At 40.5% G+C, this 144179-nt stretch overlaps 2 pseudogenes; both read right to left on the minus strand.

Moving 5' to 3' along the window:
• Positions 1-9163: 9163 nt before the first annotated feature.
• LOC144255731 (ATP-dependent RNA helicase DDX19B pseudogene) lies at positions 9164-12158 on the minus strand (annotated as a pseudogene).
• A 31451-nt stretch (positions 12159-43609) lies between these two features.
• Positions 43610-111881, minus strand: LOC144256048 (carnosine N-methyltransferase-like; annotated as a pseudogene).
• Between the last annotated feature and the right edge of the window lie 32298 nt (positions 111882-144179).

Consider the following 144179-nt stretch of genomic DNA (forward strand, 5'->3'; position numbering starts at 1 on the left):
TGGTTCTGAATAGTCTGGAAGAGGTCCTACTCCATCCCACTGGTGGAAGAAAAATGAGAGAGTAAATGTCTTTAACAACTTTCTCATATTTCCATCCTCAAACATCACAAACAAAACAAAAGCAGGTGTTATAGAATCCAGTGAATACTGGTGACAGGGAAGGTCAACTGTTCAGGGATTAGGAGAGCCATTCCTGCCACAGAGAGCTTAGGATGGAGTTTGTGGGGGATTGGGACATGTATAAAAGTGTTTGCAACTGGTAGCCACCCAGGATTAGCTCTCTGAGAACTACTCTGACACAACCTACACAGGAAAGATCAAGGAGAGAGGGGGCAGTTTTGGATGGATGGAAGAAGGCTAAAGATCAAGGTAGTACACATTATATTTACATATATCAGCTGTTGCATCGAAAGTTATCAACTATGGAAAGCCTGCACTAATGCAAAATTATAATAATTTATTCATAACTCATGCATAACTGTTGTCAATTCTTACATAATTTGTAAAAACATATTTGCTTGATTTGTGGTACCATTTTGCATCTAACAAAAAAATGACAGAATGGATGAAAGAGAGAAAATTGCTATGGTTTATTAGATGCACTGACATGAGCTATAGGCAAATCTGGATCTTACAGCAATTCTGATAGTTAAATTTGCTTTGAATTAAACATAATGAATAATAGGAGAGTGTGTAATTAAAAATTAATTACACCTAATTTTAAAATTATGGCTTATATGCACAAAGAAATACCAGTCTACGACTAGAAATGAGAGTTATAAAGATTATAGCAATTTGGACAAATGATAACAATAAAAGTTAAATGAACAAATAAGATTGAAAGCACAATGGGAGATGGTGCTTTTCCCTAAGCAACATGCATCATAAAAACATGCAACAATTATAAAAGATGCTTTGATAAAACGTTTCTTTCATTTTTGTCTACACTTCAAATCTTCTATCTTCACTATGACTTTAAAAAATATTAAAAATTGAAATAATGATTCTGACCTTTGATTACATGAAGTTTTTGACTTTTGTGAAAACAAAGGCAATGATTATAAAGAGGACAGAATTGAAATATGCATATATTTGGGGAAAATATTTTCATAATTCTGAGAAAAACCACAGTAAAACAAAGATATTCCTTTATAATTTTAGGGTAGGGTACAAATCTGTTTAGCTCATTTGTATCCATTAATGTATTTAAAATCAATATAACATATATGACACACACTAAGCTTCCTCACAGTCATTTTATATACATCCATCTGTATGTAGGTGTGTATATGAAAATAAATGTGAAAACAAAACTCTATTCCAGAATCTGAGTTAAGTTCCTTAGTCTTGAAATTTTTACTGGAAGAAAATAGACGTTTGCCTCATATCCTTGCAACATAAAAATGGAAATGTTGATAGAGATACTATAAAGTTATTTAACTGTCACAAATAATTTCCAGAATTTTATTACTTATTTTCCAAGAGACAAATTCAAAATTCATGACCCTTTCCTCTCCATTATCATACAGCTTCCTTAAGTCAGAGCTAAATGATGTCAATTGATGGATGTTGGACATCCCACTAAAGGTCATTTTCAATGAGTTTGTCACTCAGTTTCAACTTTATAAAAAGGAGGCTCAGTACATAAAGCATCTTGGGTTTTTTAATCAAAACCATTCAGATATAACTTTGCATGAAGCCTTTAGATGACTATTCATGAAGCCTGCACACCTCTTCCAAGTATTAACAAAAACACTGAAAGTGAAACGCCCTTGTCGTACTGCTCCTGGTTCCTTATTTGAGACCCGCCCCACTCTTTGTGTTGGACAGAAAGCACACTAGGGAAAGACACAAGTCATTTTGCAAGTGTGTCAACTTGGATGATGAAGCAGTAGTAACACTGGCTTCTCAAAGGAAGCCAGTTAGAGCAGGGAGTCTAGCTACTAATGTAAAAAGAAATAGAAAAATACTGCATTGGCTATTTTGTTTGTTCTATTTTCTACTTTATCATCCCCTTAAACATTTTAAGTTAACATTATCATTTAAAGACCTGATAAGATCTAGAAAAATAAGAATACAAAATTTCAACTCAACAAGAATGAGATTTCCCTCTTCCAGAAGAGCTGACAGGCGAGCAGGGGGCATAGGAAACTAGTGTCTGTGGGCATATCACAAATGTGACAGCTGAAGTGTAAAAGAGGGAGGTGTAAAAAGAGGGAAAGCAGCTGCATTATCTTTTGCTGGCTCTTCTCTTGTTCCACTTTTCCAACTTCTCCACGATAAATCAGGATTAATAGTTATAGCAGTAGACAATTTTCTTCTGCTCTGACTGGGAGGGAGGTTGGAAGAATGAGGCTGGCTAATGTGTGTGCCCTGAGAGGCCTGCTACCATGGCTACTCAGCATCACGGGACTTTCCTGACCCTTCTCCACGTCACTGCTGGAACCACCTGGAACAGCAGGATGCTCCCCTGCCATTCTCTCTGCTCCCAAGTTCCCCTCCCAATCCAGGGAACCTGAGATGCGATACCTTCTGTGATCTGCTTGCTAAAGGGGCTTTGTGACCTACATGTCAACATCCCTCAAGATCACCATGGAATCTTGCTGGTTTGATGATTCAGCCCTCAAAAGAGAGCTAGGGTTGGGGATGTGGCTCAGTGATAGAGCATTTGCCTAGCATGCATGAAGTTCTAGATTTAATCTCTAAAACACACACACACACACACCAGTCTAGTACCGTGGACTGGACTTAACAACCAAAGCAATGTTCCCTCTCAAAGTATAGCTGGTAATCTCTGCAGAGATATCTGGTTATCACAACAGGGGCAGGGTTGGGGTTGGTTGTGCTAATGCCATCTGGTAGGACCCTGGGATGCTGATAAACACCTCACAATGCATAGCACAAACCCATAGAAGAGAATCACTCAGCTGCAAATGTCTCCAGCAGCAAAGCTGAGGAACTCTGGTGCAGTGGTCCAAGACAGAGTGGCATGGAGTATTTAGTGGTAAAATGTAATTAAGACAACTTGATGAGACAGCTGAAACAGAGCTTTACGTCTGGAAATTCACAGAAAATACATAAGCAACACTTTCAGATGCTTTTGGAGGTGAGGAAAAGGCAGAAGAAAAATCTCATTCATAGATACAGGAGAGTTTCTGCATCAAAACGTGCAGCTGATCTTTGCAGGAGCAAGTGGTTCACTGCTTCTAAGACATGATATTCCATTTTTTGAATCAACAAGCTCCTGGCATATGGTGGGGTTTTCACAGAGCAAGACTAGCCTGGAAACAGCCAAGAGGAGTGTGTGGCAGCTGAAAGAAGCAGATGGCTGGAGAGGAAATGGTATTGAACACAAAAGAAAAATCATGGTTACTAATAAGAAAAGGAAAACCGCTGGAGAGAAGAAAAACAACTTGTGATGCTAGGAAATGAAAAGCTGAGAGTTTCAACAGTGTCATGACAGGCAGATCCATGAAGTGATAATAAGGAAATCAACTCCACATGTCTAAATTGTCATTGGCAACGTGATAGATAAATTTTTGTTCATATATCGAAAGCCTTTAAACATTCATTTGGTCTAGATATTTCATTTCGAAGATGTATCTTTAATACACAATTAAGGAGGTAGGTGAGGTTTAACTACATGGGTGTTTATTACAGTTTACACTAGTGAAAAATTAGAAGCAACTTCATTTTCTAAAAAGAGGGACTGGCTCACAACATCAAGGTATGCCCGGCAGTGGAATTCTTTATAGCTCTTCAGCATTGCAGCATACAGAGAAACTTGCAGGCAGAGAAAGGTCATGCTGTCCAGTGACAAACTGCCACAGCACAGTCTACAATTCTCAACCTGCTCTCCCCTGCAGAGCTGTCAAGGTGGCAGGAGAGAAACCCCCTGGGTACAGGTGAGAAGGGGCTGTGCAATTTCCAGAGAATGTGCAAACAGTAAAATACATAAAAGTTATTATTTTTATTAGTAGTAGTATATGGAAAATTGTGGAATGAGTTCAGTGATAAGACACTTCTCTCATAGGAACAAGGAGCTCCTACTAAATTCCCTTAATTATGTCACCACACCTCATTTTTCTGAATTAACAAAATTCCCAAGGATCATGCACAAAGGGTCCTGGTGACTAAATTCCTGCTTCCTTGGCAGCTCGGGTATTACTGTGAATCTTGCAGGGCACCTGGGTACCAGTAACAGTGATCTGTGCAATGTCAGGGTAGGGCAGGGCTCTCCTGTCTTTCCTCCATCTATCTATCTGTCTATATAGGTGCAAAACCCAAGGGCGAGGCAGCACGTAGCCAGGTGCTCTCATTGGGAGGGTTTGGTAAACACTTGCCAGGGGCCCCTCCACCTCCGGAGGGAGGTTGAAGATGTTAAGAATCAGGGCTCAATCCTTACCCACAGATTCCTTCCTTTCAGGGAGAGGATGAAAGATACAGCTTGAATCAGGAAAGGGGAAAAATGGGGCTGGGCTTAGTTCACAATGGGCTAATGAACCGGTGCTGTCAAAGAGAGTGTGAGCATGGATCTCCCAAAGTACAGGCATATGTAAGATGAATGCATAAATCCAGGAGTAGTCACAGAACTGTAAACCACTAGAGAACTGGAACCTAAAACAAATGCTAACCCTGATGTATTCAAGTAGAATTCAGGAATTATACTTAAGAATGCATTCTCATTGATTCTTACTCAAAATATCTTCTTTAGCCTTACCTTTACTGGAGGCAAAATTATTTCTCAAATAGTTTACAAATTCTGCACTGTGATCTTGACAAATGCATTTGCATATTTATCTTGAATTCAAAGACTGTCAATGGAGGGTGTTGTGCATTCCAACCTATTTCCCAGGCCAGACAGGTTCCAAGTTAGTATAACCCTCAGAAGCTGGATATATGACCACAGTGTCCAGGGCAATCTGGACTGTGACCTCAGCGTCCAGGGAAGGACATGGATGTGAGACCCCAGTGTGGGGAGAAATAGGGAAATCCTCAGTGGCAGGGTTTTGGCCAGCAGCAGAATGAACAGTTCCTTCCCACTACTCCCTTTCCTGGGGTAAGGGTGGCTTGGGGTAAGGGCTTCACCTCCCAGGGGCCCTGGGGATGTGGTGGAGGCTGTTCCGATACCCTGGAATGAGGAGGGGTAGCTAACTACTGGCCTTTACTTGACTGTAGGGGACCCACTTACAGTTTCACAAGGTGAAAAGCATTTTGTTTGAAGAGGTCTCCCTCTCCAGCCACAAAGGGCTTTGAATAGTCCCTACAGCAAAACTTCTGATGCCATTCTGTTGGATGGGCTGTGAATTCTGACTCACACTAGCAAATTCAAGATGCAAAACCAAACCTTCTCCAAACGTGCAATAAAGCACTCATTGGATTTTGTGCTTCCCTTCATACAGCACGTCTATTCCAGGCATCTCTGCCACCCACATGGCATCCAGCCTGGCCCCACAAGGACCTCAGTGCATGTGGGAATCAACACATAGTAGGCTCAGCCCCAGGGTCCACCTCCACTCTAGGAGCTGTCACACCTTGCTTGGCTTTTTTTCTTATTTTGAAATTTCTCATCTTGGTTCAGCTGCAAAACATGGGGGTAGTTATTTAACTTTCAACGTTTCAGATGTGAAATTCCCACAGGAAAACTGTGCAGGCGCTTCACTGATTTTTACCACACCGTGGAAATGCAAACCGGGTGTCTGGACATACAGAAACGAAATTCACGTTGCAAGGAGGGAGGGAATGAGTGCATGCAACTGTGAGTGTCCAGCATCACCTGGTCCTGGGATTTCTTTTTCTTCTTTATCTTGCCCCAGCACCCAGAGCTCTCCACGTCCTTGCCGATGGCCTTGCCACAGAGCAGTCCATCCAGCTCATCTGTGCCCATGTGCTGTCCCTGAGACATTTCTGCTGCCAGCCTGTAGGAGAGGTTCCTTAAGATGCACACACAGTTTTGAATTGTCTGGGAAAACAGATAAGAAAGAAAGAGAGAAGGGGAAACAGAAGAGGAATGAACAAGAACTAACCAGCACTCTGCCCTCTACCCTGGACAGGCAACGAGTCCCAGGCACACACTTCTCTCCTACTCCCAGGCCTCCCCTGACCCCAGTGGAAAGAATTCAGAGAATCCTAGAAACATCATGATACCCTCTCTCCCCACACAGAAGCTATGCATCAATATCAGTCGCTTCTAAGCAACTGTTACTGTTGATTGAGAGTTCACTGGAGAGAGAGGAGGAATTTATAACCACCAGCTCTCCCCAATGCCTCTACTCCCAGACTAGTCCTGCCTGGGATTCAGAATCCCAGTCATGAAGAGCATAGGCCCTGGCCTGTAGTCAGCCCTGGTGGGTGACCCTAAGCTGCACCATCTACACTTCTGGGTGTAAGAGGAGCAACATACACAAACCAGGGCTGTCCCATGCACATCAGGGGCTATGGCCACTGGGAGGCATATCTGTTCTCATTCAACTGATTTTTTCTTTTTTTTTTTTTAATAGAATAAGGAATATTTATTCTCAAGCAAAAAAACATCCATGTAAAAAACTACAAGGGGTTCCCAAGCACCTGGTGTCTGTGTCCAAGACCAAGAGAAACCTAAAGAGGGCCCCTGAAATCTACCACACATTGAGTGGTGTGGTGAAGGAGGGATCAGCCCTCTTATAAAGGTGGCAGGCCTGGCATCATACATGACAGAGATTCAATTCTAATGAAGTCTGTTCTTTCCACACCCTCATTGTGGGTTTCTTCAGATTATTTTTTGCAGGGAATTTTTTACAAACCACAGATCCTTCTTGGAATAACAAGGTGTTAAGGCCTACCATTCTTCTTCCATTTCCGCAGTGCATTCCTTCTTTTATGTTTTCCACACAGCCAAATGACATCTCAGCACTGGGGGTATGATGGGACAGATCCAATAAAATCTGGCTTAGCTGTCAGCATTTTCTACCTCCAATATATTCAATATCCTATGTATTTCTGCTAGACAAATTCTTCTCAAAAAAATTTCATCATTTCCCTTTTATAATTTAAGAATCTATGGAAATTTACCACTAAGTTCAAACACCATTTACTATGGTTTAAATGATGGTGCCCTCTCCAAAATTAAGTTGAAACTTAATTTCCAAATACAACAGTATTAAGAAGTTGTGACCTTGAGAGGGACAGTGGTGCACATCTGTAATCCTAGTCACTCTGGAGACAGAAGCCAGAAGATTGCAAATTTAAGGTCAGCCTCTGCAATTTAGCAAGACTCTGTCTCAAAAAATAAAAAGGGCTGGAGATGTAGCTGAGTGGTAATGGTTCAATCCCATTAGAGGGGGAGTGTGTAGGTGTGACCTTTGGGAGAGTCGAAGCATCCTTACAGAAGAGCTCAAGGCTAAAGTGAACACTTGCTTGCGCTTCCAAAGTTTCTACCATGTGAGGACACAGTGTCTTTCCCTCAAGAGTAGCAACAAGGTACCATCTTGGAGGAAGAGAGCTGTCCTCATCAGATGTCAATCAGCCCTGCTGGCTCCTTGATCTTGGATTTTTCTAGCCTCCAGAACTGTGAGAAATACATTTCTGTTCTTTATAAATTACAGTCAGGTATTTTGGTGTAGCAGCACAAATGGACTAAGACACTGTTTAAAGAATCAAATCTTCATTTTCTATCTGAAGAGACTTTTCTCTACACACATAGCTAGGCTGCTCATCTCCCTGCCTCTCCAGTGTACTTCTATCATCATCCTGGTGAATTTGCTTTAGTCTTTTTTTATTTTTTATTTTTTTTAGTTGTAGATGGACATAATACCTTTGTTTATTTTTATGTGGTCCTGAGGATTGAACCCAGGGCCTCACACCTGCAAGGCAAGCGCTCTATCACTGAACTATAGCCCTAGTCCTGTGTTAGTCTTAATATTCCCTTCCCCTACCTAGGGCACTCTTCTTGTCACTTGGAATCTTGCTTTTCTCTCATATGCAAGCTCCATTTGTTCACAAAACTTTCTCTATCCTCAGAAATCCTTACCTTCTGGTCACCATTGATATTTATATGGAATATTCTACATCTTAAATAAGAAACAAGATGGGAATGACAAAGAGAAGACCTATCTCCAAGCCCATAATACCAGGCTATAACTAGCCTAAGAAATAACATGTGAGTCTTCGCTTATTACTAATAACAGTAACCAAAAACATGCTGTTTCCTTTACCCACTCATGAATGAGAACACATCTTAGTTAACACCAATAAAGAATATATCAACAAGTGATTTGTTCTTATGCACACAGCCAATAAATGACACAAAAAAATCCTAATAAAATCCATTGTTTATGGATAATGAACATCCAGTATTTTCTACTGGAACAAAATTTTCTTTCCTGAGTTTCTCTCTTTTAGGGCACAGCTTATCATTCCATAAATAAAATCAGTAAAAGAATCCCTGGGGACCAAAATTAATTAAATTCAATACATTTTTTACATCACTGAGGTCTCCAGGCTGCACTAGGTCACAGAAGCAGCTGTGGACCACTGAGCCCTGGAGACAGGCACTGGCAGGAATGAATATGGACTGTGAAGGGATATGATCCACAGTGACACTGGGATGATGTTCCAGAACCATCTACAATAGGGGGTGTCTAGGCTTTTTAAAAGATGCATAATCCTTTGGGAGTCTCCCCAAGAAAATGCATTTAAACTCAAACTAATGCATATATTTCATAGACTCCATGAAACCCATCCAGTGAATTCTCAGAGGTCTAAGATCCCAAGTTAAGAACTATTGATCTACACTTCCACCAGAAACTCATTTACTCCTACTATTGAAGAATCAGCTGTACACCATTTCCCATTTTCCTTCTCAGACTTGGGACTGCAATAGTAGATGAGTCATACCTATTGTGAGGAGTGGAGTCGGCCTGCAGCCTAGTGAGCAGTTTATATATTTCTTTATTGTCCTTGTTTTTAAGTTATTTCAAAGTTGGTCCACAGAACTTCAAGGGACTATAACATTTCTTTTCTTCTTACGAGACTCCTATGATGGGTCAACGTTGACCAGGAGTACACAGAAAACTACACCATCAAGTACCCACAGGAGTATGTGTCAGAATTGACAGTCTGTCAGTCTTTCCACAATGTTAGATTAAGGAAAGCACCGGGAGGCTGATATTGGGACCATTCCCTTTCCAGGTGACAGCCTGGCCTTAAAACAGAGATGCCTCAAAGATGATCTGGGATTACAATGGTTCTAATCATATAAAAGTCTTCTACCACAGCCAGGGGTATAGCTCAGTGCTTGAGCGCTTGCCTAGCATGTATAGGCCTTGGGTTTGATCCCCAGAACCACACACAAAATAATAATAATTGTAAAATTCCTCTTCCAGGTCCTAGATAAAGTACATTCCATATCAAGGCCAAAGAGCTGAAGAGGACTCCTTTTGGTTGGGGGTCTGAGACTGCTCTTGCACCTGAGTTTCATCTCATCTTTGCTCTGTCACTCTGGGTACCAAGAACCTTGGCCAGATGTGAGAAAGTTTCCATTTTTATTCTTTGTTCTAACTGTCCTATGCATAGATGCTAAGTAAGGATGGAGCACAGGCCTTGGCAGTTACTTGTGCCTTGGATAGATGAATGGCTGTAGTCCATCTAGTCCCTCGGTTGCACCTGTTTGTATATTCCAGGCCCTGGGAACACAGATGTTCAGAACCTCTTTACAATCAAGATGCCAAATATCTGTAATCATTCCCCAGATCTGACAAAACTTCTGGGATCTGGGGGCAAAGAAAGATTTGTGACTATTGCTGAAGCTGCCTTGAGGCTGGCCATTAGAAACCTGAACCACAATTTTCACTGAGAATCCAAATCCCAGACCACCTTTTATTTGCTTGGGCTAGGATCAAGGCAACACAAAAAAGATGCTGCAAATGCCAGTGAAACCAAATTTTGTGGCAAGCTACGTCTACCACCATTTCTCCATGGTGACTTCTCCACAGGACTTGCCCAAGCACAAGCAAAGGACCCATCAATAATCCAATGTATACCATACACAGATCAAACCTGCTGAAAAGGGCTGGTGATGGTCCTGAGACACAAGCCTGCATACAAAGGCCCAGAGGTTGGCATTTTTGTCCATCACAGCAAATACCTTCCTACTGTGGGCATTAGGACAGAGGGGCTGGCAATATGCAGATGAGCTATTTGACACCAAGTCAGTCCAAAGTAGCAGCTCACAGGTCGCCTCTGCTGCCTCATGGTAGCCTCCAGATACCATGTCGAGGCATAACTCCTATCTACTGTGGGCGTCCTCTCCTTCTGTAATCCCTCTTCACTTCTATTGTGTCATTTCCACAGATGCTGGAGGCTGGCCCCCACACTCCAAGCCAGAGAACAGGCAGGTATTTCTCTGCAGGGGATCCTGGATAAGTATTCAGCCACAATATCTAGATTAGGTAATGATGAGAAAAATGCTGGCCAAAACACTGACGAAATTTCCAAAAGGTAAATTTCTGTATATTCACGCCTAATCTTCCACAGTGGTGTAAATAATTTTTCTACCATCCCTCATCATTTGCAAAATTTTTTGTCAAGTCCAAATGTAATTTAAAATGAGGTAGGTAGCTTCTCTCCTCATGCCTTTGTCTTTGTGGTGACAGTTGAGGCCTGTGCCATGAAAGCACTCATCTCCTGGGCAGAGGCAGCCCCGAGGGCGGGCACCAGTGGCTGGTAGAGCTTCTCAGTTGGCTATTTTCTCAATCTCGTCCAAATCATCTGTGTCCAATCTTTCTATCTTCTTATTAAAATTTTCCTGGGTTCTGTTCAGGATGTTCATGCTGTGCTTGCTGTCAACCATGTTCACAGCCAGGCCTCTCTTGCCAAAGCGGCCAGTGCACCCAATCCGGTGCAGGTAGGTCTCGTTATCTGGGTTCCCGTCCTTGTCCACAGGAAGATCAAAGTTGATGACCACAGACACTTGTTCAACATCGATGCCACAAGCACACACATTGGTGGTCACCAGAACCTTCTCTTTGCCCTCTCGGAAGCGCTCAATCACAGCAGCCCTCTGCTCCACCATCATTTCTCCACTCAGCAGAGCCACTTGGTGGCCTTCTTTTGAGAGCTCTGCTGCCAACCAACTAGCTGTTTTTCGGGTATGGCAGAAGATCATGGCTTTTGCTATGGTGATGGCCCCATACAAGTTGCACAAGGCCTGGAACTTCTCATCTCTGTTATTGCACAGGACATAGTACTGCTTGATGGTGTCCAATGTCTCCTCCTCATGCTTCAGTTTGATAATGTTGGGGTCTGGGACCACTTTCTGGGCAAACTTCCACACAGAGTCTTCAAAGGTGGCAGAGAAAAGCAACATCTGGCAGTTCTTGGGTAGCATCCTCTGGATACGGATGCTCTGATCTTGGTGGCCCTGAGTGGCTATCATCACGTCAGCTTCATCCAGAACAAACACCTTGATCCTTCTGGGGTCAATGAACCTGAGCTTGGAGCACCAGTCCAGGACGGTCCCTGGGGTACCAATGACAATCTGCTCACTGATCTTCTGACCTCTTTCCAATTTATTGCCTCGAACAGCATAAGCTAGCTTCAATTCAGGGTAAAATTTGCCCATCTGTTCAATCACTTTTCCTGTTTGAAGGGCGAGCTCATATGTGGGGGAGAGGCACAGACACTGGGGATATTTGTTTGCAGGTTCTATGTGGCTGAGCATAGCCAACACAAAGGCAGCTGTTTTACCAGTAGGACTGAGACTGGGCAATTAAGTTCTGTGGGGGTTCAGCAAGCATCAAAGGCAATGCATTCTCTTGGATTTTGGATGGACGGTTGAAACCCATGGCATAGACTCCTTGGAGAAGCTGTGGTTTCAGTCGAAGCTCTTCAAAAGACTTCACTGAGTAGAGTGGGGAGTTCGGATCTCGCTGCAGGACTTCCACTTGGTTAGTGTTATCCACAAGGTTGCTTCGGATCAGCTTGTTGAGTAAAGACTGGGCAGCTCTGTCCTCTTTCTCTTCTTCATCTGTCTTCTCTGCATTAGCATTGGTCTTGACAACAGCACCATTGACATCTGGTTTGATTTTCTCTTCCTTAAGATGCAAGTTGCTCAAACGGCTCACAGCCAGGGCGAGTGAAAACCTCCCCCGGCTTCGGCCACGGCTGGCAGCCCAAGCCATCACGGCTCAGCATGGCGGTTACACTCCCCCAACTCCAACTGATTTTTTCAAGAGGACCAACATTCCTATTTCCTAGCAAAGGGGTTCAACAGCAGTTAAGAGCACATGTGGAGCTGGACACCTGTAGAGCTCTGGATCTCCACTATTAGCTGTTTGATTTTGGGTGATATAATCATGGTATCCTGGACTCATTGCCCCCCTCCGTACAATGACCACAATAGGATCTCATCAGTAGATTGTTGTGTGGGTCAGGGGAGCTAATGCATGTGTGTGCAATGGTCAGAATAACGCTCCCAAGTGTCCACATCCTAACTGCTGGACCTGTGAATGTGTTAGGTTCTATGGAGAGTGATTAAGGCTGTAGGTGGAATTAAGGTTGCTGACAGATGGGCAGTTTATTTGCATTTTCTAGGTGGCCCATTTATCACGAGGTCCTGTAAGAGGGAGGCAGAAGTGTCAGGGCAAGAGGGTTGTGATGCTGGGAGGTAGGAAAGGCCATAAATTGCTTTCAGTATGGAGGAAGGGGGCCACAAGCCAAGGGATGTGGGCAGCTTCTGAGCTGGGGTGTAGAAGGAAGCAGATTCTCCCCTGGAGACCCCAGGAGAAGCCAGTCCTCATGGCACTTTCCATTTAGCCCAGTGAGACCCATTTTGGACTCCTATACTCTAGAACAGGAAGATAATAAATGTGTGGGGTTTTACCCAGCCACCAAGTTTGTGGCCATTTGTAACAGAACAGAACAATAGGAAATTGATGCAGCGGGGAAGCACCAAGAATGCTGGGGACACCAGGAATCATTCTAATGATGCTGGGAGAAGGCCTGGCTTCAAAAGCCTGAGGCATGGGACCTAGAGGGAGTCAGCATGGCTTGGGGTTTTGTGTGGGCTCTGCCATTTAATGAGCTATATACCTTAGGCAAGATTCTTAAACTCTCTGTGCATCACAAGGCTAAAGGTAAGGGTTAAATGAGGTCACAGACACAGGTCTCAGAAGAGTGACGGATGATGCTGCATTCACTGTTATAATCAGAGGCAAAATGTGGGATTCAAGAAATATAGCTCTAATAACCTCCAATTGATGATAGGAATGGTTGGCTGGTAAACCAGAGCTTACAGGCCAAGCCAACGGAACTTCTACATAACCAATCAGGGAAATTCAACATGCCCTGGTTTTTAATGATGTCTGGTTGCTGTCATGTTCCAATGGCAGAACTGAATAGTTGGGACAGAGACCAGGGGGCTCACAGAGCCAAACACGTTTATGCTCTAACTCTTTGCAGAAATTTTGCTGGTTGAGACAGAGCTGACCATTTTTATCTTTGTCCTGGACTTGAGGAACCAGAGGAGAGGAAAAAATACTTCAATTGTTAAAAGGGCATAACATCAGGAGGCAATTAATCTGAGCTAAGTTTTGCTTGAAAAAAATCACAACAATTTGACTTCAATTTCCCACACATGTATTATGTGTCTGTCACCACTGAACATAGGTACCATGATTCCATTCTATGGAGGCTGGAAAGCACAAGCAAGGCTCTGGGTGAACAGGGCAGATGCTGCCTCTGATCTGCAGTCCAGGCTCAGGGCTGGAACTGGGATCCCAGTCCTGCCTGATTTTCTCTATAGGCTGAAATCTGGTGAGATGCATCTGTGCACTTTGCTGGATCATGGGCATGTGAAAGTCAATCAGGAAAACCAGCTCTCAGGACATGTATCTGTGGCCTTTGCCATTCTAGACCTTTCTTGTTGAATTTTCCAGGTTTCACGGCAGCTAATCCCACAAGCTTTGAGTCAACTTGATTTTCTATTTCAAACCTCCTCTCAGCTTCAAAAAAGGAACAAGGCATGAAAGCAGGTAAGCACAGGATGATGCATGAAAGACAGAAAAGTCTCTCATTGAAAGGAAAATGTTATGGAATAAGTGAGAATGATTTTCAAATCAGCTCAAACTGATTTTTCTTACATCAAAGACTTGGGAGAATAAACTTCTGTCTCCTCCTGCTGTTCATCTTCCCCAGGGGCTGCGCCATTCCTCTGTTTAACAGAAGACTACTGGGGACTAAATCTGCTGTCTTGAGAAGTGTTTTATAATCTACCTGTTGTGGGGAGATGATTCAGGGAGAAGCCAGGGACAGAGGGAAAGAGGTGGGGGTGGGAGGTGAGAGGGGCCAGGAATTGAATTCATGGTGCTCATTAAGATCCCTGGAGTGTGGCAGTCTGGTGTGGTTTAGGCAGGTTACCAATTCAAGAGCTTTTCTCTGAAAAGATGGGGGAGGGGTGGAGGAAGAAAAGAAAAGGGACCAACTACCAGCAGAAGTCATGTGGCAGCTGGTGGCTTTGCTTGTGACATGCATTGCTGTCCACAGCACTTTTAGAAGTTTCTTTTGGCCACCAGGGTCATCTTTATTCCTTATTTTCTATTAGAACATGCTAATATGGAAGTCATCTGTAGAGTGCTCTACCATATACTACGCATTCAAAAAACTGTCCCCATTATAACAGAGCTGAGAGCTTTTATAGAATCAGGGCTCTGTATTTATTAACTTCTCTGGCCTTAAAGGGAACGTGTGCTCATTTTTAACCCCTTGAACTTGTCATTGTGAAAGCTCAGAGTGTCCAAGCATAGCACTGAGTGGAAAACTGTGGTACAATAATAACATGTTAAAACTCCATCTTAGCATGCAGCCTGCAGAGCACCGATGAGTGATTTATCACATTTGCAACAACCTTGGCATGCATCTATGATTATTCTCCCTGTCACAAAGCTGAGGTCACTTGGGCATAGTCCTCCAGCTGGCTGGACCTGGAGATGGTACTGTCCACTGGTGCTGCCTGGATGGCCCTCAGTGCTCTTCCTTCACATCAGGGATTTCAGGGTCTTCTGACTCCAGATTGGAAGACTCCAGATTATTTCAACTTTCCTTTTTGGGGAAATGTGGATATCCAATAGATGACTTCCAAGGTCTCACAGGAGTATTAGAAGTTTGACATCTGAGGCATCAGATGAGAGATAGTTGTGCCTTTGAGCACATTGGCTCTCAAGCCACACTGCTGAGACTGCCTGAGCTCAGAAATGGTGCAGGGGAACTTGGCTGAGGCACAAGGCCACTGACTTTCACTTTAGCTTCACCTGCAGTCCAGATGTCATTTAAGTTCCTTCATATGCATAATGGTAAGAGGCTTCGTCTCCCCTCACCTCAGTCTTTCACAATGGCAAACATCAAGATGCTTAGCATTGCTGCTTCAGGAAATCACCTTCAGTAGCTCTTTTAAAAATCAGGAGTCTATTATGCTAACAGGCCTCTGTAAATTCTCAGGGCATCTCAACTGGTCACTTTTCCAGGGATTTAATTTTCCTGTCAATGATGCTAAAAGGTCTAAAATGGTCATTAGAGTGTTTACAAAAGAGGAACACTTAAGCCTTTGTTACAGAATTATGTTCTGTCCTGGAAATTAATAGCTCATGGCCAATGAGTGGATGTAGGCCTGGGGGTGGCAAGGATGAGATGAAAAGCAGCACTTGTCACTCAAAGAGCTGGAGTCCCAGGAGAAACCCAGGGCTCCAATTTTGAGGAGCAAGGCTGAGCCACTGGTAATTCTCTAAATTTCTTGTTTTTTGTAATGAGTGGCCAAGCCTGAGAAGTTTAATGTGAATTTACTCTCAAAGCTGAAAACAACTAAGGAAATAGAATCACTCCTATTTATTTTTTGTTTGATTGGGTTGGGAGATGCTACTGGCATCCAGTGGGTAAAGGCAGGAATGCTGCCCGATCCTGGTTACAACCCCTTACAATGAGGAGACAGAAGGCCCCAATTGTTAATAGGAACAGCTCCTCAGAGCCCTCATTAAGGTATCACACTTATCCATGCACTAATTAGAAGTATAGGTAGAAGCTGTGTTTATATGAAGATACTATGACATTACTTTGCAAATTTATATTAGTGTGAATTGAAACTCATCTAGTTAAGAGAAAATAAAATAACTCAAACACTGGAAAGGTTCACCCATTTCCATCTTGGCTTGTGAACTATAGCAGTGAGTACATATTAATAACTTAAGGCACTGGTACCTTCATTTAGCTTTTTAACATTCTCTCAGATTTTGAAGGCATTTTAAAATGGCATTTAGTACAATTAGCAGTTATTAAAAAGATAATATGAGAATACATATTCCAATCTTGAGGAGTTTTAATGTTAACCTGGATTGTCACACATTGCTGATCTAAGGTTGGAATGCTAGTTCTAAGGCCACGAGGAGAGGCCTGCCTGCCTGCCTGGACAGAGTTGGAGTCACACAGAGAAGCTGAGAGAGTTCAGGATGCATGTGTGAAGTGTCACCACAGCTCTCTGTATTGTCCTCCATCACGAGGCCCCATGGCATCTGTGTGCTCTGAGATGCTCAGTCTGTGCAAACACTACAAACCTGGCTATCGATCTCGCTACTCCCAAGTGCAGACTGGACCACGTAAAGCAAGGCATCTGTGAGCACATCACACTCCCGCATCCTTCAGTGGGCCTCCTCTTCAGCTTAACTTACATTCCTGCAAAGCAGAGGGAAGTGTCAGTCATCAGTGACCACAGTGAAGGTCATCCTTCCAGGCCACCACCCCCAGTTTTAAAGAAAACTTTTTTTTTCTTGGTAGAATGTTAATCAAGAATATAGTTTTAAGGCTGGGGTTGTAGCTCATGGTAGAGATCTTGCCTAGCCATGTTTCAGCACTGCATGAAAATATAAACAAATAAAATAAGTGTATTTTCAAAAAAGAATATAGCTTTAATGAGTAGGATTGGCTTCAACAAGAGTTCCTGGAATTGAGTAAAACAAAGATCCCTTACTGCAACTTGGAAAACAGAGCATGTGGATTTCCTAGCATGACTGATCTTCCAGCCTTGTGACTGCTGAGAATGGGGGACTTTCAGAAAGTCTCAGGGTTTATGTCATTTATAATCCACAAGGGAATCAGAAGTCTTTTGATTCAAAGGATTCTTCTTCTTTGAGAAGTCTGAAGCAATTTCAAAGACAGAGCTTCTGACTTATTGAAATATCTTAGAGATATAAATTGGCCTGCCTCAAAAATATACCTACCTTGGCCCAGCCAGAAGTAGACTTCTAGGAATTTACTCTAAGGACACAGAGTTTCTGGACAATTTAGTCTTTGGGATGTCCATGACAGTTCTTAGGGGAAGAAGTTATTCCAAATGCTTTCCTGTCCTTCAGGGCCTGAGCTAAAGTCCAGAGAAGGGGCCTGTTGGGCCGGAACCCAGCTAGGAAGCACACAGACCATGGTTAAGATTCGGATCCAGGGGAAAATTTCTGGACCACACAGAGGGGATGCTGTCACAAAGGGATTAGAAGAATTTAGAGAGAAGGACACAGAACTAACTAGGTAGGACAATGGTTCTCAAACTTTGGGAACCTGAGAACAACCTGGAGGGCAGATAAAATATAGGGTGCCGGATTCCACCTGGGTCTGGCTCAGAAAGCCTGGGTTGGAGTCAGTTAAGGTGCATCTCCTTGGTGATTCAGAAGATGAGAGCGAGGCCCTAGACCTGTGGGGCGAGTTTGGCCGGAGGAAGGTGGTCCTCTTTGCTGCCTGCTAGGAGGCCATGGGGAGGATACCCAAAACCTCTGAATTTGGACAGTCTGGAAGAGTGGAAATAGTAGGACTCTCCACACCAGCATGGTCATCAATACAGGTACTTCCTCATTTTGTTTTCAAAATATCTTTTGCGGTTGCACCTATTCTACTTGGCAGATGAGGAAGCTGAGACTTAAAGAGTTTGACCAAGGTCCCGCAGCTACTTATGGAGACACTGAAATGAAATATGAGGAAAGGAGAAGCCAACAGCTTCAGCCTTAATGGAGAATATGGACGGACTAGATTTTGTTTGTTTGTGTTTTTATGGGGTTTTTTTAGGATAAAAAGAAAATGAAATATGCCTAATGCTAAAATGCTAGTGAATATAATGCTTTCTTTGATATCTAAAAAGTTTCAAAAGAGATATTAAAAAGGATTTATCAGCATTTTAGTGTATCCCTAGAAAATGTTATTTAATTTAAATTAGGATTTTTGGCATTTGCTGATCTTACAATATGAACAAAAATTTCAGTTTCTTAGGTAATACAACTAATCAAATATTGACAGCATTTTAATGCAAAATTTTATAAATTGCACCTTGTCTTGATCAACATGTTTCTGGCAATGTCCCTAGTGGGGGGCAGGGAGGGAGGAGGAACTCACTTTCTGCTATGGGAAATGTGGCAGGAGGCACAGTAGTATTATTTTAAACTAGAAGGATGGCCCTTATAAAAGTCAAGTTTAGACCTTGAAATGATTTTCTCCAAGTTGAGCTTTGAACATATTAGAATAAGTTTGTCAAAATTCCCTATCAGACCTCCATGGCAATGAGTGACCTTGGGTTTGGGAGGGTGGTTTTTCCAAATGAAGAAACTGAGGAATTCAGACCTGAAAGTATCTCAGCTCATGTATACCCCAGTCTGAAGTACCCTGAATACACCTCCTGGAGGGATGAGATGTCTTTCTTTTGAATATCGTCATGATGGGGTGGCAGCCTCCTGACCCACAAATAGACTTAATCATGATTAGCACTAATTTCACTGGTAATCAAAAAATGTGCAGAAAATAACAGGAATGAACAGTTCATCAACATTAGATGCTGTCAACCTCAATTCCAGCATATTCTAGTGTCTATTTGATTCTAGTCCAGTCTGCTCCCAAATTTAAAACGTTTTTAATTAAAATGTACATGTTGAGACACAAGAAAGATTAATATAGTGTCACTAGACAAGGTAAAAGGACAAAGACACACACACCCACCCACCCATATGCCTATTGTCTGCAAGTGACAGGAGACAACATATATTATCAAATGGACACAAGTTTGTGCTTGTCTCTATTATGGGTAATGGTTTCATACAAGCCTTTGGACCTAAGTTTCTACTTTTATTCAACTATTACAGAATTGGTAAAAATCACATTAGGTGATACTTTGGGCTTTGATTTGCAGGTAATGAGGTTTTCCTTTTTTCACCTTTTCCTCCTAAACACAAGATCTACCACTTTTTCAACTACGGCACTCAGCTTTTTGCTGTACATTACCAGGTACCTGAAGAAGAATGATGTACTTTCCATCCACCGTAAGGAACCAGTGCAGAAATAAGGTCACAGCCTCAGCAATTCCAATAAAAAATCCATGATGGAGGTTTAAAACTATAAGGAAGTAGGAAGGGAACCAGATACATTTGATCCCTCAAATCCCATCTTGGTTTTCTCTCTGCCTTGATCTCCCACATTCTGGCCATCTGCATCAGAAGCACTTTTTATGGAAAATGGGAGGCCCATTAAGTTGAACGTGTGGTGTAAGCTACACAGCATAGTCTGTGAGAGTACTGTGTATTCCATCTGATTTAAATAGTACAGAGAATGATGGTGGATCAGAGGCACAAGGCATCCAGCAGCAATGGACACCTGTGCCACTTGCAGCAGGTGCACCTTCCCTGGTCTGGCCACTCAGTTGAATGTATACTGTGAGCTCTCTTGCAGAGCTATGAGAGCACAGTCCTTGAGCTCCCCAAGGAAATCACTGTGACCACTAGTGTTTATCATCCAAGATTATTTTCTACTCCTAATAAATGACCTGGGCAGGTATGATTTTGTTTTTTAACCATCCTGTTTCCTCAGGAAACTTGCATTTATCCTTAGAAAATGTATCATTGTCTCTTTTTATGATGGTACCTACAGATATCACTTAGTCATCAAATGACTTCTGGTGTCCCATTTATAAACAGATCATGATTCACATTTTTTAGACTTTTTGCACCTAAATGGACACTCAGGTTATGTCTAACTTTTTTTCCTATACTTAACAATATTGAGCTAAAGTTCATAGTTATGGATTTTGTCAGATGGATGCTGTGGACCTGTTCTAGAAAGAAAGAATTTACAGAAATAAATCCATTCAAGTTAAAAAAAAGTAGATACATGCTTTTTCTATACTAAATGCTATCTTGTGATAAAAAGACAATATAAAACCTAGTCTTTGACCTTTAGATGGTCACAGATTAGCCAGGTAAACAGATGTGTGTGTGTGTGTGTGTGTGTGTGTATAATGTGACTAAATATTTTGCAAGCAGCAACAAGCAATATGAAGGATTTGGGAACCAATCACCTTTGAACTTGACTCTTCAATGTTCAATAGAAAATGAACACAGGCTGAAATGAATGGAAGGGTTATCATTCGCCTCATTCAATAGAATTTTTCCTTAAATTGTAATTCTATAAAATTGGACATTGGTAATTTTCCTTAATATTTATAGCAGAAAATTGTGAGTTGTGATTAAGAAATAAGGACACAGAAGACATTGAATGTGTTTCCAGCAAGGAAGCATATCTCATGTGAAATCAGTGCAAATTATTTTTAAAGGTAGATGGGAAGAGTGGGATAAAATCACAGACATGGGCTCAGGAGCAGTCCAGCTAAATGGTGTGTGCACACCAATCAGCACATCTGCTCAGAGGTGGGGTCAGCAGACCACTAAAGCCTTTGACAGAGGAGCGGACCTGGCAAGAAGAGGTAGAATTCTGCATCTAATGCCAGTTCTGGTACAAGACCTCTCCATTTTTACCAGGCCCTTTATTCCACTTCTATTTTATTGGTATCCTGAGCCAGTCACTGTGTCATAACATCATGGCTAGCTCCTGGTTCACTGGAGTAATCTTGTCAGTGCCCTTCACCATGGCCCGTTAACTGTGCTGGGTCCCTCCTAACATCTCTAGGTAGTAGAAGGCATAGGTAGGCAGCTGTGAGTGCTGGTAAAGGATCACCAGAGGCTCTGCTGCCCCACAGGGCTCCACAGCAATAGGCAAGTGAAGCAAAAGGCAGGCAGAAGCAAGTATCATTGACCAGCTTGGTGAATCCAAGTCAATCAAATGGCATTTCCAAGGCCATCTTTCTCTGACATCTTATGCAGAGGGCAGAGCTGGGAATGACAAAAGGTAAGTCCTTGACCTTGAAGCCTAGTAGAGTTTGCTGGGCTGGATTCCCAGGGTGCTTTGGGGCATGACTCCACTTTTCTTTCTACTTCCTCCCTTCTTGACCTCAAATGTCTCTAACTGTTGTCCCATCCACTCCGTGTTGGAAATAGATAACCTGTTCCTTCATTTTTACAGGTCTCACATAGATGGGGATTGTTTCCTGGGAGCTTTGCTTAGTGGATTGCTCGTCCACACTTGATTTAGATGAATCAGATTTGGAGTTTGGAGGTGAAGAAATTTAGGACTTTGAATCAAATGCGGTAATGGGATAAATACTTAGAGAGCTTGGGATGAGATAAAAGTATGTGGGAATGAATGTATCTTTGAGGGCCAGAGAGGTGATCAAATACTGGCCTCTCAAAGATGTCTATGCCTTAATCTTTGGAATCTGTGACTAGATGGCTTTACATGGAAAAAGGGACTCCACAGATGGAATTAAGGTTTTGGACCTTAAACAGGGAGATTGTCCTAAGTTGTGTCCTTGCGCTCTAATCACATGAACCTTAAAGGCAGAAAGCATTCTCTGCTTTTTTGGCTGGAGTCACAGGGACCCCTAGTATGAGAATTTGATTCTATATTCTGGTTCTAACATAGAGAAGGCTTCATGCAAGGAAGGGAGAGAAGCAGGTTGGAAGTAAGGCCAGTGGAGTGGGCAGCAAGGAAACAGAGACCTCGATCCTGTGGCTACAAGGATTTGGATTCTGCCAACACTAGAAGTAACCAGCCATCAGAAGAAGATTCTTCTCTGGAACCATTGGCAGGGAACTCATCCTTATAAACACCTTGATATCAACTGGGGAAGCAGGTTAGTGTCTGGACTCCTGACCCACAGGCACTACGAGATGAGTGCAAGTTAAGAAGGTACTTCTAGATGGTCAAAGAGTTGTACCCAAATGCCACCAGATAAGAATCAAAATTCTTCCTGGGGCATATGTGTGAGGGGGTAGGTAGTGGCATAAGTCATCTGCCTTCAATGGTGCCAGGCCACACCTAGATGTATCCCAGAGCATGTGAAGGAGGCTCTCTGCATAAGACACACTGATATGATGTGGAAATGTTCAGCTTGAGGCCAAAGTACACCACTTTATTTTTTGCCTTATCATTGACCTCATTACCCCACAGAATGCCACCAAATTTGTGGGCATCAGCATGTCCCAGAATGCCCTTCTGTTTGCTTGATATATATTACTTCTGCCAGAAGAGGCCCCTGAAAACCTGAGTCCACAACTTCTATGAACAGGAAGTGCAGCCTGCAACTGTGTCTGCACAGAAATGAGCATGCCATGCTGGGGAAGAGAAATGGCAGAACGCTAGCCCTGCTCCAGTGGCATCAGCAGGGCGGCCTCATTATTTTCAGTGAATGACCAGAACACTGTGTAATGCCCACCACATGTGCCAGGTGCTATTAACCATTTTAGGATCTGCTGCACCTCTGCAGCAGCTCTTGACCTCTCTCTCCACATTTGGGTACAGAGCTGGCACCTCATCACAGTCAAGTCAGAACAATTTCCAGGGAAAAAAGTTCCCTAATTAAAAAAAAAAAAAGATTAGCACAGTCTTGCTGTTTGGATTACAATGCACCTTACTCTCTTTTCCCAAGGAAGGCAATTTCTTTATAAATAAGCATTATGATGTCTTGGTAATTACTGTTGAGCTTCAGGGACAGAATGCTTCAGTGTCCAAAGCCCAGCTACCAACTGGGCCGGGTGGCGAACCCCACTGCCATTCTGCACTCGGAGCCGTAGTTGGTGTATTCGTACCACACTCCCCAAGTCCCCTCATAAATGTAAACCATAAGAAAGAGACAGGTGAGATCCTGCTTCATTGACTATTAAACACTGGACTCTTAAAAACTACCTGGGTCCATGCCTTCTGGAGTCAGCCATGCATGAGGTAACATTGTTCCACAGAAGCCCAGAGCGGAACCAGAGATACCTGACTTACAAGACACTCTCTCCCTGTCAAGTGCTACCTAGGGTTTAGCTACATGATTCCAATTAAAATTGATGGTTACCACAGAGTGAACTGCTCTATGAAACATCTGCTAGAAGTTTCCCATTGGGCTAAATTACAAGAAAATCAGAGGGGGGATAAAAGAGCAAATGCTCTGTGGCTAAATCCATTAGCTGCAAACCTAATTGTGCATGTGGTCCTTTGTGCTCCACAAACACGAACATGCTGGCCATTGCTGTTGTTTCCTCACTTGGGGTGGGAGCTGTACTCATTAGGCTTTGTTTAGTTTTGTAACCAGTTCTGAAGCTGGAAATGGTACCATGTAGTTCAACTCCTGGGTGAATGCCCACCTACCCTGTTCTCCAATAATGCCCCCAAAGTTCTCCTCTTCCATATTTGTGGTGGGCTCAGAATCTCATAATCCTATCTCACATTGGAAGGCCCTCACTCTCATCCTTGGATCCAGCATGCCATCTTCCTGTCAAGACCACCCACCACAGCCACTGCTGCAAGTTGCTCAACGTTTTACCTGACATGGCCCAGTCACAAATTCAATGATAGCAAAAAGAAAATGTTCTGGGCCAGAAGCAAATAAAATTAAAAAAATGGAAAAAGCAAGTTTTTTTTCTTCTCTGCTAATCCAGATTACACACACACGTGCGCGCACGCGCACACACACACACACACACACACATATATATATATATATATATATATATATATATATATATATATTCATTCATTCATTCACTCACTGGGTACATAATATATTAATATGCTAAGAAATATTGTAAAATAGAATGCAATATTCACTTCACCAAGCAGATGGTTTCCAGGAAAACAAGCATTGTATCCTCAGCAAATCATGAGCAATAACAATGTGATCCAATTCTTTCCATTTCAAGTTCTCCATTTTCTAAGAAGTGGAAGAACACAATTAACTAGGGATTATCCGTAATTGGCTACCTCCCTTTTAAATGTCACATTGTGGGTTTGAAGACATTCAAGATTTGGCATTATGTCTGGATTATTAATAGCAAGTATGAAAACAAACTTCCTAACTTTCATGTTGATTCCTCACCTAATTCCCCATATGCAATCATGTAATCTTTCAATTTATTTACTTGAAGGAAAATTTAACAATGTGTACTTCAAAGACTGATTAAAGCTGAGAATATTTGTGATTTTTAAACTCACTTATCTAGCTGGTAAGCTTTCCTCAAGGCCTCTTCTTGTTTTTATGATTGCTCTGATCACTCACTGATAGGTTATGAAACACCAACAACCACCATCAGAGAACTGAAGGTATATTCAGAGGCAAAGATGTGCCAGTGGTCTGTGCCTCCTCCTCTTCTTCCACGCCCAACCCTCCCAAGGATCACTGTAGCCTGGGAATTCAAGGGTAAACTGCTGCCCTCAGCAGCTCCCTAAACTGTTCAGTACCTTGCCCAGCCCGGTGTGGTGAAAGAATTGGCAGCAGCTACACATGATAGGGAATGGGGAAGAGAAGGTCCCAGCTGCTCAGGGGTTCCAGGACAGTGGCTGCTGGTGTTCATCTCCCTCTGCAGCTTTGGTCTTTGTGATGGACTGAATGTTTCTGTCCTCTGTAACAAATTCTCATGTTGAAATCCTCTCAAAATGATGGTATTAGGAGAAGGAGGAGCCTTTGAGAGTTGATTAGGTCATAAGAGTGGAGCCTTTATACTAATAAAAGAAAACTATAAGTAAACAGCAGAAAAGTCAGTAGAGGGAAGGGAATAGGAGAAAAGAGAGAAGGAGGGAAAGTGGAAGTACTGGGGATGGAATTAGAGCAAATTATATTCCATGCTTTTGTAATTATGTCAAAAGCAATCTTCTTGTTAAGTATAACTAGAAAGAACCAAAGGAAAAAAAAATCAGTTTAGAAAAAAGTGAAGCCTTCATGAACAGTGTTAGTGCCCTTAAGAAAGAAATCTCAGGTGCATGCTTATCATTCCAGTGAACAGGAGGCTGAGGCAGGAGGACTGCAATTTTGAGACCAGCCTCATCAAATCAGCAAGACCCTGTCTCAAAATGAAAAATAAAAATGGCTTGGGATGCAGCTTAGTGACAAATTGTTCAATCCTCAGTACCAAAAGAAAAAACTAAAGAGAGAGAGAGAGAGAGAGAGAGAGAGAGAGAGAGAGAGAGAGAGAGAGAGATCGCAGGGGAAGTCAACTGTCTGCAACCTGGTGAAGAACTCTCATAAGAACTGCCACTGTGGCTTCAGAGTGGTAAGAAGCAAACTCCTGTGTTTTATAAGTATCTCGTCCCGACTAAGTCTATCTTCCTACATCTATTCCCTAGGGGGAAACACTGCTTAAAATGCTAATAAAAGCAGTCCTTGGATCAAACCAGCTTTAAGTCCTGTGTCAAAATTGAGAGAAAGTGATTAAAAATTAAAACTAGTTTTCCTTTAATTGGTAAGAAAATTACCCATCTCTGTGACTTGCTACCTCATAAACTCAGAAGTTCTGAAAACTCACTTGGTGGGTTTTACTTGATCTACAGAACATGCAATGCTAGAAGATGCTGACTTAAATAGCTTGGCTAGAGATGATGGTATGGTTCTAGCTAGGTGAATATGACACTAGAAACAAATGGCAGTTTGGGCTAGTGATTAGTTAAAAATGATTAGTTAGATTAGTTTAGTTAAAAAACCATGGCTAACGTCTGTGGTCCACTCTTTGAGAAGAAAAAATATCTAGTGTGGAGATGATAGGTGATGGAAGAAAATAAGAAAAAATGATAAGATTACATTTCTACTTTATGCAAGAGAAAAATACACAAAAACCTCAGTAAAACTAAGATTACTTGGTCTTTTTTTTTTTAACCCAAAAGGGAGAAGAATATATATTTAATCTTGGTTATTGAGATATATGTTTAAATTTTGGAAAGAAATTTCTGAAAGCCTTATTAAAAGCAAGCTGGAGCTGGCTTCTGTAAAGAGGAGCACTAATAAGGACTTTCAACTTCATGGACCATGTTGCTACTTAGGAATAATGTTGGAAAGGAAACTCCACAGCGCAGAGTTCCTTCATCTAAAAATCAAGGCTGCTATAACACCTACATGGTTTGTCTGCACTTTTGTTCTTCATTGTGGTGGGGAGAACTCTAAAGCTGTCCCTCCAAAATTATGGTCACCTGGTGGAATCAAATATGAACGTAGGAACTGCTGGGAAGTAGACTTACAGATGAAATTAATCTTAAAATAGGGAAATAATCTTGGATTATCCCACTAGTCTTAATGTAATCACTCAACCTTTATAAGAAAAAGTGGACAGCAGAATATTCAGACTGAGGAGCAGGAGCAATGAAAGGAAGGACCGTCACTCAGACTTTGCAGATGAAGGAAGTGGGTCATGACCAGGGAATATGGTGGCCTTTGGAACCTAGAACAGCTCCCTCCAACAGCCCCCAAGGAAATGGGGCCCTGACTCTACAACTGTATGGCACTCAATTTGGCCAGTAAGCTGAATGAGACTGAAAGTAGGGTTTTCCCAAACAGAACTTGAGGACCAACATCTTGATTTCAGCAGAGAATCCAGCCAAGCCCCCAAGGACATCTGGTGTGCAGAACTCTGAAGTAATGAGCCTGCATTGGTCTAAGTCATTAATATTGTAGTCATTTATCACAGCAGCATTGGACAACTACTGCATTCATGTAAGAACAACAACAACAACAAACTACCAAATATTTGTGTATCTGTTTTCTTGGTTTTAACATTTCTGCTAAAGTATTCAAAAAATTTTATATAAACTTTGTGTCTTCATATGAGGACATTTTAGATGCTCCATATAACAAAAATGATGCAGACATCGTGAAGCCTCCTGTTGCAGGATGGTAATCTAAACAAGCTCCTCCCCCAACCCTAGGTTACACCCCAGAGTGACTCTTCCTGGTTCACTGCCACCAGATGGCTTGTACTCAGAACTAGTAAAGGGTAATGGCACCACTGGGTGTACAATTTCCTTTTACTGCTCTATAAGTACAGGGAACAATGCTTCAAAAACCCAAGAATTATAAAGTTGCATAAAAAGGTCAAACTGCAAAGACACTGAGGAGCCACAGACCACCATTAAAAATAGATCACAAGGTGGGCATGAAGAGTCCTGTTGCACTCCCTGTCCTCTCAGCAAGAAATACATGCTGCAGTCAAAGGGCTTTTAATCTGTTATCCCACCAGCCACTCTTTTTTGTTTTGAGAAAGTGTTAAGATTTTATTGAACAGCTGTATCCTTAAGCAGCTTGGAGGCCATCCTGAAGACAATGGAAAAACAAAAGGGAGGACTTTTGCCCTCCACCCTCTGCCCAGGCCACATTCATCCTTCAGGTCTACTGCTCTAAGAAAATGACAACGATCTGAGAATTTCAGCATAAGCTACATAGAATGACTTCATGGGAAACCACCAAGCTACCCATGCTCCATAGGAAGAATCTGGAAAGCAAAAGCTAGGAACCAGGATTTTTTTCTAATGCTCATTTTATTCCCCCTTTGACCAATCTGTTATATGTACATGGGAAGGTCTTAGAGATGTGTTGAACAAAACAGTTAAAAACAAAACAATTAATGAGGAGACAGAGTAGATTTAATTTTTACATAAGAAGGAAAGCAGGGAGAGGATTCTTATTTATCATGCAAACATACTAGCTTTTAGAATAGTAGACCTAATGATCAAATGATTTCACTTAATCCAGTAATTTGCTAAAATTCTCCAAGAAACACACTGCACTATTTCAGTTTTAACTACAAATATTTATCATGGAATATTTATATAGAATGTTAAATATAAAATATATAGTGCTAGGTTATTACAAAGGAAGAAATTTAGAATTGCAGCAGTCTTAGAATAATGGTTCTGCACATGGACACATCTCAAGGACAGTGTGGCCATGGTTAACACTCCCCATCTGCACTGGTCACTTACTGTGTGGCAAGATTAAGCCACAACTGTAACCCATCCACCATCTGATATGTATCGTGGGGGGAGTCAGCATTGGCCAATGCTAAGTTCTGAATGCTCTGTCTCCCAAAATACATGTGTTAAAAATTAACCCCCAAGGTCATGGTATTAAGAGATGAGAGCTTTAGAGAGGTGATCAGGTTGAGGGAGCCCTCATTAATGCAGTTGATCAGTGCCCTTGTAAAAGAGGCTAAAGGAGTTTGTTTGCCCCTTCTATTATGTGAGGGTACATAAAAGCCCCATTTTTCAGGGGAGGAGTCAGTTATCAGGGATTAAACTCAGGGGCACTTGACCACTGAGCCATATCCCCAGCATTATTTTGTATTTTATTTAGAGACAGGGTCTCACTGAGTTGCTTAGCTCCTTGCTGTTGCTGAGGCTGACTTTGAAGTTATGATCCTCCTGCCTCAGCCTTCTGAGCCACTGGGATTACAGGCATTGTCACTGCATCCAGCTAAAGGCCCCATTTTTGAATCAAGGAGTGAGCACTCACCAGACACTGAGTCTGCCAGCACCTTGACCTTAGACTTCTCCATCTCTAGAACTGAGCAAAAGTTAATCTTGCTTATAGATTACCCAGACTAACATATTTTGTTAGAGCACTCAGCACGAAGCCAGCCAGTCTTTTTGTTAGTTTTCTTTTAAATTCTGAGTTTCCCTTGCATTGGAGACTTTGAGTTAAAGTGGTGATGAACAGGGAAAGATCAAGAAGAGTAAAATTAACCAGTGCAAATTATATTCACAACTACAGTGATCAAGTGATGCCCAAAAGGAGTAAATAAAAAAAAAAATTAATGGGGGGAAGACAGGTGAAAGTGAAATGGGGATAAAGTGGGGCGGTGCCAACTGGAGGCTGACTTAGGGTTTCCTTAATGGTTAGGTCATCATGTACCTAAACCCTACTTCACTCAGTAGGCCTGGGTTTGGCACACCCTCGACTCCTCCCTTTCCCACACACTTGCATCCAGTCAGTCAGTAAATCCAGTGGCTCCAAGTCCAAAGCACTTCCAGAATCCCCCAGGCCACTGCCTTGTGCTTGCATCACAATCTGCTGTCCTTTGCCTCTGGCCTCTTCCTTCAATCCCCTGCCTCCCCAGGAGGCACCAAACAGCCAGTATAGTGATTCTCAAAAACGTTCACTGGTGCTTTAGTCCTCCCCATGATATTCCATTTCACTCAGAGTCAAACTCAAAGTCCTCACCAAGACTCATCCACTCACTGAAGGCTCCCTATCACAACCCCACCTCACCACTGCTCCTCCCTGCAGATACATAACAATGGAGAACAGGCCTTTCTTCTTCACCAGGTCATCATCATCTAGCTCAGTACCTGGTGTGGAGCTTGATAAATAGCTGTCGAACTGCCAAGACTGTATCCATAATCAAACCTCAGGAATACTAAACTTACCCTATATTTGTCAGGAGGGATGAAGGACAGAGAAGCTGTGAGGGATTAATCCATCCATTGTTCTATTTCTACTTACTGACTAACAGGCATTGTCTCAATTTTATTGATGAAATGTTGCTCTAAAGTCAGAAACTTTATCAACTTTGGTATAAAAAATACACAACTCTTTTTTTTTCTTCCTTCCAGCTTAGCCAAGCAGTTGCATCATAGTCTAAAGGAAGTTATGATTTGGAAAAGACTATAAATAGCATACAGGCCCCAAGATGTTCAGTACTTGCCTTGTATTTCCTTGCTTGATGTCTTTCCATGTGCAAGAACAAGATTAATCCTGATAAACTTAACAGGGTAGCTCTCCAAGCCTTGGTTTACTATTTCCACATAGTTGTAGATAAACACTGAGAAATAAATCAGGAAAAGACAAGTGAACAGTGGGTCTGGGATGCCTTCTGACTTTGGCACAGGAGGAAGAATGCTTTTGAAAAGGGAAGCAGGTGATGATGATAAGTCAGGCATGTTAAAGACAGACCCTTAGCAAACACAATGATGATGTTTGCTAGCAAGGAAGTCCTTATCTACATATGGAAATGCTTTATTGGGAACAGTCCCAATATCCACGACAACCTATGGAACATACCACCAAAGTTAGCTGTGTATCCAGATATGAAACGAAAGCTATTTAATAACCAAAAGAACCATATATTGCCACAATAATCAAATTACTTCTAATCTTGCAGCTTAAAACAACACAAATTCATCAGATTATGTTATGGTGTAGATGTGAGGTGTCCCCCCAAAACTCATGTGTGAGACAATGCAAGAAAGTTCAGAGGAGAAATGATTCGGTTATGAGAACCTTAACACAATCAGTGCATTCATTCCCTTATGGGATTGACTGAGTGGTAACTGAAGGCAGGCAGGCTATGGCGGGAGTAGGTGGGCACTGGGGGCGTGCCTTTGGGGGGATATGTTTTGTACCAAGCTGTGGTGAGCCGTTTCTGTGAACTGTGGCCGCCATTACAAGATGGCGCTGGTTTCCCCTGTAGTCTGTGACAAACAACTCCTTATCAGAATGAGTTGGCATGCTGTGACTTGGCACCCTGTGAGAAAAGTCCATGTGGCAGCTTCGCATTGGGGCTTGAGGTGCTTTATTAAGGCTGGGAGGGGCATCCAGGGGTTAAGAGGAAAAGTATCAAGGACCTGAATAAACTGCTGAGAGAAGATTCCCGAGTTGCGTCTTCCTTGCGGGCAAGGGGTCGCGACAAGTGGTGCCGAGACCCGGGAACCAGAACTTTCAGTCAGTCAGGGGTGGTGCACCGGTTAGTCCCAGGTAAGTGGGATCTGCGATGAAAGCAGGGATAGTCCCAGTAAGTGGGATCCGCGTCCAAAGCGGGGTCAGCTCCTCTACAAAGAAAGAGAGAGCCTCATATTTATTGCAGCTGCACTGTGTACTTTCACTTTTGTTTTCTGTGTTTCTTTTGTTGTGTCATCTCGTTTTTGTTTTTTTGTGCTATCTCTTGTTGTTTTTTGTGCGTCTTTTGTTGTTGTGTCATGGGTGCCGCATCTTCAAGTCTGCTCCTCCTGGCCCTAGATGACCTGTTACGTTCCAAGGGCCTGGAAGTGAAACGTAGTACTTTAGAGAGATTTTTACAGAAGACAGATATTGCTGCACCGTGGTTTGCATTCTCGGGCAGCCTTACTATACCTAGCTGGGATAAATTAGGCAAAGACCTTGACTTTGCTTCTGAGCAGGGCATGTTAGAGGGTGGGGTGATACCCCTTTGGAAGATGGTCCGTAGTTGCCTCACAGATGGCAGATGTCAGGAAGCACTTACTAAAGGACAGGAAGTTTTAGAGCAATTACATGAGGAGAAGTCAGAGACGGCAGAAAGTGAGGTATCTCAGGAGGATGGGAGTGTGCGGAGCATGAAACAGGGGAGGAGGCGGCTGTCTCCGGCAAGAAGTGAGATATCTCAGAAGGATGGGAATGTACGGAATGTGAAACAGGGGAGGAGACGATTGTATCCAGATCTCAGTGCGCTGCGCACACCCCCATGCGAAAGTGGGTCAGAGAAAGAGGAGGATGAGGAGGAGGAGCTTGGGAGGCTGTCTTGTCAGCTAGGGAGTGTAGGTATGGGAGAAGGGAACAGAAATAAACAGGGGCTCAAGAAAAATGATCCTCCAGATCCACCGCCGTATGGTGGGGGTGTTTCGGGGAGAGCTTTCCATGCCCAAACATGGAGGGCTGTTAATGCTGAGATGGGTCTTGCTTATCCAGTTTTTCAGGATGACAATAGGGGAAGATTCCATGAACCCTTAGATTTCAAAATTGTGAAGACCCTGGCGGAGTCCGTGCGTACTTATGGGGTAGATGCCGCCTTCACACTAACTCAGGTGGAGGGTTTGTCTAGATACTGCATGACTCCCTCTGACTGGGCTAGCCTTGTTCGGGCTTGTGTTTCCCCGGGTAAATATTTGGACTGGAGAGCATTTATGCTAGAGGGCGCAATAGAGCAGGCCGCCCAAAACCATGCGGCGGGACACCCCGCTTGGGATAAGGACATGCTTTTGGGGCAGGGGAGATTTGCTAATCAACAGACAGGATTTCCTCTTGAGGTATATGACCAAATTAACAGCATTTGCATTCGGGCATGGAAATCACTTCCAAATAGAGGAGAGGTATCTGGTAATTTGACCAAGATTCTACAAGGCCCTACAGAACCCTTTTCAGATTTTGTTGCAAGGATGGTAGATGCCGCTGGAAAGATTTTTGGGGATCCTGATAGAGCCATGCCCCTTATCAAGCAATTGGTTTTTGAGCAATGCACCAAGGAATGTAAAGCAGCAATCACTCCTTATAAAAACAAGGGCATAGAAGCATGGATGAAGGTGTGTAGAGAGATTGGAGGACCTTTAACTAATTCAGGTCTTGCAGCTGCTGTCCTTCGGATTGCCAAAGGGGTTGGTCCTGGTTTCAGTGGCTGATTTCCAATGAAAGGGGGGCTTCAGCCGATATTTCTACATTGGCTCAATTGCTAGGAGCCAAAAGCTGGTTGGCTAATGTTTCTGGCACTGTTAGGGAGAGTGAACGAGGAAATAGACTTACATCTGTTTCGTTCAACTCTCTGTTATATAGTGCCACATTACCCCCTGCAATGGTCTGTGTCCAATCCCCGTTCCTGTTCCTTTTGGCTAATGACACCTCGTCAGGGATGCTAGATTGTTCTATTGTTACCTGTCTCTTATCTGAGTGTTGGAATGGTTCTTGGACTGTAGCAGTGGTTATGAAAATTCCAACTTTTGTCCCAATCCCGGTAACTGCAGATCCTGAAAAATTCCCCATTGTTGAGCTATTTCGAGTCCGCAGGGATTTTGGAATTACAGCAGCCATAGTGACAGCCATGGCGGTATCTGCTGCTGCAGCGGTTATGACCGGAGTGGCCATGGCCAATCAAGTACAAACTGCTGCCACCATTAATCGAGTTGTTCAACAAACTTCCACCATACTCGAATCCCAAAACACAATCAATCAACATATTTTGTCAGGGATTTTAGCTGCCAACCAAAGAATAGATTTACTCCAAGCTCAGGTAGAAGAATTAGCTGACTTGGTGCTTTTGGGTTGCGTTGACCAACGTGCACATTTATGCATAACCTCTGTCAGATTTAATGATTCCAGGAATGCTTCCCGCATCATTGGCGAATATTTGGCCGGAAACTGGTCCATGGAAGCGGAAGACATGATCCAGTCTCAACTAACCCAAATAGCTGTCTTGAACAGTACCCGTGTCGATCCCGTGACCTTGGGACAATTCACCGATTGGATATCTTCTGCCTTTTCCTTTTTTAAAGAGTGGGTGGGGGTAGGCGTTTTTGGTGCAATGTGTTGCTTCGGTATGTTCCTCTGTTTGTGGTTTCTCTGTCGCCTCAAGGCCCGCAATGCTCACGATAAGGCTATGATCATACAAGCTCTTGCAGCTTTAGAAAATGGCAATTCACCTCAAGTCTGGCTTGCGCATCTTAAACAGTAAATTTTTGACATGGTCGTTGCACCCCAAGTTATTATAACATTGCACTGGGATCGACATGTCTTTCCTCGCTGTTCTCTTAGTGTTGGAAAGCCCTTGCATTCTGCCGGTCTTGCTGCCATTGCACGCAGATGGGTTTCCACACTAGTGCTTCTCTATCGCTTTAAAGTTCGTGCCTTTCTTTCAGGGTGCTGTCAACTTGTTTGTCATTGTACACAGCCACAGTTCAGCCTCAGCTATCCCCCTCCGTCCACCATCGTCACGGTACAGGATGCGAGGCAAGGCACTGCACTTGAGTGATCCTTGGAGTGGACCTCAAGGAGAGCATGTCCTATTGCATGCGGGTTTGACGTCCTTCCTTACCCCACCTTATCCACGCCCCGCCCCACGAAAAAAGGCGTCGGCTGATATGGCCTCGGATCTGGGGAAGGCGCCTCCTTAGGGCTGAGCCATACTATGCAGCCACTTCTGCACAGTGGGATAGGACCTCTACTCTCGCCTGTATTGTCGTATAAAAACAAAAAAGGGGGAACTGTGGTGAGCCGTTTCTGTGAACTGTGGCCGCCATTACAAGATGGCGCTGGTTTCCCCTGTAGTCTGTGACAAACAACTCCTTATCAGAATGAGTTGGCATGCTGTGACTTGGCACCCTGTGAGAAAAGTCCACGTGGCAGCTTCGCATTGGGGCTTGAGGTGCTTTATTAAGGCTGGGAGGGGCATCCAGGGGTTAAGAGGAAAAGTATCAAGGACCTGAATAAACTGCTGAGAGAAGATTCCCGAGTTGCGTCTTCCTTGCGGGCAAGGGGTCGCGACACCAAGCAAGTGGAGTCTCTCTCTCTGCTTCCTGATAGTCATGTCAGCTGCTTCCCTCCACTATACTCTTCCACCATGATGTTCTGCCTCACCTAGAGTCCCAAGGAACAGAGCTGGCTATCAATTGACTGAGACCTCTGAAACTGTGAGCCCCAAAATAAACTCTTTCTTCTCTACAATTGTTGTGGTTGGGGTTTTAGTCACAGTAGCAAAGAGCTGACTAAAAGAAGCACATCATAGTTCTTCTCCAGGGCTAAGGTCAAGGTGTCAGTAGGACAGATACTTTCCCACCTCTAGGGGATAATGCATTTCCTTGAGTATTCAACATATTGAGAAAATTCAGTTCTTGGAGGTCAAAAGACTGAAATCCCCAATTCTTTTCTGGCTGTCAGCTTAGGACTTTCCCAATTTCTATGGGCTGCCTATATTTCTTGGCTTGCATCTGGCTTCCTCCACCTTCAAAGCCAGCCATGGTATGCCCAATCTTTAATTCTTTTTTTTTTAATTTTTTAAAGAGAGAGTGAGAGTGAGAGAGAGAGAGAGAGAGAGAGAGAATTTTTAATATTTATATATTTTTTTTTAGTTCTCGGCGGACACAACATCTTTGTTGGTATGTGGTGCTGAGGATCGAACCCGGGCCGCACGCATGCCAGGCGAGCGCGCTACCGCTTGAGCCACATCCCCAGCCCCCAATCTTTAATTCTTAAGATTTCTCTGACTCCAACCAGATGAAGTTCTCTGCTTCTGGGGTCTCATGCTTAGATTGGGCCCATGCCGAATTTTTGTGACAGTATCCCATCTCAAGGTCCCTTATTCTTACTTACATCTTCAAAATTGCTTTTGTCAGGCAAGGCAACATATTTGCAGGTTGCTGAGATTCGGTGGGGTGGTTCCCCTCTGACACAGGCTCCACTGTACCAGCGGTGGAATGCCCTCCATTCTTCAAGGTCACATGTTTAACCCAGTCAGTGAAGTCCTGACACAGAAGGAGAACCCAGGAGGATCAATGGCATTGCAAGCCTCTCACTGCCTCTTTGCACCATGGGACTACCTGTATCCTGATGTTATTCGTGAGGCTTGAGAACGTGGAGGTTGGTGTGAGTCTCACAACATTCTAAACCTTTATTCTAATAATTGTTTGCAAACAACACACTGAAGTTGTTTTCATTCATTATATGGTCTAATAAATTAAAGTTCAAGCTTGCTTGTGAATCTACTAATGACTCCCAAGAACTAAGTATGGAGGGACACCTGTGTCTATGTTTGCCAGCACTTCAAAGTTCCTACTATGATGACACACTCATCTGGAGAAGGAAAGGAGGAGAGCCCATTCATTCCCAGCTACAGAATAATTACTGATGTGTTTAATAATTTTAATATTAGTACTTCATGTTAAATTTTTATATTAAATTATATTTACTTGGTAAAAGTTGCTTTTTAAATTAATTCTGTAAAATAAAACACACTAGGGAAGAGAGGTGGAGGGAAAGGGAGGGAGAAGGGGAATTTCATGGAAGATGGAAGGGGAGACCATCATCATTATACAGAATGCATAGAAGATGGGACTCAGCAGCTGCAGTGGGTATGCCGTTTAAAGCCATTCCCCAGAGCAAGAACAGTGGGACCGTCCTCCCTGAGTGGCGGGATGAGTCAGGATGTTGGGCTAATCAGGCAATCTAATTGAGTGCCCACTGATAAAATCTTACTCAGTAGAAAACCTACCTTGTCCTCCTACACTCTGGGTCACCCCATTAACTTGTGTCCACTGATTGTGATTTTGTTGCAATGTGACACTGCTAAATTTCATTCTATTTTTGAAATGAGTTAATAACTGGCATTATCTTTATTAAGCAATCTCCTGCTTTTGTTGATTCTTCACATTATCTAGTGTAACTTCATAGGTGGTGTTTGTTCCTCTCTTTGGGAGCCTCCTTACCACAGTAGACTGTCAACTGTCACTGGGAATTTCTTATTTTCCCCTCCCATTGCTTCAGTGTTGTACATAATAGTCCAAGTACCAAAAACCGGACTTGCCTAAGGAATGCACTGAGTCCCCATGGTTTCTGGGAATTATGTCAGCATTGAGGTTGCACAGAGCTAAGCTCTTGAGGGTAGTAAGGCATCCCTCCAATCAGAGAAATAATGTCATGAAACCAAAGAAGCCTTACGATCACAGCATTAACCAGAAGTAGATGAGATCCATGTCTGACAATAATCACTTTGACTAAACAAGGAAACACATGTGGCCTCAGCAAGGGTGTATATATGGTGAATACTCAGCCAGTTCATCCTACTGCCTGTGGGGGCACTGGCCCAAGTAAATCCTGGGTGGCTCAGGGCCTGGGAGGATGGCAAGATCTGTGCCCTTTGGCTGCTTAGAGTCTAGCAGCAGAAATACTCCATAATTTAATCAACAAAAGTACCCTGTTTGTGATCCTTTTTTTGTGTGTGATGTTTGATTTATTCATCTTTTAAAAAAGCGCTTATGGAAAAACAAGCAGATTTTTGTTTCTAAGAGGTAAAAGTACTCTTCAAAAAATTAAGTAAAAGAACATGGATTACATGTTTTTCTCATAAGCACTTAAGTGAGTGAATGCACCACAAGGAAGCTATCACCGGCACATTGGGATACTCAGGACTGCAGCTTAACCCAGCTGATGCTCACTGTGGGTGGGGGTCTGCATTTGGGTACAGAATTGGGTTTCTATTTATACCCAGGGATGCAGGAGGTGTATAAGACTCACATCCACATTAGAATACCAACAACATCCTCTGGATACATGGTAGACTCTGCCTCACAGCTGAATCAGAGTTGCAGAACATGAGGTGACTGGAGGACATCAGTGGCCAGTGTACCCTGTTCCCTCAGTGACCATGGATAACTTAGCACCACAGGGCAGAAGGTAAGAAAACCAAGGCAGCAACACCTGGCCTTGACTCAGGGGATCAGAGGTCATGGCCTACAACCAGCACCTTTCTGTCCCAGGAGGTGGGCTGCAGGAGACATTGACAGCACTGGCTCTGTCAACGGTCAGAGAACTGACTGGGCTGCAGCTCCTGGATGGCAGGTGTGGGGATATGCAAGGCAAATGAGCACTGAGCTCTGGCCAAGTTGTCTGTGGAACAAACCACCCAATTGCTGTACTTATTCACTTCTGTGCACAAATCAAGAAAAAGACAGTTAAAACGCACATGTGGTGTGATCTCTTAGAATCATGTTCAAAAGAGGAGAACAGTAGCTCTCCTACAAAAAGAGGTTTTTGTAGATGTTAGAATCACCTAGTGACTGCAGGAGACTGGACACAGAAGGACTGGGCTGCAGAGAGAGCCACTGTCTCAATGGGGTCTCAAGAGGCACACACTGGCTGGTCAGTTTGCTTCCTAGTCACTGTGCTTAGAAACATTTTACTAATCCAAGGCTGTGATTACAATTTTAAGAGGAACTGCTCTGGCTGCTAGGGACCATCGTGTCTTTTATTAAAAGCATTGTTCTGGGAGCTTCTGACAGACGCTAGGGCATTTTAGTGCTTCCTAGAAGGTGGCCACTGCCTCCTCAGCCTTGAGCATCTGAACTACCAACTGACCAGAGTTCCAGCCAGGGTGACCCTCACTGTGAGGTTAAGAATCAAACTGCATGTCTAGCAATGGCTCCTGAGTGGACCACAGAAAGCTGCAGTTAGGAACACCCTCCACAATCAAAAGACAACATTTTTCAAAAATATTTTTTACAGCAGTATAACTAATTTACAAAAAGCTACAAAAATCATATTTACCAGGACACATCTGTTAAATAAAAACATCATGTTAGTGTTCATTTCTGCAGGGCTATGTACAAGGATTCTGGTTCTTGCTCTCCTTAGAACAATAGCCCATGCCCAACGGGGCCCAGCCTGGTAGGGCTGCAGGGAAGAGAGCAGAGGCAAAACAGACCCTCCACACAGTGGCACCCTGCCAGCCCTGTGTCCCTCCAAACTTACCCCTGCATCATTCAATGTTCCTGGCAGCCCCATAGAGGCCGGCGGGAAACAGTGCTCAGCCTCCCCAGTCAGGGTGAGCAGCGACGACTCCTTTGAACAGAGCATCCAGGCAGAAATAGAACCATTTCTAAATGAGAAAAGACAACATGAAAACCAAAAGTGTGACAGGTCTGTAGATAAGAAAGCAGACTCAAATGAAAATTCTGCCCAATCCACACTGAAATCCACCCAGGAGCCCCCTGTCATGCACTGCCTGCCACAGTCTGATAGAGCCTGTTAGGAGTTTGTCTTCCATGAACTTCAGGTGAGCACAGATGAGCACAGCACCCAGCAGCCTCAGGCCTAAGGTTACCACAGAGCCGAGAACCTGGGCAGCACAAGGCCTGCTGTCCCCAAATCCCAGGCAGCACAGAATAGGGGCATGGGCAATAGGAACTGTGGGGCTGACGGGAGGGGCAGCAGCTCCAGGACCCTGGACCCCCAGCACAAGGTCTGTAACTCCAGCAGCGATGATGGAATCCAAGAGGCCATCCAGCTGTGTCAGTTGGAGAAAACCAGGAGGGAGGCCAGCAGAAATCTGCCACAAAGAGCCCAGCTCAGCAAGAAGGGGCTGAAAGATGCTAGAAGCCTGGGCACCTCACTGAAAAGTGCCTTCCATGAAGCTCCCAGGAGAACACCCAGCAAGGGGAACTCAGCAGTCCCCAGGGACACAGACCTCATCCCAAGGAGCTTGGACTCTTACCACCTCTCCAAGCCACCAAAGGATGCCACAGCTCCTGCACCTCCAGGAAGCACCACCACCAGGAGGGAGCCTATGGAAGAGACCTTGGTGGGGCAGACACTTCTGCTGAGCTGATGTGCACTGAAGCAATCCAGGGTATTTCCAAGATCACCAGTGGAGGGCAGCAATGGACCTGCATCTGTGAGCACACTCTTCTGCTCCTCCAATATGCCTTCCCATCTAATGGGAACAGCAGCTTTGTGGACCATTATGACAGTATAGAGCAGGAGATCCAGATGCTTTTGTCTCTGAAGGCACATTCAGGAAGCCTGCTGCTGAACTGGCAGAGATGCCTTCCCACTCATCCCTGGCCTCTCCTTCCATGGCCACTCATATCATCCCTTGAGGCTCTTTGATCATGTTCAGTAACAGGTGGAGGAAGGGAGAGTTGGGCCCCTTCCCTGGATGAAGCATGCACAGCCTCCTTGAGGAGACTCTTCAGAGTGCTCTACAATCTTATTTGCCTCAGGGCCTCAGGTATGATCATGGGCCTGAACTTGCTTAAGTGAAAGGATCCTCTTTGCTTAAGGGATATTTATACACCTACCTTCCAGAGATACCTTCTAAGGTACCTGCACCTCAGCTTTGTGTCTTTTTGATTTCAGCCCTACAAAATCTACTCAGGCTGATACCTGAGGCCAGGTTCCTCCAGTGCCTTTCTTAGGTGAGTCTTGTTCTATGTCCTGGAGAGACCCAGAGATTCGGCCCTCAGACTCAGATTATAGTCCAGGGCATAGGATGGACTGTCCTGACTTCCAGTTCAATGCCTGACTCTTAATCTTCTGTTCTAAACCCCCACCCTGGCCTCCTCTTTGTCTATCCTGGGCAGCTCTATCCTCTGAACTGTAGTAGTACCTCTGCTGCTATCTGTTGATGGAGGAGACCAAGAGCTTGCCTTTCCCTCTAGATGACACCAAAAGCCTCTGTCACCTGCAATAATGTGGACAGGAGTGCTGCCTCACTGTGCCAGCTGCACCCTGTCCTGCACAGCACAGAGAGGTAGCTTCTGTCCCATGCATGGAGGAACACTGGTGTATTTCCTGTAACTGAGTCTTAGTATGAAAATCTGTCACTCAGCCTTGTGTTTAATAGAAAGTGGAGCCTATTGAATAAACTATAGCTATTCTTTAATGTATCCAGGGCTAGAGAAATTTTTGTGACACATTTTGGTGCATTTTCCACCTTCACATTTTATGCAGGAATCAAGACTGATGCTTTCCTCTCCTCCAATAGCAGTAGTAGCAATGTCATCAGAACAGGTGTTGCTCTGGCACAGCAGGCCAACTGTGTGTATATCACCATCACCATCACCATCACCCTCTTCTTCCTCCTCCTCATTATCACCTCTGCTACAACTATTTTACTCCACCACACACATTTGCAGTGCATAGTGGAGGACTTCCCCATCAACTCAGTGTGTCCTTTCTTCAAACTGGGGACTTCCTTCCCATCTCTATGGGGGAAGTGTTCTCCCACCACACATAAAAACAACTATTTGTTGATCCCATTTTCCAAATTTCTCTAGAGGAAGGTCAAGACTCCAAGAATCATCTCACTCACTGAGATATAGGGGAGACTTTTTTTCAATTAATGAGACCCTTTCTGTTATTATATCATTTAACTTGAAAACAAAATTAAAAAGGCATACATGTAGATATAGTTGAGGCCCAAGGAGACTCTATTGACAGGATAACTGAGAACATTTCTTTCAAACTAAGAAAATTATGCTAACATAGGTATTGCTTTTGTTGTAGGAGGATTTGTACAGGTTATCTAGGGTCAGGGGAGGGCATGAGGCCAGAATGGGAGGCACAGCTGGGCACACACTTTATAATGATGCACACATATACATATATGCACACAAGGGCAGTGATGGTTTTATGATGTGCATAGGCTAAAAGAGGGTCCCTATGTCGTGAGTAGATGGTTTTATGTTACAGGGACCTGGTCCTAGTTCTAGAGCCATCCCAGGATGTGTACAAGAAGACCTATAGCCAACTTCTTTGTCTTGTCCACTCTGTGATGAGTGTGTAATTTATCTAGTTGCCTCACTAGACTTGATGCTGCTGTGACATCCAGATTCTGGGAGGAGGAACTTACCTAGGCAGTAAGTTAACACAGCCTTAATAAGTTATGTCCTCTGACCTGTTCACTTGGGCGAAGGGGTGGAGAATCACCACCCTTAGAATCCAGGATCATGATCACTGAACAGATGTCTGCCCCTGATTTTCCTTTTGGTCACGTTGTCTTTTGTGCCTATGCCCCAGCCTAGAAAATACCAAGACAGAATCATCCTGCCACCCATAAATCAACACCTCATCATTTTGAAAATTATTCATTTGTGGTTAAAGCTAATTTAAGAAAGAAATGTTAAGGCTTACATAGTTTAGCAGCTAGGACTAAACTTAAGAAATACAGAATTAAGTAAGTCCTCCAATGACTCTTCTATTATTCATTGATACCACATTTTTGAGTTTAGAATATCTTAACTGAAAAGCTACAAGAAAAAAAGTGATGCAAATATTTATAGAACATTTAAAATCAACACTCATGAGTGAGAAATTAAAACAAATAAAATATCTAACTTCGGAGTTAACTAATATTTATTCTATAATTTGAAAATGTAGGTAACATTATTAAAGGATAAAACCTAATAGTAAAAAAAAATTAGGTAACAAAAACAATCCATCAGTTTTGATCTGTTTTTGACTTTGTGAGAAAAAGATCTTTTGGTTTGATACAAGTTGAGAAAACGATAGTGAGCGAATAAAAGGCATTTTTAAAATTATTCAAAACCAGCATGCATTCCTTGCTGTTCAACGGATGTTTTTAAATATATATGCTCCTTATTTTTTTCTTAAAAATAATTTTGTTTTTTCCCATTTTGCAGTTAATTTCAAGTTTTTTTCCAAATAAGTGATAAGAATTTCTACCAAATATATGCCTGCCAAGTACTGAGGGACATAAAAATATCATAGTTTTATTTTGTTTTGAAAAACCTCAGGTTTCAGATTTCTCTAAATTGACAAGTCAAATTAACTTTGTGGAACCCTACAGTGCATACCAGGAATAAAGATCAAAGTGCTCCCTCACTCTACGCAGAACCTGCCCTCAGATCTAATGATTTACAATTAATTTTCTTATAAAAACCATGACACTTATGTTACCAGCACATTAAGTCTCTCTAATCCAACTGCCAAAGAGATAATTTAAAGCAATCATAATCGTCTATAAATATATTCAATAAAAGTTCTTTCTTTTCTCCAAGAAAAGGTTAAAACATTATTCACCTTTACTCTCCAAGAGATTGAAAACAGAATTACAAACATTAAAATAAAAAAAAGAAAGGAAGGAAGGAAGAGAGAGAGAAAGAAAAACTCCACCTAATAAAGATCTGCTAAAGGTAGTAATTTATGGCAGCATATGTAATTTTTAAGCTCCATCTATCAAGGAACAAAATTGTATTAATATGAAATGACATGAATGCCTTCTTCTTAAGGACACACCACAGAGGATAATTTATCCCTGAATTTCATAGTCAAGATTTTCCACATTAATAACATTATGACAGTTTTTACTAGTATATGATTAACTAAAAAAGTGCTTCCTTTCATGATCCTGGTAATCCAAAAATTAAAAAAAATACATTATTGTAAACATCACACTGGACAAAGTGTATTCACTTTTAGTTTGAAATCATACATTTCAAATGGGCAGATGTTTACTTTCCACTCTTGTAGTGCTACTTTTAAAAAGACTTTTGTGCCTTACTTAGAATGTTGAGATCATTTCAAAGTGATCCATGATGAGTTTGCTTTCATAAAGTGTTCTATTTAATGTGCATAAAAGACTTAATTACCCAATTATATTTTACTGATTAACTTTAATATTTCATACAAATTAAATAGCTGATTCTTCTCTAAATTCAGGTGATCCAGAAAAAATGCAATCAATTAATTTGGAAGAAAAATGAATAAATTTATATTTTATATATAGATTGCTCAGGAAGAAAGCAAATAAAACAACAATTCCACATGTTGAATGTAACGGAATCTTAAACTTCCAAAAATAGCATATGAAATGCATATAAAATAATACAAAGGCAATTATTATAGTCTTCAATACAATCAGTCATTACAATGGCAGACTTGTGACAGCTTCATGAAGACACTGGAGATTATTTTTTTTCAACTGAGAGACAATTGTGGGCTTCAGTGAAAAAGTATATATGAAGGTTATTTCCTCCATTTTTACTTGTGCAATGGAAACCTGCATTGCATACTTTATTTATGAACAAAAGAATTGGTAACTTAAAGTGAGTAGACACTATTTCTACATATTATTAGGAATAAGAAGGCACCACTGATTTGATGTCTTGTAATTACTGATAGTTGATTTTGAGTTGTTTATCTCAGCATTTGTTCTTATTAAACTTTTCTCAGTGATATAACCTAAAACCATTATTGTGGCTTATGAACTACAAATAAGACAAATTCATAGTAGTATTTCATCATAGAGAAATTTTTCACAGTCTATGTTGACAATACGGATTCTTTGTCCACCTGTACCTGGAATCTATTTTGCAGAACAACATTGTTTATATCCTCACAGCTCAATTCTATGGAAAATTCTTTGCCAAATTTTCAAAGTGGTACAGCAGAGAACCAAGATTTATCAAAATTCACGTGGCTTGAATGTGTTTCATATTGTATCAATATAGTCAGTTACATTGTGAGCTGTGCCTATGCAGAAACAGGTGGCAATATATTGCTACCTACTGCACTATGAATAAATCTCCTGAAAATCTTCTGCTGTCAAACAAAATTTAGAACCAGAAGGAAGACTGTGGGGGTCAATATCAGGGAAAAAATGAGTGGCATCTGATCTTCTGATCTCCCATTATTGCTAAACAGGTAGATCCAGGAATAAAGTGTATGTTTATTAATTTTAGAACATCTGTTTAGAACAAGGTTGAGATAAAAGAGCCTATAACAACAACAACAACAACAACAAAAACTCTTAATTCCTATCCTTGACAAGGATCACCTAGCACAGCTAATTCCCAGTTCAGAGCAACAGGTATCAGAATAAGTTCTTTAGTAGGATCCCATCTGTCTTAGAAAAATTCAAAATTTATTTAATGATTAGCTCAAAAGCCAGGCAGAGAACTGCACTTGCATTTTTCTTACTCTCAAGGAGGTTGCCTAAGCCTCCCCTGCAGCCCTTGTGCAGCTGAGAAAGGGTCAGTGGGAGGCAACAGTGTTGCTGGATTGCCTGCTTGGCCCTAGGCATCTCAGCCTTGCTGATCCTAGCTACTGAAAGTGCTGTGGCGGCTAGTTTCCTCCAGATGGCGCTCGTCGCAGACATGCCTGGAACAGGCTGCCCACCCCGCCCCCACCAATCTCAGGGTTCCAAACACACTGGGGTCTGACTGGTTTTCAGCTACTGAGCTTGTATGGCCTTCAAGGAGTGATTGTAGTTGCTTTCAAGTATATAGATTAACAATAAAGTGCTTTAATGTATATTTTCATGATTAACAAATTTGCATGAATGTAAGACAAAAAATTCTTGCAGATTGTCAAGCTAATATTGAGTGTTATCTTTGTAGTATATGAAGTTTGATCTCAATGTCTTACCAAATTATCTATTCTCTGACACTGCCTGTACCTGGGCATCAGAGATATATGTAAATTGGCAGGTCTGCAGTATAAGTTGGTTGGCTAGCTGGGATAAGATTTATTCCCAAGTATTTTAAAAAATAGTTTTTTGTTGTAAATGAATACATTTTATGTATTTGTATTTGGTGCTGAGGATCGAACCCAGTGCCTCATGCATGCTAGGTTAGCGCTCCACCACTGAGCTACTAACCCCAGTTTCTATTCCCAAGTATTTGTGAGGCTATTGTGAATGAGATACTTTTCCTGATTTCTCTCTCTGCAGATGCATTACTGGAGAAGAGGAAAGCAATTAATTTATGTAAGTTGACCTTTTATCTTGCTACTATGTTGAATTTGTTTATCAACATTGGAAGTTTTCTGGTGGAGTTTTTTGGGACTTCTAAATATAGGATCTTGTCAACAGCAAACAGAGATAACTTGAGTTGTTTTCCTATTTGTATCCCTTTAATTTCCTTCTTTTGCTGGATTGTTCTGGTGATAGTTTTAAGGACTATAGTGTATAGTAGTGATGAAAGTGGATACCCTGTCTTGTTATTGATTTTAGAGGAAATGTCTTCAGTTTTTATCCCTAAGTATGATGTAGGCCTTGAATTTGTCATATATAGCCTTTACAGTATTGTAATAATTTCCTTCCATTCCTAGTGTTTTAAACACTAGGGTTTCTCCAGTATTTTTAACATGAATGGGTGATGGACTTTTTTGTATAGTTTTCTTGCATCACTTGGGATAATCACATGATTCTTATACTTAATAATGACATAATTCATGTGGTGAATGGCATTTATTGATTTGCATAAGTTGAACCACCCTTACATTCCTGGGATAAAATACACTTGATCATGTTGTACTATCTTCTAAGTGATTTTAAATGTGGCATGTCAGTTTGTTATTTTGGATTTTCATGTCAATTTTCATCAGGAATATTGGTCTGATATGTCTTTGTCTGGTTTTGGTTTCAGGGTGACACTGGCTTATAGAGCAGTCTTCCTTCCTTTTCTATTTCATGGAAAATTTTGAGGAGAAATGGCATTAGTTCTTTTTTAAAAGTCTCACAGAACTTAGCTGAGAATCCACCTGGTCCTAGGTTTTCTTCGTTAGAAGGCTTTAATTGCTGCTTCAATTATATTTCTTCATCTTGGTCTGTTCAAATTTTCCAGATACTCATGATTCATTTTGGGTCAGTCATATGTGTCTCAGCATTTGGCAATATATTCTAGATTTTCTAATTTATTGATATAAGTTTTCACAACAGTTTCTAATGATCCTCTGAATTTCAGAATTGTCTGTGGTGATATCTCCTTTTTCATCTATGATTTTGTTGATTTGACTCTTTCTCTTTCTTTTAGTTAAATTTGGCTAAGAGTATATCAGTCTTATCTTCTAAAAGCACCAAAAATCTCATTGATCTTTGATAGTTTTACACTTTCATTAATTCTATTATGAAGACAGTGTTAGTATAAGTATTCCAGGAAGAATAAAGAGATTCTTGGCCAGCAATGTCCCACATTAGGAAATGTACATCATTAATCACTATCTCTTCTACCTTACTTCCTACTGTAGAGGATATATGTACTATTTTATTCATATAAAATTATTAAAGGTGGATATCACTATTGAAGTATGCTTTCCCACTTCATATCAATGTAAACCTTTACTTTCCACTATTTTTACTATTTTTAAAAGTCTGCTTTATTTTTTTTCATTTTTTTTTCAGTTTTTCTACCAGATATTTCCCCAGGAAATAGATGAGACTTAGCAATTAAAAATCAAGAAGTCACAGAATACCACACTGAAAAGATGATATTTAAGCAAACTTTGAATGTTAAATTTAAAAAAAAATGGCAAACACTTACTTGAGTTGTACCGATTGTTGTTTCCTTTTTCTACTCTTTTTGAGTTAAAATGTGTCAAATATTGTTAAATCACACTTATGGCTTCTGTGGTCTTCTTCTTATGCAAGTGACCAAGTGACTATTATACTTCTTATGCAGTGTGACCATTTTAAAGCTAAACTTCTCCTGTAACCATATTTTGACACCACAGCCAAAAAGAGAATAAGTGAAATGGAAGCTCAGACAATAGAAAATGAAGATTGAAAAGTGGCCCCAGTCTTCCATATTTATCACATAAACTAAAAAATACTTATTTGAAGGAAATTGATTAGATATTTGCACTCCACATCTTTAATCACACAAAAAAAGACTTTCCCTTGACATGGAGCAAAGCTAAAGAAATTATAAAAATATTGAAAAACTAACATCCTTTTGACAGTAAGAGTTTATGTTCTATGATGTTTTCAAATGTTTCAAGAAACTATGGTTTACATTAATATTGTGAGAGTTAAGTATCTTTTTAAATGTAGTATAATTTTCTTCTTGAAAATTTTTAAGGAGAATCTATAATTTTGAAAATAAAAAAAGAAAGTTTTTATAGATGCTAGTTTCCCCCGCATTGTCCAAACCTACAGTAAAAATTTGGTTATCCTGCTTAGTGAATAGCCTCCATATCCTGGTTTAGAGAATTCCCATCTTGTGCAGTTGACCCCATCCAGCTACTTGGGCCACATGGCCTGGCCTCCCCTGTCTTAGGCTAAAAAATACAGAGAAGCATTTGAGCATCTGCTTCTGTTGCTGTTGCCATTCTCAACCTGGTCACTGGTGTCCTCTTCCAGGGAGCCAAGGGCAGGCTAACACCCAGGGCACTCTGCTCTGAGCAAGGCCCCATTGCTGGTGCCACCTGCTCCTAGACATTACCACCACTTTACCACGAGTTTCATGGGCCCCAGTCCTCCCCTAGCTCCTTTTGGGTGATTGAAGTCTGAATTCTCTCCTTGTTCCTAAGGTTTGGGAAATTTTCTGAGCATTTCATTGAAAAAAATTGTGCACTCCTTTAGTTTGTATTTTGAAAACACCAAAGATTCTTAGATTTGGTCTCTTAATGTTATCTCAGATTTCTTCAATATTCTGGTCAGGGTTACCTAATATCTTTTCTTTATTTTTGACTCTATGTTCAGTATTATATACTTTATCTTCAAAGCCTGACATTCTGTCTTCAAAAATGATTTATTGAGTCTTTAATTTCCAGGATTTCCATTTGGTTCTTTTTAAGAATCTCTCTTTTTATTGAAATGATCATTCACTTCCTGTATTTTATCTCTAGTTCATTCCTTAAATCTTTTAAGTCACTGAACATTTTAAGTACAAACTTTCTAAATTCTTTCTTCATCATTTCCTTAATTGTGATGTCAATGGGATCAGTTGTTGATCAGTGTTGTGAGCTAATTGGAGATTGTTTGATAATTTACTTTTTCACTTATATGTCTATTCATCTTCTGGGATGATTATTGCTTCTACTTTTATACAAGGGACTATTTCATGAGCTGCTTTCTCTTAAGAGAATCTGGTTGGGAGAATATCCAGTTGTTGATACTTACTACACTCAATGTGTGTCCTCTTCTCTTCTCACCATCAGCACCACATGAGAGAGTGGTATAAACATTAAACCCTGTTTATACAAGCACTTCAGAACAAACCATATACTAATCAACCTTATGAGAAACAAAAACTAGTTAAAACTGTTTTTCACAGTTCCTCTAACCCCAAGTATAAAATCATAGTAATGATCTGGAATTTGTTGAGAAATTAATTACCAAAGATTGCAACATTACTATTATATTACATAGTGAAGAAGAGGGGAGTATAGATGAATTGCAGGGGGTGGGGCAGGGGAGAAGAGATAGAAAAATATCAACCAAGAGAAAAAAACATGCTGGTTGCCATTCTCCTAGCCAAAAAGATGCTGATCTCACCCACTGTTCTCTGAAGATCAGACCCCAGGATAACTACTCAGAAGTATTCTTTATAAAAATGTATCTACCTTGCTTCAGATGGTAATACACATTTATATGACATCTGTTTCAGAATACTGTTATACAAAAAAACTATCATGAATATTTCTTATAAGAGCTTGTTGCACTGGAACAAAGAGCACCTGGGTCATGCAGGTGTCGTCCTACCTGCATGTGTTTCAATCTCCTGATAATCCCAATGACCTCCAGGCCCTCCTGAGCACAGAGTCCATATAAGAAGTCACAGTCTGGGCAGCATTTGTCAACAGAAGCTAGGAGACCACACCATGAAGAATCATCCTAGGGGCTGAGGGTGAGTGTGAAGGGCTGTCCCTCCTCTCCCTGTCCCCTGTGGATAAGTGCTGCTTATCAAAAATCTCCTCCAGAATCAGCCTGGAGCTAAGGATAATCTGCATGATGGACAGCAATCTCTTAGATTGGAACAAGAGAAGACTTGAGAAGCCAGCCCAGCCTAGGCCTCAGGATTCAGACTCAGGGGAACCTCCACCCTGGTCTGCATGCCCCTCCTTCTCGGGCTTCTCTGTTACTGCACAAGTTCTTCCTCGAGGGACAGACCCATGGAGCCCAGAGTTCTGGGATCAACCTGGAGCTGGCTCTCAGCTCAGCATGGCTCTGCCTTTGGGGGACAGGATCCTCAGGATTTTAGCCCCACACTTGCTTACTGGTTGCTGTGAGTCTGAGGGGCCATAGCTGCCAGAAGAGAGGGGCTGCTGCTCACATGCTCAATGACACCACCCTCCAGTCAGCCCATGGGACACTGAACTTACACTGAAGGGAGGGGGCTACCAGAAAGCCAAGAGCATCCTTGAAGTGAGTCTGGACTAGGCAGGCAGAAAATCCTTTGGAAATCTTTCTCAATGTTAATCCTACCTCTCCTTTTCTCTCTGTGGAGTCACCTTGGCCTCCTCTGACCTGACTCAGCCATCCTCAGTATCTGGCCATCAGTAAGACAGCTAGTAACACTGCTCTAAAGGCAAATTGGGACATAAGTATGGACATTAGTACCAGCAGAAACCAGGCCAGGCTCCTTTACTTGTCAATTATGATGATAGCAAATGACATACACTATCCTTCGTCTGATTTCAGGTTTCAACATGGAAAACCCAGCCACCTGTCCACCAGCAGGAAATAGGTCACAGATGAGACTACTTCTGTACCACAGCACATGGCAGTGGGAGCAGCTGGCAGTGACTCATGGTGACACAGAAGGGTATGTGGGACAGGAAACACCTGCCCAGTGTTATTCTGTGTACCACCCACTGAGCCACGGGCATGACCTTGGTCTCCACTCACTCAGCTGGTTTCCTACTACATCCAAGATATGGAATAAGAGTGGAGATACTGACTGGAAATTGGGTTATCCCAATGGATTTGTTAAAGCCCGGTGAGGTGGTGCATGCCTGTAACCCCAGTAACCCAGGAGACTGAGGCAGGTGGATTCCAACTTTAAAGCCAGCCTCAGTAACTTAGGGAGGCCCTAAGCGACTAATAAAGACCCTATTTCTAAATGAAAAATTAAAAGAAGGGCTAAATTTGTTGCTCAGGGGTGAAACAGCCCTGAGTTCAAACTGCAGTACCAAAAGAAAAAGAAAAAAAATAATTTTTTGGATTTTAAATTGAAAGTCATATCACTTCTATCCATAACCATGAAGCAAATAGTTCACAGTTTTCTGGATGGACAGTGTCTCTAGAGAACCTGGTTTCTGCATTAGACACTAACACTCTCTTCCCTGCATTTGAACAGAGTGTGTTAGGAAAAGGACCTCCTTTGACAGGTTGGCCTTAACTGAGAAAACAAAAGATTATGATCCTGTAGGATGGCATGGACAGCATGACCCATGCTGACCTGACCAAAGCAGTTCTCAGTGTCTGAGGACAAGTTTGCCCAACAGCTCATACAATTAAGAAGTGTGTACATGGGACTTAGGGGAGAGCAAGACCACCATATTTTTACACCCAAGAAGAAATGCTCACATGCCTCCTAAATCTGATCAAAACTAAACTTTGTGTAGCATAAAAGCAAGTACATGTTTGTCCTTGTGGAGATACATTCTGGGACAGGGATGTAGATAATTTCATAGTGTACTTCCCTAAGAGGAGGGAAAAATGGCACCAAATAAAGCAAAGACAGGTCCATGAAAGAGATCAAGAAACAAGAATGTGTGAATGATCATGGGATTCAGCCCTAATCTATGGCTAGTCTTTCAATGCTATTAATTTTTTAAAAATTGGTTCCAATTAGTTTTACATAACAGGAGAATACATTTTGACACTTTGTACACAAATGGAGCACAACTTCTCATTCCTCTGGATATACCTGGTGCAGAGACACACCAGTAACAAAATCATTAATGTTTACAAGGTAATAATGTCTGTCTTATTCCACCATCCTGCCCAGCTCCACACCCCCTCCACTCTCCTCTGCCTAATCCAAAGTTACTTATTCTTTCCTCCCACTCCCTCTTAAGAGATCAGCATCCACTTATCAGATAAAACATTTGGCTTTTGTTCTTCTATTTCAACATAGTTCTTGAAACACTGGGCAGAGCAACTGGACAGATGAAAGAAATTAAAGGGATATGTATATGAAAAAAAGAACTTAAATTAGTACTATTAGCTGACAATATGATCCTATACTTAGAAGACCCAAAAAGCTGCACGAGAAAACTTCTAGAACTAGCAAATAAATTCAGCAAAGTAGCAGAATATAAAATCAACACCCATAAGTCAAAGGCACTTCTGTATACTAGTGACAAATCCTCTGAGATTAAAATGAGGAAAACTACCCTATTTGTATAAACTTCAAAATAAAATAAGATGATTGGGAATCAAAGAAAAAAGTAAAAGACCTATACAATGAAAACTACAGAACCCTTAAGAAAGAAATCATAGAAGATCTTAGAATACAGAAATATCTACCTTGCTCTTGGACAGAAAGAATTAACATTATCAAAAAGGATTGCCTTATTTTGCTTACCATGATATTCTTCAGCTCCATCCATTTTCAAGCAAATGCCATAATTTCATTCTTCTCCAGTGCTGAGTAATATTGCATTTAGTATACTTGCTATATCTTTTTTTATCAATCAATTGTTGAAGGGAACCTAGGTTGATTCCGTAGTTTAGCTATTGTGAATTGACCTGATATAAACATTGGTGGGGCTGCATTACTCAAGTATGCTGATTTTATGTCCTTTTGTATAAACCAAAGAGTGAGAAAGCTAGGTGAAATGGTAGTTCCATTTCAAGTTTTCTGAGGAATCTCCATACATCTTTCCATAATGGTTGCACCTAATGAACTAAAAAAAAAAAAAAAAAAACTTAACACAAAAAGAAAAACTAAACAAAACAAACAAACAAAACCAAATGACCCAAACAATAAATAGCTAAAGAACTAGACACGTCATAGAAGAAGAATTACAATTGATTAAAAATATATGAAAAAATCCAACGTCTTTAGCAATTAAAGAAATGTAAATCAAAACATTCTAAGATTTCATCTCACTCCATTCAGAATGGCAATCATGGAGAATATAAGCAACTATAATTGTTGGTGAGGATATGAGGAGAAAAGATATGATGATCAGTTTTTAATAATAAAACAACTTGCGTGGGTGAAAATTGAGAGCTCAATGCAGCCAATGTTTCTCTGGACAACTTTTTTTCAAGAATTTCCTGAAGTAAAGATTTACTCAGGTAGATTTTACTCCTGCATCCTCCTGAACACAAGTGTCTGGCTGACACAGATGGCCTCAGTCCTCAGCACCAAACACACTCACTATGGGATGACAGTAATCATGAGACAGGGAGGAGGATGTGAGGTTTCCACAGTGAAACAGACACATAATCATGAGCAAGGCTGAGGGGGGCTGGGTCAGCCATCCCAGTCCTGTAGGTTTTATCCACATTTGGATGAAAAGGGCATTGTGAAGCAGCCCTCAGTGTACTGCTGGTGTGGGGTACAGACTGGGTGAATGGCTCCCCCCACCAGGTCAATGGCTGCCTGAGCTGGAGTGTGATCCTCCCTGCAGGAGCTCCTTGTTTGGAGCATGTTCAGGCTCTTTCCACCCTCTGCAGGGCCTCTCCTCTCCCACCACTCTCATCCCTTTCTGCACCTCATGGGTCTCCACTCCATGGCGTCCTGTCTCAAGCCCTCCCCTCTGCACACACAGGCCTCTCCCTCTGCTCCTTGCCAAACCCTGCAGAGGAGACTAGGCCCAGAAATATGGCCAGAAGATTCTCTGAATCCTGCTGCAGGCCAGCCATATGGGCACCACAGCAAACATTCCCAGCCTCCTCCAGAGTCAGGTAGATAACAGGAGACTGGCCTGAGAACCCTGGTGGCCATCTCCTATGCCCTAGACCAACCTATCAGGACCTCCAAGTTAGCCCCAGGACCACCAGAGGTTGGTGGACGCCTGCAGCTTTAAATACCTGACTTCACCTGCTCAAATATCTACACACCTAAAGATCCTTTGTCACCAAATTGATACTGTCTGGCTCCATCCTCATCCTTCATGGGAAATGAACAATTTACTATACAAATGAAAACTAGGATCACAATCTAAACATTGGGAAATGAGTATCATTCATTCATTCACTGAAATGCTTGTAAAGAGCTGTAAGTTTCACAATGACTACCAATATTAAACACAGGTAGTACTAAAAGAGAAAAACTGAAGTTTGTGGATAACATGTGCAAGTGGTGGCCAGGCAGGGGGATCAGCAGGGGAGTCAGGTCTGTCAGCTTCAGGATAAGGTGGAGGAGTGAGGAGTGCGAAGTGGCTTGCTGGGCTTTGGCCTCTAAGATGCAATGGCTGTGTGAGGAGCATGATGATGCTACCTCTCAGCTGAGCTTCACTCAGGTTGCCTTGCAGCAGGTGATGGATGAGCGTGAAGTACTATGTGGGAGGCTACTTCAGGCTGAGAGGTCAGCATTGGCAGGTCAGCATTGCCCCCAAAGTTTGTACCTGTTATGGGAGCCCAAAAGCATGGTGCTGTGGCATGGCCCCTGGAAGGAGAGGAGCAGTCAGAGGAGGGGGCACCTGGAGCACAAGGCATGCCACATTTGGAGGCCCAGATGCCAGCCCCAGCATCTTTCCTTTGTGTGCCATGACACCCATGTCCTTAGTCCCAGGCAATGCAACCCCATGTGCAAATGTCTGTACTCTGCATTCAGTGCCAATCCCAGTGGGATTCCCATACACCTCTACAAGCCTCTGTAATAATGAAATCAGGATCAGCAGGAGCAACAGCCACAGCACTGGCAGCAGTTGCACCCCAATTGCTTCCTGTAGTGACCTATCCACCTCGCTTGTGGGCTCCAGTGGGGTGCCAGGAGGGAATGGCTCCTCAATGTGTCCACAGTTACTGGTGTGACCAGAGTTGCCTGAGTTTCTGGAGCCAGGATAAATTTCCTGAGAACCTCCCAGGTAGATGCAACCTCGGAGATAAAAAAAATTCCCATGCAAAAAGAAGGTCCTGAAGGTCCCCAGAGAATGACTTCCTTGAGGGAAAGTATAAGTCAAAGCTAGAAAGAGGGTCAGGAGAGGCCCCAGGGGAGAGACCCCATGTGGGACAGCATTAGTCTTAGCCTGGTGCTTTTAATTAAAAAAATAATGTCATTGGGATTTTAATAGGAATTGCATGAAATCTTTGTTAATGTTTTGGTATTATGACCATTTTGGCTATATTAATTCTGCCTATCCAAGAGCATGAGAAATCTTTCCATCTTCTAAGATCTTTTTCAATTACTTTCTTTGGTATTGTTTAATTTTTATTGTAAAGGTCTTTCACCTCTTTTGTTAGATTGATTCCCAAGTTTTTTTGTGTTATTTTTATTGTTTGTTTGTTTGTTGGGTTTTGCTTTGTGTTGAGGCGAGAGTGAATGGGGAGGTTTTCCTAATTTCTCTTGCTGTATATTCATTGCTTATGTATAGAAATGCATTTTTCATGGGTATTGATTTTATGTCCTAATTTGCTGAATATATGTATTGGTTCTAGATGTTTTCTGGGGGGAATTTTTTGGATCTTCTAAATATGGAAGTATGTCATAAGCAAATAGTGAAAATTTGAGTCTTTTTTTCTATTCATGTCCCTTTAATTTCTTTCATCTGTCTGATTCCTCTGACTAGAGTTTAAGGATTATATTGAATAGAAGGTATGAAAGAGGACATCCCAGTCTCGCTTGAGTTTCATTAGAGAAAATGCTTTCTGTTTTTCTCATTTAGAATGATGTTGGCCTTGGGCTTAGCATAGATAGTGTTTACAATGTAGAGGTATTGCATACCTTGTTTGTTTAGAGCTCATCATGGGCATCTTCAAGCATGATTTCTTGTGGTATGAGATGACAGGGTCATGTGATAAGCAAAAAAACGGATTCATCATCAGGAGTCATGGAAGAAGATTAACTCAAATGACTGGATTAGATCCTACTAAATAGAAAATAGTTTTGTTTTCAAATTTCAAGTAAGGGGGATGTAATCTTGAAATCCCACCAGAAAATCTCTCCAATTATTAAAATACAATTCTTTGTGTATATTTTCATTCTGAATCAAAAAGAAGTTTTAAATTTTTCTATCTAAAAATGTCTGGAGATTCAGAAAGATTGAGACATCTGTAGGTTTGGCATTCAAAGCAGAAATGGAATCTATTTTGATTCTCAAAATCATAGCTATGCCTCCCTTTCAACCCATAATTATATGATCAAAATATTTGAAGAGCAAAATCCTTTTTCCTGATTTAACATATTTTCATAAATACAGAATATTAATGTATGGGTCTAGGTGTCAGTTTTTAAAGCAATAACCACACACTCTCCAATAACACACTTGGACATGAAAATACACTTTCTAAGAGAATAGTTGCAGCTCAGAATGTGGCATGTGCTCACAATTAAAGTTCCATGTTGACCAGTCACCATGGTAATGTGGGATACATATCTGACCTTCCATTTCCACTCAGTTGATCTAGTGAGTGAGTTGGTATCAGTTAGAGTTGGAGAAGAGTAGGGAGGTTTTGAGTTCCTGGTCAGCCATGGGAAATCTAAACTGCTGTGGGGAAGGTATTTTGTCAGTGATATTTTTAAGTCGGTTTCTTCAAAGGGCAGTTAATATTTACTGAATATATTTTTCTCTTGATATTTTTCATCTCTGACACTGAATGTTCTCTCCTAAGATTTAAGTATTTGATAATATTGTTTTATCACTCAATTCATATATTTGCTTGTACTATTGACCTGGTTATTGAAAATGCTTTTCTAAATTTAGAAAAATGAACAATTCCTAATGCTAATATCATGTGTGCTCTTAGAATGAATAAATAAATAGGGGGAGGACATCTACCTTGCTTTCATGAGGTGAAGAAATAAAGTGAGAGAGAGTATATGGATGCTAAGTAAGGCAATATATATCCCATGAAAGGGCAATTAGGGGCCATACTCAATTGAATGTATATGAAGATCTAAACATAATATTAGAGAAGTTTAAATTAAGACATTTGTAGAAAGGAAAGAGGAGTGAGATTTCAGGGAAAGTTTCCAAGTGGTTGATGACTACAGGATCCCTGATGTTCGGGGGCTACTGGGAAGGAGGCAGAAAGGACAGTGCTGTGAGGTCAAAGGAGGGTCATCAATAATGGAGGAAATGAGGGTCTCAGGGATCTTCAAGGAGGATCCATTGGTGGAGGTTCACAGGTTGTAGTTACTGGTGGATCCATGTAGGCAGATAAGTATGGCCTCTGGCCCTGCAGGATCTATGAAGAGGTGTGGAAGACCAGGAGATGGAATATGCCAGATCAGAGCTGGTGAATCTACAGCAACCACGCTTTCAACCAGGCCTTGTCTGGATGCTCAGGTGATAGCCAGAATATTAGTCTGCAGACACGGGAGCAGGCCAGATTTTGAAATGGAAACACCAAAGCATCATTCCAGGGTATCTTTTTTCTCCCATTAATTCACATTAACAAGCCATACAGGTGAGAAAAGCACAAGGAATCTTCATTCTTGGCACATCCATCAAGTGGCAGTTGGTTTAGAATGTCCTAAGTTCTCAAAGAGTTTGTGAGCCCTACAGAGCCCTGATGATTTGGGTCATCAACTACTCATCAGGATGGCTCACTGAGAGGCAGCTGGCAGTGAGAAGACCCTGGGGGAGGGAGGCTACAAGTGTGGACTCTACTCTTGACCTTCAGATAGGCTTCATTTGCATGAAATCATCATTTTTTAAGTCAGTAATTTTGATGAAGAGGCAGAAGCCTGGGTTATGACTGGAACTTTTCTCTTAGTATAATTCAACCTTCTGCTACTGAATCCTCATACTAAAGAGGCTTCAGGGGAGGAGTATTTGAGAAAGACTGAGAAGAGTTCTGGCTTCCTGGTTCTAGGGAATCCACTAGAGGACTCAAGTGCTCAGGAATCTCTGGTCCCATGTAAATAGCTACATTCCTGTCCCACATCCACCGCTCATCACTGTTGTGAATCTAAGCAAGTCACATAAAATCTCCAAATTACAAACACCTAAACTCAAAATTGTGGTGGACAGACTCTGTTTCACCCATCCCTTCAGGCTGACATGTAGTCCCAGGAGGTCATAGATATTCTCCATGAGCTTTACAGAATGAGGAATAGACTTTCTTCACCCATTGCTCTGGAGGATAAACTCAGTTTGACACCTCTCTGTTCAAACACTGTCAATGATTGAGCTTTTTTTCCCACACATTTAATGAAGTGTCCTATTTAATGACAGGACACATTAGCACCCATATGAAGCACCAGTCCTCTTAAGGATGCTTGGATGTAATCATTGTCAGCGTTATACCATTACATAGATCAGATGCACACTTTTTGCAAACAATTGAGAAACAGAAGGGTTTATTTAACTGTACAGGTATGTAATTTTTGAGGTAGGATTTGAACAAAAGCCACATAACCACAGCCTCTGCTGATGGTCACTGTTTCCTCTGCCTTTCTATGATTCCACCTTAGTAATTGTGTTTGTGAATACAATATTTTATTGGGTTTTAGACCCCACACATTGCAATTTCATCCTAAAGCCCAATCTGTCATAGGTGCTTTGCTGCCCCAATGGTGAAAAATGAGCTCAGTAGTGTGAAATCTAAGAATCACATCCCTCCTTCAAATTTTATTAAACATAGATTTTGTTATATTTTAAAATTTGTATTAGTTATTTATGCACATACATTTATTTATTTATTTATTTATTTATTTATTTAAATGTGGTGCTGACAATCACACTCTGTGCCTCACACATGCTAGGCAAGCACTCTCCAAATGAACTACAACCCCAAACCCAGATTTTGTGATATTTAACTCTGTTCACAGACTGCAAAAATACATCAGAATTTTTTTTCTAATATTCCATTGTAACATTGTCTCCCCTACTGTACTAACTAATATTCTACTCTCACTTTCTATGTCATCAATTTTCCAGTCTCCATGAAAGAGGTGATATTTTGCAGCATTTGTCCTTCTGTGCCTGACCTATTTCAGTTAATGTAATTATCAACTTTGTTGAAGAAAATGACAGAGTTCTTCTCACTGGGAAAAAAATACAAGAAATATTTAAGATGCTGGGCATGCTCTTTGTGTATAATATATACTTGAATTCAAAGCTCAAATTATACCCCCAGATATTTACAATTATCACTTAAAAATTAAAACTGTTTCAATCATTATTTGAATAATTGATGACCCACTTCTTTTCTTGCTAGTACGTTGTCAACAGCTAACTCTGTTTTATCCCATTTCCCAGGCTCTTGCCTCCCACGTGAGCACTGGAAAACATCAAAGCACACAGAAGGGATCCACAGGTCTTGGTCCAGAGGGGTCCACCTGTTGCCCCCAAACATCCTTGTGCCCAAGGAAAAGTCCAAAAAAGGTACCTTGGAAATCCTGTCATTGTGTCCACTCTGCAATAATGATTCTAGTTTATATAGAATTCCATTTTTTTAGTTTGATGTGTACAAAATGATGTGCTTTGAGTCATTCAGCAGTGCTGCAGGCCCAGAAGTAAAGATCTAGTTACCTTTTAATTTTGTGCACTTGATTCATTCAACTGTTGATGGACACTTGGATTGATCTTAAATGTATTTATGGCGAATGCTACAAACATTGAAGTGATTATATCACTATATTATGCTGGCTTGCAGTTATAGAGAATAAGCAAAGAGAAATGTAATAGCTGAGGCTTGTGTGTTTCATTCTTGGATTTTTCATGAATCCCCACATTGGTTTCCAGAGTTGTCCTAATAATTTACAGTCTACCAGCATTGTGTCGGTGTACACTATTTCTCCTATCCTTGCCAGTATTTCTATGGGTATCCAGTTTCCCAACACCATTTGTTTAAAACATGATGTCCTCTCTAACATATATTTTGGTGCCCTTGTCTCAGGGATCAGGTGGCTGTAAGTATCAGGTGGGTTGTCTCTGTGTGGTATATTCTATTTCATGGATCTTCATATCTATTTTCAGTTCAATACCATACTGTTTTTGCTGCTCATCTCTATAGTATAATTTAAAATTGGGTATTGTGATGGCATTCACAATATTTTTTCTTGCTCAGATATGCTTTGACAAATTGTTGTTGTTGTTGTTGTTCTTGTTGTTATCCCAAGTTAATTTCCGGGTTGGTTTTTCAATACTGTAAGGAACATTATTGGTAGTTTGAATGGGATTGTATTGAATTCATTGAATCTGTATATTGCTGTTGATAGTATGGCCACTTTGACAATATTAATTCTGGCTATCCAAGAACACAGAAGTTCTTTGCACCTTCTGAGATCAACTTCCATTTTTTTCAGTGTTCTATAGTTTTCATTGTAGACATCTTACACCCTCTTGGTATATTCATTCTCAGAGGCTTTTTCAGATTATTGTAAAAGGGATAGTTTTTGGAATTCTGTATCAGTGCCATCAATGTTGTAATATAGTATTGCTATTGATTTATGAGTGCTGATCTTCCGTCCTGATACATTGCTAAATTCACTAAGTCTAGAATTCTTCTGGTGAAAATTCTTGGCACCATCAACTTGGCTGTGTCAAGAAGGCTCCTGCTTTGCTCTGGGGACAGTGGGAATCACAGAGCTTCCTTCTTGCACCAGTGTACAGTGCAGAGAAATCTCTTCTTCAGCCAAGTAAATGCTGCCTCTCTGACCTCAGGATTTTTAACTAAATCTGTCTATTTTGTTTCTGTGTATGTTCCCTCCCTATGTGATCTAGCAGTGCCATTATTCCTGCTGCTGTAGCAGGTGCTGCTTCTGCCACCACCAGCTTAGATCCCAAGTACTTTTTTTTTGTCTTTATTTAATATACCCAAGTTTCTGATTCTCTAAGACTCCCTGAGTGTCCACTATTGAGTTTTAGTGAAACCCCTCTTTTGCCTACCTGAGGGGAAGGACTATTCACACTGTTTACATCACAGGTTGTGGAGCTGCAAGAAATAAAGGTTCTCTCTACCTTAAATTTGTTTCCATTTTGCAATGCATTATTTTTTTACTTAATTTTCTGACTTAATATGCCTCTATGATTTTTCTCCATTTACTATTAAGTTTTAGAGAGTTCCTTTAGTTTCCCCCTCACTGAGAAGCAGTCTTCTTGCCTTCTAAGTCTGGGTGCATCCTTCCTCCAATCTGCCAATTTCCCTTTTCCTGACAGCAAATTTGCACAATATCTTAAGACACCAAGGAATGTTTAAGGCCAAAATATACTCTTATCTTGATGAATAACTCAGGTGAACTTGAAAACAAATTTTATTCTCTCGTGGTTTTATGAAGTACTTGTACAAATGCCAATTAGATCAATGTGAATGGTAATGGTGTTGGTAAATTCCTAGGATTTCCAAATCTAAGTACCAGCATTCTTGGGTTGAAGTAACGCAACTATACTATCTTAGAGCTCTATTCCCTAGAAATCCCACATTGACCTGTTAGCAGAAACATGCTACTTCTGAAAACTTTAGGGAAGAATTTTTCCTGCCCATTCTTAACTTCTACTGGTTTGGTGGCCATCATTGTTCTGCTTGGTTTTCAACTGCAGCACTTTACTCTCTGCTTCCATCATCACATGGCAATAGTCCCTCATGAATATGCCCCATCTTTTTATGAGAACAGATGCCCTATTTGGGGAATGGGTCCACCCTGTTCAAGGAGGATACTTTTAATTGCTAAGATCACAATGACTCTCTTTTCAAACCCTGTAAAATTTGGAGGTACTGGAGTTAGGACTTAAACATGTATTGGGGTGGAAGTAATATGACCCACTCTTGATTGATTCAAGAGTATACTTTTTCTTTTCTTCCTGATGGATCTGTAAAGTGTTATGAAGGAATGCTGAAACTACTAGTGTATCCATAGAATATTTCATTTCTCATTGTAGTTCCTTCCATTTATTCTGTATTTTAAATTTTTGTTTCCTGGTATGCTCCTTCTCTTGCCATTCAAAAACAATCATATTCCAGCAGCAATGGAGCCTGTGTGTGTTAAACAACCATCTCCATACACTCTAGATCCATGTCAACAGTAAGGAAGCCTCTGGAGTAATTCAACATCACACCAATGTACTGACAATGACCCTGTATTTCCCTAGATTGCAATCAGGCCGTCATGCAAGTAGCATCAATGGATTTGGGAGGAGACCAAATAAATTATATTGCTGAGGTAATGTGACCCTTCTTTGTCTAAGATATAAGTGTTGTTCTGTTCCTTTTACTTCAAATTCATGCATGAAAATATGACAGTGTTCATTATAGGTGACTCATATGTGGTGAAATTACAACTGCACACCTATTCCCTGTGAGAATGATTCAAGATGACATTCACATATGAGAACAACCATTGTCAAATGATTGTAGTGAGCATTTTCCTCAGTGGCACTTTTCCTTGGTAGAAAATGAATTTTGTGCATGTCATCAAATTGTACCTGAGAAATCCCTCATGCAAAGCTGAAGTCTATTCACAAGTTCCCCCTCTGCCTTACTTTGTGATCTGTGCCCCAACTGCTATTTCCCATCTAGTTATTTAATGTCACCACAGCCAACAGTAGACTTGGGCAAATGATCTCCTGCTCACACTGTCTTCCTTTCTGTAACTACAGGTAGCCTCTGCAGCAAATGAGAAATGTAAGTATTCTGAACTCTCTAACATGCTGAGGAAAACCTCTATACTTAGATAGATCAGATATTCCTTCCTGTTTCTATGTAAATATTTATCTTGGATTTAGATTTCTTTTGGAAATGAGGATTGGGATGTGCTGACAAAGCGAAAAACCAGTGAAGGATTATGGCCATCTACCATGATCCTGAAACAGCTATCTTTTTGGTAGTGTGCATTTAAGAGAATGAAGGTGGGGAGGCATCTCTGAGCATGTCCTTGTGTAATAATTGTGTATGCATTTGTGAAACTGTGGGAGCTTCCTCAGAAATTCTGTTCTAACATGCCCAGTACAAAATTCCATTTTTAAAAAATAAAAACCCACACTAATGCATGATTTTTATGATACAATTCCTTCACATTTCATGACACCCAGATATTAAATTCTGGTTACTAGGCCTACTCTGTAGATAGAGATGATGCTGAGTCAAAAGATCCAGATTCTTGAGTATGCAAGTTATAGAAGATATAAGAATTCAGAAAATTGTTCTGATGGTAATGCTTTGGAAAGGGAAATGAATTCATCATTTAGTGATATATCACACTCCAGGTTATTCCAATATATTAGTGTACTCATAACTCCTACAGAGATGTGAAATATTTTCCATACTTTTAAAGTGGACTCAGTGGTCATCTCTTTGTACATCTTTTTGTACACCTAGGGGTACAAAATTTCAAAAGTACATATCACATGTGGTTCTAGTCTAGCTGGAAAACCAAAGGTTCTGATTCTCATTCATTCATGTTCTTTTTTTGCTGTGTATTTTCATTGCTGACAATATCAAGAAATGCCCTGAACAATTCACAAGCAATAAGTTGTATAATAATAGTCATTCTGCATCCTCCTAGTTCCCCCAAATGTCATGGTGGAGTTCATTTCTGGAGAAGGCATGGGTCAGGAGTCCCCATCAAAAGCCATGGTAAGTTTGCTTATCTTCCTCTGAAATCCAAGTGTTGCTTTTTAGTTTCTCTTTCCCTTGTAATATGATTTGATTTCTTGGAGATGATATAAACAATTTTATGAGTGTGCAGATTTTCATGGGGGTGTCTATGGCCAACTGAGACCACACTGAAGGCAACATTAATGAGAAAGAATATCAGCCACACACTGTATGATAACAAGCTCTGTGTCTGCCTGTGGTTTTCCCTCCTGGCCATTGAATTCCTTATTTATCACCTAATCTAGGCCTGTAACACAAATTCCCCTATAGAACCTTGTGTCATTTGATGAGTGCACATTTGCTTTGTCCTTGCCTTTGAGTTCCCTTGACTTGACCACTTTCTCATTGGATTTTCTAATGTCACCAATTAAAAATAAAAAGACTTGTACACACAGGACAGAGCATGGCTTGAGATTCATAGTGACTCCTTTTCTGTATTCACAGGAGGATTCAAGAGGAGCCATAAGTGGTATGTATCCTGGCCTCACTCTCTTCCTGATGCAAAATGTAAATGTTGCCAAGGGTCAGACAGTCTTCCTTCCTTTTGAATGCAGAGTCTAAGTAATTCCACTACCTCCTTGAGAATGAGAAGTGAGGAGATTGTGGTCCAAATTGATTTAAAAAAAAAACACAAACACACAGACACCCCCCCCACACACAAAAAAACATAAAAAACTATGGCCATTCTCCATATTTACTAATAGCACCTGTGTGAGTTGAATGTTGTGGTTAGTTCCATGAGAGATTTGTATGTGTTGCTCTGTGTACATCCATGTCACTTGATTCTGAGTGTGCCTGTGCATTTGTTTTTTCACATTTGTGTGTTTCTCTAGATATATACACACCAAGATGCCAAAGTTCACATGTTTAAACAAAAAATGCCATGTCCATTAGATCATGATTTTGCATATGAGTAAATAGAGCAAATGATAAACTGTCCATGGGTGCAGTTCATTCCATGCCAAGAATACCTCAATTAACCTTCAAAATATATCCCATCCAAACCTGGAAAATTTTCATGACATTCAATAAGAAAAAGCTCAGTTTCATTCCTGTCACTGCACCAGTAGCAACTTCACTTAATAACAAACCTCACCTGTCAATAGGCCCTGTATTTAGTCAGGGCATTTGATTGTTCATCACACTTCACTCATGACAGTTTTTCACGTTCATATACATTTTCTCTGAGAGGTGTCAGAATTCATTTTCCAATCCTATTCTAAGCACAAAGTTCTGGACAGGGTCAATCCTTAACAGTGACCCTCAGGTCCACCAGCACTCTGTGCTCACTTATGGTAGGAATCTGAGACAGGGAAGATGCACAGGACAGAGTTTCCTGTAGCTAAGGAAGGGATTTGTTTGCATGTTCCAACTGACATTGAAACCTGCATTTTTGGGTCGTTTGGTAGACAACACTTTATGGGAAACATGTTTAAACTGGAGGGACTTTCATCAGGGATGACCAATGCAACTGCAGCTCATCTAGTTACAGAGCTAAAGATGGGCTCCAGTGAAGGTCAAGCTCAGCTCAGCAGTGGTGTCTGATCCCACAGTTTAGGTCTGTGCTGCTTCCTGTGTGCCCTGCAGGATATAATATTGACAGTGTCTCTGAAATGTCTTCACATTGTTGGTCTCAAATGCTATCCAGGTCCTCCTAATCATACATACATGGATACTGACACTGACTGGTCACTGGGAGGGTGGAAGCACTGAGCTCGTCATTCCTCCTCATTTCTGAGCTCATCCCTGGGCATAGTGTCTTCATCTTAGTCCCTATCAGCATTTGTTGAGTGCCACTCTGTGCTAAAACCTCTCTTTTCCAGCATGTGGGGCTTCACAGTGAGCCACTTATCCACCTGGGATCTCACCAGAACCAGCCAGAATCGTTAGGGAAGTTTAGAAGATAGCATTGTGTCCAAGCTCTGCACCCACATTTCTCATCAGCTTTAGGTGGGATAGCCTGACTTTATGGGGAGTCATCTGGATTTTAATGTTGATTTTGTTGATGCAGAGTCCTCAGTCCCTCAGAGAGTTCCTGGCCCTTTTGCATGAGTCTACTGTCTACTTACAAATGAGGAGTGAGGTTAAGCTAGCAAACAGCTATCCAAGGAAACCCAGGGGAAGGAAATTCATGCTTGCTTCATTTTCGAACTCCAGGTCTTGGCCATACAAAATAGCAATCACTGTTTGGATATGGTGTGTATTTTTAATTTTATTTAATTTTTAATTAAAAACCTTCAAAGTCTCATCCAAGTTCCACATTTCAAGTGGCCAGTAGACCCATGTGCATAAGGCAGAGAGCCACTCTCTTGTGGGCAGCTGCTGTGATGATGGCACAGTATTTGTTCTGTGAGTTTGTATTCCTGAAACTGTTGGCATCACAGTTTGCATGTCAGCTTGGTCTGTTTCAAGGAGAGAGTAATAATGTGCCAATGGAAGTAAGTAATTAAAATTTGACTCCTTCAGTTCCACTCTCAATCTTGAAGGTTTGCAATTGTTTGCAGCATCCTGTTTGAGGCCTCTGACTCCCCAGAGCTAATAGAGGGTCTAAGAAGCCACAACAGAGATCAGGGTGATACTGACTATTAATATTAGTATGACTCTGTTTTTCTTGCTAATAAGAAAACCCTTGAGACTAAATAATTTATACAGGTGGTTTAGCTTACAGTTCTGGAGATACAAGACCATGACACTGGCAAACACTTGGCTTTAGTGAATGCCCTCTTAGCTGCATTGCATAATTGGTGGTGTCAGCATGGATGCAGGTGCAGGAGGGAGACATCACATGGGGAGATAGGAAGCCAGCAGGGATCAGATGATTCATTTTCTCTTCTTATATAACCAGGATCTAACAAGGGTTTGACAAAACAATATTCCTACTTCTGAGTCTCATACCCTTAAAAGACCTCATCACCTCCAAGCAAACCCTTCCTCATACAGGTGTCACAACTGTCTTCATGACCATACTAAGGACCAAGCCTCAATCACACAATTCTGTGCAGTACAAATATCATGAACCCAATTTACCATCATGAGCTTAATTGTGACAAAGAATGCATGAGACAATCTTAAGTAATGCTCTTGCTGATTTTTGTGTCTCTAAAGGTTGGACATGGAGCAAAGTTTATGATTCAAGCAGTGACGAGGAAGAGACTGCAGGTAGGAACAGCCCTAAGGGCATGACAAAATGGGGAAAGTTTCCTCCTAGGAGTTTAGTTCACTTAACTCATGTGGAAAATGAGGAGTGGGCATGAAATAGAAATAAACAGAAATATGTATTGCATTTATAAAAATAACAGTTAATAGTCATCATGACTTTGATCATCCTGTTTGTAAGAAGACATTTTTCTGCTTTGATAGTTAAACACAATTTTCTATGCAAGCCCCACTCTGTCCTGAATTTGCTTCTTCTAAGCATCAAGTAGCTTGGCTTTTATTATTGGCTATTTTTTTGGCATTTTGCATGAAAGAATTAATATGCACTTTAGGTTTGATGCACAACTGAAGGAATCTAGTGGAACACACTTTCATAAAGTGACTTTGTGAAACTGTAATTGAAGCTCTCACTAGTGCTAAGCAGTAAATAAAAAGTCACTAATTCCCTCTGCATGTTCTCTTCTTAGAGCAGCACACAATTAATGTGTAGGCAGAAAAAGAAAAACCAGTGAAGGGAATAGAGAAGAAAGGATCAAACGCCTAAGAGATAAATACTTGGTAGATGCCCAAGGACACCAAGGGAAATGAAAAGATGATAAGTCGTCAAACTACCTCCAATGGGCCACATCTGACCAACTCTCTGCCATAGTGAATCAAGCTCCATTGGATATAGCCACATTCAACCTTTTGTATATTGACTAGGATTCTTTTGGCACTACAATTGCAAAGTTGAGTAGTTGAGACAGATACCATCTACCCCAGAAAAACAAAAGCATATGGTATCTGTCTCTTTACAGAAAATGTTTGCAGATCCTTGGTTTAAGGCAAAGGAAGAGTTGATCAGGAAAAAAGACTGCCAAGCATGCTCTGGATCTAATCAATAAGTAAGTTTTGGGGTGACTCTGGGGCAAGAGCTTTCAGTGGAATGTTTGGTGGGAGAGAAGGACGTGCACAGAGTAAGTGCACGAAATTCTTTCAAGATGTGTTCATCTGTCCTTAACCAAACACTGTTCCACTCTAATTCCACACCAGTAAAATATACTATCTCCATTCATAGATGAGGAAACAGAGGGCCAGAGAGTTTAAGCAACTTGTCCAGTACTGTATAGCTAGTAGACAGGAATCAAAATTGGAATCTAGCTACTTTGCTGAATTCATTTATTAGATCTAGGAGATTTCTGATGGAATATTTGGGTCTTCTAGATATAAAGTCATATCATCTGCAAATAGTGATAATTTGAGTTCCCCTTTACCTATCTGTATCCCTTTAATTTCTTTCATCTGTCTGATTGCTCTAGCTAGAATTTCAAGAACTATGTTAAATAGAAGTGGTGAAAGAGAATATCTCTGTCTTGTTCCAGTTTTTATAGGGAATGCTTTCAATTTTTCTCCATTCAGAATAATGTTGGCCTGGGGCTTAGCATCAATAGCCTTTATGGTGTTGAGGTATGTTGGTTATATCCTTAGTTTTTCTAGAATTTTGAACATGAAGGGATGTTGTATTTTATCAAATGCTTTCTCTGCATCTGTCAAGATGATCATGATTTTTATCTTTGCATCGATTGATATGATAAGTTACATTTATTGATTTTCATATGTTGAACCATCCTTGCATCCCTGGGATGAACCCTACTTGATCATGGTGCACTATCTTTTTGATATGTTCAATTCAGTAAAGTATCTGGATATAAAACCAACATCTATAATCAAATGCATTTCTCTACATCAGTGACAAATCCTCTGAAAGAGAAACTAGAAAAACCACCCTGCCGCAGTCTGGCTGGACACAAAATCACGAGCCACTCAAGCAGGTACAAACTTTATTTTTGAAACTGCCGCCAATGCCCCTTTTTCTCCCCAGCAGGTTGCTGACCAACGCAGGAGGGGTTCTCCCGGACCCCCACAGGAAGTCCCTCCTCCGGAATTCCCTCCTACTTCACTTCCCCAACCAATGGGAACTCTCCAGGAGTCCAGTATCCATATGAATGCAGATCTTAACATAATCATATCATCTCAATGGCTTGCTGGCATCACCTTTCAACCCAAAATGCCATCCATCATATTACTTGGCTGTGGCTCTTAGCACCACCCCATTTACAATAGCCTCAAAAAAATACTTAGGAATAAACTTAACAGAAGAGGTGAAAGACCTCTACAATGAAAACTACACCATGCTAAAAAAAGAGAAAAAAAAAGAAAGGAAGAAATTAAAGAAGACCTTAGAAGACAGAAAGATCTACCTTGTTCTTGGATAGGCAGAATTAATATTGTCAAAATGGCCATACTACATTACACAGATGTAAGCACTACATAAACATTATATGCTGGGGTACGGCTGCAGCAGAATAACCGGGGGTGACGAATAACTTCTGTAGATTGATACAGCAGGAGAGGGAGCCGTTTATTGTAGGGCAACAGAGCTATTTATACATTTTGCACAGCTTATCTTAATTAGCATAAACTAGATACATCAGTCAACCAATAAGGAATCTCCACACTTAATGGCTCACTTTTGTTACTTCTCAAACCACTCCCTCTGGCATTTTGCCAGGCACCACCCAGACTTGTTTACGAATTCTAACATTTCTCTGGCAAAATACCAGGTGTTATTTTTGACTTGTTTACAGACCTTAACAATTATATAAGCACTAAAAAGATTCAATGCAATCCCAATCAAAAATCCTAATGATAGTCTTCATAGAAATAGAAAAAGAAGTCATGAAATTTATCTAGAAAAATAAGAGACCCAGAATAGCCAAAGTAATTCATAGCAAGAAGCGTGAAACTGGTGGCATTACTATTCTAGACCTTAGAATATACTACACAGCAATAGTAACAAAACCCGCATGGTATTGGCACCAAAAGAGACCTGTAGACCAATGGTGCAAAATAGAGGACACACAGATTAACCCACATAACTACAGTTATCTTATATTAGACAAAGGCACCAAAAATGTACATTGGAGAAAAGACAGCCTCTTCAATGAATGGTGCTGGGAAAACTGGAAACCCACATGTAACAAAATGAAATTAAACCTCTATCTCTCACCATACACAAAACTCAACTCAAAGTGGATCAAGGACCTAGGAATTAAGCCAGAGACACTCTGTCTATTACAAGAAAAAGTAGGTACAAATTTCCATCATGTTGAATTAGGCCCCAACTTCCTTAATAAGACTCCTATAGCACAAGAATTGAAACCAAGAATCAATAAATGGGATGGACTCAAACTAAAAAGCTTCTTCTCAGAAAAAGAAACAATCAGTGGGTAAATAAAGAGCCTACCCAGTGGGAGCAAACCACAAGCACATCGGGTAGAACACTAATCTCTAGGATATATAAAGCACTCAAAAATCTTAACTCAAAATAAATAAATAAATAAATAACCCAATCAATAAATGGGCCAAGGAACTGAATAGACACTTCTCAGAAGAAGATATACAATGGATCAATAAACAAATGAAAAAAGGTTCAATATCTCTAGCAATTAGAGCAATGCAAATAAAAAACTACTCTAAGATTTCAACTCATGCCAGTCAGAATGGCAGCTGTTAAGAATAAAACAACAATAAGTGTTGGAGAGGATGGAGGGGGAAAGGCACACTCATACAGCGCTGGTGGGACTGCAATTTGGTGCAGCTAATATGGAAAGCAGTATGGAGATTCCTTGGAAAACTTGTAATGGAACCACCATTTGACCCAGCTATCCCACTCCTTGGTCTATACCCAAAGGACTTAAAAACAGCATTCTACAGGGACACAGCCTCATTAATGTTTATAGCAGCACAATTCACAATAGCTAAATTGTGGAACCAACCCCAATGCCCTTCAGTAGATGAATGGATAGGAAAACTGTAGTATATATGCACAATTGAATATTATTTAGCATCAAAAGAAAATAAAATTATGGCATTTGAAGGTAAATGGATGGAGTTGGAAAATATAATGCTAAGTGAAGTAAGCAAATCCCCAAAAAACAAAGACTGAATGTTTTCTTTGATATGAGGATGTTGACTCATAATGACGAGGGAGGGGTGGGGAGCATGAGAGGAATGGAGGAATTTCAGATAGGGCAAAGGGGAGAGAGGGGAAGGGAGGGGGCAAAAGGGTAGAAATGATGATGGAATGAGTTTGACATCATTACCCTAAGTACATGTATGAAGACACGAATGGTGTGAAAATATTTTGTGTACAATCAGTGACTTGAAAAATTGTGCTCTATATGTGTAATATGAAACGAATTGCATTCTGCCATCATGTACAACAAATGAGAATAAACAAATAATAAAAAAATTGAAATCTAGTTCTATTTGATCAAATGCCATTCTTTTCCTACCATGTCATATATCCCCCTCAAAGTTAGACCTAAAAAAACCTAAATTAAAGCTTTAAGAAGTTGTTTAGATTTCAGAATTGTGAACTGAGAGGGCAAAATTCTCATAGAGAAATGACATCTTGAAACCTGATCTGCTAGCCCTGCCACCTGATACGCTAAATTCATGGAATCATTTAATAACCATGTTCAATTAATGCAAAATAATTCTGTCTCCAGATGAAATGCATTCTTGCTCCCTGGACCCTTCTAATTTACAGAAAATGCCTACTTGGAGTAAGTTTTTGTAGACATAATGGAACTCACTTACAATAGCATCTGTTGTGAAATATTTCACATAAGCAAAGAGAATGAACCAATGCGGTCTCTCAAATTAACTGTCATCAAGGGAACAATGAGAAGAATAACAATAGAGAAAAGGAAGGCATCAGTAACACAAGGAATACCAACAGTCCTGGAAGATCAGAACCTCACTGCTCTATAAAGATCTAAATGAAACTCCTTGATGAAAGGTACAACAATTTTTCCCAATATGTAACCATTATTGCCAATGGGATATATTATTTGAGATATATGAGACTCATTTGTCCTCATTTCTTTATCATATTTCAAGCCAACAATTTTATTTTTTTATTTACATGAAAATATTTTTTTATTTGTTCTTTTTAGTCATACATGAAACTAGAATGTATTTTTGACATATTATACATTCATGGAGTATACTTTATTCTAATTACGATCCCATTCTTATGGTTGTACCTGATATGGAGTTACATTGGTCATGTATTCATTTATAAATATAGGGAATTTATGTTTGCCCTTCTACTGTCTTTCCCATATTCATTCCCCCTATATTCCCCCCATTCTTCCCCATCCAATTGGGTGACCCTTCACTCCTCCTCCCTCACCATTGTGTGTTAACATCCACATATCAAAAAGAACATTTGGCCTTTGATTTTGGGGAATTGGCTTATTTCACATAGCATGACAGCTTCTAGTTCCATACATTGACCAGCAAATGCCTTGATTTTATTCTTCTTTATGGATGTGTAACATTCCATTGTGTATATGTACTGCAATTTCTTTATGCATTCATCAGTAGGGCACCCAAGACGGTTCCATAGTTTAGCTATTGTGAATTGAGCTGCTATGAACATCATTGTAGTATGCTGACTTAAAGTTCTTTGGGTATAAATCGAGGAGTGGGATAGCTGGGTCAAATGGTGGTTCCATTTCAAGTTTTCTGAAGAATCTCCACACTGACAAGCTAACGATTTTAAATAAGTTTATCAGTGTTGAGTGGGAAGGTTGAAATATGTGCACATTTATTAAAACTGACTTTAGAGTAGCAGTACTCAACAGAGCTGAATTTGTCCAGCAAGAGATATTTGCACACTGGAGACATTTCACTGTCACAGCCTAGTGTCAGGGAGTGGTACTGGCACCTAGTGAGGAGAGTCCAGTGAAGATCCTGATGTACCACAATGCACAGGACAGCCCCCACAACAAAGAATTGGGGACTTAGAATTTCAGTAGCAATGCTTGAGAAATTTGTTTTACAGGAGCATTCCACTGTGACATACTGGCACTCCCAACTAGTGATGCGGACGCCAATAGCCCAGATGTATCAATTATACAAAGGCAACTGCTGCTTGCAACATTTATGAAAGACAATCCTTCAGCTATCATAGTCACAAAGGTCAACCTTCAAGGAATTAATACACAGGTTGGTTGAAAGAACAAAGATAATGTACTGTAGCTGCATTAGTGTATATGATTTATTTAGCATGTATTATTAATTTAGTATGTGTTAATACATATTACAAAAATTGGACCTCGTCTGCAAGATGAAATCATAGGTATATATAATTTGGTACAAATGCCCTTTGGACCAGCAACCTGGAAATACATAAAAACAGTACAATAAAGACCTATATGAGGCAAGTTGCCAATTTATCTAGGAGGAGAGAGAGAAATTGTGATTGAAACAAGCTGCAGCTGTGTATTACTAATACCTATTTGCTCATCTAGAACATATTATCCATCAAGCAGAACAAAGGTGGGTAATTTGCTATGATCTGCCATGATGATTTACCAAATTACTGTACAAAAATACCCTTATCTCATATTAAAGTTATGATGCTAACCAATCCAACCCCAGGGTATTCCAAAGTAATGGTGATTTAACCTAAATATCCTTTGTGGGTTTTAGAAAATATTCTCCAGAAAAATTAATCAAAAGAACTATAAAAATTTAACAGAAAACTAAATGAAATTAACATCTGAATTTTTCTAGGACTATACAAAGATTTCAACAGAGTACTATATTTAAAACTATAATACATACAGGAAATATGAGCAATAATTATAAACATGAATTATGTGATATTCCATTGATGAGTTTTTCTTAAATTATTTCTTTTAATTAGGTATATATGACAGCAGAATGCATTTGATTCATTATACACAACTGCAGCACAACTTTTCATTTCTCTGGTTGTACATGATGTAGCGTCACACCATGTGTGCAGTCATACATGTACCTGGGTAATGATGTCCATCTCATTCCACTATCTTTACTGCCCCCATCCCCTCTAAATCTTTCCCTTACCTTTGCCCATCAAAGCTCCTCCATTTTTCCCATGTTCCCTCCATTATGGATCAGCATCCACTTTTAAGAGAGAACATTCTGCCTTAGTTTTGGGGGACTGACTTACTTCACTTAGCATAATATTCTCCATTTACTTGCAAATACCATAATTTTATTCTTTTAATGCTGAGTACTATTTCATTCCACAGTTTCTTTATCCATTCATCTATTGAAGGGCATCTAGGTTGCTTCTACAGTTTAGCTATTGTGAATTGAGCTTCTGAAAACATTGATATGGCTGTGTCAGTATAGTATGCTGTTTTCAAGTCCTTTGGGTATAGCCTGAGGTGAGAGATAGCTGGGTCAAAAAACGGTTCCATCCCAAGTTTTCTAAGGAATCTCCATACTGCTTTTCATATTGGCTCCACCGATTTGCTTTCCCACCAGCAATGCCTTTTTCCTCACATCCTCATCAATACTTAATTATTGTTTATATTCTAAATAGCTGCCATTCTGACTGGCATGAGATGAAATCTTACAGTAGTTTTGATTTGCATTTCTCTAATTGCTAGAGATGTTGAACATTTTTTTCATACATTTGTTGATCCATTGTATATCTTCTTCTGAGAAGTATCTGTTCAACTCCTTAGTCCATTTATTGATTGGGTTGTTTGTTTTGATGGTGTTAAGTTTTCAGAATTCTTTATGTATCCTGGAGATTAGTGCTCTATCTGACTTGTGTGGCAAAAACTATGAGGTGTTTTCAAAATTGTAGTTGGTCCTTCATATTTGCATGTTCTTCATCCATACATTCAACCAATTATGGTTCCAAAAGATCTGAAAAATAACTGCATCTGTACTATGCATGTGCAGAGTTCTTGTTTTCTTGCATTACTTATACTAAAACACACAGAATAACAGCTATTTTAAAAGTGTTGACACTGTATTATGTATGCTAAGTCATCTAGACATGTTTAATGTGTGCAGGAGGACATGCATAGGTTGAATGCAGCTGTTATCACTGTTTTATATACAAGACTGAAGCATCCACAGATGGGGGGCGTCTGCAGAGTGGTCCTGGAACCAGCCCATGGATACCAGGAGATGACTGGGTATGCATATGTATGTGTACAACTTACTTGAAACAGAAATGCAATAGAGTTGGACTCTCTTAGAGCTTAACAATAAACTCTATTCGATGTGAATATAAAACCTAGTAGAAGACTTGAAATGCACAAAAGTCTTCTGATAATTAACTTTGTCACTGAAGGAGTACCAGAGCCCCACTCTGGTAAATTAGGTTATTGCTCTCAATTATTCACTTATGCCCTGCATTATAATTGCAACTCCTTTGTTTGGTCACATGAATGTGCATGACCTACACTCATGTGGGAGGACACATTTTCTTATCCTGTTCATGTCAAGTTTAACCACATGACTTGCTTTTTCCAGTAGAATGTGGGCTAGAGGGATTGGGTCCCACTTCTAAGTTGAAGCCTTAAAAGGCATTTCAAGTTCAATTCATCTCTTTTGCTTTCATGCTATGGTCCATTAGAGAAAAACCACCCTGAGTGGTTATACAAGTAATTATACAAGTGCACATGCCCCACAGGCTTCAAAAAAAGAAAAAATATTTGTAGGGGGCCAGTGAGGTTGTTTGTTAGGCAGCAGAAACTGACTGTTACACTTACAAAAGTTTTCTGGCAATACTGATGCTATGGAGGTTTGATATCTACCTATCAACACTTGTTTCTTGATTTTCCATTGAAGATTCTTTAGGAAGAAATGTCAAGACTGATTTCCAGGGTGAATGGGCTCTTGTCATCTCTTTAGTTACTGTAACTTGATTTGGTTATGGACATAAGGACTTAGATGGGCCACCCAAAACATACTTTCATGACTGTTGGGAGAATTTCCTTATTTCTTTCAACTCTTGTACTGTAAGAATGGGAACTTTGTGCTACTTCAGAATCTTGCCCATGAAAGGAAAATCCTAGAGCTACCTAATCTTTATCCACCAAAGTTAAAAGTAGGGGTGAAATGGAAATAAACAAAGCCCTAAAAATGGGGCCCACTCTTTGTGTCCATCTTTACCTGAAGATAAATCTATTTCTGGACCTTTTTCTTTTGTATATATTGATAATATTCCTTAATCTAGGCAGAGTTATATGCCACTGACTACAGAGAGATTTCTAATGGATACAGTGGTGAAGGCGATCCCCCACTCACTGTCTTGACAGGGTCACAGTGAGAAAAAGTGTTGGCAAAGCCGCTCTCCCACTGTCTTGACAGGGTCACAGTGAGGATGAATGCTGGCAAAGCCACGCTGGTTGGTGGGTAACCGAAACCATGAGACCCTTTTTTATGTAATTGGGACTTTGCATTTTCATGCTTATGTTTCTCACAGGAGGCATGAGTATGTTAAATGCCAAATAAATTAAATTTCAGATGGCTAGAACAGAACAGGTAGTTCATGCCTTGGAAGCTGTTCTGCTACCCACCCCTCAGCATATCAAGGACAAAATAAAAGGCTATTCTTCTATCTTAGTACATTGTGGACAAACCTAATAACAGACAACAATCATTCTCTGAAAAACAAACTCTATGAGAACTAGTGCACCTTGACTGAGAAACAAACTCTTTGAGAACTAGTGTACCTTGACTGAGAAACAAAAGAAAGTCTCTGAGAAAGCAGCTCAACCAGTTTTATGAGAATAAATTTAGGAATTAATTAAAATAGTTTTATAAGACACACTTTTAGAATAATGTTAAAAATATTATTTTATTTAGATTCCTAAGTTTAGAAATTATTAAGTCTTTAGTTATATAGGTTTCTGATATGCTTTAAGGATGATTCATAAACTTTAGGACATTTTAAATATAAGATTTAAAGGGACTTTTTTAGATGGGAATTTTAGATTAAAAATAAAGTGCAGGTGTACTTTAGGTTAATGATTAATTAAGAAACTTAGAGTCTGGATACGTAGTTTGACATTAGTTAATAAGGAAATAACATATCTTGGGAAAAATAGTAAATCTTGGGAAAATCTGAAGGATGTAAATTGGTGACATGTTTTATTGATGATTCTGTACTTTGATGATTGTATGGCTGGGGGTCATATCCTGGAAGAATGTAGATCGGTGTGCTCTCAATCATGGTTAAGGAAATGTCATGTCTTGGCAAAGTTTTAAGTTATATAATCAATGACGTATTGTGAATCTATAATGATGAGAAAAATTGTAATAAAAAAGGGACCCAGAGAAAGCAGCTTTAGCTCTCTCTCTGAAGATTGATCAAAGGGAACGACTCCTGTCTCATCATTTCGCTGACGCCACTCCTCCTTCGGGACTCCCTGGACCCCGCCGGGGCTGGCCCCCGGCAATACAGCATATCTGATTTCAATTCAAATAATGGGAAATAAAGAAAATATTATTTTTAAACACAATTTTCCTTAATTTGAGCTATAATACTCAGCCATTCTGTAACGTGAATAGAAAGAATTTACTGAAAAAGAGAACAATTATAAAAGCATATACAAAATACATGCTTAAATCTCCTTCTCCTGGTATAATTTCCTTGTAAAAGTGAATATCATTATGACATTATTACAGTTTATCCAAATCCCAACATGAAATTAACATTTCAAAGGTATAATAGAATTATAATATTTTCCTACAGGGCATAATATTTTATAAATTCAGACTAAATTTATAACCTCCCAAACTTCACATGATATTTAAGAGACTACCTTTAAATTTAAACTCTATGCATGGTACAGCTTAAATATGAGGCCTCCAAACAAAGCTCGTGTGTGAGACAATGCAAGAATGTTTAGAGGTGGAACGATTGGGTTATGAGAGTCTTAACCTCATCAGTGCATTAATCCCAACTGGGATTAACTGGGTGGTGACTGTGGATAGGCAGGGTGTGGCTGGAGGAGATGGGTCATTGGGACATGACTTCCGGGTTTATATTTTTTCTTTGGTGTGAGGAGAAGACCCTCTCTGCTTCTTGATGGCCACATCCTGAGCTGCCTTCTTCCATGGGGCTGTTAGCCATGATTCTTTGCCTCACCTGGGGCCTAGAGTAAGGGAGCTGGTCATGTTTGGACTGAGATCTATGAAACCAGAAGCTCCGGATAAACTTTTCCTCTTCTAAAATTATTCTTGTCAGGTCTTTCAATTACAGTAGTGAAAAAGCTGATAAAACAACTCAATTTTAGATGAACAAGTCTGTACCCACATTTATGAAAAAGACCACATACCACACAAACACACACACACACACACACACACACACACACACACATCACAAACCCTCTGATGTCAAGGAAAAATAATATATGTCTATCCTGAAGTCAAGCATCCATAAATCTACTCTTCTCCATAGTAGAAATAAAGTGTTTGCTCAGGAATCAAGCAAAGGAAATTCATTTCCATAGTTATCCGATTGTCAGACCTCCATGAGAAGTCCTCCCTAGCAACCATCAGTAGGCTATTTACCAGCTAAAGTGGCTAAATATTTGATAATTTTATTATTTGATATTAATGCTTTCCTTTTGATTGCTTGACTACCAGTCATCTTTTAGAAAGTGATATTCTATTTTCTGACTATCAATGTAATACATTCTCATTTTGTATGATTGGAATATGATTCGAAAACTACCAAATGATTCAAAGAGGAAATCAAGTCGAGCCATGTTCCATAAACAAGATGCTTGTCACTAAATAGCACCTTCCTATATTTCCCTCCAGAATGTATTTCTAGAATCACAGTGTTATACAAACAAGTGTGCAAGTGTGTGCCTTGTTTTCTTACTTATTTGAGCATTTTCCCACAATAGTGACTTCGAAAAAACTTTCCAAAGGCCTTCCGTCTTAAAGTGTGTGAGTGGCAAATTCTGAATGGTGGTGTCTTTGTTGGGCAGGCCACAGCATGCTGCTATGGCAAAAGGGCACAGACTGGTGGCTTCAACGTTTTCCCCAGCTCTGAAGGCTGGTACTCTGAGGGTAGGGCGGCAGCACAATCAGGTTCTGGTGAAGACCTCTTTCCAGTGACCACATGGCTGTCCTCTTGTATTTCACCTGGCAGAGAGCCAAGGGGAAGCAAGCTCTGGTGTTCTCACAAGAGCACTAATCTCATTCAGGAGTCCTTCAACCTGCTGACCTCACCACCTTCTAATGCCATCACATCAGGGGTTAGGACTCCACCATGGGTTCTCAGGGGGCACAAACATTAGTCCAATGCAAATGGCCTCCATGAACTGCATCCTCCCATTATCTCTCTGACCCAAATTCTTCTCCTTGAACTTGACTTTCCTCACAACGGACCCATTGTTCTTAATCCAATGTACCAGGATGGTCTCACCTTGGTGCCTCTCCCCTAGCTGTCCCCTCTGTTTGGAATGCCCTTCTTTCTTATGTGCATGGCTTATTCCACCACTTCCTCCAAACAACAGGATCTCTGTGGGTCCACCAAGTGGCCATGGTCAGGGTCACTGAAATCAGACATTTTATACTAGCTCTGTGACCTTGAGAAAGCGACTGAAGTTCTTTGGGCTTTGGAAAATAAAAAAAAAAATATTCCAATGGAACTGTAAATACATTTGCATTGCAAAAATTCCTTTCCTTACCATCACTCTCAATCCTCTCAGGGAGCTGTTCTATTTTTTTTCCCACTATCTCAAAATACACTAATTATTTTAGAGCCTAGTCTATTAATCGCTAATTATTATTGTTTTATTACAAACCAGGGATGCTTCTGTTTATTGAGCACTCTCTTATTTGCTCCTTCCATAGACTATAAATTCTATCAAGTTAAAGATTTTTTATCTTGAAGAATTCAGGGAACAAGACCACTTGAAAACATGAATGAACCATATCAGCTAACACTTAACATGGCAGCCACTGTGCCTTCATTATTCTAGGTTTCCTAAATGTATTAGTCACTTGTTCTTTTACTACCGCATCATGGGATAGTATTATTATCACCTTCCTATAAACGTTAAGAATCTTTTCTTTTGCAAGATTTTTTTTTCTTAACAACAACAACAACAACAACAACAACAAAATGAGGCATTCAAATTTTGAGGCAAATTTGTAGCTGGTGATGCTAATAACAGATGAAGAAAGAGTTCCCAGCCCAGGTGGCCTGGGCCCAGAGGGCAGGTACTGGACAAAGAAGCCCAGGGTGGGGACAGATATGGAGTAAGGTCCATAAAAGATGCCAGAGAGGGGGCAGCAGCCAGCCACGGGGGCCTCCTGCACTCATCCTGCAGTTCCTCTGTGCAGATGCAATGGGAGCCCACCGAGGGCTTTCACAGTGGGGGGACCCTGGTAGGGACATAGTGGAGAGGACTCTCACTGACTTCTGAGCTGCAGTGTTCCACAGGGGACTGACTAGCTACGCATGGTCATCTAAGTTGGAATGTAATACAATTGAGCACTCAGTTTCTCCAATGACCACTTGTCAAGTGCTGATGTCACCACCTGGGGCCAGTAGCTACCTGTCAGAACAGGTATGGAATATTCATTGGCCCAGAAGGTTCTGAGAGCAGGTTAGAAATGGGCCAGGTTGAGTCCTGCCCAAGACGAATCTGAAGTCACCTGTAGCCCTGTTAACACTTGAGAGCCATCATCCTAGAAGATAAACAACCACTTAATGAAATTGGATTGATAATTTTCTACTTGAAGTGGGGTGAAAAGCAAGGATAAACATCCATACAGAGAATAATGACAAAGAGACGCCAATACTGCAAGTGAAATACCAATGTGGACCTTGATTTTATGAGAAATGAACAAGTCCCTGTAGGAACTCTCTGAAACAGATGCACCACCTGGTTCAAATCAAATGCTTTGCATTTCGGGGGTGGGGGGTGGAGAGAGACAGCCTGACAGTTCTTTACAAGATGATCCTGTGGTATTCCCTGGCTGTCCTCACTTCCCCATCCATTCCCCTGCATTATCTCTTGCTAATGTCTTGCCGCTGAGTGGGATTGCCACACATCATACCAATAGAATTCAGGCTGTGACACAAAAAGCTTCATTTTCTTGTTTTTTAGGGTTCCCCGTGGAAGGCTGTAATGTGTGGAATGCTATTTGTTAGGTCATTAAAAGAAACTAATGAACTCACTGGCTTCCTGAAATGGTAGTTCTGTTTTCCAGGAGTATGGGAGCCTATTTATTTTTAACTGTACTATTATCATACAAATAGATCAACTTGTGGTTGTCTCCCATTTCATACACACACACACTCCATTCCACTTTTATCACACAGTCTGTTTCGTGACAAAATACCTGAGGAAGCTTGCGCAAACCCGTAAACAAGGCTGTACCACGGGTGAAAGTAGCCACCCTTCCAAACAGCTAGCCAGTGGGAAGGTTTGACTTTGTGTTCAAACACAGCGTAGTAACAAAATGATCACAATATAAGAATGAATATAGTGAACAGTTATTAGGCACTATGGATTTAATGTTCATATCCTCCTTTTCATATGGTGAAGTTCTAGTCCCCAGTGTGATGGTATTTGGAGATAAGAGATTTAGGAGGTAATGAGGATTAGCAGATATCATGGGGATGGAGATCCTATAATAGGATTAGCATCCTTATAAGAAGGAAAGTGATATCTCTCTGTCTCTTTTCACTAGAGCTCAGAAAAAAATTCATAGGAGGATGGAGCTAGGTGGTGACTGTCTGGAAGCTAGGAAGTCATGTCAGCAAGCACCTTCATGTTGGACCTCTCAACCTCCAGAGCATGAGAATTATGTATTTGTTTACGCTACCATGTCTATGGTGTTTTGTTATGGCAATCTGTGTTAGTCAGCTTTTTGTGGCAGTAGAAAGTGCCTGAAATAAATCAAGTTATAAAGAAGAGAGGTTTATTTTAGCTAAGAGTTCTGGAGGCTTTAGTTCATGACCAATTGGTCCTGTTGCCTTGGGGCTGTGGTGGGACAGCTCATGGCAGAGGAGATCCTTCATTTCAGGATCAGTGTAAAAGAGAGAGAGACCATGGTCCCATAATGTCCACAAGGATACACTCCCAGTGATCCAAATCCTCCCATTAGATCCCTATCTTAAGGCTCCATGACCTCCTGGTAATGCCAAGGTGGGGATCACACCTGGAACACACGAGGCTTTGGGAGATATTTCAGATCCAAACCATAACACAACCTGAGCAGAACAAGATATCCTGTGCCCGGCCCAGGGCTGCACACCTCACGGGCACTGGCTGCTTTGATGTCTACTTACATTATCTAGCTAAAATCACCAATATTATAACCATTTTACAAATGAGAAAACTGAGGCTTCCTGTGCTTAAGTAACTTCCCAAGTTGCTTATTTCATTCCAAGGTCATTTCATATTTATTTGTAATTCAAGTTCCAGGAAAATCCACACAAAGATATAAATATGTGGCAGCTAATGCACCATCCAGAGCAGCCTGTGTGCTTAAAAATGCTGCTTAACAAGTTTTTACAGCTATGGTAAGCTATTACTTGCATCTAAACAGATGCTATTATTTTTATGGGTATAATTAAGTTCTGTGTACAAAACAGATACATCTGTGGCTGTTTCCTGCTTTTATGTGAGAAATCGTATGCATGTAGATTCATGTAGCAGAAAAGAGATGGCCTGTAAGTACAAAGAAGGACATTGAGAGGGAAGTCTGGCTCCCAATCCTTTCAGACAACTGCTATGTGACCTTGGGCGGGGTATTTATCCCTTAGGACAAAGGGTTATCCTATGGGAAAAGGAGAGAGCTTTATCATTCTCAGACTGGGCATCTGATTTTGTGTTCTTAAGACAAAACCAGATCAAGAATTCCATCATCTCATTGGACAAAATCAATTGTCTAAGTCTTGGAACAAGTGTAGGTCTTTCTACATGATTAATCTGATTCTGCTCCCTCAGGTCAGAGAGAGAGAGAGAGAGAGAGAGAGAGAGAGAGAGAGAGAGAGAGAGAGAGAGAGAGAGAATGAAAAAGAAGAAGAGGAAGAGGAGGAGGAGGAGGAGAAGAAAGAAGAAGAGGAGGGACAAGGATAGGCAGTGCAGAAAAAGGAAAGATTGAGAAAGCAGGCATTCAAGCATATCTGCCATTCCACCAGAGAGTGAAAAATACATTTGAAAAAATGCATTTTGAGACATCAATCACTTGATATAACCTGACCTGCTAACAAACATAAAATAATCCGATGCATTTGTAACTACTCACCCAACACCAAGCGTCAGGAACCACCTCAAGACAGACAAAGCTTGCAGCAATAACAATTTTGCACCTGATTAACACTAGTGAAAAGTGCATGGGTGGGCCCAGTTTCAGGCCAAGGTCCCTGCCAACACCTCCAAGTGCCCATGCTTCTGACTTCTCTTTTTAAAAGGTGAGTGTAAGAACTGGATCTCATGGGCTGAAAGGGGTCATCTGCCCATGTGTGAATTCATCCTCTGGACAAGATAGGTCAGGTGCCTATGCTTGGGACCAGACATGAGAACAGCCTTACTCTCAACCACTTAGAAACAAGGAAAGTCCAGGGGAATGGTCCAGAAGTCAGAGTGGCTATGTGACAAGTGAAAGGACAGCAATCCACCTCATCGAGGATGTCATTAATAGCAGGACCTACTCTGCAGCGAGGGAGTAGCTTCACCTGTCTTACTGAAGATAATACCATAATAGCTGTCAACTTGACACACATTATCCACTGTCTCTTCCAGGAAGATGAAGAAATAGAGGCTCAAAGAAGTCATGTCATTTACATCAAAATCCCAAAATCCAGTTGAGAGGCAGAGCTAGGGTACAGTATAGATTTATCTGATTTCCAAGTTTATGTTCTTAAGAGTCTTAATACTCTACCACTCCCATCAGAACTAACTTGATAGTGTACTTTCACAAAGCACAAGGTTATTTTACTTTGCACAAGGGTGTTCTCAGCCTTGTTCAAAGTAAAATAAACCCCACAATGTAGATTCAAAAAAAAAAGATTTTTAACAAAAAAAGTAAAACAGAATATGTTTTATTCATCATGTCAAGATTGGACCTGTAACATAGTCTCCATTAACAAGGTTTTCAAACAATTCCTTTGTATTACCTACAACACACCAAGGTGGTTCAAAAATAATTTTCAACAGATACTTGTATAATCGTATAAATGAAAATACAACTTGGTATTTCCAAAAGAATCATTAACAATCAGAACATGGGAACTTCTGAGAACCATCCACAACTCCCACTTGGTTAGATCAGAATTATTAGTTATATTTGTTACTTGTGATACCAGAATTATTCCAGGTCATGCAGCTTGGGCTGCTGAGACAGGGTCAAGCAGTCATTTACTTGGCTATTTATATAACCACAACCATCTCTGTAACTAGTCAAGCTTAAGTTAACCCAATGGCATGGCTCTGCCATAAACAATCTTCAACAAAGACAGATGCCAATTGCTGGCCTGAATCCAGCCTGCTGCCTGGTTTTGTGGCTAGTTTTATTGGAACACAACTTATGGTCCATTGCTGGCTTCCCAGTATTGTTAGATTAGTAAGTTTGGCCTAAGCCTGTTTCCATACTTGGATGATACGACTGGGCCCACAGCTGCCTCCTAGGCAGGCAACATAACATGAGAAAGGAAACGAACTACAAACTAACTTAAAAGGATATTCTTGATGGACTCAAGTTTCAGCCAATCACAGCTTGCCAACTAATTAGGCTATGTCTACAGCCAATCAGACCATTTCTGCTTGTCACGTCACTTCCTTTCCTCCTGCTATAAATACAGCTGTAGCGGGGTGAGGCAGGGCCCTGGGATCCGACTTCTGTTGGCAATGCTGCCCTGTTCTAGAACTTTCTTACTCAAACTTTGCTAACCTTCTTCATCTCATGGTTTCAGCAGTACAATGGTGGAGGTGAACAATTGTGATGGGGCCACCTGCTGAACAGACCAAAAATATTTACTATGTAGCCCTTGGCAGAAAAATATTGGCAATCCCTGTTCTAGAGCAGAACCTACAATCTGAATGGAGGACATAATGTTTAAAAGGAAAATCCTAAGAATCTAGTAACTCACAGGGGGAAAGCAAATATTTTATGAACACAGATTGATTTGCTGATGCTGTACAAACAGCATAGCAGCCCATCTTAAGCCAGCCTTCACAAGAGGGGACAAGAAAGTGTTTTCCTTCTTATCAATGGGGACTTCATCTGGATGCCAGGAAAAAGCTCAACTACTCTGGGTTTGTTTGTTTGTTCTTTATATTCTGTTTCTGTTTAATATGTCAAAAAAATTAGAGTTAATCATTTCATTTGTATCCTTTGGGGAAACTGCCAACTAGAAGCTGTCATGAATTTCTTTTCTTGAAAATATTTCTTAAAGTCTTTTAAACCTTATTCCTTAACAGCTTCCCTTCCATTGTTTTCTATAAACCATCTCCTGTTTTCCATAAATCATGTTGAACCTGCAGCTGCATATGAATTGGAAATGTTCACTTACCAGACATTCACAGCACCACCAAACTACGAAGGGACTTTGCTTACCCATTTGTCCTTTGATAGATTATGTGAGCACTTGGCATTGTTGCTCTATACTTCAAAAATTATTGTATTTCATTTATTTTCTGTAAGCAGCTTGGGCTCTGAATGGCCTACTCTCAATAAAGAAAGTATTTGCTTGAGTGTGGAGGATATTATATTTTCTCTGACTCTGAATTAACTCTAGGGATGATGCTCCTGTATTTTACATAGAGATTGATTACTCTGCCCTCACCTTATTGGATGAAGTGGGAATATTCTGAATGCAGAATTCAATCCTAATTCTTCCTCCTCAACTCTAGAGAGCACAGGGAATCCTTCATCAAATTTCCAGCAGGGTCATGCTGACTTATGAGGCATTAGTGTACCTCTGAGAACTGTCTCTAATGACTTGCAAGTTGCTGGAGACATTGCACTTTTATTACTTAAATAAACTACCCAGTTTTCATTGCATACCATAATATTTCACTGTTATCCACACAAAACTTAAAATTTCCATATTTTCAACAAAATCAACAACAAAGGCATAAATTTGAAAATAGAGAAGAAGTGTTTACCGATAGTTAAAACAAATATAACCCTCACCCATATTTTTGGTTGTAAATGGACTGACTACTAGAAAGTCATAACAAATAACAATTTATAGAACATTTTAAAGTCAGGAAAAGAAAAAACAGAATTGATATATGGGTAAGAAAATCAAAACTCCAAGTTATGCTCCTACTAAAAACACTTCACTCATTAATGTACACTATTTTACTTACCAGGGGAAGTTCACCCCTGTCTCTAAAGTCCCCTTACTTAATCCAAAAGAACGTGTGCATTAGCCCTCACATCTATAAATTCCACTTCTGGAATATCCTTTCTCTCCTATGGAAACTGCTGAAATGAAAATAGAAATACTTTCCCCACTCCTTCAGTGACATAGGTGTTGATATGATTGTCTTAACACAGTATGTTTGAAAATGCAGTGTGAGTTTGTTCAGTATGTGATTGTCCATCATCTATCCAACAAGAAGACCCTGCTACCATGCGTGGTGGTCTGTGCCAGTACTTGGGGTATGACCAACAGACCAATTGCAGCCAAGAACCTCAGGTCTCTCTGCAAATATTAGAAAGATGTGTTTTCTTCCCACAGAGGAAGCTGGGTTTGTAAACATAAGCCTGGAGCTATAAGCATCCTGAGGTAAAGCAAGCAGATGCTCAATGGATACATACTTTCCTGTCTGTGGCCACTATGTTTGATGTTAGGGATGACCCAACAAAATGTGACATCTCCAGTTTTATATAGTAATAAAGATAAACTACTTCATCCAACTATTTTTCCACTGATTTTGACCTCTGTCATGAGCCAGCAGGTGAAATATGTAAATATTTATTTCACATTGCCAGTCTCAGTGCCAAATATTTCTACCAATTCTCTGAATACAGCTTCTCAACTACTTTGTTCAGTTACTGATTGACATCTTTCTAGATGAACAGGTGGGGCTAGAGCAGCCACACTTCTAAGCAAGTCTTTGTTTATCATGAACAACCAGGAACAGCATGGGGGGATTAACCACACATGTGGTCTGTTCACATAATTTTACCTCCCTAAGATTAGGTTCCTTTTCTGAAAAAAAAAAATGGATTTGTGATCTCTTCTATGGGAATTCATAGTGAAAATTTTCATCAATGTAACATGATTTATGAACATACTCTTGTGGTGCCCTAACACAGCAGGCACCAGTAGAACAACAACTGATTCATTTTCAAGAAACAAACTTTATATCAGTTGCTGATGACATTTGAATTTTCCTGCAACTGTATGTATTTAAGACCAAGCTATTCTCCCAAACAAAATATATGCATAAGAAATTCTCTGATTTGCAAAGATTTTGACTTCTCAGAATCCTATGTTGTCCCTGTATAAATACTGAAGTTTCAAAGGAAAAATGCTTATAATTATATAGATATTGAATTAACCCTTCCTCCTATTCAGGTAATATATTTATTGCAAAAAGCAATTTTTCACACTAAAATTACTGGATTGCAGAGTAAGACATAATTGGATATGAACAATAATCTGAGGCTATAGTGCTAACTTACGATTAAATACCATATATAAATTAAATAAGAGATTAACAATCTACTTAAATTATGACTTCTTTTAGAGCCTGTTTATTTCCTAATTTCAAAAATTTATTTGTTAATCACACTGTTTAATAGTGCAATCATAAAGGTTGATGTACTTTGTAAAAGCTGAAAGGAGTCTAACAGATTTGCAAAAGGTATTAGCCTCCCTGAAAAACGAGCATTCAGGAGTTAACGGAAAGCCAGCAAAGTTGTAAAAAGCAAATATAGAAAGAAGTGTCTATGCATAAAATATGCAGCAAGATAATAAGGTATGACATTTGGTGAACTGTAAAAGTGCAATGCTAAGTGCATATGGAAGAGAAAAACAGAGGCATTCAAAGGGCTCAAGATTTGTGATTTTATTCTGGGAAGAATATAGTAAAAATCAATGAAGAAAAAATTGAACAAAGGTATAAAAGAGATACTGTGATTTTCTGATAATGAAAGTAAAAATTGAGTATAAATTCCTTGTTTCTTCTCTAAGCCCCCTTTTCCTCTTGACCTCGACCCTCTCTGACAATATAACAGTCGCCTTCTCTGTTTATAGTGCCCTTTCTGAAATTGCAATAAAGCATACGTACAAGAAAGTGTGGAGAAATTTTTAGTTATTTTAAAATTTTACATAAATGAACTCGCATGTTAAGTATTCTTTCAGTTTAAAGAAATATGTCGGTCCTGAGACTTTCTCATATTATTACATGTTGTGTAGTTTTCATTGCTGTATATGAATATACCCAGTAGTTGGTCATTTAAGTAATCCTATTAGAAATAGTCTAGACTGGCTTTTTCTGTTCATTTCTGTTTCCAAACATACCTAGGAGGGAAGTCCTGGGTGAAGGCTTAGTGAACATTTGCCTTTAGCTTTAAAAACTGTATTGGGCAAGTTTATCCTGCTGGATGGATGCTAAGACTTGGGATTTTTATGTGTATTTTGTTTTTGATTTCTTATACATAGTGGTAAGTTATCATTGGGTTCCTCTTTTATTTATTTATTTTTATAGTTATATGCAGTAGTTGGGTTCCTCTCCACACACTCATACATGCATGGAACTTGATTTCAGTTCAGGATCCCCCCATTTTTTCCTTCCCATGCTCCCTCCCCTCTCCCATTCCCCTTCCTCTACTCTGCTAGACTTCTATTTATTTATATTTTATTGGCTCTTTTTACTTATACATAAGGTAAAGTTCCCTGTAATATATTTATGTATGTACATAATATGGTTTATTAAGAATTCATGCCACATTGTCTCCACTTTCCTACCCCTCCACTCTGCTTCTCTATCTCCTTCTTCTACACTACTCATTTTCCCTGTCTCTTTTTTTTTAATATTTATTTTTTAGTTTTAGGTGGACACAATATCTTTATTTTTATGTGGTGCTGAGAATCAAACCCAGTGCCTCACGCACACTAGATGAGAGCAGCACTACCACTTGAGCTGCAACCCCAGCCCTTCCCTGTATCTTTATGCCACCCTATCCTGAATTTGCCCCTTTACTTTATTTTACTATAGCTGCCATATATAAGAGAAAACATTCAACCTTGGCTTTCTGAGTCTGGCTTATTTCCCTTAGCATGCTGTCCTCCATATCCATCCATTTACCAGCAAATGCCACATCTCATTATTCTTCATGTCTGAGTAGAACTCCATTGTGTATATACACCATGATTTCTTAATCCTTTCATCTACTGATGGGCACCTGGGTTGATTCCACACTTTAGCTGTTGCAAATTGAAATGCTACACACATTATGGAGCCTATATCACTACAGTGTGCTGATTTTAGATCTTTGCATAAAATAGCAAGGAGTGGGATAGCTGGGTCACATGGTGGTTCCATCACTAATTTTTTGAGGAATCTCCATAATGCTTTCCAGAGTGGTTGTACTAATCTGCAGTCCCACTAAACAATGTACAAGTGTACCTTTTGCCCCACAACCTCTTCAGCTTTTGTTATTATTTGTATTCTTGTTCATTACCATTGTGACTGGGGTAAGATGAAATCTTAGGGTCGTTTTGATTTGCATTTCCCTGATGGCTAGAAATTGTAAACTTTTAAAATATTAATTTGTTGGCCATTTTTGTTTCTTCCTTTGAGAAGTATCTGCTTAGTTCTTTTGCCCATTTTCTGATTCGGTTATTTGAGTATTTTGTTGTTGTTTTTTGTTTTTTTTTTTTTTTTTTTTTTTTTTTGGTGTTAAGCTTTTTGAGTTCTTCATATTTTCTGGATACTAATTCCCTGTCAGAGGAGCAGCTGGCCAAGATTTTCTTCTATCCCTTAGGCGCTCTATCCACTGTCTGGTTTCATTTGCTCTGCAGAAGCTTTTTAATTTGATAGCATTCCATTTATTGATTCTTGTTTTTATTTCTTGAGCTTTAAGGGTCTAGATGAAATTGATGCCTATACCAATATGTTGGAGGCTTCACCCTAGGCTTTCTTCTAGCACTTGCAGGGTTTCTGGTATAATTCCTAAGTCTTTTTATCTACTTTGAGATGGCTTTTGTTCAGTGTGACAGGTATGGATCTCATTTAATTCTTCTACACATGGATATTCAGTTTTCCCAGTACCATTTATTTAAAAGGCTGTATTTTCTCCAATATATATTTTGGCACCTTTGACAAGTATCAGGTGGTTGGAAGAATTTGTTTGTCTCTGTGTCTTCTATTCTGTTCCACTGGCCACCATGTTTATTTTTAATTCAATACCATACCCTTTCTGTCTTCATTGCTCTGTAGTGTAATTGAGGATGGGTGTTGTGATATGTACTGCATCCCTCTTCTTGCTCAGAATTGCTTAGTCTTTTGGGGTCTCTTAATCTTCTAAATGAATTTGAGGATGATACTTTCTGTTTCTATGAAGAATGTAATCCATATTCTGATGAGGATTAAATTGAATCTGTATATTGTTTTTGGTAGTATGGCCATTTTGACAACATTAATTGTGCCTCTCTAAGAACGTAAGAGGTCTTTCCATCTTCTAAGGTCTTCTGCAATTTCTTTCTTCAGTGTTCTGTAGTTTTCATTATAGATCATGTTTACCTTCTTATTAGATTAATTTCCAAGGTTTTTTTTAGGTTATTGTGAATGGGATGGTTTTCCTGATTTATTTCTCAGCAGAACTGCTATTTAAGTATAGGAAAGCTAATTATTTGTGTTGATCTTGTATCCTGTTACTTTGCTAAACTGATTTATCAGATATAGAAGTCTTTTAGTATTCTGGGGAGGTCTTCAGGATAAAAGATCAGGTCCTCAAGCAAACAGAAATAGTTAATTTTTTTTTTGTACCAGGGATTGACCTTCTGAGTCACAAGAGTAACAGGCATGCACCACCATGCCTGGTGATAGTTAGACTTCTTCATTACCTATTTGAATGTATCTCTTTAATTTCCCTCTCTTGCCTGATTACTCTGGATGTTCTTTAAGAACTATATTTCAGAAAGAGTAGTGACAAAAATGGAAAATTTTACTCCATGTATGTATCACGTTTCAAAATACACTCTACTGTTCTGTATAACTAAAAAGAACTAATCATTTTTTTTAAAGGAGTGGTGAAAGTGAATATCCTTGCCTTGTCCCTACTTTTACAAGTAATTCTTTCAGTTTTTCTCTATTTAATGTGATTGTGGTTTTGGGTTTGTCATATATAACCTTTATAATGTTGAGGTAAGTTCCTTCCATTTCTACCTTCTCCAGTGCTTTTGACCTAAATGTGTGCTCAATTCTGACAAAGACCTTCTCTGCATCTATTGAGATGATCATATGATTCTTGTTCTTAATTATACTTAAGTGGTGAATTATATTGATTCATTTGCCTATGTTGAATCAACCCTGCATCCCTGTGATGGGGCCCACTTGATCAAGGTGCATTATCTTCTTCATGTGTTTTTGCATGTGTTCTTTTAATATTTTATTAAGGATTTTTCCATCTATGCTCATCAGGGCTATTGGTCTCTAGTTTTCTTTCCTTGATGTGTGTTTCTCTGGTTTTGTTATCAGGGTTATATTGGCTTCATAGAGTGTATTTTGAAGTGTTCCCTCCCTTTCAATTTCATTGAACAATTTGAGAATGACTGGTGTTGGTTCTTCTCTAAAAGTTGGTTAGAATTCAGTTGTCAATCTATTTGGTCTTGCATTTTGTTGGAAGACTTGTTCCAGGTGCTGTGGTCAAACGTGCTGGCAGGGATGGATTTTCAGTCTCCACATTTTGGGTCCTCGTGCTCCTCGCCAGCTGCTGAAATGGTGCTAGCCAGTAACCACTGGAGTGCAGATGCACTTGTGTGGCCCAGTGGGCGTCCTCAGTCTAGCCCCTAGAGGGCGCCAGCTATTATGGGATTTTTCTCCCTTAGGATCCAGAGGCTGAGTGGTCCAGGCAAAATAGTTCTGGTGGCCCCTCGGTCTCTCTGGTTCAGGCACCTCTGGGAATTTTTCTGTTGGCTTGGTAACTCTTTACTATCTCCCAGGAGCCCCCACCCTGTCTCTGTTTACAGCTGTCCAAGCCGTATGGGGACACCTCGCGGCTCCTGGGACCCTTTCCATCACCTGCCAGTGAGTTCTGTGCTGGCAGAGGCTTTGGGAGCAGTGCTTTCTTGGCTCCCGTCCTCAGGGAAAGCACTGGCTTTGGGTTGGTTCCGCTGTGACGCTTCCTTTCTCTGTCACCTTCCCCTCTCCTCTCTGGGTTCCTTTTGTATTGAGGTGTGATATAGATGCAATAAAATGCACAGCTCATCCAGCAAGTATTCAGTTGATGGTTTTTGCAACTGTTATCTGAAGAGCAATGCAGCACAGGACATTTCCATCCCTGCAGAAACCACCCCTTGCCTTTCCTATTCAGCTCCGTCTCCAACTGAAGGACTACCATCCTGATTTTGATCAATCTAGTCCTATTTTTGAACCTCAAAGAAATAAGATCCTACAGCATATCATCTGTTAAATCTGGCTTATTTTGCTCAACATGTGTTTATAGGATTCATTGATGTGTGGCTTATGTCAATGTGATTCATTTCCTTATTATTGTTAATGGTATCTCATTGTGTGACTGTAGCAAGAATTCTTATTCTACCCACTTGCTGATGAGCATTTGAATTGTTTCAAGTTTGGAGCTATGTGATACATTTGGGATGAATGTTTTCATCAATCTGTGAACATGTGCTTTTATTTATCTTGCATAAATAGCTAGAAATTCCTTTGTTGGGGGATGGATGTGTACTTACATAGGAGAAACCACCAAAGTATTTACATAACTTTACATTCCCATCAGCATTTATAGAGTTGCTCCATTTTATGGCCAACATTTAGCATTGTCATTCTTATTGGTGTCCATTAACATGGGTGAGAAATATTGTATTTTTGTGGTTCTCATTTCTCTAAGATAATTAATAATACTGTACACTTTTTCACATTCTTGTGTTTCTGATCATTCTTATGTCTCCTTTAGAGATGTTCAAAAGTGTGTGCCCTTTTGATTGGGTGTTTTGTCTTTATAACATTGGCTGATAGGAGCTCTTTATATATTACAGTGTTGACAGCCACAGCAGAAGGGGCCCCAGCAAATTTCCAGCTGCCAGCAAACTTCCAGCTGCCAGCTGATGATTGGCTCACAGCGGCCCCAGCAAACTTCTAGCTGCCAACTGATTGGCTCCTCTGCAGTGATGCTCATTGGGTTGGTTCCCCACCCTTTCAGACCACAGAGCTGCTCAATGGCTCCACCCACACGACCCAGCCAAACAGCCTCAAGAGCAGGAGGAGTGGGGGAGGTTGAGCGGCTTGTAGGAAGCCGGTGGTGGATGACAAGGAATCTGACACGGAGGAAAGAGGTGGGACCTCCAAGTTACAGGATGAACAGTGGTGAAGGTGCTGGGTGGGAACTGGTCTGACCCACGTGAGAACAAACGAAAGGCTCCTGTGACTGAGCAGAGTGAGCAAGGGGACCAGGACAGCAAGAAGCCTTCTGTGCTGAGGACAGTTTACAAAGAATTGAATAGAGGCTGCAATTTCACCAAGAGAGAGGGAGAGGCCACACTGACTCAGATGGGGTGTGCATGGGGAGAAAGGGAAGATTTGCATCTATGTTGGAGGGTTTTCCAAAGAGTGTGGGACACAGAAATCAAGTCTTACCCCAATGCTTATGGTGTGAACCAGAATGGCAGGGGCCACTGACTAAGGGAGAACAGGGAGAGAAGTAGAAGAGGAAACCAGGACCACCTTGGCACAGGTTAGGACAGAGATGGAACAGAGGCTAGAGAATCAATCTGAACCTGTGAACCCAGCACAATGTCAGGGTTAGAGAAGAAATTCTGGAGTTGAGCATGTAGATATTATTCAGAGCAAGAGAATGGGTGGAACCATATATATGAATGGAAACACAGGAAAGCCGAAGACAGAAGCCGGGTGGGCCCTGGGGCACTCCAGAATTTAGAGGGTGCAATGAGTCAGGGGTGTTTCTCAGGGCACTGAGTAGGAACAGGGTGGGCTGGGGGGAAAACAAAGTGAGTGCGATGTCAGCAAGACTAGGAGATCAGATGCATAAGGATGAGGAGAAGGCCAATCAAAGGAGAAGGACCAGGCACAGCTACTGTTCCTGGAAAGATGGAAGTCATCATGACTGGAACAAAAGTACTTGATTCTGCCAGACTGTGTCTCACTCAAGAAGGCTCAAAAAATACTGGGAAACTAATGAAGGAGAGACAGGGAATCCAGACAGCCTGTGGCACAATTCTACCATAATAGGGCAGCAGAGGAATGGGGCTTGAAGAGAGAGGGATCAAGAGGTATTTTAATAGATCCCTGGGAAGATTTTTCAGCATTTGCTGATAGAATGACTCAACATCAAGGAGGGAAAAACTGGTGATGTAGGGGAGAAAGGAGAAGATCACAGGAGGAAACAGGCCGATGGGATTCAGTGAGCAAAGGAGTCACTGGCTATGGGAACAGGAGGGAGGCCAGACAGGCTCTCCAGCCAAGATGCAGTGAGGAGATAGCGAGATGCAGAGACAGAGGATGAGCACATTCTCTCCTCAGGGAAAATGTAAAGTGAGGTCATCTGCTGAAGGTAAGGATGGGTTGGAGTTTGGAGGATGGAAGAGGAGAGAGGAAGAGAAAGGAGAAGGGAGAAGAAGGGTGTGGAACAGTTTTGGAGGTGAGGGGGGAGGAAGTTGGCTATGGCCAGGCACTGGGTGGCCAGGGTGGGCAGAGGGATTGTGGGGACACTACTTGAGGTGTGCAGCAATGAATAGAGAATGAGGCGACCAGTCAGCATGGTCCTTTGCTTTTCCCCAGCCATGTCCAGCTGCTCTGTGGCAGGTGGGCAAAGTTGGATGGAGGTTTTCAGTCATGCAACTTGGAGAGGAACAACAACAAGAGAAAGTCATGAAACTGAGCCAGGTAGAGAGGAAAATAAAGATGTGAGGGAGGGGATGGAGAGTTGAGATTAGCTAATGGACTGGAGATCCCACAGGGATCAGAGTCTGCGGGAGTGGGGGTGCCTCCCAGATGTTGGGAGTTCCTAAAAGAGAAGAAAAGGCCAAGTTCTCAAAGGAGCAATGAGGAGAAGGAGGGCACTAACCCCAACTCCAGGGCCAGTGACATGGGGTGAGGGAGTTGAGGAAAGAGGAAGCAGCTACCTCTTGAGAGGGTGGGTGAAGTCCCCAGGGTCTCCAAGGGTCAGAGCAAGAAGAAGAAGAAAGAGCAGCCAGGTAATGGACATAGAGGGGCTACTACCAGAACACCAGGGGTTAAAGATGAAGGCGTAGGACAAAGACAGACTGTGGAGGCAGCCTGAGGTTGATGGATGACCCAGAAGTCTCAGGAAATTGGTGGCAGTTGAATTAATGAATGAAGGGTGTAAGGTGTAAACGTGTCCTCAGGGAATGGTGGGATCATGTCATAGTAAGGGGTAGGGACCGTGGTAGGAGGAGAGAATGTGTCCACCGGAATCCTATGGGTTTTTCTTAGATCATCTAGAGGGTGGTGTCCATGACAGGAAGGGACAGGTTTTCCGAAACATGTGCAGGGTGGAAAATATTTTGAAAGTGTATGTACACATTAATCATATATGAGAATGACTTTAAAAAATTGTTTATATAAGATAATCTTTTATTTTGAAGGGAATGCTTGGTTGACAGCAGAAAAAAAATCCTAAATATGACCCAATGAAGGCAGCTCTTTTTATGTTGGTCTCATTTGGAATTTAGAAGGTATACCTTGGGGTTCTAAGTCATGGCTTAGGACAAAGCTTCAGTCAAATCTGAAGCAGTTTAGATTTCATGCGGCTTAAGGTACACTGCTCCCCTCTAAGTTCTTCCATATCAGGAAAATGGCCATACAAAACTGCTTATGAAGTAACCCTCAAGGAGACACACACACACACACACACATACACACACACACACACACACACACACACACATACACACACCTTTCAAATCCTTCATAATGTCCAATCCTGAAAATGCTAATGCATGACACAGATGTGACCTGGAAGGTAACTTGTCTCTGGATGATGGGATTAGCAGGCACCTGAGGGTGGTGAGAGAGGAGGTGGTAAGTGGCGGGGAGGAGAATGCCACTCTGAGCCAGACCCCTCTCACATGGCCATGCAAGAGGGCACAGAAACTCCTAGTGGAGGTGGGGAGAGGGGAGCTTAAAGAGCCGGGCTGTGGAAACCCAGTAAAGGACGTTGATTTGGGCAATTTCTGAGCCACTGCAGGGGTGCACCAGGAAGAGTAGGAAGAAGAGGGGCTCCCTCTTCCCTCTTAGTTCAAGATGCAGTAGACATTTCAATGGCTAAACTGTCTGACTTCAACTTTGCTGCATTCATCCATGCCTGGAAGGGACTTAAAATTCGGGTTCTGAATGTACCTATTTCCAAATGTCCCAGAAGCCAGGGTTAACACTGGATGCCAGACCAGGGGACAGCTGGCCTAGGATACAGATTAGGCAATGCTCCTTAAAAAGAGTTATGATGAAGAATCAGTTACTGTGAGGATGAATTTCATGGCTCTACACACCTTTTATTGTATGAAATTTTGCATAGGTCAATTAAAAAACAATGTTTGGCTTTCTAAATAAGAAAGGAAATGAAGAGATAGTTTCTTTGGGAAAGCTGTTGTTAAGTTAACCTTCTTTCCATCCCACTAGCCACTTACATAATTGTGATCAGCTAGCTACCAATCATTTCCTTCCCACTCTCATTCATGTGCCACTTGGACAGGTATCTTCAATCATTGTTTGCCTCCTTAGTCATGATTTTTCTTGTTAAAATTTTAACTCACTGTCAGCCAGAGAACTTCTTGGAGCTCTAGTACATTGGGTGCTTGGCCCTAGACCCCCCTTGCACCATCTCTCTGGCTTGCAGGGGTTAGATAAGAAAGCTCAAAGAAGAAAACCAGACAATTCAGAATAGGCACAGTAACCAGGGAAGGGCAGTTAATTCTCAATATTGACGATAAGGAACGTTTCCAACATCTGTGGCTCAGCAGAATCACCCAAAAGTTGTGCCCTCCGGCTCAAGACCCAGCTAAGCTGTCAAAAATGTAATATGATATCTGCGCCTCAAATTGGTTTTTATTTTTAACACATTAAACTTAAAACTGGAAGCTGTTAAATGGTTCAAAGTAGATAGAGATGGAAATCTAAAGAGGAGTTCAAAGCCATTGAACTTTTAAATTGCCACCAGGAATCATCTGATTTTCTTTATTGTACCCCTTTACTGTCTTTCCACCAGTTTCAGCTTCTGTTTCAAAGTTTATGATGTGTTTCTTTATGAAATTTATCATTCCCCAAAGCTGGGATCTACCCCACTGGCATTTTCAAGGGTGTGGAGTGCCCAAGTGTCAAGTTCATGCACACTCCACAGCCTCAAAAACCATTGGGTGTTCACAGTGGGTCTAGGCAGCCGTTACTCTATTCGATTTCACAGAACTTGAATATGTTTAGGTCCCTAAACTTATAATACTCTCCATATTATATTTATTGAGCACCCAGTAAACATTTCAAGCAAAATGTTATTACTGGAGAGATTTCTTCCATTTATAGAGTGTGGACAAAGGGTCTAAGTGGCTTTCAGACTGTTGAGGATAACACATTAGCCCACAGCTTCTTACTCTGGAAATTCTGTGTGACATTCAATTCAACTGTGCAAGGGATGAGCTAGAGCAGTCTGTCAAGGCTCAAAACTATTATCAGGAATATGCTTCCCCTACTCAGGGTGTTACCCTGGGGGCCCTGGTAACAGGGCCCTGTATCTGATGAGGTGGGATTAGACATCTACAAGGGGTCAGCCCCGTCCTCTCAGTATATATATACAGTATATATATATATATATATATATATATATATATATATATATATATATATATATTAAACACAGCTTCAGTTCCTTACCGGATCTTGAAAATAATTTTGATGCATTATTATATCTGCACATCTGGCCCCAGATTGGTGCTGATTCCAAATATATCTCTCAGGGCAGCCTCTCAGCTCCTCCATCTCCATTGCTTCTTGCATCCTGCAGCTCAGAAAACACCAGTTCTTGCTCACAGCCTCACAGACAGTTCTCTATCCTCAAACCCCTTAGGAGCACCAGGAGAAAAGGATGAGAAGGGAGGGCATATCACATTTCCTGTTAGATGTGCTCCAGTTTCTTTCAAGACTGGGTACAGCCACTCACAACTACCAGAATGTGCCCACTAACCTGAAGGGGCTGCTTCCTGAATGTGTCACATTAACATTACTGGGAGGGAAAAAGGATGACAGTCACATTCCTGTCAATAACATGATCTTGTTGATAGAGCATGTCACTAAGAGGGATGGGGTGGGGAAAATATAGGGGAGACAGGATGTGAAGCACCTATGTGGGATTAGGTACACAGTCCCACTTGGCCCTAGGGAGCAGAGAACATACTGTTACTACCAACAGCCAGAACTCACTCTGAGAACAGAATTGTCAGGGGTATCATCAACATTAACTTCCCTGATTGTCCACCAGGCCACCTTTCACCCCAGCCCAAGGGGGTCTCTAAAGTGTGTCTTCTTCCAGAAGGTGAAGTCAGAGGGCATCAAATAAGTAACTCAAAACCCCTTTCCTGCCACTTTTCATCTCACTAGTGAGGATTTGGTATATAATCCCTTTTCTCTCTGCCTGATTGCCAAATCCTCTAAACCTACATTCTAGCAGCCCTTGAAATATTTGCTCTTCTTTGTAAACTCTTTGTTGTGTGGATGGAGCCAACTTCTTTCCCTGGGGCCTCTTCTCCTCCTCCATCTGGTCCTTCTCCATCCTTTCTCACTCATCTGCCCATGAGTGAGTTCTGGCTGTTTGACTTCAAAACATAGAAGTCAGATTTAGCCAATCTTTCCTTGTAATCAAGAACATCTCTGACTCAAGACACAAGTTTTTGTAAAAAGTGAACCATGACCGTGGACAAGTTTTTTATTTCTACTGGGGGCATGAGGTGGACTCTGGCTCAGAGACTAGGACACCTGTGGCTTGTGTGCAGTCACTGGCCTTTTCTTCCCGGGTTTGTAAACAGCTCTGGAACTTCCTCAATCTGGTAAGATTTATTTGGCCTCAAAACAAGGATTTCTCAGTGGGCATACAGAAACTATTTGATGCTGAAGTAACAAATACAAGTTTTTCCCCTTAGGTGTCCTTGAAGGCTCTACAGCCCATAAAGCTTGTCAATTCTAATTTTCTTTGAGTGACTTGAGACACAAAGAAAAGTATGGTGAAAATCCTTTGGGCTTTTAGCAACCCAAGACCATCTACTAGTCCACCTCATTGCTTATTCTTGTCACTTACACTCACACACAAGATTTCTTCTTCAGGGACCTGTTTCTCAAATGAAAGTTAAAACATAAATTGTTGCTATCCCTCTGCAAGAGGCAACCAGCTAAGACATTAGTCTCACATGTGAAAAACTTGATTTTTCAAAATGGTGCCCATTTCCAGTCATTTTTATCTGTACATACCTATTAATGTAATCACATTAAGCAGAGAAAGAAAATATTCCAAATTAGTGGTAGTTATACATTGTCCTTATTTCAATAAAAGGTTATTAAATAGAAAAAAAATGGAAGCAGAATACTCCCATGCATAGTCCCAGTAATTGAAGACCCAGGAAATTTTGCATATCAGTGAAACCTTCCACTTCTCTTGGCTTTAATAAAATAAGCTTCCATGTATTTTTAAGGTAAACTGTTTGTTAAAGATTCATTTAAGCTAATTCCATCAACAATTCAAAAACCCATTAAAGTTAAATATTTAAACTAAATTTTAAGTGCCAAAAGTGAGTATTTGCAGTTTAATGCAGTAATAAATATCACCTGACATGACAGCACCTTTTAGTAGCTAGTTTCAGCTCTGCTGTTTCTAATGAAATTTAATTAAATTGATTTGGATACTTAAAGGTTCAGTATATATGACGATCTCCTGTAGTGACATCTTTTCAAAAAGACTCTGTAAATTCATTTTGTGAATTCAATTTAATTCAGTTGGCCTAATCTTAAAGAACCCACTTTACCAAGAATATTTGACAGGTTGGAAAGAAATGTATATAATTTAGTTGAAGAAAGTAATATCATTGTTAACTGCCCCAAATTAATCATTTATACCAATAGTATGGGGGAGAGGAGAGCTTGGGAAGTTGAAACAAGACCAAATTAGTCCTTTTGACTTCCCTGCTGTCATTTTTGAGACTTTAACCCAAAGATGTGACATGGAAGGTCTTTAACTCTATCCTCTGTGTTCCAATCAATACTGCAAAGTTGAACTTGGGATGCAACTGAACGAAGTCCTGCCTTCAGGTTCACAAACCTGGGCTTATTTTTACCATAGTAAAACAATCAAGAAATAATGATTGAAAAGAATTGTCTTTATGAAATTGGGGAAAGGCAAGCCAATATGGATGTGTTCACTTTGGGAAACTAGAAGAGAGTCAAAGACATAGTAGGTATTCAACAGGTCCCAAATCTGAGGTCTCTGCAGAATGCCCCACAGTGGACAGGGAAGGAGTCACTGAATGCACCCCTGCCATGCCTAAGCTCCCAGGTAGCTACAATGGAGGTTTATTTAATCAGCACACAGAACCACCTAACAGTTGGCTTCTGATGAAATTTAATTAAATTGAGGTGTGAATAGAGAAAGAGACAGGCATAGATCCTGATGAGAAATGGGGGAGGAATGAGTATCTAAAAATGGCCATAGCAATAGCTTCTTGCAAAAATGACCCATGGAAGAAAAGTCTAGTCTTGGTAACAACAATGCCATGCATGACATAAAAATACATCTCAGAAGCCAGTTGAAGTCAACTGGTAACTGCTGTAGAACCCTTTGCAATGAGAGGTAAGCATAATGGGATCTTCCAAAAATGTGCTTTGATAAAAACTGGGCACCGAGAGTCAAGGAGTTTGGTGTTGATATGTACAGAACATGCACATTATGGGTATAAACATGTCAGTAACCTTTTAAAAAAATCTCCACCTTGTAATAGAAACACTAAGTTTTGGTTAGGTTTCCAGGTAGAGAGATCTGCCCACATGATTTAGAGCTGGTGGCATGTCTCCAAAAGGAGGCACATGTTCTGGTTCATTTCCAGTTGTCTCTTATGTGGACAGACTGAGGGTCAACGTGAACACTGAAGATGAGGTTGACACTCTAGAGGTGAAGACAGCGGGTGAGGATAAGGCAAACCCTGACTCCAAGAGGTGTTATTTCACGGTTTGACTATTACATTCAGACTTTCATGTGAGAGGGTATGGGGCTGAGTAATGGGCCCCAAAGATGTCTTTTTCTTAATTCCAGAACCTGTGAATAGACTACCTTAAATGGCAAAAAGTACTCTGAAGGTATGATTAAGATCTCAAAGGACAAGGTCAATCTGAGGATGCCAGGGCCACTGTAACCACCACGTCCTTCCTCATGAGAGATTCAGGAGGTGAGAGCTGGGGAAGGCAATATGGTGCTCAATGGAAGCAGAGAGAGGGACTCAAAGATGCTTTGTTGCTGATGTTGAAGATGGAGGATGAGGCCACCAGCCCAGACATGCAGGCCACCTCCAGGAACTGGAGGACATAAGGAAGGTGACTCTCTGGAGAATGTAAAGAGGGAGTGCATCCCTGCCAACACTTTGATTTCAGCCCAGCGAACCTATTTTGGATTTCTGGCTTCTAGAACTGCAAGATCACTTATGTTTGGTATTTTTAACTTTTTTGGTGGTAATTTGTTAGTGTTGCAGTAGGAAGTAAATCCAGAGGGTGATCCATTTCAAACTCCCTTTGAGTCATGTTTGTTCAACATAATGACTTAGCATTATAAAAACTTGTAGATAATTACAGACCTGACAGGGTACTGTGGCCTGTGTTAATATGATTTTCCACACTGTCTCCATGGCCCCACATTCTCTAATTACAGTTCTAGAGCATTTGTTCAGAACTGCAACAGTGTCAGACCAAATAGGCTTCTACAGTATTAGCATGTGACCCACTTTCATATGGTCTAAGATTAGGAGAGGAATTTTCTAGAGGGTGGAGGAGAGTCACTTCATGAAGGTGGCCAGTGGCTGAGTATTCCTCACACACCATTTCCTAAAATCCAGGGGATAAACTTCTTAAAGAGCTTGACCATGGGCTCCCTGGAGTTTGGGTGTTGCCAGAGCTGGTGTCTTGAGTAACATTGGCAGGATGATTTGGGGTCAGAGGCAAATTGACCATGTAGCACAAGAAGCTTAAATTTTACATCCTCCCACTGCATGGGCTCCTTCGGAGGATGGTACATAATTTTATAATCATAAAGTTACTCTTCTTTTTAAACAGGACTTCCAAAACTATGTTATCTACAGGAACGCAGAATTTGTATCTAACCAGTCTATATACAGTAAAGAAGCAGAAGCCTGAGGCTGATGCATAATTCTGAGCAGTTGGAGGAGGCTGGGCCCAGGCAAGGCAGCAGACAGAAGGCTCTCAGCAGCAGGTGGCACTTCTCCATAAACCAACCACTGCCCTCATGAGAGAAGGAGCTAGCCGGTGGACATCTCCCACAGCCCAAGTGCACCAAAGCAGGATATAACTGCATTGGTCAGGTTGGATTTCCTCACTGTGGCTTCCTTTCCCACTTGGTCTAACCTCATTGTTGGCACTGGGAAGGGTAAAGACACAGCTTGTGAGAGAGGGAGGGAGAAAGGGAGGGTGTGGGGAGCATGAGCACACTCAGCCAAGTTGAGGTTCTCATAGATGACACCCCGAAATCTATTGGGATCCACTGAAGATGGAGTGGGTAAGGTTGATGTGATCACCCAAAGTAAGCCACAAGAATGCACGTACACTGTACGTTTACGTTAAACTTCCTGAGTTTTCTAGTTACTGATGCAATTATTTTTTTCTGTCTTTTGTCTGTAGGGTATTTTTGTCATGAGTGATGCTCTGTAATAAAGTGGTATTATAGGGGAAATGTTTAATTTGGGCACTGCTATGTGGATTTCCCTGACTTGGGGACCTGTCCTAGCAATAGCTATAACTTAGTTACTTCTCATTTAGCAACTGCCATGTGCATTAATTTCCACTTTTGCACAACTGATTTTTGCTTCTGTTCCCATTTGTGCCTTTGTTTTTGGACAGATATCATATGATGAGTGCCTGAGAATTCTCTCTGAAAGGTCAGGGGACCTCATGAAGAAAGACCTTCATTTTCAATAGAAACATCAACAAGTAAATGCCCAGATTTATGGAGTAGAAAGTACCATGGGTGAGTTTAACTTCAGCCTTTTCATTTTCTACTCTAACTTCATATCAAGCAGTTTGGAAAAGAAAACACTAGAGGAACTACAATTGTGAACTTTGAGGGATCCAGCCTTGGGGTTGTTTTAGAATCTGGCTAGAAGTCCTTGTGTTTTTCCAGTCATCTCTTGGAGAGGAATTTTCCAGCACTGCTGAAACATTAAAAAATTCCTGGTGAATGGGTTCCCTGATAAAATGATGGCTCTGCATTTAGTGGTTTAATTTACTTCTACAGAGGACTTAGTGCTTTTCCATGACTATCTGAGATACCCAGAGAATAAAATCCATTAATTCTCAAAATGGTACATACCAAAGGAAGTATTAAAGTATGTCTCACCCTTCTTACTGCAAAGCTTAAGGATCACAATTTAGAATTTTAACTTTGTTGTGTTTTTTCCTTGATGATATTTCAAAATAGATTTCTGATTTTCATCACAAACTAGGATTGTTCTTCAAATGCCCAGCAGACCAGGCTGATGAAGGGATGTCAGACATGAGCCATTAACTTCAATTTGCAAGGACAGGACTCTTGGCTCATTTATGTGCAGTGGTCAGCCTTGAACAGGCAGAGGAGGCCACACAAGGGCTGGGTTAACTCTCCCACCTGCTGTGGTGTGGACGCTGGAGGAGACCTGTAGGCATTCCCTTACCTATCCATAATTACTTATTGATTTATTGTTTTGTCAGTGCAATGGTGGTAAAAGCCAATGAAATGAATACCAGCAAAGGAAGAAAAGAGAGTCCTGTGTGAGACAGGCTGTGAAGGGCATGGATTTCACTTATATCAAAGCTCATTATTCACTGGCTGAATGGAATGTGCAATCTGAGAGTCTGTATTCCCTGACAATAAAGGTAAGGGCATCTAAATATTAGCTTTATGTTTTGTTTCTCACATCAAAATGGCAATAGCAAATACAATATTGCTATTCAGAGAAACATGACCTTACCCAGTTTCCAGGACAGGCAGCTTGGCATTTCGGGAGAAAGCAACTCATTGTGCACAATGCTGACATTTCACTGGGGAAGGGGCATGATCCTAAAATCCTCACGCCTGGAATAATCTGATTTCTAACCCCAGTGATTGTCAACAAGAGTTTGATTCTGATTTTGAGTGATCTTGGATTTGATCTCTGCATTTATGTGCTAAGGGTTTAATTCTTACAGAGAGGCTGAGTAAATGTTGTTCTCTTTGAAGCACTTTGAGTTTCTTGGAACACATGAGTCTCAATAACAGAAGGCTAAATGTTGGAAAAAAATCATCTGCCACTTGGCAACAGGGACTGGCCTGTCTCTTCCATGATAACACAATAGTTTGTTTCAAAGGCTTAAACATTTTTCTAGGAAGCATTTCATGGAGAAGCAAGGGATTGGAAGAACAAAGGTGATGTCTCCACATACTGCTTGCCCTCTCAGCACCCAATGCTCACAGGCATTTTTACTCTGGTGTGGGGCTGACTGATACTACTTCCAGTTGATCTCAGATGTACCAGTATATGTTTTGGAAGGCAGAACAGAGTTCATTGTACCTGAAGCTCCATGACTGCCCTGTAAATCAGTTACCCTGAGGCGGGTCCCCATGGAATCACACAAGAGGGCACAGATGGCTTGGGTAGGTAGGGCTACTGGAGCTTCCCAAAACTGTGGCTGAGTGGCCCCAGCTAAGTCCCACTGAGACTCCAAGACCAGTTAGTGAATGTTGTGGCTTGAGGAGAGCAAAACACTGCTGTGTGGAGCTGAAATCTGACCAGTTTAGGGAGGAATCACACACCAAAAAGATGTCATGGAAAGTGACAAGTGGCTGGCAAATTAGCCTAGAGCCTCCCCACCACCAGGCAGGAATGATTCACTGGTGAAACATTCACGTACACTGGTTGTCATTCTTCAGTTATTTTGCTTCAACATGACAGTGAATATGAGTTCTTATTTGCATTTTTAATAATCAAACAATAGCATAGTTCTATTTTACCAAAATAGAAGGAAGACTTTGATCCAAAACATAAAATCTATATGCTAAATCTTTTTCAAATATCTGTCCAGATTTAACAGAAGCTCAGAATTTTAGGCCAGTGAAAAATACTCTGTATGATGCTATCATGAGAGATACCTGCCATTATATATCTGTTCAAAATCAGAGAATACCAGAGAATACACAATAACAAGGGTGAATCCTAATGCAGTCTATGAATTTTATGTGACTATGATTTGTTAGTACAAGTGCACTGACTATAACAATTGCCATTCTGGTGGGGGATGCACATGTAGTGCAAGGGGTATATGAGAAATCTCTACACCTTCTTCTTAATTTTGCCTAAATTTAAAATTGCTTTAAATAAAGAATTCAAAAAATGTATTTAAGAGAAAATAGTAAACTTCGTGAAAGAACAACAACAAAATCTGAGACCAAGTGCTAAATATGCTTACATTTTTTAAGAGTCTGCTATATAAATAATACTTTGAAAGTAAAGAGGGCCATGTAAAATATAAAACCAAAGTCTGCCACTGAATTTGTATTCTGGAAGGCTAAATAAATTGATTATAGTCCTACAGCCTCATGAGGACCAACAAAACAGAGATCCATATTGGCTGGGGGTGAGATAAATGTCAAGTTTCTATGCCATTAAACTGTGAGTTGTATCTTTTTATATTCTGGTATCCAAGAGTGGAGTTTTGAATTTTGGGAAACAGAATAATCGAAGTAGTTGAGATAAACTATGAACTATAGTTTTAAATATGTCAAAAACATCTGTTTTTGCTTAAGACATAATTATGCTTACTTTCATTTATTTCATTTTCTGCATTTCTATTTTCTAGCACATATGAATAAAATCTCTTTCAGGCAGTACTTCTTAATTTTGACTGGTATCTATTTTTGATATTCCTTAATTCAACACTGTTAATTAGGAATGAATACTAATTGTCCCAGAGCTGGGCACAAACACCATTGCAATTTCCATGGAGAAATCACTTGCAACATAAGTTCAGTGTGTGAATTCTTCCACATAAATATTTGAACCCAAAATGAAATTATTTTCTAATAAAAATACAAATACAGCTTAGGCTGTAACATTTTAGCTGTAGGTTCAAAGTATTCCTAATACTTGAAAGTTATTCTTTCAAAGTATGAATTTAATCAATTTTATTCATTCAAACTAATCTGCTGTGTAATTATTTCAGATTAGTAAGGAATGACCTTACTTCAGAGCTAAGGAGAGGTCAGAAACATTATTTTCAAGGAAGGTGGTACAAAAAATGTAGGGAGAATGAAGATTTAGATGGGCTAATTGGAAGGAATATGGACTTGGGAAGGCTTTGGAGGATGGTGGAGATGGAGAGTGATCTGCAAACCCGCTCAGCTGTAGTGGTGGTAAGAGCTGGCAGGAAGCAAGGAAGAGATACAGAGAGAAGCCACGGCCACTCTTGAAATGACTCAGGGGCTTTGCTGACATATTTTGACTCTGTCCTGAGGACCGCAGTGGCCACGGAATGGTGTGGCTGCAAGGAGACATGAATTCAGATTTGCTCTTTAGAAAATTCACACTGACTGCCCTTTGGAGAATTTGCTGGTGAGGAGTAAGACTGAAATAAGAAGCTTTGTTGGGAGACTGGATCCAAAATCCAGAGAAAGGAGACAACTGTTCATGAGAGGGCAGAAGCAGATATCTGGGGTTTGCTGGTGGATTGGATGCTGATCTGGGACGAAAGAAGAGAATCAGGGAGATACAGTTTAGCTGTGCTGCTCTTCAACTGGGGTTGGGAGGCAAGAAGGGGAGCTGACTCCAGGAGAAGCAGGCCTGTCTGGGATCTGATTCAGGGAGATTCTGCAGATGCTGCATATGAGCACGTTTTCTAGCAGGGGGCTAGAGATTCAGAAAGCAACTTGGGCTAGAGAAATAGACTGGAGAGGACACAACATTTGTTGATAATTGAATCAATGAGAAAAGTTATGATAACCCAGGAAGAAGTTGTGCATGATATGAGAAAATTCCAAGCATCAGGTCCTTGAGGATGTCAAAATTCAAGAAATGAACAGGGAGGAGCCCATAAAGGGTGGCGAAGGTGGGATGGGGATCCTGAGGCCTTATGGGAAATAGATTGTCCTAGTACTTATGAGAAGACTGTTTTTGTGAATGACACTATTTTGCCACAATGTGTTCAAACTAGAAGCACAAAGGATCACAGCAGAGGCTCTGACTAAGGAAACTGGTTGGCTTGCACTTGTGAATTATTTAACCCTAGACCTCACCATGATCCCCAATCTAACATGAGTCTTCAGCATACTTGATCTTCCCCTCTACCCCCATACTAATTCATCACTAATGTGGAATGGAAGCATACCAAATACTTCTGGAACAACTTATGCTGTCATGTTATAAAACCCTGTTTGTGGTTTGTTTTACCTAAACCTCACCATGCAAAGTTTTCCCTGTTGGGACTCTGGTCAATATGGATGGCCAACGGAGATGCTTAGGAGACAGATTGTGGGAAGAGGGCACCTTTCCAGTGTCTAAGGACAGGAGGAGACTGTAGAAGAACCAAAGGGGAAATAAGCCATAAAAATGTTTGTGGAAATGAATAGTGATGGTGACAATGACAAAATAAAATCCTCAGCTTCAAAACTCCAAGATGGGAGGGACAACATTTGTCAGCAAAATGGCATGAACAAGTGTTTTGGATCAGCAGCAACAATGTCCATGGGCACATGAGTTCCCAGTGTACAGGGCCCTTTGGTGACTACTGTTACTGCACCTGAGATAATCAGCAACCCAGCAAGGAAGGTGCTACACTTTTCCTCCATATGTGAGGACACTGAGATTGGGGCTAGGTAGAGGATACATGCTTGGTCTCTGTGGAAGCTGGAGAGGTTTTAGATGCAGGGATTGAGGAATGCTAATATCTCTGATTCTTAAAGCAGAAGGAAGGCAGTGAGTTGTGGAGGTCCAGGCCTCCAAACTTCCAGGACCCTGAGGGCATGTCCAGTCACCTAGAGAGAAGATTCTGCTTGTAGAACTGCCATAGGGCATTTGAAGAAGTCATTTAGTTTTCTGGAGAGTGTCAGCATCGTCTGGGAAGGAATGGCCTGGTAGAGATGGAGGTCAGCTTCAAAACCATGAAGGCCAACACAGAGAAGAAAAATGAGACTTGCTTAGTATGGCTTTAGAAAAAAAAATTGCAGATAAAGAGATCAGTGCTTAAAGTAAGCAAGAAGTTCTGGCTCTCATGGTCACCCTCAAATGAAATAACATGTCTCATTAGGTTATACTGGCAATTGTCATTAAAGATATTTGAACAAAACAAAATGACTGCTGGAGCCAAGATGGCCTTCCTTCTCCTGTCATGGCTGCCCACGTCTCCTGCCACACTGTACAGCTGGATGTGGCTACAGAGCTGAGATCTAGCCCCAGGGGCAAGAGCAGGAGTTTGGCAGTTTCTCCACTGCTTGCCCACCTTTCTCCCTCTCCTGCCCAGACAGGCAAGGACCACTTGTTGGCCCTAGGCCACTGTCTGACCAGGCGCAGTTCTGTGAGAGTTCCATGAAAGATGTCTGTTTAGATGAAGCTTCTGAAGTTCTGAGTCACTCTGTTAGAATGACATAGGTCCCAACAAATTGAATTATTTCTTGATGATCTGACAGATTATTGCAGTATTTACACAAGGACAGGTACCAGTGGTTTCCCCAACTCTATATTCTTTCTCCCACTAGTCCAGTCATTCCAACAGTCCCCAACCATGGTCAAATGTAAGCACCTCATGTTGTCAGTGACATTCTAAGTTTCTGGAAAACCAAGCTCTTATGAATTCCTGCTCATCTTTGCTCCCACCTGCAGACAGTTCCTGGGGCTAACAGCCACCAAGATAACACAGGTGGCAAAGACGTTTTGCAGATTTATTTGTGGCTAGCTAAACTTAAAGACTTCAAAAATGTGACATAGTATTTATCTTGCATGTCATAAGGTTCTTGCAATGGTGTATTTTCCCTTTGGGGAACAAACCCAAAAGGTCAGGTATTACTCAGGTAGAGGGACAGAGAATACAAATGTGTTTGGGCTCCAAACATAGGAATTAACAACACTCAGCCTGAAGGATATTCCAGGCCAATAGTCCTCTAAGAGGTAAATAATAAAGTAGACAAGATAGAACTAAAAGTCCCTGGCCTCTGTGCCTGGGTTTAAGAGAAGATGTCAGTGACAGATGGGTCTGTGTTCTGTCCCCGACATACTTGGCTGTCATTCCAATTTCCATCTCCTGTCATAGTTTTCCTCTGGCCATGACTCCCTTACCTCTCACCTCCTAATTATGCATACTGTAAACATTCTTCAAGACTTTGCTCTATAATTTTCCTTCCCTTAATTCATGCTTTAAAGCCTGAAATATATAATTCAGGATCTAACAAAATTTCCAGTAATTGTTCCATCTTTCATTTTTACTCACAGTGGCTACATCCATATCTTAAGTTTCCTTTGGAAGTCTTCCTTTGCTCAGCCCATAAGAGGTGTTTAATAAATAAATCTGAAGTGTGGGTAGTTAAAATATATGAATCTGACCTTTTTCTGATTATATGGAAATTGTCAATGAAGAACAAGAGAGATCACTTCCCTGATGATTAAAACACTTCATGAGGATAAATGAGCTTCGTTTTCTCACCCAAAGACATTTCAAATGGAGAGATTTTTGAATTTTGAGCTTTGCTATTAACAGCATCTATGACATTGAGCACCAAGGTCCTTATTTCATTTCACAACTTCATAATTTGGAAGTGATTAACAACAGCTTTTTCTCAGCATCTTTAAATCATGGGTCAGCTAAAAATATTATCATTTATTTCTCTACCCCATCTTTCTTGAATTTTCCCAGATGAAGCACATTTTAAACTTTCTTTAGCTCTTGAATTTAAGGTCCATTAAATTCCTGTCAACACATTCTTATTTTCAAAGAAATAGAAAGACAATTACACTTTTTGAACTGTACTACCAACAAAGAAAAAATTAAGGTGAAAACTCATACTACTATTTAACAAATAGTGTATAGAATCTTTAAAAGCTGTTCCCCTCCAGTGCACAAAAGCATGAGCAGGTGCATTTCAGCACAGAGGATCCCAGGGAAAGTGATTTATTTGAGGCAGTAATATTTCTTTGAGCTTCTGGAACCACTGACTCAGAACCACCAGCCTCGTTCTAATTTATAACATGTTCTTCATGTCTGGCTGCCTGGTTAGCCCAAGGACTCCTACCTGGGAGAGATGTCTGTCTCCTGGAGGAGCCCAAGGAGAAACTCAGAAGGGATTCTGGGACCTGAATTTTAAGCAAAAGAGAACAGAATCCAAAACATTTGCTCCTCCTAACATGCAAAATACTAAGAAAATGATTCAATTAATCTTCAACACTCAACAATTAATTTTGTTATCTGTGATTTAACTTTGACACACCACCTCTTGGGGAATAGGACAACTTTGAAAGAAAAATAAATAAGCTAAACTTTATCAATTTAAAGTGCAAAGTAATGGATACTTAAGGGAAGTAGGAAGGCCCTGAGGAAATCTAGAAATAGAATCTAACTTATTAGAGCTAGTTATTAAATATTTACTTTTCCCCATTGGTTTAGAAAAACACAAAATTCTTTACGGGCAAGATGGGTCTCACTCCCCACAAGAGACCCTTACTGATTCCCCACATCCCGGCCCAAGGAGCTGGTTTCATGGCAAGGCTGTTGGGCGCAAAGGAGGTAGTGATATCTTTTGCTCTCTCCCCTCTCCACACTGCCAAACAGGTGCTTTGTGCAGTAGCCATGGAAGCCCCTGTGCCCTGCCCCAGCCCCATATGATCCAGGCACTGCTTTCTTCCTGTATATCCATGTTCTCTACTCCCATTCACTAGCTCAAATTTTAACTACCCACATTTGCTTGGCAAAACAACAACTTATGGGAGATATTGTTAAAGTATTCTCCCTACTAAAAAAGAAAGAATGAAAAAGTATCCTCTATATAGAAGCATTTGGAAATGAGGTATAGAACCAAAATCTCTAGATGTGGCATTTTTGTCTATTCAGGTTTAATTTCGAATCATTTTGTGGGTAAAGAATTCTTCAGAGGCACGATATGAATTCTTACTACCTTGCACAGGTGTACAGACCAAGTGCCCCAAGGGCCAAGCCCCTCTGAGTTCTCCGGTGGACACTGGGACCATTGTCTCCTTCCCTCTGGGTACTAAAGTGGTGAGGTTCTTAGGGCCAAGGGGAGGGGCCACACTGCTGGGACTGAGTTCACATCCATGTTCCTTGGCTGTGACACTTGACTGCCTGAATTGCTTTTTGTAATTTTTTCTGCCTTCTTTCCAAAATTGCTTGTTGAAACTTGTCAATAATTCCCCTCCCCCTCAAAAAAATCCTTGAGTTCATTATATTTTAGTCTACTGCAGACTGCAAAAGTGTAGGAAGATAGGTCTATTTTCTTCATTATGTAAGGTGATTTAGCATAATTAAAAATATTACATATTTCAAAATAGGTGGAAGAGAGAACCTTGAGTTTTCTCACCATAAAGTAATTATAAATATTTCAGATGATGGATAAGCTAATTTCCTGAATTGATTATTACATTATGTATACATGTATTGCAACTTCATACTGTACTCAACAAATACATATAATTACTATGCATTAACTAAAAATCTTTTAAAAAATCACAATCACTTAGGGAAACAAACAAACTAAAAACAACTTTGGATAAGACTCTTTGAGTGTGGCTCTGTCCACTCCCAAAGGTTCATGGATCTTGGTGAGTATTGAGGGGACACATATTGGTCCTGTTTTTGCAACTTCATTGATGATCTTGTTTCAGTAGAATTTTGGCTATTGAGGCTGTTGGCCTAGTGCTGTCCATATCTGAGGTGCCTTTTGTTATGGCCAAATATTTATCCAAATCCAAAGCCTGTGTGAAGCTCCTGAGTCAAGTAGGTAAAGCAAACCTTACCTTTTTGTACAGACTTCTCAGATCTCAGAACTGCCACATGCTGTTTAGGACCTGAGATGCAGCCTTGACCACTTTTGGAGAGTGTCTGATAAAGGAAAGACAGGAAATGCAATCAGAGTGGTAACTGGGCTTGCACTGACCCTGACATGTCAGGAAAGGTCAAAATAGACGTCCTCCCAGCTTTGCTGACTATTTTCTTCTCTGCCTGGGGATTGCAAAGGATTTTTGTACCAGTCCTCATCCGTGGTCTCATCACTCATCCACTAGGATGACTGGTAGGAAGAAATTACAATTTGGCAAAGAGTTTTTAAAAATGCAAACACAGGAACAGTTACATGTAGTCAGAATGCAGAATTAGTGTTTGACTACAAAATGGAATAGAAAGAAAATAAACAGTGATCAGAAAGGAGAAGCTTCAGGAGTTTTGATGGCAGTTTTGTGGAACACCTGGTAATAAGAGAACAGTGTCCCACTGGGGCATGAGAGCGTACCAGCGTTGACTACACACTTGCTGTGGCCATCCACAAAAGATTGGCAGTGAATGCTGAAGTGGGCAGACTCTGACATGGGTGTAGAGGAATACATTTGTCTAAGAATCTATAAAGCCTTACCTGCACTTCAAGTTCTGGCCTCTGGACCATAGTGCAGAGGGAGAAACAGAAATGTTTAGACAGGAAGTTGATAACTGCTGTTCAAAGTCATGCCTTTGAAATATCTATGACAATATAACTAGATATTTTGATTTAGGTTCAGGGCCAATCTGAATCTCAAAATACAAACTAGATTAATAAATTCCTGTCAATTTAATTCAATTGAATTCTTGGAAGTCACTTTGACCTGTGGTCATGGAAGCTACTCAGGAATTAATCCAAGTTAATCCACTCAGGAATTCTGTATACTAACAGGCTGGTTTTACAAGCAGAGAAATATTTTAGTGACTACCATTAACAGAGTCAGTTCACTTTTTCTGTAGAGGGTCAGATGGTAAATATTCTATGATCTTGGTCACAATTACTTAACAGTAACTGGAACATGAAGAGTCATATTTAAACAAATGGGTATAGCTGTGTTCTAATGAATGTGATTTATCAAAAATAAGTAGTTGGTAGGATGTGGCCCATGGTCGATAATCAGGGGACCCCTGCCTCATGTGGATGCTGACTCCTGGGTGTTCAGCAAGATATTACTATTCATGAAGACTCCAATGTGATAACTACTCCTGAAGGTGACTGGTTGCAGTGGCTAGCAATAATATCTGAATTAAAAACAAAGATGCCTTTGAAATAAAATGGTATTTGAAACAAAGTAGGAAGATGGTAGATGGGCCAGAATGAGTTTTCAGTTGACAGCTGAAGTAAATAGATGTTCTGAGGATATGCATTTTCCAGTGAAATTATGGGATGCCAATATATGGTGAAGCAAGTGGCTGCTGTTTTTCTAGGTCTTCATGTTTGTCATTTAGACCAACCTAGTTTGAGCATTCTTCATCCATTCACTGAAGGGCAAGTATAACAGCCATTGCTATGATTACTGAGATGAAATTCAACTTTGGCCACATTAGTTACATCAAGGAATTAAAGAGAACAAATATAGAGTTTCTATAAATTCCAATTTTTAACATTTCTTTTCCTGAAATGAATTGTTGCTAAATTATTTCAAAATTTATCATAGTATTGTGCTCCAAATGTAATTTTAAATTCCTTTGACTTAAAGACAGAATTTTAGACCTTTTTTGGACACAGATAAAGATACCTGCCATTCTTATATAATCAATGTTGAACAAAAATTAGATGCTATGTTTTGTTGCATTTTGTCACGGTTGGCAAAGTATTTGTCTGTGATGATACTCAAGCAACCTAAGAGGAAACCATATTAAAATTTAGGTAGTAATAGTGTAGTTGAAACATTCAATAAAACATTTCTCTGACACAGTGTAATTCTTAAGTTCCACTTCTTTCCTAGTTATAAAATAGAAAGAGACTATGATGTGTAACAAATAGCAGTTTTTAACTTCTTAATTAAAATGCCAATAGATCATAGTGTTATAATAATATGTGAAGGTCAAAGAAACATTGCCTTCTTTTAAGACTTTAATTTTGATTCATCCACTAGACTGGTATCATATAAACTTCTACTTGAAAAACAATGAGTATTGATTGAAGGACTTGAACATTGAGTGCTTTTAATGTGACAAGTGATTATAACCCAAGACACAATACAGAGTTCTTTTCTGACAAGTAACAGTTGAGACTGCTAATAGCTTTTCTGTCTTATGACAAAAGACAGGGACACATTCAATGCTATTTCCTATACAACTGTTAAAAGTGGAAAAAAATTATTTTTGAAATAGACATGATAGAATGCCCATGATGAATGTTTAAAATGATGTGAAAAGAACATTATCAAGACTTCAAAATGGTGAGTATGAGACTCCTACCAGAGTTAATAACAATTACACAATGTCCGGTCTTCACCAGAGCTGTCAAATCAGGAGTGGCTGAAGATGCCAGCTGGTGTGGCTTTTGGCATGACTGTTCTGACCAGTCATACCAGCAGCAGGATCCCAGTCCCATTGGTTGTGCTCCCAAGATGCAGTGAGTGTTGTGCTTCTAACACATGGTAATGGCCAACTCACCAGCCTGGTTAATATCCCTGCATATTTAGGCTTGCATATATTTAGAAATAAAACAGATCTATACATAAAATGGAGGATCATAGCTAGGCATGCTTTTAATGCCAGTGACTTCTAATGTTATTTCAAATAAAAATCAGATATAAACTAAAATTATTTTTGGAAGTAATTTTTTAAATAATAATTTAGGGTGGACTTATTTGCAAGTATTTTATTAATTACCTAGTATGGATTGATACTCCTACTATTCCCAGTTATGAAATAATTCCCAATTCCAAAAAAATCTATTGTCAATAAAGAGTTTCTCTTTTATTAAAATATCATTAGAAGGTGATGGGAATCTCAATATCTCCTGTCATGATAGAATTTAGTGAGTTTCATGCTGAAATATGGAGCAATCAATTAATCAATATATATATATTTAAAAATTTGTCAGTATCGAAAAACGGATGAGCTTTCCTAAGCTGGAGAAATACAATTGAAAAGGTACATAATTCATTCCAGTTCAACACTTCTTATTCAACTCAAGAACTCAGGTTGTTGACATTGAAAAGAAGATCAAGGAACAATAAGACAGAACAAGTGCCATGGAGAAAATTTTAGTCAAATTAAAGGACATTTGTGAGATCATCTCAAGTGAAAATACCTTCCCATTAATAATAATCAAGTTAGGACCAGATATAACAGGTCCATTTTTTTTGTGTGTTGGCAGCAACTATACATACTGTATCACAGATAGTTTCTTCAAATGATTTTTAGTAATTTTGATTAACAGTTGTCTCTGACCATAGAACTGAGTCAACCATCTTTTCTCTATAAGGTTCCAATAGTGAGGCACACTGCCGTAGAGAAGCTCATGGGAAGGAATGGAGTATCATTCCTAACTCCCTAGTCTTAAAATTCAGAGAAAGTACTTCAATCTTTAAATGCCTCATGGACATAGACAAAATTTTAGAGTGTTTCTGTGCACTCCAACTAGAGATCCCAAGCACCTACTGAAACTATGCAAAGAAAAGCACAAACCTGCAGTGTATCCATAACATTATGAGATTTATCTATCTATCTACCTACCTACCTACCTACTTACATACATACCTACAGGTTATGTTGTTGTCCCTTGCATGGTTGCAAGTCTAGGTATTGATGGATCCATGTCCTTTGACTCTGTGCCCTTCATTGCTGCATAACAAATCATCATGCAGTATAGATGGGGAGCATGTCATACAGTATCTCTGTCTATCCATCCAACCATATATAGTTATAATTCAAGCCGACAATCTGCACCATTATTGCATGAGTCCTGTGGGCCTTCTCTATCTGATACAGGAAAGTAATCAAATTCTAATGCTGAATTGTTGATTGAACCTATTTCCAAATAGGTTCTCAAGGTGCTTAAAACAGAAACACTGAAATCTCTGAAACACATTAGTAGCATCTTGAATTAAGTTAGATAATGAGATAGCATTTCCAGAAAGTCTCCAATTGTATTTCTCAAAGTTTCTAATAAAGAAAGAAACATTATTTAGCATTTAGATGTAAAGGAATGAAAAGTCTAAAAGCAGACAGACCCTTAATAACAAAAGGTTCACCCTTTTAATCTTCTTTGATTACACTGAGGGACTTCCAGGAAGCAAAATTTAATTAAGGTTGGTGCAGGTTTCTGTAAAAATTGACAGCTCTCTGATATACTAGCACCCAGGCTGGTGGAGATATTTTTTAGTTGTGTACACTAAGATACCCTTGGCTCTTCAATCACACAGGGAAACATTCCCATTTGTGGCAGTGCAGCTGCTTGACACCCCGTCTTATCTCTTTTTATTCCATTTGTCTGAAAGCTCTCCCTTTTGCCCGCCATTTCCTCAGGCTAGGAAATTTCTTCTCATCCTTTTGGGCTTGATTATCAGTAATTTCTGAAAGAATATTATACAGCTTCCTCCTTGGCTTTAGATTGCAAAGTATGGGCATAACGACTTGTTAAATTAAGTGGTTTGTCCCAAGACACAGCTTGTAAGGCAAGGTGGTGGGATAGGACTGAGTTTACCCTGACTGCCTCTCACCGTCTTCTTCCCCGTCAGTGCTGCATGATGAGCTGCTATGCAGAGCTGAAGGGGTACAGGTCCGTCAATACCTGGACTCACAACCACACAAGGACAGTAACAAGAAGAGTCTTCATGCCTCAAGGTTAAGCGAGTGTCTCTTGCAACACACTAGCATGAGTGTTGGAATGTCAAGAATGTCAATTCTACCTTTCCAATTTCATGGCCATCACCAACTCACAAGTTATTTATCAAATCAAAATTAACAGTGAGATCAGCTTTCATGGTGAGGAAGGAAAACTGGAAACCATCTGCCATTTTCCTTTTCTTGACTATGGGAGAAAAATGGTTTTGAGTGTCATTCAATAGTGCTATCCATCGGCACACTTAGAACCAACTCTGCCCCTGTGGAGGTGGGATGACACCAGCCAACGTACTCGTCTCCTTTGCTCTTGGAGTTGCCGACCAGTTTCTTGATGCCTCCTGCATTCCACAAGGCCTTGGCATTCTCCATGTTCTTGGTGATCACCTTGTGCAGGGTGCAGCAGACGGCAGTCACCGTATCGTTGGACATGGCCTTGCTCGATGTGTTGTTGCTGTTGTTCCCTCCGGGAAACCTGTGGACCAGGTCTCGCATGGCGTATTTGCCTTTGGAAAAGGAAACAGAGGGAAGAGTTGAGGAGAGAGTAAGCAGACAAAGAAGGTTCAGGAAAAAATAGAACAGACGCTGGTTGATGCAGTAGTGTCACTTTCCCACCTCTGAGTGTTGACTATAGGGTGATTTCAAACATACACATAGAGAACACAATGGTCCTCCCTCAGAACCCATGGAGCATTGGTTCTAGAAGTCTCCTGTTGCACCCCATGGTTACCAGAGTCTGGATATTCATATCTCTTATATAAAATGACACATCACATTTTTCTTTTTATTTTTAGTCATCTTTAGATTCTTTTAGCTTAACAAAATGTAAATCCTATGTAAATAGTTGCTACACTGTATAGTTTAGGGAATAATGGCAAGAAAAACGTCTATAAATATTCAGTACAGGTACGATTTTTTTTTTTATCTTGATCTGCAGGTAGTTGAATCCAAGCATGAGGAATGCATGGATGCAGAAAGCCGACTGAATCTCCTCATGGTGAGCGCCTGGAATTTGCTCCTAGATACATCAAGGATGAATCATGGGTCACTTCATTTAAGCTTAGGTTTGTTTTTTTCCATTTATAAATGAGAATGACAATGATACCTGATTTACAAGATATTTTAAAAATTAAAGGAGTAAATGTAGGGAGTGCATTTGACACAGTGATTAATGAGGATGCAGAACTCACTAGACATTAGCCATCACTAGGTTCCTACCTGATGTATTCACAAAAGTCAAGAAAATGTGTGATTCTAAGAACCCCCAAAATGCCTTGCCAGGACCAATCTTGGGACCTATACTACTGAACAGGAGTCACGCCACACATGTCTAGAAAACATGATCATGCATGTGAGTTCTGACTCCTTTATAGCACAGGGAAGTTGCTTAGTGCTATCTAACTAGGTACCTGGTCCATCAGGGTAACCTTGCATCTCTAGGATTTGCCTAATGGGATTTTATTGTATGGGTCACCCAATGTTTACTAATGTGGCATGTTTATATTTGCATAAGAAATGAAATCTCACTCTGCTTACTTAATTCACTTTATCATTATTAATGTGGTTACTCCTGATGATAAGGGTACTTACAATGACATGATTATAGAGCCATTTTAGTTTAATAGCAGTTTAGGCAAGACAATTCATTTATCTCACCTGCAGCTTCCAATTCTGTTTTTTAAAATTTATTTATGGAAGTGAGTAAATGAGTGCCTGCAGCAAAGTTGGCTGTTCTTAAATTTGGGGGGGGGGATTGGCAAGTGTCCAGAGTTATATTCCTGACTTATTCCCTATCCCCCAGTAGACATGTGTCATGTGTGGCTAGCTCCTCAAAATGATGTGGACTTTTTACCTCCAGCATATACTGTAAATGATTCTTGCATTTGCTGCTAAATTCTCTAGTGCACAGAGCCTGGGGCCAGAAAATAGAACCCCTTGGGAATATGCAATATCTTAATTCCAGGCAGTAATAAATAAAACACAGGCCCTTGTAATTTTGGTATCTGCTTTTATCCTGTGTTCTAGTGGCTTATTTTAGTGTGGCAGAAAATGCTGATGTTTACTGAAATAGAAAAGTGTCTTCATCTACTTGGTGATGGCAGAGGAAGCATCTGACAAAACTGGTTTCCTGAAAACCCCCACATATGGCATATTTCTTCTCTAATGACAGCACTCACAATAGTTTGGAGAAGATATCTGTACATGTAAAGTCCTCTGAGCAACTTGCTCTCTGTCATTGGACCAGACTGAACTTGGTCTAAGAGTTTACTTCTGTAGCACTCAGCATGCGGGACCTTCTCTCAGCCCATTCATCCCATAAACCATGAGAAGATACATTTGAGATCCACAAAAGTGAGAAGATGAATGTTCATTCTCTCTCTCTCTCTCTCTCTCTCTCTCTCTCTCTCTCTCTCTCTGGAGAAAGGGCAGCAGAATTTAAAACTATACCAATCCCTGTGCCTATGATGCCATTCATACTCAAGGCAACACGGAAGACTGGCTTTGTAACCTTGGACGCTGTCAATGTTGAAAGCAGAAATGAGGACAGGAAAAGGTTTGGCTGCAGTGTTTCTTAGTTTGGTTGCTACTGTCACCTCCAAATGAGCTCGGATACACCTGAATGTGCAGTTCTATCAGGGCTTCCCAGACCCTGAGCCCTGGAGGAGACACAGTTGGCCCTGTCATATTCAGGTGGCAGGAACCCTTCTGAGCAGCCTCTTCCTTCACCTCAGAGTGCAGTGCAAGCACTGTCATTGTCCATGTGACCCACAATGTGACAAAGATAAGGAGCCACTCTAATTTAAGCCACCACAAGTTGACAATCCTGGGAAATGCACCAGAATTGTTGGATTTCTAATATTTCTGATAAAATTCACTGATGTTTTACTAGGTGATTGGGGATTTTTAATGTAGTCTGCTTATCCAGAGAGATATCTTCTAGTCTACACTTTTTATCATCTGAGAGAAAAATTATTCCATGAGGAAGAAATTTGTTAATTATATTAAGGGTGCACCTTATTTATTATTATTTTTTAACCTTTGTGTATGTGCTCAAAAATACTACCTTCTCACATTAGAATTTGAATCCCACATTTACATGGAATTTGGGTAGCCAGGAAAGTTTCTAAAGCTCTTTTTAGTGTTTAAAAACTTTGAGGCTAATTGAGGGGGTGGGAAGGAAAAATGGAACATAGAATGCTTATGGCCACAAGTGACCTTGTGTGGCAAGCTCATAACATCAGTTCAAGGAAGAAAGGCACTAGGGTGGACTGGAATTGTTAGGGCAGGCCAGACATGAGAAGTGGACATTTAGGACAGCTCTGAAGGTCAGGGGCCAACCAGTCACTATTTAACAAAGAGAATTCTGGGGCATGAAGAAGAAAGTTCTCAGCAGTCAGATGGAAGGTGGGAGAAGCATGTGACCTTATCCCTGATGATAAAGCTGTCTGAACTGCAAAAATTATTAGCACTATAACTCAAAGAGGTTTATCCCTGTAACTGTCCCAGGCCCCTTGTTTCTTTTTTCCATAGGTTTCAAAACACTGGAAAAAGCTAAAAAAACTTTCCTACTTTATCAAATAAGAATAAAGGTCCCCTTTCCTCCAACTCTCATGCAGGCTTTTGGGTCCTTGAGGCCTGAAATTTCTTCAGAGGTGGTAGGAGTTAACTTCCTTTCATAATAAAGAAAGTGGGCCACACCTTAATTTTCACAGTTTATCATCATCAAGATGTCAAGTTGTTGATTTCTTTGTCTCCTTTCTTTTCTTTTCTTTCTTTCTGTTTGTTGGGGGGGTGGATATTGGGGACTGAACACAGGGGTAATTTTCCACTGAGCCACATACCCAGCTCTTTAATGAATATTTTAGAGATAGGGTCTCCTTGAGTTGCTAAGAGCTTTGCCTCACTATGTTGCTGAGGCTGGCTTTGAACTTGAAATCCTCCTGCCTCAGCCTCCTGAGTTTCTGGGATTATAGGCAGGTGTTACTGAACCCAAAAGTTTCTCTTTAGAGAGAGAAATGATAAAGGCTAGGTTCTGCTATGGCTAAGGATGGAGTGGCCGGGACAACAGGTGGTGACTCTCTCTCTAGGGATCTTGAGGGGGAACAGGTTAGAGGTTCTGCAGGGGCCCAGGGACATAAAAGGCATCTGCAGCTCAGCAGTGGCTCCATGGGGCCTGGAGCACTCTGTGGATGCAAAACAGGACATGGAGCACAGGGATCACCCTGGAGGAGAGGTGGGCATGAGGCATAGGAGGTGATAACCCAGGCACCAGCAATCAGGTGGTGGATGCACCACTCCCACTTCTTTTGGATTTTCTCTGATTTAAAAATTAGAAAATGATACAGACTGCAGTCTCACAATGGTTCACACTGAGAGGCCACATGACAGTCACTACAAGACTTTGGTCTCCAAATGATATGGATGTGTGACTACTAAGAGGTTGCTATGGGATGTTGGAGAAGAGAAGCACACCATGATGGAGAGTCCATGGGCGTGGAGTCCAATGCAGAATTGAGGTAATGGAAAAAGGATGACTCAAGGTTTTCAGCTTGCCAGTGAAGTGGGAAGTGAAAACCAAAGAGAACTTTAAAGCTCAATAATAATGGGCAAGTGAACTTAATTTTACTTTTTCACTCAAAGGAAAATGTGCAAAATTAGTTGTGCTAGTTTTGAACATGAATTGTTCCCATCAGAACTCATGTTGAGACTTGGTCACAGTCTTGGTACGTGATGAGACCCATGGAAGGCACTGAGGTCACTAAATCCATTCTCATGAAGGATTAATGTCATCTCTTGGGACTGAATGAGTTCTCGCTCTTGAAGGACTGGATTAGTTTCTGAAAGAGTGACTTGTTACAAAGGGAGGCTGTCTCTTGAGAGTTTTATCCCTGCAGGAGCCAGCATGCCCTTCCCCTTCCACCATTATTTGCAATAGCCCAAGTGCCTTACCAGATGTGGATGCCCAGTGTTGGATTTTCCAGCCTCCAGAACAGAGAGCCAAAATGTATCCTCTACCCTTATACATGACTCAGTCTCAGGTGTTCTGCCATAGAGTAAATTTCAAGACACATTATACTAGAAAATCAGCCAAGACACATTATACTAGATACATGAGAGAACTGTCAGCAAAATCCTATCAGAAGACAAGCAGGTTATCATGTTCAAAGGAGACAGAGGTTTGTGAGGCGCAGAGGACACCCTGTCCTGCCTCTATTTGGAGAAAACATGCTTCCAATGATCCACTAGCAAGAGCCACACTGTAAGAGAGAAAAGCTCTTCACTTGCTTGGATCAAAACAAAACAAAGTCTGACACCACCATCACCACCAGACAAGTCAGTCCATCTTCCCAGAGTTCCCAGTACAAATGAACCCTCAGGCTGTTTCCTCTGCAGTGCTTGGTCTCTAGTGGAGAGGACCTTATCTATGAATTTGGTGGTACAAATATGAGATACCTACTGGAGATATCGTTAACTGTGTGGAATTATAATCTGTGGTTCCATCAGTGACAGACGTGTAAGCACAGCCTTGTAACTTGCTCTATTTCTTCCAAATCCATGAGTTTAGTATTCAGCAAAACCATTTTGTAAATTCAGACTCTTTTCACAGATTACAAATAAAAATTATTTTCTATTTATCATGCTTCTTGCTAGTAGTTTTCTGGTTAGAGCTCTGAGCACCCCAAGGTAGCCAGTGGACTCACTCGGGTGACCTAACAAACCATGCTGCCCACAGATAGTGCTCTCTGAGGTGTGGCTAGGTGTGCAGACTGCAGGGGGCTTTCATGATGGGGGACAGAGCTTTGTCTTCTGACTGCTTCTGCTTCTGTGTTGTGTTTGCTTGTGACTCTATTTCTATTTCTGAACTAAGCCTATTTCTGGTATTGATGTGCATGCTACCATTCAGCTTCCCCCACTGGAAGCAGGGATTTTGAGTGGTTTTATGGTCTAATCACCCATGCTTTATAAGTTGTCAGACAACAGAAAAGTCCCCTGAGTTCCTTCGTACACTGATTATGTGTTTCTTTTGATTGTTGACACAGTTCTCTGTTAGCTGATCTTTCTTGTGCACTATCCTAAACTTAAATGTCTCAAATTGACTGGGAAAATATATTTTCTTAAAGAAAGATTAGGCAGAATAGACAGAAACCCAGGATCAGGAACCCACAACTTCTTTGTCTTTGAAATCTTGGTGCTTCTTTGGCCTTTCTGTTTCTGGAGCTGCTAAGAGTGACCTGTGAGTTTTTGCTGAGACATTCTGAAGTTTTTTTTTTTTTTTTTTAATTTAACTCTTTTTTTGATGGTGATTAAAAAACACATAACATAAAATGTACCACATCATCAATTTTTAAGCAATATTAATTAAGTACCTTCATATCATCGTACAATCATCACCACCATCCATATCCAGAACATTTTCCTCTTGCAAAACTGAAACTTTATGTATTAAACACTAATTTCCCCTCTCCCCTCTTCTCTGCACCTGGAACCACTATTCTACTCTCTGTGTCTATAAAGTTGACTACTCTAGATGCCTCATGGAGTGGAATCATAGACTGTTTGTCTTTTTGTGGGTCGTTTATTTCACTGAGCACTGAGTCCTGAAGGATTATCCATATGTAGTTTGTCAGAATTTACTTTCTTCCTCATGCATTTCACTTACCTGTTCATCTATTGATGGACAGTTGAATTTCTATTGTCAATAATGTTGCTATAATATGGTGCATAAATACCCTGTTGTCAATCTAAAGTTAGTCTCTGGATCTAAAGTTAGTCTCTTACAGTTAACAGGTTCTTGGATCATGGTTTTGTGTGCAAATGATTGATTCCTGTCGTTGGAGTGTCTAATCCAGTTACATTTAAAGTCACTGCCAATTGGGAAGGACTTATCTCCTGCCATTTTGCTGTTCTCTAAATCCCTTATTTCCTGCATTATTGTCTCTTTGGTGTGTAGTTGATATTTTTGTAGTGAAATTCTCTTCTCCTTTTCCTTTGTGCAGGTTCATTGCTTTCTTTGTGGTTGTCATGGGAATTACATCCAACATCCTAAAGCTATAACACTCTATTTTGAATTTGTGTCAGGTTAACTTCAATAACTTACAAAACCTGCTTGTTTATGGTGACACACTATCCCTTTCAGTTTCTGATGTCACAAAATTATACCTTTGAACATTAAATGTCAAAAACATAAACTGATAATGGCTTTTTAAAATATATTAGTCTCTTAACATATATAGAAAACAAAATGTGTAGCTATGAACCAAAGTTACCACAAAATAGCTTGTAGACTAATATGTGTTTTCTTCCTTATGCTTATTAGTCTCTTCAATCATGTAGAAAATAAAAAAGTAGAGCTATAAACTATTGTTACAATAATATTGGCTTTCATAATTGTCCATCTTTACCTTTATGGAGGTCTTTCACTCCTCTTGGGATCTGAATTACTGCCTGGTGTTCTCTTATTTCAACCTGAAGGACTCCCTTTGGGGTTTCTAACAGAACAGGTCTAGTGCTCATGGTCTTTCTCAGTTTTGCTTATCTGGGAATGTCTTAATTTTACCATTACTTCTGAGGAACATTTTTCTGAACACAGGATTCTGGGTTGATAAGGTCTTTTTGTTTTTCCTTTGAGCATGTGAATATGTCAGTCTTCTGACCTCTGTAGCTTGTAATGATAAATATGCTGTTAATCTTCCCTAAGATCTCTTGTATGAGATGAGTTATTTCTCTTGCTGCTTTCAAGATTCTCCGTCTTCCCACAATTTGATTATGATGGGTTTTGCAAAATACCTTATTTTATTTGGATTTCATTGAACTTCTTAGATGTTTATATTTATGCCTTTCATCAAATTTGGTAAGTTTTCAGCCCTTATAACCTCTAACATTCTCTCTACCCTTTTCTCTCCCTCTTTCTGGGTTCTCAGTGTGACCTTGAGTCCTCTTGATGGACCCCCAGATCCCTTAGAATTGGCTTCTTTCCAGAATCTTCTTTCTTTCTATTCTTCAGACTCAATCATGTCAGTGGTCTGACCTTCATATTTACTGATACTCTCTTCTGTCTGCTCAAATTTGCCTTTGAACTTTTTAGTTTTTCTTTAATTTTTTTCATTTCAGTTATTGTACTTCTCATTTTGGTTTCGTTTTTCAATTTTGTATCTTTTTTATATTTCTATTTTGTGCACTCATAATTTTCTTGACCTTTTTTGAGTCTTCTTCCATTTTTTGAGCACCTTTGAGATAAGGGTTTTAAAGCCTCTGTTTAGTAGATCAACCATCTAGCTTTTCTCAAGGAGATTTTCTATTGGTTATTTTTTTTTCATTTAAATTGTCCATGTTTCCCTATTTCTTTGTAACCCTTGATGATGATGATTATGATGATGATGATGATGAAGAAGAAGAATTTATTATAGAAAATTGAACCTAATAATGTTGTTACTCTGGAAATCGTATCCTTAACCTTTCCCCAGATTTAATACATTTTTGTTTTTGTTTTAACTATTGTAGGTGCTCTCTGAACTGTGGAGTAACCTGAGGTATAAACTTAAGCTTTCACAGACATTTCTGAGCCTACATCTTTCCCTGGGCATGCACACTGACTTTCTAATTTCTGTAGCTGCTTTTAAACATCCTAGTTTTTAATGACTAGCTCCTAAGAGAAGAAAAACAGAAAAAAAGTGAAAGCCCTTGAAATATCAGCTAAAGTGGGGCTTGCACCATGGTATGTGTGCAACTATAGAACAGTGCTGCCCTTTTGCCGGCATCTCAGTGATCAGAAGCAGATATCAGTAGAAAGCACAGATCTCCAATATTTGGTGGACAGGGTCCCTTGTGCCAATCCTGGCTTCTGGAAGTTGCATGTAAGCAGCTCTAGCTGCCTGTCATAGGGTTGAGGGCCGAGGGATAAGAGATGTGTAGCTACTGCTGGGGTAAAAGCAAATATGGACCAAAATCAACCACAACTTACTGCATAAGCGTTTCCCTGGAAGTCACAAGTTTTCAATAGACTCCTGAGTTTCTGAATAGTTACAGCAGCCAGATGCTGTCGGGGTCACAGTGATGGTGCTTCCTCCTCCTATATCACTCCCCAATCCTGTCTGTACTCTGAGTTTACTTTTTCCCAATGAATAAAGAAATCAAAGTGAAGGGTTGATAGCTATGTGATTGGGTATCTGTACATAAGTGTGAGTAGAGTTTCTCTCCCCTTTGCAGTGGAAGGTTATTGTCTTTGGCAATGTTTTGTGGATAGATAGCTGCAGCTCTACCTAAAGCAAGTGGGCAGTTCTATCTCTCCTTTCCCTTTTGGGGAATGTCTGGAGCTCAATTTGTCATAAAAACTAGTCATTTATGCCCTATAAGAATATTTAACCTATCCAGATAATCTGTTGTCAAACAGGAGATAACATAAGCAAAATGTTTGTTTCAAAATTGATTTACATGCTTATAGACCAAGTTAGTGAAGCACATAAGATGGTATTGTTAGTTATTGAAAAAAGAAAACTGAATGCTTATTGACATCTGATAAATTCATTCTGATTGGTCTGAAGATTTCTGACCTCTGGAATTATCTGAAAGGATCTGCTTGCAGGAAATATTCCTTTTCTACCAAAAATAGATGGAATATTACTGAGTGAAAACAAAACAATATATGCTGTTTAACGATGCAGATAAATCAATTTTATAGCAGCTCAATTCACAATAGCTAAGCTATGGAACCAATCTAGGTGTCCTTCAACAGATGAATAGACAAAGAAAATGTGGTATGTATACCCAATGGAATATTACTCAACCATAAAAATAATGAGATTATAGTATTTTCCTGTAAATGGATAGAACTGGAGATTATCATGCTAAGTGAAATTAGCCAATCCCATAAAACCAAAGGCCAGCCGGGTATGGTGGTACACATCTATAATCCCAGCAGTTTGGGAGGCTGAAACTGGAGGATCACGAATTCAAAGCCAACCTGAGCAACACAGCCAGGCTCTAAGCAACACAGCAAGACCCTGTCTCTAAATAAAGTAAAAAAAAAAAAGGCAGGGGATGTTGCTCAGTGGTTAAGTACTTCTGGGTTCAAACCCTGGGACCCTCCTTCCACCACTCCCACCCTGAAAAAAACCCCAAAATTAAAACAAAATTAAAAACAACAAAGATTGAATGTTCTCTCTGATATGCAGATGGGGTGGGAAATAAAAAATAGAAGTACTTTGGACTAGACAAAGGGAATGAAGGGAAGGGAGGGGGGATGGAAATAGGAAAGACAGTAGAATGAACTGGACATAACTTTCCTGTGTTCATACATAAATACACAACCAGTGTAACTCCACATCATGTACAACCTCAAGAATGGGAAGTTATACTCCATGTATTAATGTCAAAATACACTCTACTGTCATGTATAACTGAAAAGAACAAATATAAAAATTTTAAAAAGAACAATACAGGTGCCATGTAAACAAATCACAACATCACTGTGCTAAGGAAAAAGGCCAATTTGGACACAGTGTATACTGTGAGATTGCACTGTGTCTACAATTTCCTGTGACCCTATAGTTATTTCACAATAATAAAAAAAACTAGCATAGTCCCATAGAAATGCAGGTAAAAGTAAGGGCAGTAAAAATATTTGTAAAATAATAATAAGGTGTTGGTAAATCTTAGAGTGGACCCCCTGGGCCCACACTGGGCTGGACAAGCATGGTGAAAGTTGCAGCTATTTAATAGGGAGAAACACAGTTATAAGTTTCCCTGGATTCTCCAGCTTGCCTAAGGATCTTGTGGGATTTTATTTTCTATGTGCATATAAACATATTGTGGGTCAAGAGATTGGCGTACTTTTTATATACTCTGGGTGAACTTATTAAATGGAAATCCTTGGTTTCAATGGATTAGAAAACAATTGATTCTTTATATGTAAAATTATAATCAGAGAATTAAAAATGTTCCAATGAAGACATACTCTAAGAATGATTTCAGCTGTTTGTCCTTTATGAAAAACAATTGTCTCATGAAATCTTTTCGTAAAGGGAAATGCAAAGTCGATTAGTGATGAAATAAACTAATGGCCTTGGTTGCTAGGTTAAAAAACTGTGCAGCAAAGGAATACAAGTGCACGTCACATCAGCAAAGGCAAGAAAAAAACAGTACCAAGACTCTTCAAAGACCCTAAAGTATATCTGAAGAGGTTTCAATATTTGGTACTTAAAAGAAAGAGATATGTTATATTTTTACATAAAGCAAACCCTTGCAAACATTAGATTTTTGGCAATTTGAGGGTAAAAGAGAGATGTGTCCCCTCCCTGAGTTTATTGTGTAATAAATTTTTCTTTATTTGTATTTTTATTTTTTCCACATTTTTTATTGGGGCATTTAATGTCATAAATCTTTTGTTAGCATGATGTATTTTATACAAGATAAGGTTTATTTCCTCATTTTTGAATTAATATAAGTCAACTAAATTATCAATTCTGTTTTTATTTCAGACAAGCCCACATTATTTATTTAAAATGATAAAAGTACACAGGTGTTCAAGTACACTGAATTTTATAACTGCTGTTTTATAAAAGGTTTGCTCTTCTTAACCTTATATAGTTCTGAAAATTCTACTGAGTTATTGCAGTTAACTTTCTCGATAGAAATTCAAATGTCCTCTTTTTTTTTTTTCTAAAAGGCTGGTCACTCAACACAGTTGCACAGGCACACGTAGACATTCTCCAAAGGCTTGCAGGTGGGTCGCAGGCTTGACCTCATTAGTGTGTGCATCTGTGTTGCTGCTTGGGAAGACAACAGGGCTCTCTGGGAGGACAAGGGAGGAGCAACACTGGTGGGGCCCCAGATCTCACACAACTACCTCTGAGTCTGCTCTATGTCTGAAGAAACAACTTGGGTGCATTGTTTAAAAGTTACAAGTAGAGGAACAGCCTGTCCTGTGTGAATTAGTTTTCTATTGCCACCATAACAAATCACCACATGCTTCTTAGTTTACAACTACACAGATTTACTATTTTTCAGTTCCATAGACTATAGTTACAACATGGGCTTCACTGGGATAAGATCAAGGAGTGGGCAGGGCTGCTGTGTGCCTGGCACTTTAGTGACAGTCTGCTCTTGGCCTTTTCTGGGCTCTGGAGAGCACTGCATTCCTTGCAGGTAGCCTTCATCCTCTGTCTTTGAAACTAGCCATGATGTAGATTGAATCCCCCTCACATCACATTTTTCTGACCCTCTTGTTTGCCCCCTTCACCCTCTTCCACTTTTAAGAACACCTAGGATCATATTGAGTGCACTGGCGTGATCCAGGGCCTCCTCCCTATTTTAAGATTAACTGATTAGCACCTCAGCTCTCCTTTGCAGTGCAAGGCTACAGGATCCCAGGTGTGGGAGATAGGCTAGAGATCTTGGGGCTGCAGTCTGCCTGCTTTGCTATGCCAGGTAAGACAGTCAACAGTCGTAATGTGAGTGCATCTGTGAGTAATGGGCTGTGTTTTTATTTACAAGGTAGAAAGCCTCAGGTAAAAATGTCTAGCTGTGTGTTAATGTGAAAGAAAATAATACAAGACATTTGCAGGGGGGCCAATAAGTTATAGAAAGCTTGAGAAGAAGTGGACCTTATTTCCCCAGTTTCTAATACCTGTGCATAATGAATTTGAATAAAACAATTGAAACATGTTAAAATCTTCATTGAGTTTTCCTAATGTTGATGAGTTTACTTATAAAGTAAGAAAAGACTAGTGAATTCTTGATTGCAAATAAATAAAAATATCTTCACTACTCTGTAAACATCTTGCCTTAAACATAGGTTTTCATGGTTTATAATGAACTATAATCTGTCCGTCCTCCAACCAGAATATAATTGAGTAAGTATGTAACTGTGACGGTGCTAGAGACATCATATTTAAAGGTAAATATAACTTAACAAGACATGACAAGTCCATTAAGAATGAGTATATCTCATACATAGAATTGGTGTGCAAGGTGTCCTCCTAGGACCCTGTCTTGGTTCATGTTGTGTGGCTTGGGGAGTCCCAGCCCTACAGGTAGTATGGCCAGGAGCACTGACATCTGGGAGTTCCAACAGCTGAGACAATCTCCATGTCATAGGTAATGCAGGTGAAGCCTGTAAGATCTGAATCTTGCAACAGAGATTTCTGGGTTATTGTTCTCAGTAGTTGAATTGAAAGGGAACTGAATATTTCTGCCATATAAAATGCCACAAAGCAAAAGTTAAATCTCAAGATTTAGTGTCATATCACTTTCATTTTGATAACCATGCATACAGGTCTTTGTGAAATAAATCAACACTGCTTGCCATCCCTAAGGCAACTGGTCAGATAAGACAAACCATTACATTAATAATGAAATTACATAAATAAGAAAACTGCTAAACAGACATCTATGGTTCAATCTGAATTTTAGGGGCAGAACATCAGCATTAGGAGGAAAACTGACCCCAAGTTCTGTCCCTATCATGATGGTGTTCACAGAGTGTGGGCTGATTATGAAAACAGAACAAAACGGCACAGATAAGCTCAAGGAAACTAAGCCAAAAAACTCAAAAGAAATACACTCTGTTTTTCTAGCTCTAGTCCCAAACTTTAGATCTCTGAGGCACTTTCTTTCAGTTCCTGATTCCTAATCAATTTGATCTCTGACCCTGGCAATACCAGTTCGTGACTGTTATCGTTTAGATAGGAAGTGTCCTCAAACCTCATGTGTGAGACAAGGCCAGAAAGTTCCCAGGTGAAATGACTGGGTTAGGAGAGTTGTAACACCACCGATCAGGATTAATTGGGTGATAGCTACATGCAGGTGAGCTGTGGCTGGAGGAGGAGAGTCACTGGGGTCATGCCTTTGGGGTTCACAATTTATCCCTGGTGATCAGAGCTCCTCTCTGCTTCCTGGTTGCCATGTTCTGAGCTGCTTTCTTCTCCAGCCCTTCCACCATGATTTTCTGCTTCACTTGGACCCAGAGCCAAGGAGTCAGTCCACCATGGACTGAAATCATGAGTAAAAATAAACTTTTCCTCCTGTTAGGTTATTTGGTCACATAAATGAAAAGGATGATTGTAATATCGGTGAGTGATGAGCCTGTGAAAGAAGGTTTGTTTGCTCACCAGGACCCAATTAAATGTAATTTTATAAATGGAATTATGTGCTTTTTTTATTCTAAACTTGGGAGTTTAGTTCTTAAATCCTGCTCCCTGCAATAACTTGTAAGTGAAAACCCCTTTCTCTTCTCCACGTTTTGTCTTCCCTTTCACACACTGAATACGGCAGTGGCGATACAGGACTCTCTGGTCTAATCATGTCAGTCCCTTTCCCTGGAACTGAAACCTGCTCATCTCCACATCTGTCCCTTTGCTTCTGCTGGATTAGAATAAATATTTCATGAGATGCATTGTTTTTTAAATGAACCTTTTTTATGTATCTGCCCATCATTTTAATTGATTTGAGATTTATTCAGAGAGAGAAGGCAGAACAGGAAGGGATCAGTGAGAACCAGGGACTCCAATGGATACTATAGGCAGAGGTTGACACAAATTTTAGAAGATATGCTAAAGTTCCTTATGTTTTTTTCCCTTAATAACTATGATTTTTAAAAGACTAGTACTGACTTCTAACACATATAAAAACATATTTCACATGCCCAAATTAGTAAGTAGTTGGCCTGAGAAAATAAGTCAAAGAATAATTCAGCCCTCTGAATAGAAATAATATTGAACAAGGCAGCATCTTATAGGTTTATGGTATATGTATGCAGTTCTTTCAATAGTTATTACCACCCCCCCCCAAATAATCTATTTCATCTAGTTGAAGACAAAAGGAATTGTGTTTGGGGGCACCTTGAGGTCTCATCCAGAGGAATTCACTGAATTAGATTCTGAGACCTTCTCGCACTGTTGAAGTGTCAAGAGCTGTAAGGAACACAAGAAGGCAGCTAAGATATGCATAATTAACTCACGTAAAAATGATTCTAAAAATAAAAATGGCAGTTAATTAACAAGAAGTTCACTGGAGCACCTCTTTGAACTAAAAATAAGTTGATTTTTGAGAAATTTTGAAAATGAAGCAAGCAACTGAGATGACACATTTTAACAGGATTTCAATAATTTGATTAGATATTAAGCACAATAGCCCCCAAATTATCTTAATTAATTGCTTAAGTTTTGCAGAAAGAAAATAAAGATGAAAAGTTTAACTTATCTGATTCTAGCTTCAGGGGAGAAATCTAGAAAGGGCTTTTTATTTTAGAGCAAGATTGCTATCTATCAAAGAACCAAGCACTCTTCAAGGGTAAAAGTTTCAGAAGACAACAGTCTAACAGTCTGCCTGAGACAGACTGAGATCAGCATTTCCATAAAAAGTTTGTTCGCAGGAACAGAATCTGAAATCCATCCCTTGACCTGAGCACACTGGGATGATAGCATGGTTACTGTGAATTAGCTAACGATGGGTTACAAAACCACACTCCCTGTTCTTGGTTTCTCCAATTGATTTCCACCTCTGCCAAAGTAAAAATCAGCCTCAATTAAGTATATCCAGAGAAGGAATGATTTCTCAGTTTTCTTTCTGTTTGACTTCTCACAGGTTACCTTACATGGTGGCTTAACTTTTGTTAAGAAGAGTCACATCTGTTCTCTTTAGTTTTACACCTCCATGAGGTATAAAAGGGGCAGGTGAAATTTCCAATTTATACAGTAGACAAATACAGTCTGTAGAGTTTGAATGACATGTGCTGGTTTGCAGTTTTCTTCTGAGCTTTGGTACCTGTAGATCCAAAGCTCCCAAGTTCCCCTTTCAAACCTACTCCCTCACTCCTTCTCTGAGCTCTTTCACGGGTACTTTTCTATCTGTGCGACACTTCTGTCTTTCCTTTATTCAGTCAGTCATCCTACAAACATCCACTGTAAGTTGCATCCTGTTAGTTGGTGTATCTGATGTACCTTCCCAGCAATGTTATCAATTGAGGACAGGATGATATCTAGCAACCTAATGTCTACTGATAAATTATTAAACAATTGAGTGGGGCCCTCAGGCCACACATCTAAGATGCAGTAGTGCTTTGACTCTTGTGAATTGTGTTCACATTTATCCTGCTATTCTTGCCGCTTGCCTCTGTGACAGCTCTGGGGAGAAGTTCTACAAGATGGGGAGTGCTAAAAAGGGGTTTTATTGCTGACATAAGTATTGGAAATGCTGCACTTGATATTCAAGTCACTGACGTAAAATGCAATAGCAAATGTATTTCCAGTTAGTGAAGTAAGGGCTCCATTCAGTTTAACATAGCATAGTTAGCCTGATTAACAGAGTTTAGCTTAGGTTTCCCCAAACTTATCTGAAGAGAGAACTCTTCAAGACGGCACCCATTCCCTTCCCAGAGAATTGGGATGCTGAGAGACTCACTCTGAGTCATTTTGCTCTGATCCTGAGATTCTTGTCACTAAACCGACTATTATGCTTACCCCTTAGCACCCCACACATCTTTACTACCAAAGAAATCATAATTTCATGGAAAATTGAGTTAATATTGATAAAAACCAGAACTGAGAAAATAGCTTTATTATGAAAAAGCGATAGTCAGAGAAAATAGACACCTGCATATCTGAAGCTATACTGAGGGGAGCAGCTCATGCTGTGTACACAGGTCTCTCAAATGCACATGTCATGTTATCATCCCATATATGCAACCTCCCTCTGATTTCCCACGTGTGCTGGCTCACAGATATAAGGAGGACATCTCATTTGTTTAAAAATTTCATCTTACTCCAATGGGATTTAATTCTCAGGACAGCTTTCTAAATGAAGGAAGTTCACTGTTTGAAATTCACTTAATTTCGTTACCCAAGCTGATTTTGGTCCTGGTACCTAAGAGCAAGTCAATTTTTGGTTTCCAATAAACAATTTCAATTCTGCTTTTAACTACTGAACTGAGCAGTGAGTCTTCTAGGGTTCTGGGTGACTGCTTCCCCAGGGTGTGATTTTGTTTATATAAACCTTCATGTGGAGACAGGTAAACTGAGGAGGCAGCCAGCCCAATGCAGCTTGAGCTGAACTGTTCTCACTTTCTAATTCCAAAACACATAATGGGGCCCCAAATTATAGGTCAGGGACTTGAGTTTGCACAAAATCTTACAATATCCTTGTCTCCCTATTCTTCAGAGATACTCTCCTGTCCTGGATACAAGGGAATTTATAGTAGTCCTTTCCAAAAAAAGTAACACTCTCTTTTCTTTTAAAAATATGTTCCCAGCATTTGTCCTCACTTGAAGATTTTTTTAATGGTATTAGTTTATAAAATTTGATGCCTATGTCAAAACTTATTGTTTAATTTCTTCTCATGGGCTTATTAATTTTTTCAAGATAAAGAGATTTGGTACCTTTTATATTTTTTGTATTTTTATAGTACATAGAATTTCTAATTCAAGAGAAAGAACATGAGAAATCAAAGATATTGAGAAATTATTCTAATAAAATTTGGCTTGTGTTTTAGATATTTCCCCAAATTCCCAAGATACTGAAAACACTGCTCCTATAAATTATAAAAATACCCTGAGCTCTGTAATATATCCCACTTCTCTGTTACCATAGTGGACATTGTGAATGGAGGGAACTGTTCTTATTATTAGTATACCTAGAGCTCCAGCATGAATACTGTAGGTTTCCACTGAGTGTATAGAACTAAAATTTATGAGATTGATATTTAATTACTTTTAAACTTTGGTGAGTGAGTTTGTGCTATGCCACAAAATTCAATATTATAACTATATGAACTATTCAGCAATAAGTAGGTAGAAAACAATTAGATATGAAGATAAAGAATAAAGGGGGTCAAGTGGATACAAAAGTAAATTTAAAACTTAGCTTACAAACCAAAAATAAACCAATGGTCATTTACCCTAATCCCTCCCAATCAAAATGGCTAGATATTAGATCTGAGCCCAGCTGATCACCCACTTATTACAAGCAATATTTAATCCTGAAAAATACTAGGAACAGAAAGGAAATTGAATAGTCCTGTGACAATTTTTTTATTGTGATGGGATTTTGCAAAGAAAAATGATACTACGAATGAAAAAAGAGTATGTGGGAGACTCTAAACAGAAGAAAACTTGAGACATAGAATTTTGTAGGTCAATTACCCCAAAGCCAGGAAGGTGATTGGCATTTGAGTTTTCTTATCTAAACAGACTCAGTTTTTGTTATTGTTTTTGGTGCTGGAGACTGAACTCAGGGGCACTAAACCACTAAGCCATATCACTAGCTCTATTTTGTATTTTATTTAGAGGCAGGGTCTCCCTGAGTTGTTTAGTGCCTTGCTATTGCTGAGGCTGGCTTTGAACTCATGATCCTCCTACCTCAGCCTCCTGAGCTGCTGAGATTACAGGTGTGTGCTCACTAGGGAGCCCAGGCAGTAGGGAGTGGCTGTCATTCACAGTTATCTCCTTGAATCTGCTAGCAGAGGGGTAGCATCCTGGATATCTGCTCTCACTGTTGCAATGAAGTATTGCACCACAAGGTCCTGGGTTGGAATGGCTTCCTAATAGTGTCCCTTTCTACAGTGTAGACACCATGCGTGCACTGCACACTCTCCTCTGACACTTCTCAAGCCCCATTTGGCATGCTCGGATTGATGGCAGTGATATTCCTGGTAATCTTGAAGGATCATAGGAGAGCCTACACTTTGGTCTACAAATAGTATGGTTATTACTATGTGATGGATATGCCAGGCACTACCAAACCAAAACCAAACCATGCAAGCCCAAACCACTCACAAAACTAAAGCAAGGAGCAGTCTTCATGTTAGGGAGAATCCTTCAACATACACTTCCTAATCTAGTATGAGCAGCACCGACTACTTCACTCTCAAAGTCATTAAAAGCTTCAAGGCATGTGCACAAGAGTATCAGTTATTTGGTTATTTGAAAGTCTGAAGTTTCAATGATGGCTGTTTGACTTGATATAATTCCATTAGCTAGACCCAGTTCACACAGCAAATGCTTTCCTCCTAGAGATAAACTGCTGAGGTCAAGTACAGGTTTGAGTGCCTGAATGTAGGTGTAGGAGCCGAGGTGAGCAGATATGAGACAAATACTGACACTCCTTAATAAACTGTACCTCGGGAAAAGTGGCAGCATCAGCAGGGGATATAGCAGAGCTGGAGGGGAATGTGGGCTTCAATGTGGTCCCTGCAAAGGACAATTCCTTCATTCTTTCTGCATTGTTTTTCTGTAATTAACAAACGACCATGAACTTTAAAAAAATCAGCAATGTATTTTCTCATAGTTCAGAGGCCAGAGGTATAAAGTCCAGGTGTTGGCAGGGTTGAGCTCCTACCGGAGGCTCTGGAAGAGAACCCTTCCTTGTCCCCAGCTAGATTCTGGCATTCTTGGGTTGGGGCTGTATGACATCGTTCACTGTGTCTGTCTCAACATCGTCTTCTCCTTTGTGTCTACATTGTCTCTTCTTCTATCTCTTACAAGGTCATTTGTCTTAAGATTTGGAGCCATCTGGGTAACTCAGGATGCTCTCAAGACTCTTAGTTGCATATGCAAATAAGGTCATGTTCACAGATTCTGGGGATTTGGATGTGGACACCTCTTGTGGAGGTCACCATGCAACTTACCATGCATTTCTTCCATAATCTCCCCCCCCTCATTTTTCTTAGAGTATCCCTATCCTTCTCTCCTTCTCTTCCTCTATGTAGTTAGAGGTTCCAAACCTCCATCCCTAGAGTTTAAAACAGAAATATGAAGTGGCTGACCTCATGCTACAAGGAAGGATGGAGAGTCTGTCTGCTGAGCAGTTGATAGGGCCAGCAGGTGAGGATGGCGTGAGAACAGGCATGATGCTGGCAATGAGGTGATTTGTGCCCCCCAAATCATATTTTGAAATTTTAACCTCAATATATGATCTTATCTAGCAAGAGGATAATTGCAACTATAGTTACTTAAGATGGGGTCATCCTGGAGTGCAGGGATTGGGGGTTCCCAATCCTATATGACTTTCGTATAAAAGAGGAAATTTAGATTGAGATAGATGCGTACAGGGAGAAACCTGGGATGGTTCTACAAGCCAAGCAAGACCAAAGATTGCTAGCAAACCAATGAAGGCAGGGAGCAAGGTTTGGAATACATCTCCTTTCTCAGCCCTCAAAAAGAATCAACCTTGTTGACACTGATTTCTAACCTCCCGAACTGTGAGACCATAAATACCCATTTTTATCCCACTTGACTATTGGTACTTTTCTATTAAAGCTCTAGCAAACTCTATTCACTGCTAGACATTTGGGTTTAGGCACATGTTTAAAAAAGATACTCTGAAGAGGAAACTACAAATAACAATTACTTATTCTTTGTTTGATTTGACCAATATTCACATATCCTCAGTTGTATGCATTTCCATGTAATACATCATTCTATGTTTAGCATTCTGAAATCTTCTTGAATGACATACTCATTCACTAGGTCTCCAATATCGAAGAATGGTATAGATGACAAAATAACCAAAAGCAAGTGAATCTATTACTTCAGTATCACTGATGATGTTTTAGCCTATTATAATAGGCTGCTGACATCACTGGAAGTGGATTCTACTTTGTCCTACTTTATTGCAAAGAAAACATGACTGATTTCTCTATGAAGTCCTCAACAACATAAAGCCCACACATTTTCATGAGGATAATCACCAACGTTACTGGGAATGGAAAATACTTTATAATTCTGTCGTAAGGGACTCCTCTCAGTCCCCCACGGATTTCATAAGGGTTAAGTAGATGGATTTCATTACTGCAAATACCTCTGTAAAGCTAAGATTTCTCAGGGAAATGCATGTGTGCACAGGGTCTTTATCTTATAAAGGAAAGATTATTCATAGCAGTGAGAGAAAACTGCCAGTGCCCACCTCCAGCTGTCCAGGAAAACGATGTCATAGGAGGGCCTGAGCCTTCAGTTTTAAAGGAATACAGGGATGAAATCATGTCACATGCAGTCCCACCAATAGCAATGCAAAAATGCTGGGATGTGAGTTTATAACAGAGGCAGAGAATTATCCACTTAGAGGTTTGTTATCTGATGAAGGACAGAACATGTGTGTGCTGTTTAGCATACGGAGAATGTGGCATGTGCTCTCTGCATACACATACATGCATGCATATACACTTACTTGTTCATTGAAAGGTCAATAAAAATGTAGATAAATACATTTAACCACCTGATATTGTGGAATAGTTCCAGAGATGTCTTAATAAATACAAATCCCTTATGTATTAGTCCTATCAGAATAAAATGGAAAGCACAAGGCCATGTGCATCATTCTGCTGACCATATCAGTGGTCCCTTACTTTCCAGATAAACTCCAGTGAGACCCCTTTGGTTGGGACCTCTCTTCTCTTTCCAGAGGGCCCTACCTTTAATCTTGTGAGCTGGGTGCTCAGGGTTAACTCCTGTTGTTCTTGCTTCCTGTATAGTTAACACCTTTGCTTGGTCACCCTAACTTCTCCAGGCTCAGTTTAGGGATCCTACCATTTAGGAAGATTTTTCCTGAATTCTCCTCATTGCAAAGCTGCTTCAGCAGCCCTTCCTCCACTCCAGATCCCAGCGTCTCTAGCCTAGTGCAAGGGATCCTTCAGCTTCATGATCTGAGTTAATGGATATAGGTATCACTCAAGCCCTGGCACTGGAACTGACCGCAAAAGGTCCCCAGGCACTTCCCCAAACAGCACACCAACTAGTCTCTGCATCTACTTAGCCATGAAGCCAGCAAGCAACCAACCAGAACTCCACCCAGACCAGACCACAGCCAACACCACGCAGGCCTCCTAGGGGAGCTTCCAAGTTGGAAACATAAGCTATTCCCAAAGTGATGGCAGATGCCTCAGATTTACATGATCATGAATATTTGTTGAACCTATATTTAATATTATGTTGTTTTACTTTTCCCATAAAAATCTTGTATGCATATACTTGTGCTAATACATTTAGTTGCCTGGGAAACCAGAAGAGGATGTGCAGTGAGAGAAACATTTCTGAGAGAGACTGCACAGAAATGTTTCTGGAATATTCTGTCATGGTGAAATCTGCTCAACGAGTGTACAACATGCACACCTGAGCTGCAGGAGCACCCCAGCCCACACTGCTCTCATGGTGTGATAGGTGATGACAGGTGGAATACCTGTGACTTGAGTTCCAACTTGCAGGGGGTCACACGAGTGCTGTTTCCAGCTAATGTCATCTGGCTGGATTGCACTCTGGATTTTAGTGGATTTCCTAGTTGTGATTTTCAGATGTAAGTGGACATGATTATGTCTGCTTTAAAAGATAGGAAGGGATACTGCTCTTGGGAAGAGATGGAATTTTCCAGGTCTCCAAGGCTTCCTGGGAGATACGGAGCAGGGTCTTCAACCTTGGAACTACTGCCATCTGTGGCTACATCACCCTCTCCTCCTAGGGGCTGCTGTGCTGTGCACTGTAGGATGGTTAGCAGCCTCCCTGGCCTCTACCCACTAGGTGGCAGTAGCAACCCTCTCATCTTCAACAGCTGGGCCAACAAAAAATGTTCCCAGACACTATTAAATATCTTCTTGGGGACAGATTTGTCCCCTGTTGAGAGTGGTTCTTCAGAGATTCACAGGTGAATCCAGGTATCTGCGGGGAATTCGGGAAGCAAGTCATGTTCTGAAAGTCATGGGTGGATGTTTCAGGGAGCCAAAGGGAGGATCCTCTGTGTCTCCTGATGTCTATTCTCCACTTCTCACATTGCCTCAATAACTTTATAAGCCCTGGGAACTTCATGCCTCATGGGCTTTTGGGGGCTTCTGTGTGAATAGAAGGGCAGATGAGAGATGTGACTTGGTGTAACTGACAAAATACAAACTGCTTATCAAATTCCCCTCCTGCTCGTCTGCAGAGTGCAATGGTGGGAACACATGCAGAAAAAAATAAATGTCTAAACATGCACCAGCAAAGACGGTATGCTGACTCTGAGCCTGGGAATGGAAATGTGAGACTCGGCAAGTGTGTTGTGATAACTCCCCAGGGGCAAGAAAATTGCATCCTTCTCATGGAGACTGGAGGAGTCTGGAGTTGTCCACTCCTGAACCATATCCACTGTCTCCCCTGCATTATATCTACCTTCCTATCACTATCTATAAGGCCTCCTGAATTTCCCCGAGATCTAGAATTCTATCCATTTTCCACACATCCAACCATGTCCCTCCTTGCATGGTAAGTCTTCCATAAATAACTAGGTTCCTCACCCCTTATGTAAAAGTAACATTAAAGTGCACCATTTGTATCTCTTAGTAGCCATTTCATTTGAATAGGAAATCTGCAAGGCTCAAGCAGTCCCACAGTCCCAGAGCACATTCTGTTTCCCTCACATTGTTGAAGACTACTATTAAGGTATCATAGACTATTTCCAGTGCCAGTCTCCCAGTAGAGCACAAGTGTTCAGTGAGGGTCCAGCAAGTTAAGGTCAGTTCTACTTCTTAAATATGGTCTTAACAGGTTGCTTTTAAAAATGATATAGACTCTAGGATTCTGTATGTATTTTTTAGCCTATGGAATTTCAATTGGATGCTCTTTCTTCTTCCTTCATTCCTTACCAACCCATGATGTCTTTCCTTCCTCTTTTAAGCCATGTTCCATCTCTTCCCAGGTCTCCTGCTCCATAAACTGGGGACTAGGAGATCATGAACACTTTCATGCAAAAAACATACTTAGAAGTATCCACCAAGTCAGGTCTCAATATAAAACAGACACCAGGAGATGCCAAGTTCAGCCAGACATTTCCCACAGTTAATTTTGCTACTAACAAAATCTCCTCAATGCTTCTTTCCTTTGTGATTCATGCCTTAGTCCCACAGACTGGGATACTCCATGCAATACCAAAGGGGGAAAAACTTGTAGAACATAATTTATTCCTGATTTACCTGGCTATGCTTATGTTTATTACAATCTAAATTAAAACTATTATGAAACAAAATGTATTTTAGAATCAGCTCTGCTCCATTATAATGCTCACACATATCTCCACCAAAAGACTGAATATACAAATAGACAACAGCCAGACTTTGCAGAAAAAAATAGAATTTTGACTCACAACCTGAAGCCACCTAACCAAGCAACAACCTAGGAACCAGCCTGCTGAAGGCCACTCTTGCATGGATGGAATGCTATTTCTAGTGACAACTCAGAACTCTTAATAATTGGCTCAAAATAGCCAAGACTCAGTTAATAACTTACAGCCTCCTTAATTTTTTTCCCTGATTCCTATGTAGGACTGACCAGGGAAAGGCAGATACATCCTCCTATTCACACACCTGTTTTGGGTGTGTCTGCCTCCAGCTTTTTTCCATCATCAGGCTCCAACAGGCTATATCTGAAAATTCCCTTTTTTGCCCTATAATATTTACTACTTCTCTGCCTTAGAGTATGGCAGAACCTAAATGATAGGTGCTGACTCGATTGCTACAATAAGACCAGAATAGCTCACCTTTGCTGGTCTCCTTAGGGTGGTGTTTATTTCCACAGCACTCACCCTATAAGCAAGAGGATATGTACATTCTTAAGTCAACTGCTCTGCTCAACTGGTGGCTTTACTTCTCAAGCAACCCAAAGAGGCTCTTAATTTTCAAAATATTGCCATCTTCAGGATGGGGCACATCTGTCCATGGCCAGTCTGCCAATGGCCACCCATGTAAAATAGAACACACAGAGAAATACCAGGGCTATTTGAAATTGCTGAGAATTTGGGATGGCAGACAGGCTATTAGCTATGGGGAATTTGGCCAGGGCAAGAAGCATGTGAAAAAATGGAGACAGGACATTGCTCCCTGGTTAATTTTCCTAATCTTGTTAGGAATTTGTAATGAACTAACATGAACCTTAGTTTTCATTGACAAGAACTGTAAGCCAGCGTTCAATCTCATGCATTTGAACTTTTCTTGATCGTATCTACACTTCTTAGAGGAGAACAGAAAAATACAGACCTTAGGTACTAATCGATAAGTTTGCATTGTTAGATAGTAAGTAGTCATGAGCAGTAGAATGGAAAGCTCAAAGGCTTACTGGAAGTTAAAGGTTTCTTTGAGTTACTACCAAGGCAGATGAGCAAATAACTTGTAGCAGAAAAACACCAGTGCACAGACCTTGAGAATAAAGAAACAAAAGTAAAAGGTGCTAAATGGGGGAATACTTCATGAAGGAAGGACTAAGGGACTAATTCTTGACTAGCCCATAAAGATCAAGATATAACTGGGAGTTATGGCTTCCAGTTTCCTTGCTGGTCTCCTTCGATCTCAGAAGGGGGCTTCTTCAGTGGTGCAGGTACAGGAAAGTAACCTGCTACCAGTCGCTGACCTCAGTGCCCACATTTACATAGGACTTACTTGTAGATGAACCCCCCTGAGTAGGATGGCCACCATGACAGTTCCAGAGAGGGCCAACTAGGTTTGAAAACTCACCACCCAGAGAGAAGGAGGGGGATGAACACCTGAATGATGAGACTGAAGACAGTGGACGCCAGTTCTCAAGGCAAGCATCAAATATAAATAAATTTGGAGACAGCACTGTTTCCTTTGTCTTTCCCTCCACATAGATGGCCCTGCTATCCTTTGAGAGTGCTCTCTGCTCAGCCTTACTCTGCATTCACCCCTTTCTTGCTCCGTTTCCATTTTTTCTTGACTTAAAATAAAATTCTCTTGCATGACTTTTGGTGTCTGACTTTAAATTTTCTTTTTTCAGAACATGAGACCTGAGGTTGGGAGCTTCAGCACCCCACTCTCCTGTGACAGTATAATATATGGCAATGTTCTAATAATTGGGAAATCAAAATTGCAAAGGAGTTTTTTCTAAATAAGAGTGGGGTCATTTTCCCCTACTTTTTCAGCATTAGATTTTTTTTGGTAGTGAGAGAATCTATGATGCTTGTTCTTTATGAACTTAAATCATGAATATCCACTGCTTATCCACTCAATACAACACTTACATATTGCCACGCTAACATTTTGTTGGCTTTGGATTTATTCAAAAGTTAAGTATGAGTGATATGATCAGACCTGTGTCCAAATCAACTGGGCTTAAGCATAAAAATAATGTGATTCAGAAATCCTTAATTGTTGTTGTTTCCTGGTGACCTAAAGCTGTTCATTGAGTAAGCACTGTGTTTACCTCAGTGACCATCCACAGGCACTTACAGCACGTACCACAGTCCCAGCATCTGTGAACACCTAGTGTGCTTCCAAATGGGACAGAGCTCAGGCTCCAGCTGAATGACCCCCTGTCTTAGAGATCTCCTCTCCTCTCACATCATGTTGGGAGGGAATAATTAAGTGGGAGTCCAGAGGTGAAGACACTGGGACACTGGGGTACAAATCATTGTTAAAGTTAAGTGAAAATGAATTTCAGATGATTGATTGCTTTGTGTTACTGTGATTTTATTTCCTTCCCAGCTTCCTGTCCTTCATGACACAGAGAATTTTCGAGTGAAGAACCCTATGGCTCCACATACATGCTGCCCTATATGCACAGCTTGGACAATGAATTTACATGCACATCTGCTTCATGAATATCACTTAATCATCATGATTAGCATCATTATCTCTTTCATGAGGTTGTTGACCAGGCAGAGAACTTGATAATTCAATGCGGAAACTTGTGAAAAAACCCACCAACCTTTCAATGGAATCTATCAACATACGTGCATACACCTGGAGACTCTGGACACCTGTTTCCACCAATCCTCAACTGGGCAAGCACCACGCTGAAAGCCCTGCTTTGTAAACCAGGCTTCAGACTCCCCATGAGACCTCCCCCAACCATAATGAGGTATGCCTCCTGCTCCCTTAAGTGGTGTTTCCCTCAACATGGCATGGAATAAGTTCAGCTTTGTTTTAGCAACGAGTTGTGCTGATGATATTTAGGAAGCAAGTCTTGGGTACAACTGAGGACTTTTTTTCCACTAGAATTCAAGCAGATGTGAGCATGTGAGGCAGCTAGACTTCGTGCTGGCCCTTTGTTCATTATGCTGTAAAATTATTGTATAGCAACATGTAAACTTTGGATATTTTTATTATCAACACATTAGTTCTGGCCTATTCTTATAATACTTGATTATAAGTTGATTTCTTTGTCTCTATTAGAATGCACAAAACTCATATTGGGCAGTAGCTAGGTCAATCTTAGAGTTCACCAGAGTCCCTTACAGATATGACCTAATGTCAATAATTTAAGTTTCAAAGAGGAATTAGAATAGACAAAGGGTGACAGCCATAGCTTGGTGTACACTCTCTCACAAGCCACACTAATCTCAGATGACTAACCAATTCAGTCTTATTCGAAGCTTAAACTAAAGGTGCTTTTCTCTTCTATTATTTTTCCTACTAGGCTTTGATGTGTTTATAAATGGAGGCAAGCTTACCAGAGAAGTTTCAGAGGAAATAAAAAAAGGCTTAAATCATTCATGAGACAAACAGACAAATTTCAACCTCTGTAGGAAAAGGCTGAGCTCTTTGGTATAAGGCCAAAGCAATTCGATACCAAGGAAAGGAACTCAACTTAATCAGATAATGCACTCATGTCCTCCTCACGAATCCATTCTCCAAGGATTTGCCTGGGAATAGGCTTTTATCTGAGGCTCTGACTGGCTCCCTGGAGACTCCCAGAGACAGTGCTCTTCTGGTGGCCACATCTGGATAGAAGAGTGTTGTTCATGGAATGTCAAAGAGAAGTTACCACTGCCTCCAACCCTATGGAGGGCATGTGTATTCTGGGTCACAAGATGTGCTTTATCTCCTTTGTGTTCATGTGTTTGAATTGTTTAAAGCAGGCTTATTTGGGTAGTTAAAACCCAATGTTCTTGTTAAGGCATAACAAGCTATCTCTCCTTTTATCCAACTTTGCAGATGTGTAGGATAACACAGTTGAAGGTCTTGAGATCTCAGGTCCTGTCACTGCAGAGTTCTCTCCACTGCCCACACTTGGCTTCAGAGACCCACTGTGCATCCCTGGGCTACTTGGAAGAACAGAGATGTGATGCTCAAATACAAAATCTGGGCAGGAGGAGTAAGTTTCTTTCTTTCTTTTCTTTTTCTTTTTCTTTTTTTTTTTTGAGAGAGAGAGAGAATTTTAATACTTAT

The sequence above is a fragment of the Urocitellus parryii genome, chromosome 7, assembly GCF_045843805.1.
Source record: "Urocitellus parryii isolate mUroPar1 chromosome 7, mUroPar1.hap1, whole genome shotgun sequence".
NCBI classification, from domain to species: domain Eukaryota; kingdom Metazoa; phylum Chordata; class Mammalia; order Rodentia; family Sciuridae; genus Urocitellus; species Urocitellus parryii.